Source organism: Talpa occidentalis, unplaced genomic scaffold, assembly GCF_014898055.3.
Source record: "Talpa occidentalis isolate TD23 unplaced genomic scaffold, MPIMG_talOcc4v2.1 talOcc4.11, whole genome shotgun sequence".
Lineage (NCBI taxonomy): Eukaryota > Metazoa > Chordata > Mammalia > Eulipotyphla > Talpidae > Talpa > Talpa occidentalis.
In genome coordinates, this window is record NW_023601104.1 from 22606522 (window position 1) to 22745011 (window position 138490).

The 138490-nt window shown below is 37.1% G+C and overlaps 1 protein-coding gene, 1 long non-coding RNA gene and 1 pseudogene across 2 annotated transcripts; 1 reads left to right on the plus strand and 2 right to left on the minus strand.

Moving 5' to 3' along the window:
- Window positions 1-3713: 3713 nt before the first annotated feature.
- RFX7 (regulatory factor X7) lies at window positions 3714-103197 on the minus strand. Its single transcript, XM_054701723.1, has 9 exons — window positions 103022-103197; window positions 52857-52890; window positions 33325-33407; window positions 31885-32007; window positions 16807-16927; window positions 15493-15573; window positions 14663-14867; window positions 11019-11314; window positions 3714-9872 (listed from the first exon to the last, which is right to left on the minus strand). Exons 1-9 carry the CDS (start codon window positions 103177-103179, stop codon window positions 6600-6602), a joined length of 4374 nt encoding a protein of 1457 aa, XP_054557698.1. The 5' UTR covers window positions 103180-103197; the 3' UTR covers window positions 3714-6599.
- Window positions 103198-103939: 742 nt separating this feature from the next.
- On the plus strand, window positions 103940-121081 carry LOC129146961 (uncharacterized). The gene is made up of 3 exons (XR_008554380.1): window positions 103940-104128; window positions 106992-107087; window positions 120877-121081. It is a non-coding gene; the product is annotated as an uncharacterized LOC129146961 (long non-coding RNA).
- Window positions 121082-124542: 3461 nt separating this feature from the next.
- On the minus strand, window positions 124543-127521 carry LOC119238657 (AP-2 complex subunit beta-like; annotated as a pseudogene).
- Between the last annotated feature and the right edge of the window lie 10969 nt (window positions 127522-138490).

The window sequence follows — 138490 nt, forward strand, 5'->3', positions numbered from 1 at the left end:
ATTTTTTTTTAAATTTATTTATTTATTTATACAAGCACGGGTACAGTCAGAAGCGTGGGAGGGTGAGAGAATTCACCAGAGCCAGAGCGGGGAGCAGAGCAGGCAGAAGGACCGAAGTACACTGCTGAGGGGAGCAGCAGGCGGCAGGAGAGGTCTGCATGCCCTGTGGGACCCTCCTCAGTGGCCGGGGAGCAGCCAGGGATCGAACCGGTGCTGCAGAGGCTGCAGGCAGCTTCGCAACCCAGTGCTCAACCGCTGCGCCACCGGGGAGGCCCCAATAGTTTTTTTTATTTAATATGAACTTTAACGTGCATTTAAAGCCTTTTAATCTGTGTAAGTGCCCTTCCATTGCTTCTTTTACTCATTTTTTTTTTTTTTTAAATTGAGATGTTGTTAGTCTATTGGGATTTTGGAAGCACAGGGTTCCCCCCAACCCCTGCCTTCAAATATAATTACCATAATCCACCACCATAGCCTATTGCTCTTCTTCCCTTCTTTGTTCTTACCACTCCCTTCTCTCTCCCTCTGGATGTTTCAGTTCTATAGTCCGCTTTCATCCCTTTGAAATTAAAGAAACTTGAATATTTGATCTGTAGTTCCCCAGACTCTGGATTTGCATCCCCGTAATACAGTGTTTCACGATCTAAGCACTTTCTGCAAATTGGTTATTGGATACAAATACTTGATTAGAGTTCAGTTAAATTTTAGGAGCAAAGAACTATTTCTTTGAGGGTTGTCTTCTTTGTTATAAGGCAGATAATGACCATTCTTTTTGGGTTGTTAGTAGCCACTGATGCCCATTGTCTCAATTAAAACTGATTTGGGGTTGTAAAATATTGGAATTTTATCACTCTTCTCTCATTTCTTAGCTGCAATATTTATATGGAGTAGCTCCTTCTTATCTGTTACTTGGCTGCCAAGTGGTACAGCTCACATAGGAAAGACAGGATAAATATTTGCTTCCTTTCCTTTACTTAATATTGAATGCTTATACCCCATTTTCATCAGAGGATGCTATCAAACTTAGATTTTTTGCTAACTTGAGAGGTGAGCAGTGGTAACTTTGTAGTTTTAATTTTTATATCTCTTATCTGTCAGATTGAGCATTTTTATGTTTAAGGGTCATTTTTTTTTTTAAATGAGTTGTTCATTCATGTCTTTTGTCCACTTTTCTATTGGGTTGTTGGCTTTTCCACTCCTCCCTTTTAAGGAGCTCGTCTCATAATGTGGTCATTATCTCTTTGTACAGTAGTTGCAACCATCTTCCCTATTTTGTCATTTATTGTTTGACACTAATAGGATCTTGGCATGTGCCTCTAATATGTGACTTTGTAGATATTGGCCTATGCTATTAGCCCCTCAAAGACTGCTTATTTTTTTCAGGTTTTTTTGGGCTGTAATTGTCTATGTTCTAATCTTAAATGTATATAAAACTTGTCATCGACATTTTGGGATCATGTTAAATTTATCAAGTAATTTAGGGAGAACTGGTATCATAAAGTTGAATCTTTCCAGCTAAGGACATGGATTCTCATTCTATTTGTTCTGGTCCACCTTGTGTCTTTCAATAAAAATATTTTAAAAGCTTGCCTTACATAAATTTGACATGTTTCTTAATAAATTCATGTCTGGATCTTTTTTTGTTGCTAGCATTAAAAGGATCTTGTCTGGGGCCTCCCTGGTGGTGCAAGGAGTTAAGTGTCAGCACTATGAAGCAATCCACAGCTACTACAGCACGAGTTCAATCCCTGGCCAGGGTGGTGACCCACATAGCACAGCAGACCTCTCCTGTCTCACCTGCTTCTCCCCTCAGCAATGCATTTCAGTAGATCTGCCTGTTCTGCTCCCCACTCTTGTCTCTGGTGGGCCCTCTCACCACCATCCCCCAACTCTACACCCCTGTCCTGCACCCTATAAAAAAAGGATCTTGTCTGTCATGGTATCTTCTAGCTGGTTATTGTTTATATGTAAATACTGATTTCTATCACAAGTTTTTGAGATAAGGATTTCTATGGTGTCACTGTATAGAAATGATTCAAGAAGTGAGAGGTAATTCAGTAATTCAAGTGAGAAATTAATCCATATGCCACAGCAGAGTCAGGAGAGAAAGAAACAAAGATATATGTACCTGAAGGGATAGAGCTTGGAAACCATTTGACATAATGAAAGGATGAAGGAAAGGGCACATGAACTTTGTTAGATATCTATAATGACAGTAACAATGGTAACAGGAAGAGGGGATGGTTGGGGTAAAAGGGAAAGAATTTCAATTTGGTGCATTTAGATCTTGAGATGAAGTCAGAGGTCAAAACTGAAAATTTAGATATGCAGGTCATCAGGTGTCAGGAGTGCTTGAAATGACTAGGGAAAGTAGAAAAGCCAGTGATGGAATGACAAAGGAATTCTATGTTTAAATAAGCAGAAGGGCCTCCCTGGTGGCGCAAGGGGTTAAGACGCAACCTATGAAGCTATCCATAAACTCTGGGGCACAGAGTTCGATCCCCTGCTGGCCAGGGAGCAACCCACATGGCGCAGAGACCTCTCCTGACTCACCCGCTGCTCCCCTCAGCAGTGTACTTCGGTCAGTCTGCCTGTTCTGTTCCCCGCTCTGTCTCTGGTGAATCCTCTTACCCTCCAGTGTGTCTGGCCTGTATGCCAGTTCTTGCATAAACAAATCTTTTAAAAAATAAAAAATTCAGTTATAGCATGGCAAGACCCATCACTACAGATTTAACAAAATCAAAACTTTACTCTATTATGGTAATTGGTAGAGGACAATTTGCAAAATGCTGAATCTGCATTTATGATACTCAATAATACCCACATTTTCAACTTAGAGAGGGAAGGTGGGATACCAGTGAAGTTTACACCAGTAAACACTACTTCTAAAAGCAGATCTCAGCATGAATCTTCTTTTGACCTATTCGTGGCTTAAGAATATGAATTCTTACCTCTTTTCTTCTATGTAGCATGTTATACATACCTTTAATTGGTACTTCTCAAAGTACATGGTGAGCATGTATCTTAAGATCTTATTAGATTATTGGATTAATTTTAGGTGGATGACATACTCCAGAAAAAATAGGTCCCATCACTAGCTACAAAAGACAAATGAAGAACCTATGTTAATTGGATTTATGGTGGGTCTTTTAAGTTGCTTTTGCCCAGTGAGTCTAAGTAGGGATGAGGTGAAAGGGCTTAGTTCTGCAAAGATTTTCTTCTAATGAAAAGCTGAGAGTTGCTCTTAACACCTTGTTTGGGCTGTAAGGAGACATAATAGTGTGGTGGCTGCTCTTTTGGGGCCAGAAGGCAAGACACAGAAAAACAAAGCTGAAGATGTCGGAACAGAACCAAAGACAGACAGAATCTGGCTATTAATACTGACTGAATCATTGATGAAATCTTGACCTTTCTCCAAAATTAAAAATAAGTGTCTTTATGGTTTAAGCCTGTGTTAGCATTTTCTAATTTGCCCCCCAAAGCACCCAATGTACTATGCAATATTTTTCTCCCCAGAATTTTACTGGTTCATTATATTCAAAGATTCTTATTTGTCAGCTCTTGATCATAAGCCAACAGCAGCATTCCAATGAATGTAATATCTTGTATCCTTTTGCATTAATAGCAAAGAGCACATGAGCAGCATTGTTCTGCCTTGGGCTGATTATTCACTTCTCTGAATTTCATCAAATCAATGGAAGAAGTGTATCAGGTTTGTCTACAAAATGGCATGCTGCTAATATAAAACAGACCCCATAAATCACCGTAAGATCCATTCAGTTTCATATAAAATGTTTTTAATTGTTTTTGAAAACATTTAAAAAACAATTTTTGAGCACTTTCAATAAAAAAAGAGAACTGAAATGCTACTGCAATATTCAACTACTGTAGTTTCAGCAGGTACAACAGACAACAAAAACACTAGGGAAATCTGACTTTTTGCACTAAATGAAAACATGAAACAGGGCTTGTTTTTGTCATTTATGGTGTAGTAAAGCACATTATAGTACAAGACTATTATATGAACCTCAGATGCACTGCACAAAAAAAAAAAACTTTCCTTCTTTTCAGTTCAAAAGTCAGTGCTTATTGCAATTATATGCAAAATTATTTACTTCATGAATCTTATCATGATAAACGTTATGTAACATGTTTTAAACATCAAAACAATGAAAATAATCTGAGAAAAGAACATATTCAACAATAACTAAGCAGAATTAATAAACATAAAAAAAGTAAATAACTTGTGAATAACTATGCTTTCCTGGTTAACACTCAACCAGTTTCAATACAGCCAAAGGAAAAAAAAGTGGTTACAGGAATACCTAGTACTGTACAAGTCAATAACACTCATGCACATTTTGTGATCATGTATTAACATGGTGAAGCAAACTAAACTTAATTCTTCCTGCTGTAATATTCTCATGTAAGAGAATAAGAAATAGAAATATCTCATTGAGATCAATGCACATTGCTACATAAGACAATTTTATCTGTCACTTTGATGACATTTTGTCTTTTCGTAATGAAACACATTTAAAAAGTTTAATCTGTGGACTGTATTGGTTGCATTTATCCTAAGAGATGTGCCTACCACAGGTTCAACAAATTTAGTGCAATATATGAACCCCAGAAAGTTTGCTGGACGAATTCAACCAAATTTAAAGTGTTTGCTGCAATACTGTACAGAGGGTTAAAATCCTCCAGTCTTTATTATTTTTATCAAAAAAGATTCCATTATTTTTATATTAGTAGGAAGCTAATAATGTAAACAAGGGATTAGAATGGCCTCAAAATCTCCTTTTCAGAGTATCTCATATAGAAAGGCTCCCATCATTTGTTAAAAGAAATCACACAGTTTCCTTTGGGTATTGCATACTTTGGTGTGCAGTAGTGCTGTGTCTCAATGTACAGTGAAGAAATAACTAGCATTAAGAAAAAAAATCTAAAAGATCATAAAATCAAGATAACAGCAAACACACACAAATGCCAATAACTAGGACATATCAATATATAAACCTCTGAGCCAACCCTAGCACCATTTATTTATCAAAATGTTAATAATCTACCTTGCAAATTTATTGAACAATGAAACCCTATTAAATTAAACCCTTCATCATGTTTGTTAAATATTCATTGATTGTAATCTTTTGATTGGCTTCCTAATTAAGGTAAAGGAAAGCTTAGCTAGGTTCAAGGTAGCATAGTAAAGGTTTAATGTTAGCTTAAAAACTTAATGTCAATTTTTAAATCTCTTTGAAAATGATCTTGAAACTCAAGTGAATAGAGCTGTCAACTAGTGAATATATTTGTCAACATGAAATTCATAAATAATTATTCATAAAACAAAATGGGAGCCATAGAGAAACATTTTAAAACAAATCCTGAGTGCTTCTTTTGCAATTGTGGTTTTCACAATAAATAAATTAAGCATGTAATAAAATGCTCCTCTTCTTCAAGTACTATTGATATCTCCTTTGTTTCATCAGAGATATAAACATTTGTGACTTCAGACCTCAGGTGTTAATGTTTTTGTTCAGGTTTTTCTCTCTCTCCTGCTCATTTGTTTTCCAAAAGTATCCCATGATCAAATTGTATTACTAAATTCAGGAGGAGTGGAGGAATCAGTTACTAAGTGAGGGCTTCAGAATTTTATAATTAAATTTCAAAATAAATCTTAAATAGAATTTTAATATATGCATGCTGCCTTTGTGATGAAACTAAGAAAAATGTTTTCATTTTCCTTCTCAACTCACCAATTCAAATATCAAATAATAAAATACTTTTCAACATGCTTGTATTTATTCTATTCAACTACAATGTTTGGAGTTACGTGTGTGTGTGTGTGGGGGGAGTGGCATGTGTGCTCCATATTAAAAGCAACACTTGAAAATAAGACTAATGCAAGGTCACAAATATAAATGGCTACCTGCTTTTTCTACTAAAAATTTTAGTGCAGCCCTGCTTCCCTTAAATTAATAGCTAATTTTCCATTATTTTCTCCTATTTAAGCCCTTCATTGTAGGTGCAAATGATACTGAAGTCCCAGAAAGTCCTACAGAGATTTTTCATTCTACAGTAGCTCTATGCTTCAAGCCTAAATACTTATAATAACCTGAATATTATCCCTGTTTCAAGGAAGACCTTCTTAACTACAGTTCACCTTAGCTATGATTTCATATCTAAAAGATAATGCCAACAACAACAAAAAATAGCCTATACCTAAAATCAATGGTTTCCTCTAAGTTCTGTGCAGATCAAACGATGAATTAAAATGAACTTACTAAAATAAAGATCTATACTGTTTCTGTAAAAGCTGGTTAGTCAATTGTTTACTAATAAACAAAGTGATTAAATGGGGAAACATTATAAAATTTAAACCCTAATATTTGTTCTACAGCCTACTGTCTTCAGAAATTTGTTAAGAACGGAGGCAAGTCTAACCATTTCCTACTTGAAGAAGAAACCACATCTGCAGCAAACTCTTTTAAAATGTCACAATTAATAGTAAGTGTTTCTGCTGCGGGAGGCACTTCCATTAAGACAAATACAATACATATGTCTTTAGATACAGTGTGCTACATATTATAAAACACAATTTAACCCAACATTTCAACAGTAGGATGGTCCTTGCTTTCTATCCATTCAAAACCTGATGAAGTCATAGAGCTCATGGATTCACTGCAAATTTGTTGAAATAATGGGTCATTCTTTAATTCTTCCAGTGTAGTTTCATCATCTTGTCCCTGCTGACGACCTGGATCAAACAGCAAATTTGGGTCTAAAGTGTTCAAATCATTGATGCTGCCTGACAGTTCAGAAGACAACCTGATATCACTAGAGAAGTCAGTCGCAGTATTAGTGAGATCAGATGCGACCTGACCTACCAGCTGCTGGTTGGTCTGCAAACTGTCTCCACTCAACAGGTCTTTAACAGTGCTATTGAAATCTAATTGTTGCTCTCCAATTTCTGATTGTGCTTGATTATCTCCAGGAGAAAAACTGATCTGATCGGTGCTATTACTTTTGGTGAGGTAAGATGGTGTTTGGAATTCATACACAGAAGTGCTGGAATCTATCATATTCTGAGAGTTGGCACTAGGGAAAACAGAAGTTGTTTCCAAAATCTGAGTGAGATTCATCCTGGCTGTGTAATTGGAGGGCAGGTTGTTCATGCCCAAACCTCTCACTGCATCGTCATTGTCAGAATCAAGTTTACTCAACAAAACATTGGTTATTTTCTTATTGTTGGTTTGCTTCTGAAGAGCATTGGGGAAAGCTGTCTGCATCATGACTGTCAATGGAACTGATTGACTTCTTTGAGCTATGTTGTTGGCACATGCATCTGTGTGAACATTTGTGAAAACATGAACTTCTGGGGTTACTGGACTTCCAAAGGGGGTCACATTAGATCGGGGGATATTAGATACGGGGTAGAGGGTGCTTCCACTAAGATTACGTTGGCGATGAACAGCTGGGCTTACACTCCGGCATCTAAAGTTGCTGCTGGCAGAATTATTAGTTCCTTTATTATCAAGAGGGGCAGGGACTGCAAAACCCTCCTGCTTGTTGGTGTTATTTACAGTGGCACCCTGATGCTGCACAGGAGAGACAGGAGTCAAACGACCAAAATGAGTATCATGATGTCTGGATTGAGATTGATAAGACTGTCCGGGCACAGCAAAAGCATGAGGTTTCCTGAAACGGTCTTCCACTAGTTCCTGATAGCTTGGGAGAATGCCATGGCCGGAAACTGATGAATTACCAACCCCACTGTACCCATTATTCATCCATTCAAGCTTGGTTTTGTCAGGGTGTGTGGCCATGGGTCTTTGCATGGGTTTCACAGGACTACTTGAGACTATGCTGGCATCATGATATGCCATACTGGAGCTAATTGGGGTAAATGCAAATGGATTCCTGCATTCAACAGGGCTAGGAGGGACACTACTGCTGCAGTTAGAATGGGGAGTGCCAATGGGTGTGTGTCGGCTGCTTCCTAAAGCACTATCCACAGGTGTAGTCTGGGCTAGCCTGGAGCAAGGGCTCTCCCGTGACAGATTCTGAGATCCAGCAATCATTTCAGATGTTGGGGTTGGGGTTGGGGTTGGTGTTGGTGTTGGTGTAGGAGTGGGTGTAGGTGTGTGGATTGGAGTGCCGTTGCTATGGATTGGATGATAGAAGTGGGTGCTGGAGGCATGAGATGACATTGGCGCTCCTGGGGTTACTGACTGACTCTGAAGGGTCATTCCCAAACAGTTACCATAAGAATTATTCATTGACATTTGCTGCTCCATAAGCACAAGTTCCTCCACAATACTATCTTGTGTAAGTTCATCATCAAAAGGAAAGTAGCTTTCATTTGTTTGGGAAACAGAAGGCTCAAACTCCTTCAGTTCAGACTGTAGAGGTAACTGATCTGCAGACTGTGCTTGTATCTGATTCAAAGAAGATTCTTGTATCTGGCTATGGAGATGTTGGGTATAGGTGTCCTGTGGCATTCCTTCTAATTCCCAAACAGATTTCTCTAAGTCATTGATATCAGAGTGCTCAGGAATTGTCATAACACTGATATCCTGCTGCTGTTCACAGCTGGCAGATATAAACTCAGAATCCTTAGTGACTTGTTGCCATTCATTTGGATTAAAGCTGCCATCTGATTTTGAATCACTATCCAAGAGAAAGACACTCCCTTCAAGTTTTACTTTTATATCTGGAGATGATGATGGTGTTGTTTGCTGTTCTGAAGCCAAGTCACTGGTAATAAGAGCAGAAGAATTCAAAGGTTGATTTGCCACTGCATGTGAATTGATATTTATTGATACCTTACTAGGAATCTGAGCACCTGCTGTTGAACTTTCTGGTTTCCCTGAATGTGGAACCTTTTGGTCTTTCTTAACACTGCCTGGCTTCTGACCTTCTAAGACAACTGCTGAAAGATGTTCCACAATTGGTTTCTTTACAGGAGGCACCTGGGACTCTTGCAATGCAGAAGACAGTCGTTTTCTTGGACTTTTAGTGCATAATTTAGGGTCTTTATTTACTGAGTCACCATTAGATGGTGAGCTGGTGCTGGTGCAAGTTAAGTTTGGAGTGGCAACTGAGAGAGTGAGAGTGCTTTGATTATTGCCTGTTGAAGTGCTTGGCAGAATTTCATTACAGCGACTTTTACATTTGGTCCTCTGGTCACAGACCTTAGTTGCTTTTATTTCAATGACACCTTCATTTGAAGGTTTTTGCACTACTGCATCTGTATTACTTTTCTGCCCTGAAAGGGCACTAGGTGTTGTTTTGGGACCTTTAGTCCCATCAGGGTTCTCTTGGCACGTTACAGGCTGTTCTTCAGATGATGTTTCAGGTTCCATTTTGACTTCTACAGCAGATGTACCCCCAGCGCTGCTGGTCCTGGACCCAGGAGACTGAAGAGAAACCACAGAACCATTCTTGATCTGTGGAAAGGTCCTCGATTCTTCTGTTGTTCCTGTAGCACTGTTTACTGAGGCAGAATGTTTAAGAGGGGCACTGCTATTGCCGGGTGTGAGGGATATTGCTGTCATTTTCACCACATTTAAAGAACTCACATGTGAAGTGGGTACAACAGCAGTTTTGATGGGACTGCTAGTAAAGAGGACAGTAGTTGGAGAGCGGATGGTGAGTGCACTGGTGTTGGCTGGTTTGGGTAAGATCTGAGGGTAGCGGTGCCGGGCAGAACGATCCCCACCAGGACTGGCTGGAACGTTCTGAGGAGTCTTTGGTGCCTGTTTCACAGACTGCATGTGCTGAGTGACCACCTGTACATTGAGGGGAAGCACTTTGCCATCAGAAGAACTCATGGGACTTGGTGAAGTTACCAATTGTCTGGTCCGCTGGACCTGTTAAAAAGTGGAAAACAAAACAAAAAAATATCAGATTTAGTAAGTCTAGTCTATAAATAGTAATTCACATATCCATATGGTATTATAGCGTTACAAATGCAATGCTAAAAAAAAGTTTCTATGTTAGAGTTCTTCAAAACCAGCTCTATATAACCAGACACATAAATATTGTAAGAAATGCAACACAGTACAATATAATTACAAAGTAAGATATTTTTCAATTAGTAAGACTAATTAACTTCATATTTGTGATGAGTACTTACCAAAACATTTTCAAGGAGATTATAGGAAGATGAGATATAATCTTGAGGAAATATGCGACTATAAAGGTATCTAGTAGAGTCTACGCCAAGATGATTCACAGGGGTGACGGTCTTATAAAATGGGTCTACATTGGATGTTAGTAATAAACCACTGGTAATGAGGTCTCAGATAAAACCACTGCCTATACAAGTATTCTCTAGAGTGAATAGTGCAATATTGTGCTTACCAGGTATCCCATGTTTTAATGACATGATAATAAGAACAAGAAAAGCACGATAAAATGTCTCCTTAATATCATCAATAAAAAAACACCTGCTTTAAGCATGATGCATTCTTATTTTAAAAGCCCCTTCTCATCATAACCTCTGTTGTGTGAGACAGAAAGAGAACATTATAAGCTTTACTTGTGATAAGGAAATAAACTGACTAAACAGGGACTTGCTTAATTGCTTAAGGTCCTATGTCCCGCAACTCACAGAGATATGTCTACCTACAGTACTATCAATACACATTATAATTCACTCCATCTGGATGTTAAAAGAAAAAAATTCAAACCAAAAAAAGTTTGCAATTTTGTCATCTTGACTTGCTAGAGATGAAACGACTCTAGAAATAACTGCTCTCTACATAAAGAAAAAACTCTCTACGGTTATGTGCATATTTTGTGTTTTGGATCTTTGTATTTTCATTTATGTTCACTTTATAAGCTCACTTTGTAATCCACAATGTATATCCTGAGTCACACAACTGTCTGAAGCTGATGCCTCTCTGTGGACATACTGGTTATAGCGCAATCCACTCCTATACTTGCCTCCTTTTTTTGTGCCACTTATAGTTAATTTCCCACCATCCCAGTAAGGCCAAGCACTATGATATTACCGGAATGGGACTAGGGACAGCTGCCACAACAATACCAATTGGCTGAGGAGAAAGGATTGCAGGATTTCCATTAGAAAGATTAGTCACTCCATTGGTTGTTGTGCCTTCTGATTTTTTTGCTGAGGAGTCTCCTGGCAAAGGGGATTGTAGTTTCTGTTCTTGCTGCTTCTTCTGGATTTTCCGTTGCAACTGCTGTTTTGCATCAATAGGGGATGGCAAAGTTTTCACTTGAGGCTGAAAGGAATTACTCTCAGCTGTAGGTATAAAAGCAGAAGGCTGGGTAATTCCTCTAATTCCTGAAAATAAATAGAAAGCTGTAAGTAAATGCTCTCTTTTACAGAAGACAGTTAAAACTCAGTTTCTTTGAATATATGGGTATTATTGGATGCACACAGTATTTTTATAAAGTCTAAATATTAGACTTCCAATTTACAAACATTTGTCAATTTGGTTTTAACTGACGCCTTAAAATATGGTTCAGCTCAGGTGGCAGTTTCAGTTAAATCAACAATAACAGATGATTTTGAAAAGAGTAGCTACAGTATAAATGTACAGAAGCTAAGATAAATGCCAACATAGCATGTTTTTACATTTTATCAGAAATGTCAGTGAATTTTTCCTTCCCTTTATCTAATTACAAACTCATGTATTTTCATGATTTTAATACTCAGCCCACAAAGGGTACGCAATACATATTTGCTGAAACCATAAATATCTAAGAAAAATCCTGTATAGGGAAAACAATCTTAATTAGACAAGAAATTAATGAAAACATGTACTATTATTTTAAGTACTATGATAAAATTATTCCAGTATAACCTAGGAAAAATTTGGTAGTTTCCTAACATTAATATATTTTGAAAAAAGTACCACTGAGCTATACTAAGATCAACACTAAGAAAAAGGAATGGTAAAATAATAGCAAGACACAATTTTTTTTTAAAGAAAAATTAGTTATAGCATACAATTCATTTTTTAAATAAAATTGAAATTTAAATTCAATTTCACATTTAGGGGGTAGTATTAAGGTCATTAGAAAGTTAGCTGCAGTTGGTAAAAACGGTGGAGAAAAGACAGGGGAGGACAACACGATATCCTGCTGATGCATTCTGCCCTCCTTTCCCAGCCTAAGTTCTGCTTTTCACTTTATTTTGTTCTTTTAACAGCAACTTGGGGAGAGGGAGACAGGAAGCAGAAAAGGAAGTGACTATAAACTCTCTCCCACACACTCAATATTCAATAATCCCTCATTTTTTGACCACCCTTTTATCACTTAAACGCTATCTTTTCTCTTCAAATACAGTTTGAATCCAATGTTCTCTCCTGGCATCGCCCATTTGCATCCCTGAGAGCCTCTGCCAATGGCTCAGAGCTCGGGTATCTTATTCCTCCTGCCAGGGTTTCGGAGAGGAATGAGTTCCAAGCAGCTGACTTACAAAAGGACATTTGTAACACTACCTGTTCTTAATATGGAGACTATATTTATAAAAAATTAAATTCACTTTCAGGATGAAGATTAATGACAAAAAATGTGGCAATGGATGAGAAAAAAATTTCAGGAGCGATTCTAAAATGTTTTGAGTAATAATACAATTGTTAAAGTATCAGTCTCCCAAACAGACTACTTTCAAAAACAGGAAAACACCTATTTATCTATGTAATTTTTTGTATTTTTATTTAAAAAAAAAACAACTCGAAAACATACAACTGTAAAGGTTTGAACCTCTAAACTGCTAAAACAATGATGTAAACCAAGTTTACCTCAAAACAAATTGGAAAAAACATATAAACCCCTTGTCTTGTTTACACTTATGCCTTAAAAATTCATTCATTCAATTCTTTCCCATTTCTTTCAGAATTTGTGAATAACATGGGAAATAAGGTAGAGAGAGAGGTTTCTTTTCCCCATGATACCTCATAAGTCCTCAACTTGTTTAAGTACTTTTCCAGGTGTCAGGAGGGGTAAGACAAAGAACACAGCAAGCTGAAGGACACATATCTTTTAAAAGTTCATTTTGCCAGAAGATAAGATGAATATATGCTATAATGGAGTTAACCTGGACTTTGGACATAGACAAATCAGGATTTAAATCCTGTCCTACTACTTATCTGTCTATGGACAAACTAATTAACCTTTCTGAGTCTGTTTCCTATCTGTAAAATAGAAATAAGTATCACTAACCTTACAGGATTGCTGGGGAAAGAACTGAGGTAACATAAGTGATCTATCTGGCTAGATAAGAATGTTCAAGTATTTTTCTTCTCCTTTGTAAGTATAATTAAGAAAGCAGATTTATAGATCACATTTAGGACAGGAAAAATAATTACAAGGTTTTGTAAGACACTGTGGGTCCTCAAGTGGCGATTAAATAAGACAGATCACACACGCACACTCGCGCGTGCGCGCACACACTCATACCACAGACACACAAATATCTGAAGTTTCTAACAAATATAAACTGAAAAAAAAAAGTAAAATAAAGGTAAGCTTGAAAAAGTAAAGTTATTTAAGAGACTATAATTCTGGTTGGTATACATCTATTAGAGATTTAAAAATATTTATCTTTAATAATCAGAAGACTAGGGGGCCTCCCTGGTGGTGCATGAGTTAAAGACACAGCGCTATCAAGCTATCACCAGCCACTACAGCATGAATTAGATCCTTGGCCAGGAACCTAACCCACAGGGTGAAGCAGACCTCTCCTGTCTTGCCTGCTACTCCCCTCAGCAGTGTTTTTCAGTAGCTCTGCCTGTTCTGCTCCCCACTCTGTCTCTGGTGAATCCTCTCACCCCCTCACTTCTGGCCTACACCCCAGTTCTTACATGCATAAATAAATAAATCTTAAAAAAATCAGAAGAATCATCTCTGGAAAACATTATATTTTTCAAAAAAGGCTAATTTTCCAGAGGAGTAAAGATAATTTATTCACTTTTTTTAATAGAAGGTATGACTGAAGTAAGACATTTTAAAAATTTCGTCAGAACAGATACTTTACACAACTATTAATTCAGAAAACAATCATTTATGCCATTAATACTGTCAATTCTGTTATTCTAAAATTCCTATTTGAATGAAAATACTCGAATGCATATTAAAAAAATCACTTGCTATTTTACAGTAATGCTATATACTCTATATACATATATAATGTATCTTTTGTGGAAATAAAGTACCTCTCATAGAGTCCAAAAATCATTCTGAACGACCATTAGTTTCTGGGATAGAAGTCTAGCGAGTCATTTTAAAAATTTAATTTTATTTTTCATTTCTAATATTTAATGTATTACTTAGATACACATATATACTTGAAAGTACATATGCATGTACTCTTTACATTGGAAAGAAGCAAAGGAAAAATTAATGAATATCATTTGGGAAATCTTAAAAGTTTTATATTTCAGCAGAGCTGAAATACATATAAAATTCATACAAAACTACATTTTTAAGCTTCATAATGAAAGAACTATTATCAGTATCTTATTATTTTTGTTTCTGATCCAACAAATCCATCTCAATTTAGTGTTATATGAAGTAAGAGTGAACTCACAAAAGATAAATAAGTTCGCTGGGTTTTTTTGCTACCAACTCTAAATATAATGATACCTTGTGAGTTTTAGCTTGTTAAATAAAAGTCATTCTGTACCTGGTGGTGCTGCTGCCATTACAGTCAGAGCTGCCATTGACTTGGTGCCTATGTAGTGACTTTTTACAAGGAAGCGGGCTAACTCCAAAACTGTGTCAAATGGCTGGCTTAGCACTTTTTGGGCCCATTCACACACAAGTCGGCAAGCAGAAGAGATAACTTCCTCATCAATATTTTGCTGCCCAGATGGTTCAGCTCCTTCCAACTAAACAAAGGAAAAAGGAAAAGTTAACTTTTAAAAGTGAGTTAAGAGAAATTAAATTGAAGCACTTTCAAGACACACACTCTTAACTAGAAGATACAATCTAAATTTGTTGGGTCAAAGCAGTATGAAGTAATCTCGTGGCAGGAATATTAAGAAGAGTTTAGTAAATAAGAGGTATAGTGCCTATACTGGTGCTCACTCATTAGCAGTACCATGAATATATGTAATGGGTTGTTAGATATATTTGAAGACTAACAGATCTTCTGAATCTGTCTAAAAGCCTTTTCTAACAGCAATTCCCCCCCCACCCCCCCGCTGCTATGCCCACTAGCCATATTTTCCCTTCTGGAAACATGAGTATTATACATATTACTTTACAACTTAAATATACATACCATCAATATGTATCATGGTTGTATCCACACATCAGTAACTTCGGATCTAATTTTATGAGCCATGTCGATGTAGGTCAGACATGCTAACATTTTCCAGTCACTACTGAATTTTTTTGGCTCATTAATTTTGTAAAAGGCAATCTCTGTTTTTATCCAAATTAAACGATAAATTTCAATGTTGATATTCAGGTATAATACTACTTATTAAAAAGAAAAAGCAGAATTCTTACCCCATCTCCAGTTTTGTGAAAGTCAAGATTGGGCAGTGTTGGCATATGAACAAAAGCTTTTTTCCTTAGTCCACTGTAGCAATATGTAATAAACAGTTAAGGTTTAAAAGACTCTAAATTAAGTGAACTGCTTATATAATGAGCACTTGAAAAGTAACCACGTATGAAATCAGAATAAAATCAACATGCATTTTCTAAGTTCTTCAGTAAAAGAAACCTTAATAGACAGTCTGGACATGTTACTCTTGTGAAACTGGAATAGTACTTGTAGAATGTTATTGTCTTAAATGAAACAAAATGATCCTCATCTGTTATAAATTTTAAGGATAAATATTCCTAATAAGCTGTGCCAGTCACCAGTAACAAACAGGTCAGAAGGAAAGGAATATCCAGATGGAAACCTGGCACAGAGAAGAGAAATTTTAGCCCAGGGCACTGGGACAAAAACAACTCTTAAGAGTGTCACAAGGACTTTAACCTTTTCATTTCTTTTTCCACTGAAACACACAGGATTATCACCTGTAACATGCCAAAGACACATCAAGACATTTTTGTTTGTACTAAGGAAACAAGGGTAGGTCATGCAACAAGCAGTTAAAGAACACCTGGAATCGTTTTGAGAAAAGCAGCCTTCCCCATTTCTCCGTCCTCCCATCTCCTTTATGTTCCAAAAAAGGTCAAGAAGTGAAGGAGAGAATGATGTGTTTCTAATATGATACAGAGACCTCTATTTTACAATCTTCTTCCAAGTGTAGGAAGCGCTTTACTAAATTCTTAATTTTCATTTTCTTACTTCTGCTTGTTCTTAAGTATTTCTCCATCACAAGGGACCTTCTCTTGCCCTGATTTTAATTTTAAAACAGACTTTAAAAAGTTGGCCAAAAAGTCGTCCACTACAAGTTCCACAAGAAATTTTTGTGAATGTTGTGTATTTTGCCAAGGATATCCCCATGTTTCTAAATTGGAGGAAGAAGATACACTACATCTTTCTCCACTTTTATTGACCCAATTTATATTACTGTACCACAATTCTCATTGCTAAGGAAAAGGAGATCAGACTATTAAGAACACATTACAGTCACAGAATATGGTGAAATCTACCATAACCCCAATTACCACTATCTGTTAAACTTCTCTTGCAGTTTTGAGAAATAGCTTGGAAAGTAACATTTGCAATTATTCTACTAAGAACTTGTGAGTTATTTGTATTTGTTGATTTAAATTTATTTCTAAATATAGTTACTAGCTGAACTATAACAATAGTTGTTATGTAATAAGTAACAAAGAAATTACTAAAAACCATTATGGTAAAGGATATTTAGATTTGCCTCTTGTACCCAGACGACGTGCCTTCATGTTAGGAAAGACATTTTTCATAATCTTTCCAAAGTCAGCAGCACTTAGTGGATGGTAACCAAGATTGTCACAATAGCTCCTGCAAAAGGAGAGACCAATTTACAGCAATAGAAATAAAAATTACATAACACAGTGTTATTTCAATACAATTTGATCCTTATGACAAAGTGAAGAAATTTATCAAGTCATTCACCTAATTTTCATTCATATATGATTATCATTCTTTGGAAACTAACACAGTTTTAGTTCATTTCATGCTCAACATACGTAACATCGCTTTCAAAAATACTTGCAGTAGGAGATAATGGCAGTACAAAATTTTCCAACTACATTCAATTTTACCCTCTGAAGTAAGTATATTCAGCAGAACCAGTAGGGCTATATGTTTCTACACATTTGTATCAAACTCACATTGGGATAATTTCCAATATAAGCATTATATACATCAGACAATAGAGACAATGCTACTTGGTTTAAAATGGGAACATTTTATGCTAGAACTAAAAGGGACTTCAGGGATTATCTATACCAACATTCTTATTTTACCAATAAGGAAAAAAACAAAGGCACAGAGAGAGGTCCAGAAGGTCCAGCAATCTCTGTTCAACCCCACCACCTAATTTAAATCATATTTAAATTGAGACTATATGTGATAATCTGAAGGGATCACGCATCAAGGAGAGAACAGATGCAAGGTAATGGGTGATTAATTTTGGGTGCTGATAACTTAACTGCATCAAATCATAACCATTTCAGTAGCAAGTTAGTCATTTTTATGGTTTAAACCAGCACAGAAGGAAAATGTGAATGAGACTCTGTGCTTGAGGGACTGGACATGTTTCCTTTCTCTAGAACACTTTCAATTTCCAGCTTATATGTTACATTTAAGTGTCTCTTCTGACTAGCTATTTAAAGCAGTGCCCTCCTGCCACACCAGCTATCACCTCACCATATTTTCCCCCAAGACATATCATTAAGTAACATTCAATTTACTTGTCACCTCTATTAGACTGAAAGCTCAACAAGGATAGTGACCATATGTATCTGGTTTTCCACTATAGTTTCCCTATCAGGTTCAAAACTGAAGTCACATTAAGCCTTAATATGACATTTACTATGTCACATTAAAAGCCACAAGAAGCTTTAAACTGCAATCAAATAGAGAAGTCAGGCAATGAGTCTAAAGAGAGATACAGCTATTCTAGTCTCCCTGTGATTTGGATTTTAATAATCTTTCATATAGGATACCAACATTTTTTATTTGGGCAGAAAGGGTAGGGGAAAGGCTAGCACATTATCAAGATGATCGATGCAAAATTTACTATTGAACTGAAAGAATTCCAAGTGTGATTTCAGAATGTGACCAATTGATTTCATCTGCCTTTTGATTCTTACTTATTCTACTAAAAGAGGAGAATTCAACTTCTGGAAAAATGATTTTCTTTTTTACAGTGACCTTAATTTTAAGATACTCTTTAGTGCATAAATACAAAAAGTACCTTGTAGATATGAAAAAGACTTTAAGTTATTCCTTCTAAATAGCAGGTAATGTTAAGACTAAAACTGCTTGTGATTCAAAATTCTATACTTTGACATCTCACATGTCAAAGAGGAAAAAGTCTCAATTTAAAAGCAAAAGAAACAGGTACCTCAAGTTCTTAAATTTTGCTAAATTTTAAAAGTAGAAGTTCAGAAGTTGCCTATTTCAACTTTCTGCCAGGTATGAGAAAGGCCATACACCTAAATGATGGTTACCTGAAGTGGACATGTCCCATGATTGGGGGAGGAGGGAGGAAAGGAACCACTCTACATTGTGGGGTGGCTTACTCAGTTTTTAGTGTTTCTATTTTCAAAGAAAAAGAATTTCATTATTAGGATCCTTCCCCACTGGGAAGAGATGTTCAATGATTCTGTTTTCACTCTAAGTATTTATAGGGTATCTTTGAATCCAGTGCTATAAAACAAGCCAGATGAGATCTTCATTAGTTTACATCTCATTTTCTTGCTTCATAACTGGAACTGCTGATTGATTGAGGAAGACATGGTGTCAACTAACACTGAATTCAGCCTCAGATTATAACTGCAAAACTCAAATAAGACTAAAAGTCCTATTTTTTACCAAGACCCATACTTATTTTCATGAATTTTAAATTCATGTTAAGATCACCACGAATGATATGGGAACTTAGGGAGGTCCCAAGACATGGTAGAAATATATTTCCTTAGAAGTATCAATTGAACAATACATTTATAGGGTAATCTGGAAAGCAAACGACGGAAACATAATAGGGTCAAATATCTAATTAGCTTTAGGCTTTGAAAGTGGAACAGTTGTTGAAACCCTCCACTATTTTTAAGTGCAATTAGATACTGAGACTCTGAAGAGAAAAACTCTTTGAAAGTGCTTGACCTTGATCATAAACAGATTTTTCTTATTGTTCCTTGTTCTCTACAGAATAATGATAGACAACTAAGTCTATAGCAAAGCTAAAAAGTTTTTGGCATTTGGCAAGAATATTGCACAAGAGCATAGTGTAAGCAACACGCTGGAAAAGCATTACAGAAGTCTGTTGGTTAGGTATGATGTCTTCTAGTCTAGTTCCTGGAGAAAAATTTAGAATCAGTAGTACTATTAAGTGGAACTCAGACTGAGATCTAACATTACCTTTCAAAGATCAATTTTACTTTTGTAGTAACTATATAATGAACAATATGAAAGAATAAAGTCAACAACATCAATATGAAATAGATCAAAATCGTATATTACCTATGAAATACATGTGATTAGTCCTATTTTTGCAGTAACTACATAATGAACAATATTTCTGAAAGAATGCTTGTAGTCAAAAAAATTATTATTATTTTTGGCATAGAAGAACTGGTGTGTAGGCCAGAGGCATGGGGGATGAGAGGATTCACCAGAGACAGAGACAGAGTGGGGAGCAGAATAGGCAGACATACTGAAATACACTGCTAAGGGGAGCAGCAGGTGAGACAGGAGGTCCTCTGTGCAATATGAGGTTAGCTCCCTGTCCAGAGACTGAACTCAGGCTGTTAGCGGTGATAGCACTGAGACTTAATCCCTAGGCCACCAGGGAGGCCCAACAAATTAAAGAGTTAAATTTTCATGTATATATAAACAGATGATCATATATGATCATATTAACCAGGCTTTTCCTTCCAACTTGACTTTCCTTTCAATCATTTAAAAATTTTTAAAAAATTTATTTATCTATGCATATAAGAGCTGGGGTATAAGCCAGAGGTACAGGGAGGGGGTGAGAGGATTCACCAGAGACAGAGTAAGGAACAGAATAGGTGGATCTATTGAAACATACTGCTGAGGGGAGCAGCAGGCGAGACAGGAGAGGTCTGCTGTGCCATGTGGGTCACCTCCCTGGCTGGCTAGTGAAATGACCTCATGCTGCAGTGACTGGTGATAGCTTGATAGTTCTGTCTTTAATGCCTGCACCACCAGGGAGACCCTCATTTTAAAATTTAAAAAAAAAAAAGTTACTTAATAATCCCATGAAAAAGATTTAATCATGGTGAATCATGACTTACAGGTCAAAGTTTATATAAATTACTAACAAAGAAACCAAACTTTAGAAGTAGCCATCTGATAAAATTCTTAACATTTGAAAAAGAAATCTGTGTTTATTCAATCTCAGTAAAAAGAAAGAACTGCTTTTATTACTACTATTGTCTATGAAAGAGCCATTGAAAAATACTATTTTTTTTGGTCAATTTGGATTTTCTTTTAAATGAAGACTGTGTATAGTGATCATGCTGCAAAGAGCAAACTTACTGGCACACTTAATTTCCTTTTTTTGGGTTGTCTTAGTTCTTTGTTTCAAATTAACCTCACACAATATTCAGAATATATGAATATAGAGATTATCAACTGCATATAGATTAGGAACAAACACACTCTAAAGGAGGGGACCTTAGTTTTGACTCAGTGAATTCCTAATGAACCATCCTCTCTTTTCTGAAATTCCACTCAAATCCAGTTTTACTACATTATAGTTCTTTAAAAGTCACAAACATTCATGAAATCATGTTAGTAAAAGGAAAAATTTGGATATAAACAAACTTGTATACATAAAAAAAAAACCCTCTTATGAACTCCAACATCATCTTGTATAAATATACCATTTGGTCGATGGGAAACTAAGAAACAAAGAAGTAAAGATGATTTGCAATGGTAGTTAATTAGTGAGTGGATCTTTTATATCACTGAAGTCTAAGCAGACCTTTATATATGATGGGTATTCAACGCATATATGTTCACTGGTGATACTGCAACATTTTTAAACGTTTCCTTCTAAAAAATGCTCATCAGTCCTCAATCTGTTTTGTTGCATAAAATTTCAAATCAATAAATACAGCTATAATGAATATAGTATGGTGTTCTTCTAGAAACAATATCACTAGAAATAAATAACACATTTACCTGTGTTTAATGATTATAGAGAAGAGCAAAATGGAAAAAGACTTAAAAAGCTTCTACACAAGAGGATATTAAATTAGCCATATATATGTATTTCAACTTTATGAGTCATCAAGGAACTGTGAATTAAAACCCTAGTAGAAGCCAAGTGTCCATACACAGTAGAATGGACAAAGAACTGTGATGTATATTCATAAGGGGAATACAGAACAGCAATAAAAATGAATAAACCTAAATAACACAAAACAAATCTTACCAACATATTGCTGAGGAAGAGGATACAAGGGGCCTTCTGGGATAATGATGATTGTAAGTTTACTGATCTGGATGTTAACATCAGTGTACTCACTGTGAAAATTTACCAACTCACACAACTACAATGTGTGCATTCTTCTTATTTTACACTTCCACAAAATGTGACAGAGATACAAATAAGGTGAGCCATGTGATTACAGAAGGGATTGATTTTCAAGTCGATAATAAAGGATATAATGGCATATGAAGAAAGTGGACTTAACCTGGGTCTTAACAAAATAAGTATGTTTAATCACATGGTAGGCAAGTGAGGCAGACCTATTTCAGGTAGAAGAAAATATGAACAAAAATTGAGAAGAAGTGTGTGTGTGTGTTTGAAATCTGAGAAGTTCAAAATAGTTAACGTGTAGGATGAATGGTAAAAAACAGGAAGGAAGAAGAGAAGTTTATACAAAATATGATTTATATGAGGCATGAGGCAGGACAAAATGTTGGATTGTACAATAGTAACAAGTGCTGCCACATATCGGGTTTACCATACACTAGGCATTGTGATAAACCTTGCACATAAACCTTTTTATCTAAACAAAAACAGTATAGTATTTTTACATTTTACAAAGGAACAGAAAGAAAAATGACTTTAAAGATTAAGCACTTGCCTATGGGTACCAAGCCCCAGGACTTGCATAAATAACTACTCAAACTTCAATATTGCTAGTTCCAAAATCCAATCTTTCTTTACTGTACAATGCTACTTTCCTCTAAAGAATAAAATGTTTTGGACTTTACAGCAATGGGAAACAAATTAGATGGAGTCTTTTTCATAGTTTATGCGTTTTACAGACTTTTAAAGAAAGTCTCTGCAGAGGTCGTCTTCATCTTCCAGGGTGAACAGTTTTTATCATTTATGATTAAAATGGCTATTCACCTACTTGACCATTTCAGTTTTCAATGAAGTGTGATAGCTAACTGCACATTAATATTTCTGGCCCTTTAACATTCATGGATTTTAATCTTACATTTTTGGTGACATCAGTGGAAACTGCATAGTAAGGAGAAGTGAAATTTACTTCTCTAAAAAACAATGGAAAAACTGGAAAAGCTGATCAATATCAATGTCTCAACTCCAGAAATTAACCCAAGGCCTGCAGCAAAGTGGGGGAGCATTTATCCAAGAAAAACGACTGACTTTGAGTAGGAAAGGCATTCTGTCATTTTAACTTGCCCGGTCTGATTCCCCCATTCTCCAGGAGTAGCCTTGAGAAGTAACAAACCATATCCCAGTTCAGCCTCATGACCACCAGAATAAACATAACAGATGGTGCTCTCTCAAATCTCATTCCCAAAGAATTATTATTATTTGTCTTGTGTTGTGGATTCTATGAAAGACTTCGCCTACAAACTGTATCTAACTCATCTTGGAGCTTGCCCAAAGCAAAAGCTTTCTCCCATGAGGAGTGGAAAATATGGAAGAGAAGTTGTGAAAAATAATCATAGGCAAGTATCAACTTTGTGATTGCCCAAGACAGAGAACAACAGTTAAGGAAATAGACTAATGAAGAAGTTTGAAAGGCAAAGCTAGGAAATAAAATATATACTGTTGTACATTGTTGACAGGAATGTAGACTGGTATAGCCTCTGTAGAAAATAGTATGGAGATTTCTCAAAATTTAAAAATAGATCTGCCAAACACTAATTTGAGGGGATATATGCACTCCTATGTTCAACTGCAGCACTATTTACAATAAATTATGGAAACAACCTATGTGCCCAAAGACAGATGAGTGGATCAGAAGATACATGCGCACGCGCACACACACACACACACACAACACACACAGGAATACTACTCAGCTATAAAAAAGGGATAAACTCTTGACTGTTGCAAAAACATGGATGGAACTGGAGGGGATTAAGCTAAGTAAAATAAGTAACAAGGAGAAAGACAAATACCAGATGGTGTCACTTACATGTGGAACACAGAGAAACAAAACAAAGGAATAGGAAAAAACAAACCAATAACAAACCCTAGAAATCTGACTAGAATTGAGGCTATTGGAGAAGGGAGAGGAAAGGAGAGTAAAGTAGGGTAGGAAGCACAATGGACTATGGTGGAGGACTTTCGGTGCCTGGGTGGTGGATATGGTATGGTAAAATACTCCTGACGGGTGTGATCCTACATATCTCTAAATTATACACAATGCTGTAAAGCAATGTTACTGTAATCAAAAAAAAAAAAAAAAAAAAAAAAAAAAAAAAGAGGCAAGTATATATGCTGGGAAAAAAGTTTTAACTGACATGCACCATGTAAGTTAAGAGATGTCTAATTTTATAGCAACAAGAAAAAATGAACTTCCATTTAGAATTTGGCATTAAGAGAATAACTATGTGAACAATTTGTGTAGGTAATTATTAGCTGGAAGCTATTTATACTGGAAGCTATTTTACTGAATAATAATAAGACTGCACAAAGAGAATCTGTTGATAATAAGTTCATGTAAAAGATTGTGCCTTGAGGAGTAATTCTAGATGTTGTAACTATAACTGAATTCCACAGAATGTGGAACTCTAGATAAGTGAAACTATTTTTTATTCATGTTTAATAGGTCACTTTACCTACAATCTCAGAAGCGACAAGTAAAACAAACAATGGAAAACTGTGTTCTGTTTGCACATGCATTAAAAACACTGCAATCACACAAGAAATAGTAAAGTAGAACTGTGGAATCTGTAAGCTAAATTACACTCAAAATCATAGTTTTCAGAGATAAATAACTAAGCATTACCTGAGAAGTCTTTCTGTCAATGAATATTTGTAATGACTGATTAACTATATGATTTTTTTGAATGCTTTTGTGGCACCTATTCACCTGCTTACAAAAAAGCACTTTAATAGTGAAATAAAACAGTTATCTTGGACCTCCCTGGTGGCGCAGCGGTTGAACGCTGGGTTGCGAAGCTGCCCGCAGCCTCTGCAGTGCCAGTTCGATGCCCGGCTGCTTCCCGGCCACCGGAGGAGGGTCCCACATGGCGCGCAGACCCCTCCTGCAGCCCGCTGCTCCCCTCCGCAGTGTACTTTGGTCCTTCTGCCTGCTCTACTCCCTGCTCTGGCTCTGGCGAATTCTCTCACCCTCCTGCGCTTCTGACTGTACCCAGTGCTTGTATAAATAAATTTAAAAAAAAAAAAAAATGAATAAATAAATAAATAAAACAGGGCTATATTGTCTTTATGAATTCTCTTTATGAAACTCATGTACCACAAATCACCCCATCAGTTTTAATCTATTTACAAAATAGAGATTTAATAAAATATTAAAAAAAGGTTAAACATATAATCTAGCAAGCCCAGTTCTAGGTATATTCCCAAGAAAACTGAACACATAGGGGCCTCCCCAGTGGTGCAGCGGTTGAGCACTGGGTTGCGAAGCTGCACACAGCCTCTGCAGCGCCGGTTCGATCCCCAGCCACCTGGTGAGGGTCCCACATGGTGCGCAGACCTCTCCTGCCGCCCGCTGCTCCCCTCCGCAGTGTATTTCATCAGTCTGCCTGCTCTGCTCTCCCCTCTGGCTCTGGTGAATTCTCTCACCCTCCCGCGCTTTCCCGCGCTTCTGACTATACCCAGTGCTTGTATAAATAAATAAATAAATTAAAAAAAAAAAAAAAAAAAAAAAAAAAAACTGAACACATAACCATACAAAAATTCATAGAAAAAAACACAACACAACAAAGCAAAAATAAACAGACAACTATAAATTAGAGACATTCTGCAAGGGAGGGAGAGGGAGAGGGATCAAAATGAGGGTGGGAAGAGCACAAGGGACTATGGTGATGGAGCATGTGTGAATTGGTGATGGAAATTCTATAGGGACTACACCTGAGAAAAGGAAAGCAAACATTGTACAAAAATGAACAATGATATAAAATATATATAAATAAATTATTACAAAATTCATAGAAAAATGTTTAGAGGCAGCATATTTATACAAGTAGAAACAATGCACATGTTTATCAACTGAAGAATGCATAAACAAAACGTGGCATATTTATGTTACTGAATATTATTCAGCCTTAAAAGGGAATGAAATACTGATATAATCCCATCTATGCGAAATTTCCAGAATAGGCAAATTCACAGAGTCAAAAAGATCATTTGTTACTAGGGAATGGGAGAAAGGAAGAACTGGTAGTGATAATAGATATGGGGCTTAATTACTTTGGGAAAGTAATCAAAATATTCTGGCATAGTGGTAGCTGATGCATAATCCCATGAATAAACTGAAATTCACTCAATTGTGTAATGTCAGACACTATTCTATAATATGATTTATGTCTCAAAAGATAAAAATCTAAAAAGCGAAACAAAAATTTGTAATTGCATCTACTGTAAATAATTTTCTTAATATACAAAAAGCAGCAAATTGGGATTTTTACTGCTGAATGAATCTGAATCATATACTTTTAGACTGGGGAGTAAAAGTGACTCATTTGCTGGGACATGAGCTAGCTAATTCCATTTGCATCTCAGTAAGGTTTCACTGTTCTCAAATCATTAGCAGTGATGTAGTATACAAAAATGGTAATTTTTTTATGTTAAAAATGGCTCCAAGCCAGGTAATAGATGGGTTACAGAATTTCTTTATCTGTGATAAAAGTATTATAGTTATAAAAGCAATTGTCGTAGTCTTAGCATCATATCTATAATTCTTTCCCACTAGTATCTTTAAGATAATTTTTCTCCACCACCAACCCTTGTATTCCCTTGTCCCTTTCTCTCCCCCTACCTCTTTTTATTTCCTTTACTTTTCAGTTACCGACACAACTCCTAGATGCCACATTTCAGGAAGTACACCATTCCCACCCCATCACTCTATTGTATCACTACTTTCTTTCCTTTGTAGTTCCCATAGGTTCTACATATTTTATGTTTTTATTGCCTATGAGTCACCACTTCCATCAGCACTACCACTAGAAGGAAAGCAACTTGAGGGTAGAAACTGTGTGTATACCCCGCTCCTAGAACAGCACCTGGAAGACTGGCCTCCCCCTCAGCCCCACTTCTGTCTTATCCCTTTCCCTGCTCCCCCCTTCAACCCCAGAGTCCTCAGGAGGTATTTCGATGCCCTAGTTTTTGAAAGTGTTTTATGTTATCAAATTATCATTTTGACTTACTTTGCTATACATAATTCTATCAAATTCCCTACATTTTGTTGGAAATGATGACATTTCACCCTTTCTTATGTCTCTATATATGTATGCATGCACCACATCCTGATTCAATCACTTTTGAAGGACATGTAGGCTGCTTCCATATCCTAGCTATTGCAGCTATTGCTAATATGAATATTGTGGGAATATAAATTTTGCTGATGTTGGTTCCATATTCTGTGGAGAGTAGCACTGCTGATTCATATGGTTATTTCCATTTTAATTTTTTAAGATAAATACAGATTGCCTTCCATAATGACTTCACAAGTTCACATTCCCACAAATAGTGAAAATAGGGGTTCTGTTTTTCACTTGTTGTTGGGTATCTTTTTGACATGTACCATTCTCATGAGTGTGAGGTTTAATATGCATCTTTTATTGAAGTGACGATGAACATATTTTTCACATATCTTTTGGCTTTCTGGATATCCTCTTAGGTGGATTGTCAATTCACATTTGCTGCCCAGATTGTTAATAGGATTATTTGTTTTATTTTTGTTGAATTACGTTTTTTATCTATCTTAGATATTAATCCCATATCGACTATATAATAGGTAAACATTTTTCCCACTCAACAGTATATTTAATTGTCTTATATTTTCTTTTGCTGTAGAGAAGGTTAACTTGAAAAATCCCAATTGTTGATTTTTGTTTTTAATTTTCTTGCCAAAGGGGGTTGAGTCATCAAAAAAAATCTCTATTTCTGATATCATGGAACATATCGCCAATGCTTTTCCTCTTACAGCTGATTACTGCAGGATACATGTCTTTATCTTTTATACATTTGGAATTTTTCTTTCATTTGGAACTTGTTTATGTGCATATTATAAGTGAGCAATCCAACTTCATTGTTTTATGTGTAGCTTTCCAATTTTCCCAGCACCATTTATTAAATAGACGGTTTTTCCTCATTTTACAGACATTGATGTTTTATTATAGATTAGGTGCTGGTACATGTGTGGATTTGCTTCTGGACTTTCAATTCTGTTCCAGTTGTCCATGTATCTATTTTAGTGCTAGTATCATATTGTTTTTAAAACTGTTGCTTTATAATAAAGTTTGACGTAAGGTAACATGGTAACTTTGCTTCTCTCCTTTTTTCTAAGAGCTGCTTTTCCAACTGGAAGCCTTTTGTGGTTTCATATTAAATTTCAAATATTTTGGTTCTGTTTCTCTGGAAAATATTGCTAGGATTTTGATAGGGATTACATTAAATTTGTGTATTATTTTTGGCAAGATGGTCATCTTGGGTCTCCCCTGGTAGTGCAGCGGTTGAGCACTGGGCTGCGAAGCTGCCCGCAGCCTCTGCAGCACTGGTTTGATCCCCGGGCCACCGGCGAGGGTTCCACATGGCATGACAGACCTCTCCTGTCTGTCTCGCCCGCTGCTCCCCTCAGCAGTGTATTTCGTCAGTCTGCCTGTTCTGTTCCCATTCTGTCTCTGGTGAATCCTCTCACCCTCCCACACATCTGGCCTGTACCCTGGGGTTCTTGTATAAAATAAATAAAAAAATCTTAAAAAAAAAAAAAAAAGATGGTCACCTTGATTATATTGAGTCTCCTTATCCAGGAGCATGGGATATTCTTCCATCTTCTTATGTTGCCATCTAAGACCCCTAGTTTCTATTGTTTGTATATTAAAAAAGCTATGGATTTTAGTATGCTGATTTTGTAGTCTGACATTGCTATAGTCACTTATTGTTTTAATAGCTTTTTGATGGAGTCTTTAGGATCTTCCACATATCATATCGCCTATGAATAATGATAGTTTCATTTCTTTTTCTACTTAGAAACTCTCCTTCTACTTCCTGTTTGCCTGGTAGTACTCCAAAACCTGTAGCACTGAGTACTAATACAATTCCCCCTTCCTCTTAATCCCAAAGTTCTCATGATGTTTATTTATGTCTACTATTTTTTTTTGAAAGTGTTTTGCTGTCAAATCATCTGCTATGTAGATGTACAGTAGTTGTTTTAATCATTTGACTTACTTTGCTGCACATAATTCTCTCAAATTCTATTTTGTTGAAAATGGTTGCATTTTTACTCTTTCTTATGAATATTTTTGCATTATTCTTTCAAAATTTCAGTTATTTTTGAAATTTTTTATAATAGGAAGTTGGAGGAGAAAGTGCCCTGAAAACAAAGTAATTCTTTAGGATAAATGATGATGACAATGAAAAAAAAATTAGCAATATTAAAAAATGTTATCTTCAAAACTAGGATTTCATGAAGGTCTTGGGCAGTGTTTACTTGGCAGAGTGCCAAGGTGCATTACCTGGCAGCATTTTGGTTTTGTAAAGGGTGAAATGTTTGGTTTTTTTAGTTTTGTTCTTTTTCTGATAATGTGTACTATGGTTTTTGGCCATGTTACAATATTGGGATGTTCTTTCCAGTATGTTATTTATAAAGATCTTTCTGAGTCATTTGTAAATGATACCAAAAACTCTGTATCTAATAATACAGCTTAAAAATATATTTACCCACAATAAAGTGTCCTTATTAAAAGCTTATGTGATACTCACTTCGGCAGCACATATATTAAATGCTTATGTGGATTTTTTTGCTGAACTAAATGGCTTGGAATTTTGCTCCTATGGGTAATTCATTATTTAAGGTCTTCTTGATCCAGTAGAGATTCAGTGTAAACTGCTTCTGCTCTCGGATGGCCCATGGAGGAATACTCCGTTTGTAAAGTTGTATTTATTCATCCTCATTTTCCCTTCTTTATCCTTTAACAGAGGAACCCAGTGAAAAGTAAAAACAAAAATATCTGGACAAACTACCTTGTTAAAGGTTTGAAAAGTTGAAGTAGCCTGTACACTTTATATAAAAGGCAAATTTAATAAAGTGAAATAAAAATGCCTATGTAGCCCCTATGTAATTTCTTAATTTTATTTTAGCTGCAAAAATACAGCAGGTTATATGGCATAAATGGGGCAGGGTAGAGAAACTCCAAGTTAGGATAGTCCTATCCTACTTAGAGTATGCAGTTAGTTTGACCTCACAGGTGTCTTTCTTTCTATTATTCATAAGTGTAATTACAGAACTTAATTAAAAAACAAATATAGTGGACAGTGTTTAAACTTTTATAATTAACCATAAGTATTTGTCCTTAAAAGTTTTTCTGAAGTGGGGCCTTCCTTGTGGCATAGGGGTTAAATCTCAGTGCTATCTTTGCTGAGGCCTGAGTTTGATCTCCAGGCAGGAAGCTAACCCACATATGGCATGGCAGATCTCTCTGGTCTCGCCTGCTGCTCCCCTCAGCTGTGTATTTCAGTAAATCCACCTGTTTTGCTCCCTACTCTATTTCTGATGAATCCTCTCACATCTTGCACTTCTGGCCTATACCCCAGTTCTTCTATGCATAAATAAATAAAATAAATTTTAAAAAAATTGAAATTTTTTTTCCTGAAGCTAGGCATCAATGAATAAAAATTCATACACACTTTAATACATTAATTACATTTTGAACAGTTCTTTATATTTTTCAGACTAATTCATTTCCAATCAACAAAACAATTATTTGGTAAAAGAGGCCAACTAACACGTACTGAAATAAATATAAAGTGTCCTGATTATCACCATTTTGTTAAAATAATGTTAAAATATGGCTTATTTAAGCAATTTTATAAAGGATAGAGTGTATTGGTACCTTAAGTACTTCTTTGCTGCCAGTATAACATCAATCATACAAGTAATATGGAAAAACTAAGGATATTCAAGGCCTAAAAGAGACTAAAAATCAGTGATATTACTATTACCTACCTACCTACATCTATGTCTGTGTGTCCCTCTCTTTCATGCTTAAAAAAAGAGTCTCTAACAGACTAGGCTGGAAAATACAAAACATCTGCTTGAACAATCAAATTTCACAGATGCCGCAAGAGTTCCAACAAAATGGTATTTAGCCATAGCATTTTTTATAATGGACCAGATATAATTTCTGTTGTTGGGGGCTTTCCTGGGCTTTGTAGGATGTTAAATAGCACACCTGGTATCCACCATCTAACACAGCTTAGCTTTGACAACCATATATCTCTAGACATTGGCAAATACCTGGAGTGAGAGGGAGGGCAAATATACCTTCATGAAAACCAGTACTCTAAAGTAGTAGGTGTCAACATTGGAGAAACAGTAGGAACACTTTTAAAATTCCCAGTGCCAGTTGCACCACATGTGAATAAAACTTGAATAGGTTTTCAATAAATTACTGTATTACTGTCAGGATGAACTTTATAGACTTGGATCACACTCACTCTTAGCTTAATTTTTTAAAGGGAAAAAAAACCCAAAATTTCTTCCATTTAACATTATTTCCTTGAGTGTTTCAGATATTTTTCTCTAGACCTTCTCAAGCTGCATTCTCTTTCTTAAGGTGAAGTAATCAACATTTTGAATGAGGGTAGACAGTTTTGTTTTTAGATACCAATAACCTTCTAAGTAAGTGTAATTCCTTTGTATCACCTTATATTGGCTAACAACAGCACTTATTTGACATATAAGACTAGATTTAGCACCTATTAAGTTCTTTCCAGAAGGGCTCATTAGTTTTGATAATTTTGTTTCATGTCTGGAAATCAAATATGTATCTAACATGTGTAAGATACTGAACTTATTTGTCCATAAGTAATTCATAACATTCCAGAAACTTTTCTTTTTCTTTGATTGGTACAGAGAAGGATTAGAAAAGTTTTGGATTCATGAAAGTCTAGACTTTAAAGGTCTAAATACAAAATACAATTTAGTTTCTCCTTATGCACTAATTTATTTATTGCCTTCCAGTCTCCTTCTAACTTCAAATACAACTTTTTGTCACCTGTAGAAATCTACAAGAATCCTTTTATTCAGCAATCCTGTGTCATTATCCCTCTACCATCAAACTTTCCTCCATCATCCAAAATAACACTAGAAGTCCTTTTACTCCATAATCTTGTCCCTTATTGTGTGTGTGTTTGTGTGTGTGTATGCTACTAAGTACATGAGAGAGGGCAGGAATCTTAGAGATGTCTACATTAAATTCCCATAAATTAGTCTGGTATTCACACCAAAGATAAAACAAACCACTATATAGCATTTAAGCTCTTTAATACATCGCCATGCCTGATGTACACATATACTACTTACTTATATTCATCATAGACTTCCTGTTTCGGCAGTGAAGTCTCAGGATGTTCTTCTAGCGTATTTCGAATCCAGGAAAAGGCATGCATTTGCTGTGCCCGACTAGATGACATGGCATTCTGATCACTAATAGTAAAACAAAAGCATATAAATTAACAAGCCAAACTAAGGATGTATAATAGATGCCTAGTTATTTGTATACACATTGTCCCACTTGTGGATGTGAGCCATTTTCTACAGTTAGTGTTTGACTGAAGTTAATCCCTCCACATGGTCTATAAAGTGGCATAGGAGATAGAGCATTAAAAATATAAGCTATTGGTTTTGGCCCAAATTACTTCCTAGTGGATATTTCCTCTCTTGCTTGCCTGTTCATTTGCTTAAATTTACCAAATAATCAAACTTTCAAAGTAATGGAAAACATCAAAATCTTTCTAAACTACTGTATGCTCCAGGTTGGAATCACACCAGGTATGATCATGAAATGACAAATCTTCCTTTACAGTCTTTCTTGTAACTGACTCCCCTTTCCAGATCAATACCTCTACCAAACACCTTAGTTTTTATTATATGGCAGTGTCACTTATAAACTGTTTCTATGAAATAGTTTCATAGAAGTATTTCTATGAAATGGACACCAAAATGTTATGAAGAAAGCTCTTCTATTGATTCTGGTATTCATCTCAGTGAGTTACAAAAACAACTTATTTAATGTCAAAGAATATACTGAGCAAGTTTCTAGGACATAAAATGATTTAAGTAGTTATAAATTTTGGTACAAATTTTTTCTTGGGGGGGTGCAAGGAAGAAAAGGTCAACAGTAAATAGAATTTTTATTTCATTTCTTTTTTGTATACAATTTTAAAGTAACAAAATGTTAAAGGTAACATATATAAAAGAAATAAATTAAGAGAAATACTCAAAAAGGGTAAAGAAACTTTTTAAGAATAGAATGCATGAACTAGCAACTTCTTTCTGTACTTCCTAGACTTTTAATAATGAAAATGTAGTAATGCTTCCAAGTACTTAAAACATCTTACATTTATCATGTTGCATACAAGCATTTTTACTTTTTCTTTCTGTGATTTGCTCACCTGACAGTAGCTAAAACTCTTGTACTCTACTTTTCACAATACTTACTGTTTTTTCTCAGGTCTGTTCAATATTCACAATCCTTTACACTGTATAACTATACTAATCTGTTTATAAACTACCCAAGTTGTATTACGAGCATTTACCCAAGTGCACAAATGAGTCGGCACCATTCTAAGTAAATAATCAACTGTGATCAAACACTGAAATCATCTCTTGTCTTGCCATTCTGTTTTTTGATAATTTTAGGAATTCTGTAGAACAGTAAGAATCACAATAAACATACCACACATACAGGCAAGGGTTGTCCTATAAACATTGTAATTTGAGCAAAGGCAAAAACGGCTATACCTTTTTTCTCCATTGCTGAGACCAGAAGGCAGCTGAAGGTAGAGGTAGAGTTTCTCTAGGTCTGTAAACTTGTCAACTTCTTGCTGGTTACAAAAGATAAAAAAAAGGATCATTTAAAAAACCCTTGATTCTTCTCTAAAAAAATTTACTGAAACATCTCTACAAAAAAATTTGACTATTTAAATATAGACCAGATAACATGAATCATCTGCCAAAGAAAACAAAATCTAGAACTTTTCTCATCACTAGTTTGTTTGATAAATTTATTGCACATAAAAATAAAAATGGTATTTTCCTATTAATTTTTATATTCTAAGTATAAAAAATATTTTAACGTTCAGACAAAAGTTTCTCATTTTTAATTACATTTAAAGAAGAAGAACTGTATAATATTACAGGAAAAGTAGTTGGCTGGGGATGGGGAGACTATTATTACTTCATCTTAACTGGCTAATGGGCTTTGGTGCTCTGATAAATTTTTCTTTCAACTGTAAATAGCTAAGATGATTTCTAGAATCCTTTCCAAAATCTCAAATATCTACAGAACATATGACTGATGATGCTACTGTCACCTACAGATGACAATAGGTTTAAAATACTAAAGTAGAGCCAACAACCCTTTCCACACTACAGAGATAGAATTATTCTTTGACATGCAACAGAAGCTGCTATTTGGAGAACCAATTTGTAAAAAGTTTCACTATTGTTCTGCAACTAAATCATTTTGTCTATAAGTGTACCTTTCAAAATAATTTCTGCTGTACAGAGGTGGAATAGCTTCTTTCCCCCAACTGAGTTTGCCACATAATAGTTCTAAACATTGTCGAAAGTCCTATTACAATAAAAATATCTACAATAAAATTTTATTAGCCAGATTTCAGCAAACTCCACTACAATCGAAAATGTGTAGATTACTGGCATTTCTGGTGGCAGATTTCATTCTTAGATAATAAAGCACAGATCAAACAATAGAACCAATTAAAAAAACCCTTATAACGGTGTAACTCAGCCTATTATAATTCTTACCAGAATTCATTCTCAAAAGGTTAATCATCCACACAATGATTTAATCTATCAATTACATGCAAATAAAGACCGAATCCACTTTTTTTTCCATCCCTTTGTTTATGGAGTATTTTCAACTAGTTGTTGTTCTAATACTTATAGATATACCAGTAATTTCATACATACTTCTCCCCTCAAAGAAACAAAACACACACACACACATTTCCTTTCTCAGCTGTTACTTAGCACCTTCGTTTCTCCAGTCCCCCAGTGTTCAGTGTTGGAGTCTGCTTAATTTTGCTCTTCTTGGTGAATTCCACTTTAATCTTTTATTTATCCCTCTTAACTCTCATATTCTTCTAGTTTCTTAAATTTGACTACCACCATATTAGTCTAGGTCTTCAGTTGTTTGTCTTTCAACAAAAATGAGAATTCATGGGCCTCCCTGGTGGCACAGAGGTTGAGCGCTGGGTTGCAAAGCTGCCTGCAGCCTCTGCAGCCTGTTTGATGCCCAGCTGTCGGGTGAGGGTCCCACATGGCGCACAGACCTCTCCTGCCGCCTGCTGCTACCCTCAGCAGTGTACTTCGTCTGCCTGCCTGTTCTGCTCCCTGCTCTGGCTCTGGTGAATTCTCTCACCCTCCCGCGCTTCTGACTGTACCCAGTGCTTGTGTAAATAAATAAATCAATCTTTTTTTTTTTAAAAATGAGAATTCATTACTCATTTATTTGTTCATTAATCTTTTTGTGCTATGCTCTACAAATGATAAATATGAACTTATACTGTGTGTCTCTGGAAATACACAGAAGAACAACCTAACAATAGTTCTCACCCTTAAGGAACTTAGAAAGATTCCTACATTACTAAAATTTCTAATCAGCTTGTACCCTTACCTTCAACTTCTCTTCTTGTTTGCCTAAAATATAGTTCCTAAAATACTTTTTGCTGGATATTATTATCATCATCCATTAATATTAACAATGCAATCATATAAAATCTGTATGTTACACTAAAAAAGTATAAATATCACTATGGGCGAAGTCTGAGAAAATGTAATATAAAACAATTTTTGATGACTAATAAAAAAAACTTCATACTACAGAAGAAACCTTGCATTCTACACAGTTTTCAAATTTTATAAATACTAGAGGAAAGAAAAGAGAATTTCAGAATAGAGAAGAAATGCCAGAGGAATTCAGAATATAATTTAAGAAAGGAATAAGGAGCCAAAGTGATGATTTAAAGATGGATGTACAAAAAAAAAAGTGTTGAAAAAGATCAAGCCCATAGTCCCGTTTTTTCCCCCTCAAATAAAGAACTCTTAATAGAAACTGTCAGTTATTATTTCATTTGTTGGGGAAGGGGCTCAACACAAATATTTGGACAGTTCACTAACGCTGCTATAAAAATTCTACGAAGCAAATGAAACAAAACGAGTCATGGCATTCTAGTTCAACAAGTCTGAGTTCACCATGAAGATGTCTGATTTTAGAATACACTATCATTTATGGCTGATCATTATCTTTCAAAACAATTACCAGTGGTTCAAAAAAGATTTTAACCTTATTTGTTACCAAGGGAAGACTATCACGTGGTAAGTATGTTAAACATCAGATTATTTGATATGCTTTGTAAAGTTTTAAATGTTAAGAATAAAAGTTTTCTGTTTCATACTTAGATTCACTGGTTGTCTAAAAAACTGGATATTTGGCTGAATTTCTGAAATAAAAGATAAAACTGGTCTATTTTCAGAGTATTAGAAAAAAAGATGAACTGTGCAAACTTTTAAAGTTCTAATCTTTTAAATTAGCCATACAATGAAGTACTGATACATGTCTAGAACATGAATGAATCTTGAAAGCATTATTCTAACTAAAAGATGCCAGACATGAAGACTACAAATTGTATGATTCCATTTCTATGAACTATCTATAATAGGCAAATTCAGAGAGGGAAAGATTAATAGTTGCTAGGACTAGAGTAAATAAATTAAATATTAACAATGGTGAATTTTCCATTATGTGTGCTTTACAACAATGAAAAATTACAATTTTTAATAGAGCTTAAAAGATTTGACAAGCCTATCTGATTATTTAACATGAAACTTCTAATGACAAACATTAAAATCCGTATTTGTTAGGTTTAAAGGTCTTCATATTCTTAAGTGGAAGAAATTCTCAAACTGAAAATAGTTCTAAGTTTAGGAGGAACCACAAATAATATCTAGTCTGCTGAATGAACCCAAGTTACAATCTCCCTTTTCCAACCACTATTGAGGTTGATGATCTTTCCTGAAAGCTTATTACATGTGTCGCTTATATATTTCAATCACTGCATTGCAAGAAGACATCCAAAAGGAATATTTGAACTAAAATTTGATTTAGATGTCAAAACATTCCAGTAAACCATTTTGGAGAATTTTTATTAAAAATCTCCATTTACTCCCAAATAAATGAGCAGATCTTTTGTGAAATCATCCCAATTACATAAACATATATTCATGAGGCTGTTTTTTGAACCTCTGGCTACAAAAACAAATCTTTTGCTATCAATTTAATGTTACAAATGACCTACATGGTTATTTGATATTGCACATCCTGTACTGAAACAATTATAGCAAACATTAGATTCAACATTCACTTTGATATCGTGATACTGGGGCAAACAAAGGTGTGATGCAAAACTGCACAAAATCAAGTTACTTTTGGAGGTCCAAAGTGAGGTTTGGTTTTTCCAATCCTACCACTCAATCCTCTTCCCTTCTGAAGCTTTGGCTGATAAAGAACTACTAACATGGACTACTTAATTCCTTTTAAGGTGCACGTAAAGTGCTGAGAAAAACATGGGACAGAGACACAGCTCATCAAATAATCCATTTGCTCACCAACATTTCTCAGCCTCCCTTTACAATTAGCTTGGGCCATGAACTGAGTGCAAATGATGTAGTTTATTTCTCAGCTGACCGTTAAAAATCAATGTTATTACTTCTAACCTTTCTTTGCCTTTGTAGCACCCTGGAAGTCATGTATTTCTCTGGTGAGGCTAAGACAGCAATGGCTGTCACTGTGGGTTTGCAATGGATTATACAGAACAGGGCAGGCCTTCATGGATTTGTACAGTACATATTTGAACAACAATTCTTGCGGTCAGGTCTCTGATATTTCCGGCTTACTTTGTTAAGAAAGCATAGTCTAGCTCATCCCAACTGATACATAAAGTTAGACATTTCCCTCTAGCACATTTGAGAGAACTGAAGACCTCTTTTATATATGCAGATTAAAATGTGGGGAGAGGCAAAAGGCTCCTCTGTATAATTATAAAAGCTTTCCTTATACATTTTTAGAATAGTATTTAACTTGTTACAAAATTGCAAATTATATTAACAAGAACATAAGATATTTATGCTTATCAAAACTGGACATGGGGAAAAAAAAAAAAAGGTTGAGAAGTACCAGTTCAAAATATATAGCCTTCATGTTTTTACACAATTTTTACTTTAAAAAAAAAAAAAAAGCCTAGTTAAAAATTTAACTCTAATATGCTTTGTACACATGATCCTAGAGTATGTCTGTTTCTCTACTCTGGGCCAAACCAATTACTCAGGAATTTATACTCAATAAAGTAATATTTGCTTATTGTTTAAAAAATATTTTTCAGTATCTAATTTTATCCTCCCCCTCCTGCCCCCAACAACCAGACTGAAGATCCTGGTATGTCCAAACTCAATCACCTTTTGAGGCAGAATCCTAAAAGACAGAATTTTAGAATTCTTTTAGGGAATTCTTTAGTAGGCTAATATCCTTTTAATAGTATTTGAAAAAAAAATCAAGATATTATAAGAAGTTTAAGAAATAATTTACTCTTTTCAAATAAAAGCCTATGTTTGATAAAATTTGCATTATATACTCTCCTGCCAAAGATCTGATATAAGCAATAATACATTTCAGAATAATATTTATATAATAATACTTATCATGATACCAGGTGGCATTTTGAATATCTTATTACCAGAACTTGAAGATCTTCAAGCAGATGGCAAAGAAACATTGTTCCCAGTATTTACTGGCACAGAATACAGTTAGTTATAAGTCAGTCTGAATGAAGAGAACTGCTTCTATCTTTAGAAATCATCTTCAATTCAGGTTTACTCTGCAATTTCAAGTGCTAATAAGAAGTACTTTCTCCTGTTTGAAATAAACTTCTCCGTAGTAATATATTTCCTGTTATGAAAATCTTCCTTCTCAGGTATTATTTAGGTGTGGTTTTTTTTTTTTTGTATAAATCTTTTTTTTTTTAAAGATTTATTTATTTATATAAGCACTGGGTACAGTCAGAAGCACGGGAGGGTGAGAGAATTCACCAGAGCCAGAGCAGGGAGCAGAACAGGCAGAAGGACAAAGTACACTGCTGAGGGGAGCAGTGGGTGGCAGGAGAGGTCTGCATGCCTTGTGGGACCCTCGCCTGGCGGCCAGGGATTAAACCGGTGCTGCAGAGGCTGCAGGCAGCTTCACAACCCAGAGCTCAACCGCTGTGCCACCAGGGAGGCCCTAGGTGTTGTTGTTGTTTTTTTAAACAACAAGATCATGAAACTAATGCATACAAAACATACAACTTAACCACCAGATTAATAACAACAATTATGAATGTAATTTCAGGAGCTTTCATGCTAAAATTATTTATAGGAATCATCATCTTCACTTTTGAAAGAAGCAGACATTCTCCTGATGAGGTGCATAAACAACTTCCAAAGAACTGGCCAGGCTGACATTAACTGAGTTCTAATGGAAAAGGACCAGCCAAGCAGGATATCCTGTCCATAACTGGTCCATTAAACCTTAGTTTTCAAACTCGTATTAGAAAAAGTTATTTTAAAAAAGGTTTAACATAAACTTGTATTCAGAATATATAGCTTAAAATCCAATAACCTAAATTCTCAAGTTTTACTGCCTCTTTGATTAAGTAACCATGTATGGATGGAAAACATATATACTGATAACCTTATGAACCATATGAATATGTCTACCTGATTTTATAAAAAAAAAAACAAACAAAAAACCCAAAATATAAAAATAATTCTAAGTTATCTCCCCTCCCTTAGGTGACAATGACTCATAAGTACAATTACTAAAAGGCCGCTTTTTTTATTAGCATTACTGATAAAAGGACCAAAAGGGGGAAAGTTGAACCATATTTTGTATAATCTTTTTTAATTTACGGAAAAAAATCAACATATCTGGTATTATATTCTCTTAGGCTCCATTAGTTGTGAAATCTGTCCTTCCACAGAATTGAAAAAGGAAGGCAGAGGAAAAGGTCAAGATGTAAGGACTCTTTTTTCCCCAATCTTACTGCTTAGAATAGCAGATTACTAACCTGCTAATGAGAATTAAGTGTGTGTGTGGGTGTATGTGATTTTCTACCGAGTTGCCTACTACAAACAATGTAAGAAATAACTTTTTCTATTCAAGGCTCTAGAAAATACAAATCAAATAAAGAGTAATTTTTATTATACTTTTATTATGTTAGGATTTACTCTATAAACCTACTACACGAGATGTAAAATGAGAATGGTTTAATTTTCTGCTCAAAGTTTCTATTCTGAAACAGATAATATGATCTGAGTTCATCTGAAAGACATCATTTACTAGGGTACAGTTAAGGAAAAATGAAGCAAGTCTGAAAAGCAAGTTTCAGCAAAAGCCAAAATATATTTCTCAGTCTGTCTTCTTATTAATTTTGCTGGGTGACTTAGGGAATTTAGACCAATTTGAAAAACAGCCAACAAGCAAACAAAAAAACCCTTTCAACTTGCCTGAACTATAATCAAACTTAGAGAAACTGGGGGTGGGGGGTGCAATGTAAGCACTAAAAATTCACACCCCCAGATGGATAGATTAGAAGGTTCTGTACATCAAGTGTTTAGATTAAATTATAAAAGAAAAAAGTTAGAGAGAGTGCCAAGGACATTAACTGTATCTAACAGAGGTAATTTTTAATGAATGTAATTTAAAATATACTGGTATCTTTTAGGGATTAATAGTAAAAAAGGAAGCTGAATCTCTAAAACTGAAACTACAAAGTAGCATGTATCTTGGCTATTTAAGCACCAGAATAACCAAGGACCAACTGAAATACTGAGACAAGGGCATATTGCAAAAGTACTCACAGTAGATATTTGGGTTCAAATAGGCAGAGGGTACCCAAACCAAATGATTTGAGTCCATCCGAAATAGGATTCAAATGAGAGCCAGCTCTAGAGAGAACACATCAGCCCACAGTAAATTTCCTTAAAAGGTGACAATCATGTAGTCCCTCTCTGGATCACTGAGGTGAGGCAGTCTCTGTATGTTGCTTGAAAAGACCCTATGGCTCTACTGATGGTCAGTGATAGTGGTGGAAGCACTGGGAAGAAGGATAAGGTTTAGATCTTTCTAGTCATCCTGTTTAACTTTTTTCGTAATGGAAAAAGAATGGTCCCTGAGAGCCCAGTTACTATTGGGTCGTCGGAAAAGTCACGACGCATTTTTGCTTGAAAAACAGAAAAAAAAAAAACTCATCATGACTTTTCTGACGACCCAGTATTATGATTCCAAAAAACTGGTTTTCTAGGTAATTCTTCAAGATTATAGAGGAAAAGTCACTTCTTCAATTCCCGTCTCTCTGCTCCCAGTGACCTTTTCTAATTTCTCAGGGTTTTCTTTTCTGTAAGTTTGAAATGAAAGCTAAGATGGATAAAGTAGAATACTTTAAGAGTTCATTTGCTTTCCTTCAGAATACACTTTTGTGTAAAATGCCATCCTTTGAAAATAAACTCATTAATGAAAACTGAGGTTTTTTATTTTCAGGTAATAGATTGCCATTATATTCTTTCCTATTGCTTTTTGTGACAGTTAAGTATATTTGAAAATTAGTTGACAAAGGTTAGGGCATTCTTCATAATTATGAAAGAAGAAAGTTACAGAACTCAAAATTTGGATGGTAGTAGCACTTTAGTCCACTTGAGTACCTACCAGGAAGAAAACAACCAAAGAATATTTTAACTGTATTATTCTCCTATACCAAAAAGTGAATAAAATAATGCGTGTGCTTAGTATATGTAATATGTATATTATACATAACATCCATCCATCCATCCATCCATCCATCCATCCATCCATCCATCCATCCATCCATCCATCTTCCATCCATCCGTCCATCTGGAATAATAGGTTCAAAATTCCTTAAATGGCAGTCTCACATTCCTTAAATGGGTCAGTAAGTTGACCTTGGTCATCATTTAGCTTTCAGTGGCAGCAGGATGTCATTTGAGAAAGCACACTTTCTCCAGTAAAGGAAGAATGGGAGGAAGATAGTCTTTTCAAATGGTATTCCCCACATTTATGCCCCCTCAATGATATAAATTTCTAGGGGGCAGGAGAGGAGGTGTGCCTCTTGTTAGGAATTATCCCATGGGAGAGTTACTCAGATTTACTCCTGGGAGTGTTACTAGAACCCAGCTGCCTCAGTGGCAGGAGCCGGCAGCAGCAGCGATGGTGTTCTCTCATCCTGCTGCTCTACCACAGGTCAGTTGTGGCAGTTGCTCCTCAGAGCCTAGCAACTGCTTTTTTGTCAATTGTGGGAGTTGCTTCTCAGAGCCCTTTTATGCAACCATGTACTTCCTGGATTGTGCAACGGACCAATCAGGTGTGCGCTATGAGTTGACTGGTGCTAAATGGTCCAATCAGCCACAGGATGGAAAAATGGTCCAATCAGAGTTGTGGGTGGAGCAGCCTGAAAGAGGATCTAACCCAGGGTCAGAGGGAGCTAAGAACAGATGGTTTCAGCCTCAGAAGAAAGAAGAAAGATCAGAAGCTGAAAGAAAAAGAAAAGAAGCATTCAATCTCCAAGAAGGAAGAGAAGCCAACCAAAGACCTCTGTCAGAGACTGGGTCTCCTGTCCTGTCTCTGACATTGCATGAAGGGAGCACCAAAGGCCCTGAGCCTGGTATCTTAAAGAGCTCGTTTGTAGTTGGGGTTGTCCAACAACTCACAAAGAGCTGTTAACACTTGGTGTCTCTGACACTGCCTCTGGGGGACCAGTAGCGACCATTACTACTGGCCAGTGCTGTCCGGCACTCATGATGACCACTGGCAACCATCACTGACACTATCTGGGTGAGAAAGCCAGTCACCTGTGGCTATAGTAAGCTCTTTGTTTCCCCTGTTTGTAGAATAAACCCCATGGTTGTCATTTTTGGACCCTGAGGTCTCTTGCCATTGTGCATGCGGGTGAGAACACATAATGACCTGTTCTCGGCTTGGCTATAGTTCATAGACCCCTACTGTGTAGGTGTTGTATTGCTATAGCCCTTGGTTTTGGTTTTGGCCTTCTGGGGGATGCTCTTGTCTTAGAATCCAGGCAGCTGGCTAGGCCATTCTGGCCTGTCTGGGTATCTCATCTTCCTCTTGCACTACCTACCAAGCACCCCTGTTTTAGCAGCATTATTAACAGCCTGGTTCTCAGGAAGCAGATATCCTAAATACTTAGGTATCTTTTAGTTTTCACCCAACACTTGAGCAATAAGTAGGCACATGGTTTTAAAACAATAGCCATGTGACAGACTTGGAAAGTTTAAAAATTGAATGCTCATTCATTCATTTATCCAGCACTGAGTTCTTATTATGCTTTAAGTTATGACCTAACATTTTATACCAGGTAGACAATCAACAAAATTTAAAAGTAAAACACTATTACATGAAGATGATAATTGCTATGAAGAGAAAAGTATTGGAAGATGTTAAAACTAAAACAAACAAACAAACAAAAAAAACGTGGTCAGGGAAAGCTTCATTGGGAAGAAGATTAAATGTTTTGTACAGTGGCTAATATAATAGTAAAGATTCTCAAGAGTCACGATTCTTCTCTGTTCTATTCTAGTTTTTGCTATCCATTGACTGGCTGTAGGAACAGCCAGCCAGGGTAAGAACAGTAGCAAGAGTTCACATAAGTAAGACAAATATAGTGGTTGTTTTCTCACTATCTATTCTTATACACATTATAATGGTTCCCCCAACCCTGTAAAGAATGGCTCTTGGAAGAATCTTGCCACAAAAGAGGCACAAACTTAAATGTGAGTCAGGTAATGGACAAATTAGAGAGCACATGTCACGTCTGTGAGGGATAACTGCTACTTAGGTCCAGCCAACTGTTGTCACATGGAAATTATTGTTGAGTGTCTTAAGTTCTCAAGAGAAAAAGAGACATCAAATTTTTTCATGAGCCTTCCCAATACTTGTTCATAAAACCAATGTTAAAATTAAGGGCCAAATAAAACACCTCTGTGGAACAGATCTATCCTGTGGTTTTCCAGTTTAGCTTCTTTAGTCTATAGGGCTTGTAGCTGATTGCTTGCAGGACCAAACAGTGTTTGTTCCGCAAGCACCAGAATGGTTAGATTTGCTGGACCAGGTTTGCCTCATTATCCAGTCCGTTTCTAAGCAACCATATGTTTTAAAATCAAGACTCTCTGGAACCCCACTACCTGCAGCCATGACACTCATCCATTTTGTCTTTTTCAGTGTCTCTGACATAACTGTCCTTGTGGAAATTGCAGACAACTAGCTGTGGGTTTGAATTTGGTCACTTCTGGAAGGATTGCAAAAACTCTCAAGGATGCTGGTCTAGCCATGACAGATGTCTCTGAGCTGACAGGACTTCCTGAAATGTCTGAGGGGGAGAGGCATGTGAAAACCTTGCATCCTGCAGTCCACACTGGAATCTTGGCTCATAATATCCCAGAAGACAATTCCAATTTGGCCAGACTTGATTTCACTCATACAAGAGTTGTCATTTGTAATCTGTATCCCTTTGTGAAAATTGTGGCTTCTCCAGATTACTACTGGGAAGCTGTTGGCAGAGTGATACTGATGGAGTCATCCTACTCAGAGCAGCAGCCCAAAACCAAACCTGAACAGCAATTGTGTGTGAACCAGAGGACCAAGTGGCTGTGTCCATGGAAATGCAGGCTCTGACAGTAAGGGCACCAATTAACCAAGACGCCAGTTAGCCTTGAAGGCTTTTACTCATGTGGTACAATAAATGAAGCAAAGAAGTAAAGGAATACCTCAGATGCTCCTGAGGTGTGGAACGAACCCTCATCAAACTTCTGCCAGACTGCATACACTGAATCCCAAGCTTTCCATCACAGTTCTAAATGGAGTCCCTAGACATAAACTTGTGTGATGCTATGAAAATGCCTGGCAGCTGATAAAGGAACTCAAAGAAGCTTTAGGCATTCCAGCTGCTGCCTGTTTTAAATATGTCAATTCCAGGTGCTGCTGCTGGAATTCCACTTAGTGAAGGTGAGGCCAAAGTCTGTATGGTCCATTATTTGTACAAAACCTTTACAGCCATATCAACTGCATATGCAAGAGCAAGAAGGGCTGATATGATGTTTTCATTTGGTGACTTTATTGCATATTATCTGATGTTTGTGATGTCCCTACTGCCAAAATTATCCAATGATACTGTTGGCCTCAGCATATGAAGAAGATTTGCAAAAACTTTCTAAAAAGAAAAATGAGAGGTACTGTGTCACTCAGATCAGTCTTATAAAGAAGATGAAAATGAAGTTCAAACTCTCTTTGGTCTTCATTTAAACTAGAAGAGAAATAATGGTGCCACTGAAAGTTCATTATTTAGCAGTGGGGTGACAAGAATAAAGATTTGCCAGAAGCTATGTTCCAATAGCTCACTGTCACCACCAATCTTCAAGTATGTTCAGTATAACTTTGTGTGTTATGCCAAGAATGGTTAAGTTACTGGTACTGGAGCAGGACAGCAGTCTTGGATTCAGTGCACAATGCTTGCAGTGCTTTCAATAAAGTTTGAAACTGGAGTGAAGAGAGCAGAAATATACAATGCCATCAATCAATATGATACTGGAACTATCGGTGAGGATGAAGATTTGGAAAAGTGGAAGGCACTGTTTGACAAAGTTCTTGAATTATTAACCAAAGCCCAATAGAAGGAATGGGTTTACAAACTTAGTGACGTTTCTATCAGGTATGATGCGTTCTTTCCTTTCAGGGATAACGTAGACTGAACTAAAAAGGAGTGGTGTGGAGTATACTGCCATTCTTTGCGGTTCTGTTGCTGACAACATTGTGATTGAAGCTTGTGATGAACCAGGATAATCTTTGCTCCTATTAGTCTTTGAACCAATGTATCTCTTCATTTTGGTTGTTGTTCCTTGCTGTACAGAAGCTTTTTAGTTTGATGAAGCCCCAGCTGCTTGTATTCTCCTTTGTTTTCCTTGCTTCTGAAGACATATCTTCAAAGATGTTTATGAAGTTTATGTCAGTGTTTTTCCTATGTTTTCTTCTCTATATTTTGTGATTTCACGTCTTACATCCAAGTTTTTTATCCATGTTGAGTTGATTTCTGTGTCTGGCGTGAGATAGAAGTCTAACTTCATTCTTTTGCATATGGCAGTCGAGTTTCCTTAGCACCATCTATTGAAAAGATTTTCTTTGTTCCAGTGAATATTCTTTGCTTCTTTGTCATACATTATATGATGATATATGTTTGGCTTTATTTCTGAGCTTTCAATCTGAACCCACTGGTCTATGTGTTTTTGTTCCAGTACCACACAATTTTTGTTATAATGGCTTTGTAGAACAGTTTGAACTCTGGGAATGTAATATCTCTGTTCTTCCCTGTTTTAGACAGGAAAGCTTTGGTTATTTGTTTGTGTGTGTATGTGTGTGTGTGATTCCATATGAATTTCAGCAATATTTTTTCCACTTATTTGACGAATGTCATTGAGATTTTTTTATTGGAATTGCACTGACTCTAAACTGCTTTGGGTAAGATGGCCATTTTGTTGATGTTGATTCTTACAATCCATGAGCAGGGAATGTATTTCCATTTCTGTGTCTTCTATTTCTTCTACCAATATTTTATACTTTTCCTTCTATAGGTCTTTCACCTCCTTTGTTAGGTTTATTCCCAGGTAATTTTTTGGGGTACAAACGTAAGTGGGATGATTTTCTTAAATCCGTCCTCTTTAGACTAACTGTTTGCATATAGGAAGGCTACTAATTTTTGTGTATTGATTTTGTAACCAGCTACTTTACTGAACTAATGGTTTATTGCTATAATTAGTTTTTCTGTCAATTTTTGGGGTGGGGGGGTTCATTCTATATATTATCATATCATCTGCAAATAATGATAGCTTTATCTCTTCTTTCCCTACTTGGATTTCTTTTATGTCTTTCTCTTGCTTAATTATTCTAGCTAGGACTTCCAGTACTATGTTGAAAAGCAGTGGTTAGAGTGGGCATCCTTGTCGTGTTCCAGATCTTAATGGAAAGGCTTTCAGTTTTTTACCTTTGGGAATGACGATCTGTGGATCTGTCATATATGGCTTTTATTATGTTAAGGTATGCTCTTTTTAATCCCAAGTTTTTATTTATTTATTTTTTTGGAGATTTATTTATTTATTTATTTATACAAGCACTGGGTACAGTCAGAAGCGTGGGAGGGTGAGCGAATTTACCAGAGCCAGAGTGGGGAGCAGAGCAGGTAGAAAGACCGAAGTACACTGCTGAGGGGAGCAGCAGGCGGCAGGAGGGGTCTGCGCGCCATGTGGTACCCTTCTCCGGTGGCCGGGGAGCAGTCGGGGATTGAACCGGTACTGCAGAGGCCGCGGGCAGCTTTGCAATCCAGCGCTCAACTGCTGCGCCACCAGGGAGGCCCAATCCCAAGTTTTTAAAGGGACTTTATCATTAATGAATCAAAATAAAATTTATCAAATGCTTTCTTAGTATCTATTGATATGATCATATTTTTTTTTTTTTACATTAATGTGGTGAATTACATTAATTGAATTTTGGATGTCGAACCATCCTGTGTCCTTGGGAAAAATCCCACTTGATCATGGTGTACAGTCCTTTTGATGCATTGTTGGATTTGGTTTGCTAAGACTTTATTGAGGATTTTAGCATCCATGTTCATTAGGGAGATTGGCCTATAGGTTTGTGTGTGTGTGTGTGTGTGTATGTGTGTGGTCTTTGTTTAGTTTTGGTAATAGTGTGATGTTGGTCTCGTAAAATGTTTTTATTTGGTAGTATTCCTTCTTTCTCAACTTTCTGAAAGTAAATTAGCAGAATAGGCATTAGTTCATCTCTGAGTATTTGGTAGAACTTGCTTGTGAAACCATCTGGTCCTGGGCTTTTGTTTTTTGGGAGGGTTTCGATTACTGTTTAAATTTCCTTATTTGTAATTGGTCTGTTCAGGTTGTTTATTTCTTTGTTAGATCTTGGATAGTTATATGATTCTAAGAATTTGTTCATCTAGATTGTTGAATCTGTTTTATATATATATATATATATACTTGCCCATATATATGTTAAGTCAACCAACCTGTTGGGGTGAGTGAGTGGGATTTTTTACAGTGTATTTTCTTTAAACCTACAAGTAACTGGCAATAACTTTTTCATTTGGAATACTGGTCAGTCAGAGAGCCCTAGAATTAAAGTTAGATTTTTCCTGGTAAGTTACAAATATGGACATAAATGGACTTTCTTCTTTCAAAAAGAAGGCAGGTGGTTAGCTAGAGAAAGGTTGTGGATTTCAGGATGAATTCTGATAGATGGAAAAATATTAAGCATATAGCTATTAATGGGAAAAGTCAGTGGAAATGAGAGAATAAAAAATCAGGAGAGATTTGAATTCTGATAGGAAAAGATAGAATTCCAGAGCCACGCAGAAAGAGATCAGTCTGGGGAACGGCAGAAAAGAGAAGACAAGAACAGGTGGAGAAAAGAACAACAATCACAACGGAAATAAAAAGTGTTAATTTTGTGGAACAACTACACTTACATCTTTCTATTTTCTCAGAGATGAGATCATTGCTAAAAGTGGGATAAGAGGTGGGTTTCAGCTTGAGTTTAAGAAGTTAGAAACTGTTTTAGTAGAGAACAGTGGAAAAGAACTCACTAGGGAACACAGAAGGTTGAATGGATCTATGTATTTTATTAAATCCTTAAAATGGCTATTAATGAACCTTTGTATGTAGCCAAATTGGAGTACCTGATACTGAAGCAATACTTTCAGCTTCACCAAATAAAAGGTCGAACAAAATATATGCAACAACAAACAGAAGTGCAATACAGAATTTTACAAAAATACAATGCAATATACAGAAGTATAATGCATCATGTGGAATTCATCATAAGGATATAAGGCTGGGTTACTTTTAAAAAACCACATTGACAGAATAAAGGAGAAGTACTATGTTATTATTTCAACAAGTGCAGAACAATTACCTAAAAAAATCTAATGTATATATTAGGATAAAAATATTTTAGCAAAATAAGAACAAAGGCAGCAAGCATGCTCAACTTGAAAACAGCATCCATCCATGAAAAAATGAATACCAACATTATAAGGTGAATGAGTGAACAGATGGTTTACTCCTAAGATTAACAACAAGGAAAGGGAATCTAGTCTCACCAATTTTACTCAACACTGTTCTGGAGGTCTAAGCAGTACAACAGGGTTAGAAAAATAAACAGATCTTTAGATTGCAATAAAATTAAGCTTTTACTTATTCATGAACAATGAGATTGAGCAGGGGCAAAAATCCTAAGACTCCACCCTCATGCCCTACATAAATGCTACTATCTCTAACATGTGAATTTAATCTGCTTACAAACTACAAGGTCAAAATAAATATGAGCAATAAAATATTGGATAACAAACATTTTAGATGACATCCATGACAGTATCCAAAACCTTAAACTATCTGGGAATAATTTCAACAAATATACACAAAATCTGTGCACAGAAAACTTCAAAATATGGCTGAGACAGATTATGGAAGAACCAACAAATGTGAAGATACACCATATTCAAGATTAGAAAGCTTGTCATTAAGATGTCAATTAATCCCAAATTGATTTAACGCAGAGTAATCCCAATCAAAATTCTACTGGAATTTATGGATAGAAATCGACAAGATTTGTATGGAAATGACAAAACAATTTGAACCATTACCTGACCCCAAGATTTTCAGGTAAACAAGACAGTGTGGGATGTATTAAAGACAGAGATAGCAATTGATATTTTAAAAACGTCTAGAAAAAGACCTATACAGAGTGATGCAGTAGGTGATTAGGAGAAAATTAAATATTGCTATTCACTCTATACCAAACTCTTTAAATGATTTAAATCAAAATGGTTGAGAGAACTAACAGAAAAGTTAAATCATAAAACTTCCAGAAAATACAGTAAGTTTTTTGTGAGAAGGTTCAGATATCTGGACTAAGTGGAGTGAAGAGGTCAGCAAATTCTCCCCTGCAAATAACTATACAGTGATCTAAATGGTCAAAAAGAGAAATTTTAGGGCTTTGAAAGATGACTAAAGGCAAATAGGTTGAGTGTAGTTTTAGTTATTAAAAATGGCTGAACTTCAGTTAAAAAGAGAGTTTATGTCATTCTTGCCTGGAACTGGTTGCATAACTTATCCTACATGGTTTGGACAGTAGTGCTATCAAGATGAGGGTGCCTGTGTTTAAATATATAAAGGAAAATATGATGACAAATACTAGGGAATCTTAATAAAGTAGAGAAACTAGATGAAGACAAAGAAAAATAATCAGAGACTGACTCTTTTCAGCATATACATAATGGGAATTTTATAAGGAGAGGAGACTTCGAAGGACACAAAAAGCATTTGAATAAGTAATGGCTAAAACTTTCCCAAATTAAATTAACCTATAATATGAGCTTATCAAACTCAAAGCAGGATAAACACAAAGTAATCCAAACTTATACACATAATGTCCAAATTATTGAAATCAAGAGTACGTGGTTCAGTAAACAAGCAAGTGAATGAATATATAGAAGGAAGAGAAAAACAACTCGACATGTACAGGTAAGTTATATAGTTAGTGACTTCACTTCAGAAACAATGAAGGTGGGAGACAATAAAATTACATATTTGAAGCAATGAAAGAAGAAATCTGTTAAACAAAAATTCTATATCTAGTAAAACTGAAGGAAAAATGACATTCAGAAATAAAGACCAAGAGAATTCATTACATGCAAACCTGCTTCATAAAATATTAACGAAAATTTTTTAGACTGAAAAGAATTGCCTTTGGTTCCTCTCTCCCTATTCAATCCACAAGCAAGCAAGGCCTACTGGCCTTATTTTTGAAATTTGCCTTAAATCTATCTTTTCCCATCTTCCACTGCCATCATCTGAGTAAGAGTCTTGAATTCTCTTTGGAATTCTTAATAGCCTAACTGGTTTGCCTGTGTCCACTGTTGTCCCTTTATAGCCCATTTGTCATCAACAGGTTATTTTTAAAATTTTGGACCATATTGTTCTCCTTCTTAAAACTCTGTAATTGGTTTTCTAGACACTATTTACCATAGCTAATTATGCCCTACCTAAACTGATCCTTAGTTGAACCTCTTTCCCTCCCTCTGGAATTTCTAGAACACCGGGCTCTCTGTATTCTTCAAATATCCCAAACTCAGTCCTGCTTCAGAAATATTGTACTTACAGTTCATTCTGTCTAGCTTATGATAATAGGCATATCATCACACAAGAATGATTTCTTATTGCTGAGTTCTCCCCTCAAATGTCATTTATTCAAAGAGGCTTTTTCTGGTCAACCTATCCAAAGTTACCCTATTCACCATCACTTGCTGCCTTTTATCTTTTTTAGAAGTAATAATGTTCATTTGACCATTTAATGCCTACCTCACTCAACATAATTTAAGATTCAAGAGATAGAAATTATATTATCTTGTCCTTTATATATAATATCTGCTAAAATATGAAAACATGAGTATTTGAAAGATTTTTAAAAAACATTTTTGTTCTTATTTAGCATTTAAAATGCTTTTAAAAATAATTTATATTAGTTTTTTTGCCTTTATTTTCTCAATGAAAAGAAAAAATTGAGTAATTCTACATTAACTCTAAGTGATCTTAGGAACTCTATCTTTTTTGTTTATCACTGTATAGTCTGATACCCAGAACAAGGTCTAGTACATAGTATTATGCCATAATTACTGAGTGATGGATAAATAATGGATTGAGAGTTGGGAAAGAAAATGCTCTGGTGGTTGGAGGCAAGGTGACCTCTCCATATCTAATCACCACCTTCTTTGGTCTTACAGTAGCACTGGTGAATATTTTGACAACAAACTGAATTTCTTGAGAGTAGGAATATGTTTTTTAATTTTATATACCTTTAAGTCTAGCATTGGCAGACAGAAAGTATTCAAAAATTATCTTTGAACTAAATACAAAAGCATCAGGTTCTTAAAAAAAAAAGTGTAAGTATCTATGTTTGCAAAAGGGAGATAAAAAGATTGCCTACTACAGAGGAATACTGTGAAAGGAAAAGAGAAAAACATACCTACCAAGTTCTCTTTTTCAGCTATTAGGTTAGAAAAACACAAGAGAAAGGATCAAATTGCTTCTTCTGCTGTGAACTATTTCTGTCTATTCACCTAACAATAAGCTAATAATAATATAAGCTAATAAGAAACCCCATACTATAGCAACATTAGACACTAAAACCTTCTCCTCACTGTCCCCAAAAAGTTAGCTCATAAGGAAGATCCAAATCTGAATAAGAAAGTTCTTAAGTCACCAGTACGGAAAGAGGATTAACCACATTGACACGGAGAAATCTAACAGTGCAGAGTCAGTGAACGCTCTAGAGCCTAGGGATTAGTCCATCAGCAGAGATTTCAGTATTAATCAAGTATCCCAAGAGTTGGAGGCTTTTTCCTTCATGTTTAAGAATTAAGAAACCATGACTACAGTCTAAATTTAAACTATGATTGTGGCTTTAATTCTTTAAGACTATCAATCCAAACATGCAAATTACAGCAACAAAAGCTAACCTAAGCAGCATTTTATTTTATTTTGTTTTTTTGTGGGACCCTTGTCGGCGGCTGGGAACGAACTGGCACTGCAGAGGCTGGCGGGCAGCCTCGCAGCCCAGTGCTCAACCGCTGCGCCACCAGGGGAGGTTCCTAGGCAGCATTTTAAAAGAGGTTTCATTTAAGCAAATTCTGATAAGTGTACCATAAGTGCAACCTAAATTTAAACTATTGACTGAAGTTTTTGTCTCGCAGCCCAAACATGAGAGATACGCTATTACAACAAAATTAACCCATGAAATCTTAAATCTTCTCTTAAAAAAGTTATCAGAATAGAAAAATAAATATCCTTATTAAATGTTTAAATGATCATTTTGTAAAAACTAAGAAATTTCAAAAATATGCAATTATCAAAAACCTTGGTTCATATCCTTATATTTCATTATTGATTAGTTATAATAAAGTATCTAGATAGCTACACAGAGGTCAACCTAGAGTTGTAATTAAATGCCAAATTTTACTCAATAACATGTGTTATATTTGAAATCATTATTTACTCTAGAATAATATGTTTTGCATACAGGTAATATAAACTTACTTTATAGGAACAACTTTAAAATTAGTTATTTTACTTACCAAAATGCAGTCCACTTTAGATTGTACAGTTTTGCTAAAAGAAAAAGAAATTTAGGTTAGTAAGAGTGATAAAGTTATTAAATACTTGAAAAATTCTGAGATATGGTAATTAGTCTTTCCCACTCTGAAAAAAATAAAACCTATTAAGATTAATCATTGTACCCAAAAACAGCATTTTCACAAAGCAAAACAAAAATCTATTTCCCACTATCTCTACTAAATTCAAAGCATGGTCAGACCATTTTATTAATTTCTACAGTCAACCTACTGTTGTTAAATTATGATATGACAGAGGTTTTAAATAAGCTTTAAATGGTATACAAATTGCAGATATATTATTTTATTAAACAAACAGTACTATTTTACTAACTAAACAGGATACAACGTTTAGATGAACTATGATTTTTACTGTATGTCTGCCAATCTGTATGTTTTAACATTTAAAAACACTGTAATGGTAAAATATATGTAGCTAAGTTAAAGGCTTACTGTAAACTAAGTGATCTTCCCCTCCTCTATCTGTTCTGTTTACAAACAGGCAAACATACCCTGCCTACCCCCTCAGAACTAACAGTAATAATAAAGATTCATATGGCAGGGCCTCTCGGGTGGTCTACGGGTTAAGTCTCGGTGCTATCACCACTACCACGTGAGTTCCATGCCCTACCAAGGAGCTAATCTACACAGCGAAGCAGATCTCTCCTGTGTCACCTGCTGTGCCCCACAGCAGTGTATGTCAGCAGATTCACCGGTTCTGCTCCCCACTCTGTTTCTGGTGAATCCTTTCACTAGTCCACCTCTGGCCTACACCCCAGTTCTTCTACACACACACACACACACACACATTAATATGACAATATATTAAAGGGTGAATATAATCAGAAATAAATAACACAAAGAAAGTCACTACATATTCATCTACATGAATATATAGTTATTAATACAAAAAATGAAGTTAGTATTAAAAATATTTAACTGTGATTTGGATTTTGTTGTGGAACACAAGTGAAAATACAATGAAACTGTACAAAATATTGAGATAATTTATATACAACCTTTAAAAGATGTTATAAACTAAATTAACATTGACAAAAAGGTTCTAGAGAGCCTCCGTGGTAGCCTACGGGTTAAGTCTCAGTGCTATCTCCCCTATAGACTGAGTTCTATGTCAGCCAGGCAGCTAACTCACATATGGTGCAGCAGACCTTTCCTGTCTCACTGCTGCTCCCCTTAGCATTGTACTTCAGTAGATCCACCTGTTCTGTTCCCCACTCTGTCTCTGCTGAATCCTCTTACCTCTCCCCTGCACCTCTGGCCTACACCCCAGTTCCCCAGTTCTTCCATGCAAAAAAAAAAAAAAAAAAAAAAGGTTCTAGAGCCAAACAAATGTAACAAAAAGGGGTTATTTACATTTGCATATAGCTATAGAGGAACTAAAAAATTAACATTTAAATCTCACTTCAGTAAATGTAATCAGTAACCTCAAATTTTTAAATTGTACCTACATTTCAAGTTTTATTTTTATTTTTTAAAAGATTTATTTATTTATACATACAAGATCTAGGGTACAGGCCAGAGGTGCAGGGGGTGAGAGGGTTCACCAGAGACAGCGGGGACCAAAACAGGCAGATCTTCCCGCACATCTGGCCTGTACCCCGGTTATTGTATAAAAAAGTAAATAAATCTTTAAAAATTGAAAAAAAAAAAGAAAGAAAAATCCTTTCAACAAATTCTGGTGGAATAACTAGAAACATCTATAGATGAATGGATCTGTCTACCGAAAATTAGCCATGAAAACTTAGTCTCTAGAAGAAATCATAGGAGAATATCATGATCTGAGTATATGCAAAGGTACCTTAGGATGCAAAACAATAAACATTTAAAGACAAACTAATTAAACTCCGTTACCATAAAAATCAATTTCTATTTACCACAAAACATCATTTAAGAAAATAAATACGCCACCAATGAAAGAATGAATTTGCAAACCATATACCTGACAAAAAGACTTATGCCCACAATGTATACTGAATTCCTACAAGCACATGTTCAACGTCAATAGTCATCAAGGAAAGGCAAATCAAATCACAATAATACTATTACATGATCACTACGATGGCTAAAATTAAAACCACTGAAAATGACAAAAGTTGGCAAAACTTTAGAAAAACCAGAACTGTCATGCATCTTGGTGGAAATGTGAAAGGCAAAAGATGCTCTGGATAAATTCTGTAGTTAAACATAAAGCTATTCTATAACACAACAATTATACTCCAGATATATATTCAAAAGAAATGAAGTTGTGTGTCTACATAACAGACTTAATACAACAATGTTCAGATTCTTCAGTCATATTAGCCCTAAGCGAAAACAATCCAAATGGTAATCCATATAATAGATTAAAATGTGGTGTATTTGTAGAAAGGAATACTCAGCGATGAAAAAAGCAAAATAAAACAAGAACTTCTGATATATAGAATATGGATGAATCTATACTGAGGCAAAAATACCACTCAGAAAAGTTCACTGTTTATAATTCCATTTATATAAAGTTTTAAAATAGGCATAATTAATTTGTGGTGAAAGAAAATAAAGTGGTTGGCTCAAGACAGGGTTGGGCATTGGATAGGAAGGAGTAGGTATGGACTCTGTAATACACTACTGCTCATTTTCCATTTTCATTAGAGAAGGATCTTGGCATCCAGCTGTTGACAGTGCCTCCAGCAAAAAGCCCTATGGAAATTGCCTAGGCTGAAAAAAACTTCACTCTTCAATGTCAAATCTGCTTCAAGGGACAGTCCACACCTAAAGGTTGATCAACATAGGGATATAAAGGGGCATTCCGCTTCAGAACTCTCTAGCATTGCAGCTTAACTTTCCCTCTTCTTTCCTGTCTTTCCCTTTCAGAGATGTGAACTAATCTACTGCCGAGAGCAGCAGTTCTTAAAAAATTCCTGGACTAGCATTACCTGGGACTAGTTAGAAATGCAAATTTTTGGGTCCTACTACAAGCTCCATCTACTTGCAAGGAGCCTCCTATAAACTATTTTTTTTTTAAGGTTTTTTTTTTTTTTTTTAAAATAGAGGCATGTTTTATTTATTTATTTGTTTGTTTGTTTGTTTTGTTTATACATGCACTGGGTACAGTCAGAGGCATGGGAGGGTGAGAGAATTCACCAGAGCCAGAGTGGGGAGTAGAGCAGGCAGAAGGACCGAGGTACACTGCTGAGGGGAGCAGCGGGCGGCAGGAGAGGTCTGCGCGCCATGTGGGACCCTCCTCCGGTGGCCGGAGAGCAGCCGGGGATCGAACCGGCGCTGCAGAGGCTACGGGCAGCCTTGCAACCCAGCGCTCAACCGCTGCGCCACCGGGGAGGCCCAGCTTCCTATAAACTTTTATGCCTTTCTTTTAAGTATACTCAGATAAAGTATACAACTGAAGAAAATGTCTAATATGAGTGACAAAACAGTCTCCTTAAAAATGGAATACAAAATCCCTATTTGGAAGAAATAAGATTATGCAAAAAACAAAAAAAAATTAATCCTCACAAAGGTGAAAAGTAAAAACTCGATACTCTATATTTTTTAAAGAGAACATTCAGAGTTGGATATTTCCTGTTTGCCCTTCCAGATCTCCTCTCCACCTTTTGCAACAACTTGGAGGCTGGCCTTTATGCACAGTTTCTCTATCGCTCCCTCCCTCTCTGGTTCCAGTCACTATCAGTCATTGGAAGAAGGTAAGAGAGCAAAAGAAGACAGGAGGTAATATTTATTCTACTTGGTTTCTCTCTTACAATCAATGAGTTAAGTGGTTGGGGAATTATGGGTTTTCTTAGCAAGTCTTGTAAAATCTTTTTTACTTATTCAACTATAAGCATCCAAAACCTTCATCAAAAATAGAAATTAAATCTATGAAATTTTTAATGAATGCTAAAAAAAAATCCTCAAAGTTATCAAATAAAAAGTGAGATCATCTATGGATATATTTGAAATAGTTGGAATTAACTAACCATTTTTTTTTCACTGTTACTCAGACTGTTTTCACATCAGCAGGAAAAATATGCAGGAAAAACAGCCAAAAAAAAAAAATATATACTCACTAATCAAGAATAAATCAGATGCATATTTGAGCCTGCACTTTAAAAGAGGTAGATAATGAGTAACTTTTTAATATTTCATTGTTTAAATGGCTTCTTTTTATTTTTGAATAAACTATTTTGTTAATTTTACCTGCAAATAATTTATTTTCAACCGATAACATGTTTAACATTAATATTTTTCTAAATTTTTTGACCTTTTCTAAATTGCTGATAATTATATTTGACATGCATTAAAACTTTTGGTATCACTGGTTTTTTAAAAAGTTTTTACTTTTATAAAATTTTTAATAGCATCAATCTGACATTATTAATAGAGAAAAACAACAATAAAATAATGGTACCAAAAGAGAGTATCATTACTGAGTTAATGGAACATGCTAATCACTTACAAATCTTTCAGTTCAAGAGCTGTGCACATAAAGTCATATCACCACAATGTTATAACGTAAAACCTTAATCCTAGACCAATGGAGTAGAGAAAAGGCAAGAGTTTATATATTAATTTAATGAAGAGAGATACAGTTCGAGAAGGCATATTTTGCTTTCCCTAAACCAAATTACAAAGTAAAGTCAGGTAAAACTTTACCTAGTGAGCCACACAGAAGAGACACAGTTTATTACTAAATTTTCTTTTAAAACATTTTACTTCACAGAAATACTTCACAAAAATACCATGTAAATTTCCCTTTCTTCAGATTTAAATGTTACAATAGCTATATTAGCACTAGTGGGTCAAACATACATAATGTGTAATAATGTATGCTTGCGGGTGTGTTTATATGTATACATAGTACACTGTAAATAACAGTATGCCTAAGAGAATATTTAGAGACTTCTGCTTGCTAGAAACATTTTAGAACCTGTTTTCAGTTTTAACAAATTGTTTATAAAATGCTAATTACAGATAATAGTCTAAGAGACTCACACTCATCCCTACCAGATTTGTCCCCATCTAAAAGTTCAATACTATTTCTACATTTATTTGGGGTACCTAAGTCTGAATTCAGAGTGACTCACAATTCCTATCCATGAGATTCAAATTCTGTTGCAGAAATAGAGATGTGTGAATAATAGATACTGATTTCACCTATGGAAATAGACAATAGATTTCACCCATGGAAAAATCTGAGGTAGGAGAGGTATATCAACTGGAAGAAACTTAATTCCATTTTTACCAAAACAAATCATTACATTTTGTTAAAAAATATACTGACTTCAGATTTTTGTGGATGATGACTCAGCTAACCGTCAAGCATAGTAAAGCATATTTTCACCTTATACTGTATTTGTCCCTAATGAATGCATATACCTGCAATTTGCTCAAATTAGATCTGAATTTGATGTTTGAAAATAACCATAGTAATAATAGTTAATTCTACAAGGGTAGAATTAAAAAGTGTATCCAGAAAACTATAAAATAATGGCAATAGAAACTACCTTCTGAATCCTACCACCCAGACATTTTATTTCATTTTCTTAGTCTGACTTCTTAAAAATACTGATCTGTTGGTGAGGATGGGGAGAAATTGTAACCAATGTACATGCTGGTGGAAATCTAAGATGGTAGAGCTGCTTTCCTAGCTGCTATGCTGGAAAAGTTTGCTGTTTCCTCAAAAAGTTAAACTATATGAACCAGCAATTCTACTCCTAGGTATATACTTAGAGAAATGAAAATAAGTATTCAAACAAAAATCTGCACATAAATATAGACACTATTTACAAGCACCAAAAGTTGGAAACAACCCAAATGTCCATCAATGGATGAATGGATAAACAAAATATGATTGATCCATACAAGGGAATATTCAGCCGGAGAAAGGAATGAGGTACTGAAATATGCTAAGTCATGGATGAATCTAGAAAATTTTATGCTAGAAGAGGTAGACACAAAAGGTCACATATTGTATAATTCCAATTATATGTACTATCCAGAATATCTACATCCATAGAGAGAAAGAAAGCAGATTGTTGGTTGCCAGTGGCTGAGGGAACAGGAGAATGGGAAATGATTGCTTAATGCATATGTAATTTCACTTTGTGGTGATGAAAATGTTCTGGAACTGGACAGGTGATGGTTACACAACACTGTGATATGCCACTGAACTGTACCCTTTAAGTGGTTAATTTCATGTTATATAATTTTACATCAAAGAAAAATAAATATGATCATGAAATTAAGAAAAATTATTTTTGATTATCATTATCTTATCAGCAAATACCAATTCTATTTCTTTTTATAACCCTGTTATTTAAATAGTCATTGTTCACAGTTTTTGCCTACTTTTATATAGTGAAGAGACAGAGAGAGAGTGTCACCTGCAAGCCTAAGAGAGACTTGGAAGAGATCCTTCGTTCATACTTTTCAGAAAGAATCAAGCCTGCTGATACCTTGATATTAGACTTCTAGACCCCGCAAGTTTAAGAAAATAAATGACTGTTGTTTAAGGCACTCAATCCTAATAAACTAACACACATACAGTATTTCATTGTTTGAACATACCACTTTTTATTTAGACAATCCCTGAATGATGGAATCAATGTATTTCCAGCTTTATACCCTTAACAAACAAAACTGCAACAAACATTTGGCAATACTGTTTATACACACTGCAAGACTTTTTCTCAGACACAAACATACACAAACCTTATAGATATTGTTCTTCAACTTTCTAAGTGTTGCTAAATTGTTCTTTAAAGTATATTCCAATATTTGTGAATGAAAACAATTCTTCTCTATCCTCTCCAAAATCTGATAATGACAAATGTTTGTCAATCTGATGTGTAGTTATTTTAATATGCATTCCTGAATTAGTAAAATTAAACATCTTTATATGCTTACTAACCACTAAGCTTTCTTCTGTGTACTGCCTACTCACAGCTTTTCTCTGTTTTCCTATTTAGTTGTTTGCCTTTATTATTTCATTTACTTGTGAGTCCTCTTTATAGTTTGGATACTAATCTTTTCCCAATTATATAAACTACATATATCTCCTCATTTGTAGTTTTTTTTTAATAGTGTTTTGCAGAAAGCTTTTGCTTTTATATATTCAAATTTATTAATATTTTTCCTCATGAGAAGTGCTTTTGGTATCTTTTTTTAAAAAAAAAAAAGATTTATTTTTTATTTATACAATAGCTGGGGTACAAGCCAGAGGTGAGAGGGGGAGGATTCACCAGAGACAGAGTGGGGAGCAGAACAGGCAGACAGACCAAAAGCACTGCTGAGGGGAGCAGCGGGCGTGACAGGAGAGGTCTTCTGTGTCATGTGGGAATCTCCTTAGGTGGCTGGGAATTGAACCCATGCTGCAGAGGCTTCAGACAGCTTCACAGAGCTGTGTTTAACCCGCTGCACCACCAGGGAGGCCTGGTATTTTGTTTTTAAAAATAGTTCCTTATTATAGTTCACAAACGGATTTATTTTCTTCTAAATATTTGCTTTCAAGATTGGGATTGAGTTTTCCTAGATTCTGTGTGATGTATTTTTACCCCTCATCTAAGAAGATAACTATAGGTCATAGCATTTCATTCTTTCCCTTGTAGACAGGCCTGTCTTGTTAATCTGTCTCCTAAGTTGATTAACACTTTCCATGGTACACACAAGGCAACTATAAGTGTGTGATCAATAAAAGGAGGAATGAGGGAAGGAAAAGGAGCAAAAAGGAGGCTAGGTAGGGTAGGAGTATGAAGAAAAGGTATTTAAATCATGGTAGTTGATAAAAACTAAGCATCAGAACTATACAAATCAAAGGGGTGGACTGCAGGAAGAAAGGTTTTCCAGAACTCTGGAATTCTGGAGGCAAAGATACTGTTGATGCAAATGAGTACTGATTCTGTTTTCTCTTCCCCAGGATGAGAATGTGGCCTTCTTGGTACTGCATTGGTTCAAAATCCAGAACACCATATTTTAATTATGACTTGTGGTTATCATGTTGTCTTCTTAGAATATTCATGAAAGCCTAAGTAAAAGGGGGCAAAAATACAGCAAGAATTTGATATAGCAAACTCTGGATGAAGCTTTCCTATAGGAAAGGTGGTTATTTGTGCCATAGGAAATCCAGATTGATCGGAAAAGCTGTTTACAAGTATGTTTGTTGCATTTACTCTACTTACAATGGTCATTTGGTTTCTATACTCTTAATGAAATAATCTGGGAACAAACAACAGGTGGATGGATAGTCTCTTCTCAACAACTCCTAACCTGAAAATCAAATGAGAGATCAAGAGAGGGGTGGAGGCAGGGGTTGAGGAGGGACAGGAAGGGTACACTAGAAAAGAAAGGGAGAGTAAGAAAGACTTTTGTATCAGCGATCCTCAATAGAAAAACAGCTTTCTAGAGCAACTACATGCAGTATAATCAGTATAATCAAGAAAGCATGCTGCCTAGGAGTGAAAGGGGGCTTAGCTTCTGATAGACATACATAACGCTACCTATGAAGTACTCCTGCTGAAATCCTGAAGCATGTCTACCTATCTACATCTAGTACCATCAAACTACATCTAGTACCATCAAACCACTACCCCTACCTACCAACATATAAGAAACAGAGGGAAGAGAAATATAAATCGCACTATAGGAATAAAATCAGCAAAACCCAACTTATGGGAAACTCTGGATGACAAATGATCAGATTTCTTCCACCAATGAGAAGCTATAAGAAAACATTCAAAAGAAGACCTATAGGGCCTCCCCGGTGGCTCAGCGGTTGAGCGCTGGGTTACGAAGCTGCCCGCAGCCTCTGCAGCGCCAGTTCGATCCCCGGCTGCTCCCCGGCCACCGGAGGAGGGTCCCACATGGCGCGCAGACCTCTCCTGCCGCCCGCTGCTCCCCTCAGCAGTGTACTTCAGTCCCTCTGCCTGCTCTGCTCCCCGCTCTGGCTCTGGTGAATTCTCTCACCCTCCTGTGCTTCTGACTGTACCCAGTGCTTGTATAAACAAAAACAAACAAATAATTAAATAAAAAAAAATGCCTCTATAAAAAAAAAACAAAACAAAAGAAGACCTATAAATTAAGAGAGATCAACCAAAACAATGCATGGGTATTCATTTAAACAAACTGTAAAGAAAAAAAAATGAGATGAGGAAAGTGGAGCACTAATACCCCTGATGATATTAAAGAATTACTGCTATTTTAGTAGTGGGTAATCATATAGCTATAGTTACTTACAGATGAAATGTGATATCTGGGATTTAACCAATCGGTGGGTTACAGATGGGGTCATACATATATGATTAACTATACACTAGTTGTAGCTGAATAAGAATGGCATGAGGAATCACTGCTGTTCTCTTTTACATACAAGTGAAATTTTTCAAAATAAAAGATTAGAAATGCAGAGTGCATAGTAGATACTTTCCAAAGAAAAAAAAGACTTGTTTAAGGCCTAAAAATCTTTTGCTATTATTAGAATTAAAAAGGACTTAACTCCACAAGTACAGTCTATATAAAAAACTTTAAAAAAAATCAGATTTATCCATTATAACCAATGTCTATTGAGTTAATCAATGTTTACTAAACAATCATTGATACTGATTGTTAGTATTTGAAAGTTTAGAGGATGACTTATTTTTCTAATCAATTATTTCTCCTCATTTTGCATTTTTCCCACATATAGGCACATTTATATTTTTGCCCATTGTTTTAAATGTTGAGTTTTTTTTTTTAGATTGTTTTCCTCGACTCAGACAACATATTCCTGAAGGTTTTTTTTTTTTGTTTTTGTTTTTGTTTTTAAGATTTATTTATTTATTTATGCAAGCACTGGGTACAGTCAGAAGCGCGGGAGGGTGAGAGAATTCACCAGAGCCAGAGTGGGGAGCAGAGCAGGCAGAACGACCGAAGTACACTGCTGAGGGGAGCAGCGGGCGGCAGGAGAGGTCTGCGCGCCATATGGGACCCTCCTCCGGTGGCCAGGGAGCAGCTGGGGATCGAACCGAACCGGCGCTGAAGAGGCTGCAGGCAGCTTCGCAACCCAGCACTCAACCGCTGCACCACCGGGGAGGCCCTAAATGTTGAGTTTTAATTTGCTTTAAATTAAACTATGCTCTAAAGGGATTAGGAATATCTGTACTTCGGGAAGGCAGGGTACTGAACAAATACTGCTGTTCTCTTTAGTCCTAATCTATGTACTGGCCAATTTTTTTTTTCAGTGCAAACAAATTTTCAAGTTGATAATAAAAGTTCAAATAGTCAACAGGATTCAAATGTGAAGTCAAATAAAAGGAAAGCATTTGCTCACATGATACATATTTTTTTAAATAGCTTTTTTTAAAAAAAAAACAGATTTATTTATTTATTTATTAATACGAGCATGGGTACAGTCAGAAGTGCGGGAGGGTGAGAGAATTCACCAGAGCCAGAGCAGAGAGCAGAAAAGGCAGACCTATGAAATACCTGCTGAGGGGAGCAGTGGGCAGCAGGTGAGGTCTGCGCGCCATGTGGGACCCTCACCCAGTGGCCGGGGAAAGAACCGGTGCTGCAGAGGCAGGGGGCAGCTTCGCAACCCAGCACTCAACCGCTGCGCCACTGGGGAGGCCCACACAAGATACACATTTTAAAGTAAAAAAATCTTTCAATACATTTACCTAATAAGAAACATCATAGTACATGCAGTAGGGAAAAAACCATGGTTTTTGAACAGATTTCCAATTCTGTCCTCTACTTTTTTCTTGAGGTAGTGACAGCACCTCCAAAGTTATTTTTGTGAAGATTAAACAAGAAAATTTATATAAAAATCATATTACAATAATAAGCAAGTAACAGATGCTTAATAAATGTCAGGTGAAACTAAATCTAGTCCACCCCTGTCACTTATAGTAGATCAAAAAGATTAAATGACTTGTGCAAGGTCATACATTGATTTTTATTTGGCCCCATTATCCAGTAAAAATGTTACTATTGTACTTTACAATCATGCCTCTATTATACACTGGGATTTTAATTAAGAAGAAGATTTGTGCTTCCCTCTCTCATCATTTTGAAACTTCTTTCTCCATAAAAAGATTAGATATTGCCAGTAAATAGGTTGGCTAGCTCCAAAGTCATACACTTCTGCTGGGCTTCAATTCTCTTTGGTGCTGATCTACAGGGGCAGTCTCAGGTTCCAAAGACAGTTAAACTTGCCTGACCCACAAAACAGATAATGAGCTCATAAAAATGATGAAAAGTGAGGGAGTGTATACACATAGAGACCCATGTATGAGGGGAACTCTGTTCCCTTTGGGAGATTTTGAGAGGTTTTCTTTTCTATTCAAACTTAAAAAAAACCCTCATATATTTTACTGTTTGAAAAACATAAAAAGCTTTTAAAAGAAACAAGATGGGATAGTATCATGTTGATAGCCCAGGGAGGAAAATTAGTGACCCGCAAAGCTTCATAGAGTTATACAAGCATCCTGTCTAGTATCTTCTTATGTTACATTCTGAGCAAATGGGGTGAGAGATAAAATAGATTGTTAAACTGAAACAACAAGAAGTGGGGATAAAGGTAAGTAACCTCATTTTATTCGGATGTGCTTAGTATCACCTATAGATGACTTGTCTGTCAGTCTTTTAAAACTTGAAAGCATTAAACCAAACAATGGTATTGAGTATTAATTAGAAGCTTAGCTGAGATTTTGAAAGAAAGAAAATAAAGTGGGAATGATTGTAGGCTATCAAAGTTAAAATGAGGTTTCCTCAAATATGGCAGACTCAGGGAAAGATGCTTAAAGTGCAGATTAGAAACTATGTTAATGTTTCACGTAAACAGTTACTAAGACATTTCTTAAAACTAAAGTTGAAATGAGTCTTGTGTATATAGTCTTTGCTTTTGAAAGACAAGGTTTATTACTTTTTTCTAGACTTATTAGGGCAGCAAAGCATTCAGTATCCCCAATATCTATTCCAAAAACTGAAGCCACCAAATGCAATGTCCTACTGCTCTCAATTTAATTCCCAAATCATAGGGTTTTTGTCATGATTAAAGGCAAAGCCATAAAAATCAATTTGATAGTTAATAGTGAAAATATTCTTCCCCAAAGCACAGTAAAAACCAAAAGTAGAGGGCCTGACCCAAAAATGTTGTTTCAGTGTACAAAGCATAAAGCTATCTAAAGAGATTAAAAAATACATTCAGGGCCTCCCTGGTGGCACCAGGGGTTAAGACAAAACCTATTAAGCTATCCGTAGCCACTGCAGCATGAGTTTGATCCCTGGCCAGGGAGCTTACCCACATGGTGCAGCAGACCTCTCCTGACTCACCCACTGCTCCCCTCAGCAGTGTATTTCAGTCAGCCTGCCTGATCTGTTCCCCACTCTATCTCTGGTGAATCCATCCCCACAACCCCCAAACCTCTGGCCTGTACCCCAGTTCTTGTATGCATAAATAAATAAATCTTTTTTAAAAAAAGGAATACATTCAAAGGATGTTAAGAAAGATACCAAGATACATTTTATTTATTTTTTTAAAAAGGCCCAGATTTTTTCATCTTTCTCCTTATGCCTAAAACATGATTCCTCATATAAAGATATGGTAGGGTCTCCCCTGGTGGCGCAGGCAGTTGAGCGCAGCGTTGTGAAGTTGTCTGCAGCCTCTGCAGCGCTGGTTCGATCTGGGCTGGACAGTGAGAGTCCCACATGGCGCGGCAGACCTCTCCAGTCTTGCCTGCTGCTCCCCTCAGCAGTGTACTTCTTTGGTCTGCCTGTTCTGTTCCCCGCTCTGTCTTTGATGAATCCTCTCACCCTCCCACACATCTGGCCTGTACCCTGGTTCTTGTATAAATAAATAAACAAACAAATTAATAAATAAATCTTAAAAAAAAAATAAAGCTATAGTAGTAATCTTGTCCTAGGTTTAATAAAAACTTGTGGAATCAGAATCATTGTTCTTATGTTTTCAAATTCCCCCCAGAATTTTTTGGGGGTTTTGGAAATCTTTATAAAAATCTAAACAATGAGATTTGTTCTCTCAGGTCTATCAGTTGGTGGAAAAAGTGTGTAAAGTCTCAGTGTTTGACAGTAATGTAATACAAGCCACAATAATCATTAAAAATTATTTAGTAACCCCATTAAGTAGTGAAATACACAGTTAAATTTAATAAATGTTGATATTTAAAAATATTACAACTTTAGTGTGTAATTAATATAAACTGCTGAAATATTCCAGATCCTGTTTTCATTCTAAGTCTTGGAAATAGTTATTTTATACCTAACAATGTATCTCAATATTTAATTTAATCATATTTCAAGGACTTTAACAGCCACATGTTAGTGTAACGGACAGTGCAGGTCTATGGCACAGTACAACTCATAAGCTATACTTAAAAGAACATAAGAAAGGTTGATGATTCTCCAGAGGTGGGCATGCATAGACAGAACAGCACATCTATTGCCCTTTAATTATAGGACTTAATCCTTAAAAATTATATAAAATTGCCAACCCCCCAGGTGGACTGCCTTCAATAATACATGTAGAATAATTCCCTTCTAGATTTCACTAGACAGTAAAGTAATCAGTATTTCAACATTGTGCAAACCCAAATAAGTCACTAAATTAATCTAATTGTCCTTTGCTTAAAACCAAGAATCACAGGTGACAAAACCTCTATGTGTTGCAATCAATAAGAGAGTACAACATAACATAGGCAGAAGATAGATGGTCAGTATAAAGGAGTCTGAAAATGTTACAAGCTGTCACATGGCCATCTGAAATACACAGAGAGCTGTAAGGTTACACATTAGTGACATACTGTGGTATCCAAGAGATGCCTTTTGTGAGGACTGTTCCTCCTGAGATAAATAGGTATCCCGGGGGAAAAGTAATGACTATTCAAGTAATTCCTGAGTAAAACAAATCCTAGGTTTCCCCACCCCTGTACTACAGGGCCACTCATGGACTTTAATGTGCTAATATGCACTGTGACCATTTTAGAGTAAGGTAGAAGAAGAGCTATACCGCTAATTTAATAAAGAAACTTGATTTTCATGGATCATTTTAAGTAGTATCCAAAGTTGGAAAATGTTGATCTAGAAGCACAGGTAAGACTATTCCTACAACCCCAAGGAGAATCACTAGTATAATATTGGTAAGGACATTAAAGAGAGAATTGCTGGGTTAGGCTTTGAGGACCTACTTCCTAACAACGTCCCAAAATAAACACTAAGGATAGTATTAGGACCACCCTTTTGATATGGTAAAGTAAAAAAAGGGCAATGGTCCACCTATGGAGCTTTAATACCACGCTATTCCTATATTCAGGTAAGACAACTGTGGAATACAAGATTTATTAAAATTGTACAAAAAAACCTTATTTTGGTTGTATTTTCCTACAGACCAAAAAGAAACTTTAAAATCAAATGGGAATGAGTATCGAAAACGCATCTGATTCAAAATCTGTTGTGCTGAAACTAGTCATGCTTAAGAATTTTGTGAGCTTCATAGTACAAAGTTTGAAAAAATAACTTGGCAACCATAGTAATTATCGTACATAGAAACATCTAAAACCACTGCATTGTCTAGAACCAAAAGGGATCCAAAATACCTGTAAGAGTGCCAACTAAGACAGCAAAAGTAAAAACAGAATTATTTCACCTAAGAAGGGAAATTTTTCTATGGCTTGTAGATGGTGTCATGGGTAAAACAAAGAATACTAAAAAATATTTTCAGACCTGTACAAATCTCTAAGCTGGATTACTGTTCTTTCTACAGAATCAAAGGAAAGACTACATAAAATGAAGCTGACATTTAACAAAATATTCAAGAGATCATTATAAATGACAGTAGCACCAGACATTTTAATTTTTACCAATCTAGTGGGTATGAAAAAAGTTTTGATTTGCTTTCCCTGAGAACTAACACATCCGGCATGTTTCAAGTTTTTTTTTTAAAACCATGTTTCTTTGTGAAATTTCTGGTTTTGCTTTTTGCCCAAATGCCATTAAATTTGCTCTCTCTTTTTAAATTATCTATAGCACTTCTTTATGTATTTCAAATACTAATCTTCCAGTTGTGCTTCAAATATCTTCTCTCAGTTGGTGATATCTTTTCACTTTAACTATGTTGATATAAGATTAACAAAAATTAAAAATACAAATGCTCCAAATGCTAGAGAATTCTACCACATGTTTAAGAATTAACACCAATTCTATACAGTCTTTAAAGAAAACAGAAGAGGAGGGGAAAATTCCCAATTCATTTAAAGAAGTTGATATTACCCTTTTACTGGCACAGTAACAGGCACAAAGATCAACAAAACAGAGCATAACCTAGAAACAGAGTCATTCAAATATGCTCAGTTGATTTTTAACAAACATGCAGAAGCAATTCAATGAAGGAAAAAAAGCCTTTTCAATAAATCATGCTGGAATAACTGGACATTCACAGGTTAAAAAATGAGATGCCATTTCATGCCCATCAGGATGACTACTCTCAAAAAACAAAGTGAAACATAAATAACAAGTATTGGCAAGGAGAAATTGGAACCCCTGAGCCATAAAAACCAAAGTCATACAATTAGTCTTGGCATTTGGTATTCCAAGTTCTTAATCCTGTCATTCTTTAAGAGCTTTTTGGCTACTCTAGGCACTTTCTCTTCCACAAAAAGCTTAGTATCAGATTGCATGATTTCTGGAAAAAACACTAGTTTCATTAAAATTACATTGAATTTATAGACCTATTTGGTAAGAAATGAAAAAACTTTATGGTACACTTCTCCATTTATTGAGGTCTAATTTCTTTGAAATCTTCCAATAAGGGTTTGAAATCTTTTAAAATAAAGGCTTGCACATAATGTCTTAGCAAATGTTTTTGTCTATCTTAATAATTTCAATACCTTTTACGTATCCTGAATTTTCTCTCTAGATTATGTTTATTTATGCTAATTTCTTTTATTTTTTCATTGTTGATATACTAAGAATTTTGCACAATAATCATCACCCCTATATCTTGTTTCTGATTTTAAAGAGGGTCTTTTAAATCTTTTTCACTGATAGGTATGTTTTCTGTCATTAGTGGTGATACCATTAGCAAGTTAAGGAAGTTTTATTCCTAGCTTGCTAAAAATTTTTGTCACAAAAAAGATATTGAATGTTATTAAATTCCTACATTAATTCAGTTAATCAAATAATTTGTGTTCTTTTATCTGTTAAAGCGGTAAATTATATGATTAGATTTTCTAAAGAACTTGGTACTCTGCAATAAATTCAGGTTAAATATCTCAAATTTTAAATATATCTTCAGCTTCAATTTTCTAATTTTTGATTTGAATTTTCTGTTCCTATGTTTGAGTGGCACAGTAAAATTAAGGCCATTTTTATGTTCTACTGGGTTATGTACCATATAACTCTAGCCTCACAAAATGAGCAGGGTATATATTAGTTCTTGCTGTACAATGAATTACTAAAAAACTTAGTAGTTAAAAATCCACAAATATTTGTTATCTAATGATTATGTGCATCAGTAACATGGGAGTGATTGGCTGGCTGGGTTCTGTCAATGGGTTGTCAGGAGGTCAGCAGGGGCTGCAATATTCACTTCTAAGACAGTCTATTCACATGCCCTTCACAGGAAGCTTTAGTTCTTCACCATACAGGTCTTGCCACATGTAGAGAAGCCTCATGCAAAGTACCTGGCTTCTCAAAGAATATGGAATCCACCAGAATGAGTGAGGAAGAAGCTGCAGTGATTTTTATGAACTATTCTCTAAAGTCCCATGCTGTCACAATGCATTTTTTGGTTAGGATTGTAGCATTAGGTCTGATCTACATTCATGGGGAGGGAATTAGGCTCTACCTCCTGACAATGAATATAAAAGGAGTTTAACATATTTTATTTCATAACAACCAGGAAATCTTCCCTCTTTTTCTAAATTCTGAGTTTGCATAGATTAAAATTATCTGTTCCTTGAGTATATGGTAGATTTTAGTTTTAAAACTACTGGGATATGGTAGGCAGTTTTTTGAAAGAACTAATTTGACTTCCTTAATGGTTGTAGGGTAATCAGGTTTTCTATTATTGAAGTAATTTAGTTTTTTAGAATTTTCCCATTATATTCAATTTTTAAAATTTACTGAGATCAGGGTTGCTTACAATTTCCCTTATTTTGATCTATAACTATGTCTCGTTATTTATTCCTAATATCACTTTTCTTCTTGAGCCATCATTCCTGACTCTTAAGCATTTAACACATTTTTGCAAAGAAACCCATTCAAATGTGATCTTATATCTTAGTTTTTATTTAATCCACTTCTATTATTACATTTATTATTTCCTTCCTTATTTTCCTTGGGTTAATTCTGATTAATTTTCATCTAAAACTGAAAGCTGGCTCTCCATGGTGGTGCAAGGGGTTAAGTCTCAGCACTATCAAGCTATCTTCAGCCATTGCACCATGAGTTGGATCCCAGGCCAGGCCAGGGAGCTAACCCACATGGCGCAGCAGACCTCTCCTGTCTCCTCTCAGCAGTGTATTTCAGTAGATCTGCCTGTTCTGCTCCCCATTTTGTCTCTGGCGAATCTTCTCACAGCACCCCCCCCCCAAACACCGCCCCCCCGCACCTCTGGCCTATACCCGTGTTATATGCATAAGTAAAATAAAAATCAATCTTTGAAAGCTGACACCATTAATGTTTCACTTTCTCCAGTAAAAGCCAATAAAGCTACAAATTTCTCTAAGTACCAGTTAGTTGCATCTATAATTTTAGATAGAGAATTTTTCCATTATCATCCAATCCTCAGTACTTTAAATTTTTTTTTTCTTTTGTAGTTTTTTGAAAAAACTGTCAGCTGTGCAGAGGTGTTCTATAACTTTTTTTACAATAAAAATAAAGCAAAGAAAATCTGAAAGAACAGTTTAATGAACAACTGTATATACTTTAGCTACATTCAACAATTATTTGCCTCTCATTTTTGACTTATAGGTACCAGAAGTTGTTCTCTGAAGAGACTTGTGGTACACATGTGTAGTTCAATATTCAGCCAAAGAATATAGAGACCCCTGTGGAAATTTCTGAAGCCCTTTCTCTAAGGAACTCCTTCCTTTCCAGATCAGCCTCACCAACTCTAGCTGCTTTAATAGTCATGCACTACAACACTTTTCCCTCCATCTCATTTTATCTCTTGTCTCTACTTGGGCTCTACTTCTTTGAGCTGCAGCTTAGAAAGCTAAAAGTGAACTCACCTGTTGAGTTTCCTTCTTTGAAGGATTTCAACCCTATGCTTTGCTATCTAATATTAAGAAAGCCCAGTTGTTTTACATATCTTTTTTTTTTAAGATTCATTATTTTTATTTAAGCATACAAGAGCTGGGGTACAGGCCATAGATGTGGGGGAGTGAGAGGATTCACTAGAGACAGAGTGGGGAACAAAACAGGCAGACCAACCGAAATACACTGCTGAGGGGAGCAGTAGGCGAGACAGGAGAGGTCTGCTCACCATGCGGGTTTCTCCCTGGCTGGCAGGGATTGAACTCATGCTGCGGAGGCTGTGGATTGCTTCATAGTGCAGTGCTTAACCTCTTGCGCCACCAGAGAGGCCCTGTTTTACATATCTTATACAGTTTTATACTTGATTATGGAGAGGATGCCCATTATTTCATTAAAGACTAGACATTAAAATGTACCAAAATAAATTAAGTACTTTCCAAGATTATCTTAATAGACTCATTTAAACCTATACTAGAGAAATACAAAAATAAGTTTATTTATTTATTTATTTTTAAAAGATTTATTTATTTATTTATACAAGCACTGGGTAACAGTCAGAAGCGCGGGAGGGTGAGAGAATTCACCAGAGCCAGAGCGGGGAGCAGAGCAGGCAGAAGGACCGAAGTACACTGCTGAGGGGAGCAGCGGGCGGCAGGAGAGGTCTGCGCACCATGTGGGACCCTCCTCCGGTGGCCGGGGAGCAGCCGGGGATCGAACCGGCGCCGCAGAGGCCGCAGGCAGCTTCGCAACCCAGCGCTCAACCGCTGCGCCACTGGGGAGGCCCCAAAAATAAGTTTAAACCAAGACCATAGCCTACAAAGAATATCTACTATTTTATTCTAATTATTATTTTCTTCTAATTATATTCATATATTTCTATATATTGTATATATACATGTATATACAATCTTTTTAAACATTTGGAAGAAATCAGTTTTATATTTTGCATGGGAGACATTTTCCCAAGTCATTATACATTAACTTGACAACAAGATCTCTTTATTACTATATGGTAAAAGCTTGAGAGTAATTTTAAAATAGTAACTTGCATTCTCTTTTTGTTGCATATTTAGATCCCACCTTTAAATAAATGCTGTGTCTTCAGATACCACTTCGTAATTCCGATCTTTATTCAAATGCTACCAGACAGTTCCCTGACGAATCTATTTAAACCTGTAATCATCTCCCTAACATGTACCCTCCTCCTCCTATATTGCCTTTCTTCAGAGAATTTAACATCATCTCACATAGCCGATATAATTTTATTTATTGTTTGTTCAGTCCTTCCTCCACTACAATGCAAGCTTCATGAAAGCAGATAATTTTGACTCTTGTTTACTGCTACAGTCCCAGAATTCTAAAAGAATTCCTGCCAGACTATAGGTACTTAATTAATAGTTGTTGGACAAATGATTATATGGAATATTAAGGAAGGATACGCTATGCAATATGATTTAATCTAAACCAAAACAAACATTTATAGAAAAAAGGAATAAAAACTTTATACAGTTTTTTTTTTTACGTTTTCTATGACTAAAGTGGTTTGTTTTTGAGATGTAAAAAAATGTTATTTTTTTAAAAAAAGGCCGTTAAGATTACATATCAACCAAGAAGAAGTGTGTATGGGTAAAAATGGATTAAATTACCCTTCTAACTTGAGGTTCAAACTGTGACAAATCATTATTTAAATCAACTTAAGACCATAAATATTTCCTAACACAGCACTGTGGGAGATACAAAGATGAATAAGATATGGTTGCTGCACATCAGGGGCTCAACATCTACTGGGAAAGGAAGACATACACAGTAAAAAAAAATACAGTACATGCAAACTGTGATAAGTGCTACACTGGAAGTACAAGGCAAATGGGGGGGGGGACAACTGGCAAGAATACAGTACACTAGAGTAGACTAACGCTGATCTTGAAACAGTCCTTGACTATGCAGAGGGAAATCTTTCACACCAAGAAAAAAAGAATATTTTACTCCAAGAGAAGGTTATTGTTTCTATTTTGTTCTAGCTTTTTAAATCATCTTAATTTTTTCCATTTAACTATTCACCTGGATTGTGTTAATGACTGTGTTATATAATCTTCCTGACTGTCAAATATTTGCTATTACATATACGATGCATTATATTTGCATGTTTTTAAAGATTTATTTATTTATGCATACAAGACCTAGGGTACAGGCCAGAGATGTAGGGGGTGAGAGGATCCACCAGAGACAGAGTGACTGAAATACACTGCTGAGGGGAGCAGCGGGCGAGACAGGAGAGGTCTGCTGCACCATGTGGGTTTCTCCCTGGCCGGGGATCAAACTCATGCTGCTGAGGCTGCGGATTGCTTCATAGTGTGCTGCTTAACCCCTTGCACCACCAGGGAGGCCCTATATTTGCATTTTAAGTAATTTGTATTGTAATTGAAATACAACTTGAATATAATTCTAAATTTAAAAAAATAACATGAGTAACAGTAACAAACAAGACTTCATCATTAGGGCCTCCCTGGTGGCACAAGGGGTTAAGATGCAACCTATGAAGCTATCTGCAGCCACTGCATCACAAGTTTGATTCCCGGCCAGGGAGCTACCCACATAGAGCAGAAGGCCTCTCCTGTCTTGCTCACTGCTCCCCTCAGTAGTGTATTTCAATTTGCCTGTTCTGTACCCCACTCTACCTCTGGTGAATCCTCTCACTGCCCACACCTCTGGCCTGTACCCCAGCTCTTGTATGCATAAGTAAATAAATCTTAAAAAAAAAAAAAGACTTCACCATTAAATATTTTTTAATATGACAGCTGCATATCCATAACAAACAAAATATGTAAGACTGAAATACAAAATCTTGTCTTTTTAATCTGCTATAATCACTCCTGAGCTCATTCATCTCTTCAAGTCATTGTAAAGATTAAACACATGTAACTTCAGTTATATAATCAAGTAGCAAATGTATTGCAGCACTGATATCACAGAATGATTTTCCTATAAAGTTTCTCTGGCTCTATTTCAGGTATAATTCCTCTTAGCTCACTGTTCTCATCTAGGAGAGAGCAGCTGTATGAACAATCTCTGTGTTCTTCATACTGCAATGGCAGAGCTGAAATACTCACTCCAATTTATGTAAAAAACTGATTGTAAACAACCATAGAGAATCTATTCTATTGTTTAAATGAAGCAAGACATAAGTTATCCTTCCATCCTAATAGTTAGAAACTTTAGAGAATTCATAGTATTTCAGATCTCACTTGAAGAGTGAGGAATCCCAAAGGGTCTTTTCAGTTTAATTCCTCTCTGCCTTCAACTGGTTGGAATTTGGCAGCCTTGTTAATGGAAGACTAAAGCAAGCAAGTAATAAGCCTAGCACAAGCTTTTCCTTCTGTTAAATTTGCCCACTAATGGGCCTCCCTGGTGGTGCAAGGGGTTAAGCACCACAATATGAAGCAATCCGAAGCCTCTGCAGCAGGAGTTCCATCCCCGGCCTCCCAGGGAGCAACCCACGTGGTGCAGCAGACCTCTCCTGTCTCGCCCACTGCTTCCCTCAGCAGTGTATTTTGGTCGGTCTGCATGTTCTGTTCCCCACTGTGTCTCTGGTGAATCCTCTCACCCCCTGCATCTCTGGCCTGTGCCCAGCTCTTGCATGCATAAATAAAAAAATCTTTTAAAAAAATTTGCCACTGACACACATCTTCTTTACAATATATATATTTTTTAAGATTTATTCATTTATGCATACAAGAGCTGGGGTACAGGCCAGAGATGCGGGGAGTGAGATGATTCACCAGAGACAGTGGGAAACAGAACAGGTAGACTGACCGAAGTACACTGCTGAGGGGAGCAGTGGGTGAGTCAGAAGAGGTCTGCTGCTCCATGTGGGTTGCTCCCTGGCTGGCCGGGGATTGAACTCGTGTTGCAGAAGCTGTGGACTGCTTCATAGTGTGGTGCTTAACCCCTTGCACCACCAGTGAGGCCCTACAGTATATTATTAACTGATTTTGCATAACCTTTTTCATATCAAAGTGCAATGTATCTTTTCTTAACCAACCCATCAAGCTTCAAAACCTGACAAATATAAAGCTATCAACTGCTTAGACTTTTATTTATTTATTTATTTATTTATACAAGCACTGGGTACAGTTAGAAGTGTGGGAGGGTGAGAGAATTCATCAGAGCCAGAGCGGGGAACAGAACAGGCAGACTGACGAAATACACTGCTGAGGGGAGCAGCGGGCTGCAGGAGAAGTCTGTGCACCATGTGGGACCCTCACCGGTGGCTGGGGATCGAACCGGCGCTGCAGAGGCTGCGGGCAGCTTCGCAACTCAGTGCTGAACCACTGCGCCACTGGGGAGGCCCTGCTCAGACTTTCAATATAAGAAAAGCAGACATGAAATTTTAGTAAATTACATACTTTTTTCTTTTATGATGGGGAAAAGCTGGTAGACACAGAAAAAGACATAGAGGGTGGAAAGGATAAGAACAAAAGAGGACAATAGAACAAAAAGGAATAGAGAAAAATACAAGTAACATTAAAAGACAGGAAGACTAAGTAGGAGGTTCTAAATTATCTGCTATAAACATCTGTGCTATATTAACATGAATGCTGTGAGGGAAATAGTTCCCTTCACAATTTACTGGAAATAATCTCATGATTTAGACTAGATGATCCATAGTTATAAAAAATACAAATTTAAAGAAGCAGATGTAATATAACAAAGCAAAGAGAGAAATAGAGTCGAGTAAGTAATAGAGAAAGCTTTAAATACTTATGCTCTATGTTAAGACCTACAAAGTTGTGGTCCTGATATAATTACTTACTAGTATTCAAGTATGTATCTAAAGATTTTCTGATATGTAAAATGAAAAGCTATAAATGGTTGTACATATATTGTATGAAACGCTTCAGAGAGAAAAGCATAAAAACAAAACTGACGTCCCAAAAGAAAAATGGCACCAAAAAACGGGTTTAAGAACAGTAAACCATCAACTAAAGAACAAAAAGTAGTGTTTTTCCTGCTTAGAGGTTTCTCAGATCAGTTTGAAACAGGAGAGATTTTTCAGCATTTTCTTTTGGCATTTTGTTTTGTTAAAAAAAAAAAACAAAACAAAACTAAAATTCTCGAGAACAAGAAGTCATGAATGAAAATTTTATTACTTGCCAAGAAAAAAAAGGAGTAAGAAATATTTTTTAAATAATTGATAGACCAGTGCCTTCCTGGTGGCGGAAGGGGTTAAGCACCGCATTATGAAGCAATCCACAGCCTCTGCAGCACAAGTTCAATCCCTGGCCGGCCAGGGAGATACCCACATGGCGCAGCAGACCTCTCCTGTCTTGCCTGCTGTTTCCTCAGCAGTGTGTTTCTATCAGTCTGCCTGTTCTGTTCCCCACTCTGTCTCTGGTGAATCCTCTTACCACCCCCCCCCCCCCACTGTCCCACCCCAGGCATCTCAGGCCTGTACCCCAGCTCTTGTATGCATAAATAAATAAATCTTTTAAAAAAATTGATAGACCCCCCCAAAAAAAATCACTATTTAGAATTCTGTGCCTTTAAGAAAGAAACCACCTCATCCTAAAAGTAAGCCTTAAGTATCACAGTTAAATACAGATTGTCAAAATGTCAGATTCCCTTATACACTGAAGTCAGACTATACTAATCTGATGTTTCATAATTTCCTGAGGTTAAAAATTTATTGGCTGAGCGCTGGGTTGCGAAGCTGCCCACAGCCTCCTCAGCGCTGGTTCGATTCCCGGCTGGCCAGGGAGATTCCCACATGGCAGGGTAGACCTCTCCTGTCTCGCCCGCAGCTCCCCTCAGCAGTGTATTTCGGTCCTTCTGCCCCTCTGCTCCCCGCTCTGGCTCTGGTGAATTCTCTCACCCTCCCATGCTTCTGACTGTACCCAGTGCTTGTATAAATAAACAAATAAATAAACAAATAAATAACATAAATCTTAAAAAAAAATTATTGGAATTGCACCTGAGAGGAGCATGAACAATGATGTAAAAATACATAAATTTAAAAAAAGGTATGGGCAGTGATACCACAAAGTTGTTTTTTCTCTTTCTCTAAGCCCCCACAGGGAAATTATAAAGAAATTTACAAATCCCTATTAAGAACACTGAACAGTTTACAGTAAAACACTGTATTATATTATGTAAAATCCATTATATTATAAATCTACCATACTGGGGGAAAAGGGAAAGCTACATTTTCATACTGTTGAAATGGCGTGCCAACAAAACAAGATTTTACTGGTAAAAATACTATTTTTATCATTTATAATGTACACTAACACTTAGTATCTTAAAACTTTAGATACTACATGCAGAGGGAAACAGTGCAAGATAACAGCAGGATAGAAACACAACTGCACAAGACCACAAAAGAAGTCTAAAAGAAGGCTGATAGTTATTGAGTTCACTCAGGCATACATGTAAGAATTCTTTCTGCTTTGGAATATAATTGTAAGAGAGAGTTACAATCCCAGTCTTTATGGTACTGATATTCCTCTGTGAGGAGACTACAAAACTGTATAATTATTTTTACTACAATTGTAATGCTGGTTACAAGAATTAGAACCTAGATGGGGAGTGATTAAGGACCTAACTTACCTTACAGATCCAGGACAAATTCCTTTTGTAATTTAGATGAGTTCTGAAGAACAATTATATATTTACTAAGGGTTGTTGAGGGTTGGAAGTGTGTGAGCCAGGCAAAAGCACAGCAAGAGAAAGAAGGAAGGAAAAAGACCAATTAAAAATCCTATTTGGGGGTCGAGTCTATTAAAACCACTATCTAATCATTTAAACACAAATTTGAGATTTCAAAAATAGTAACTTATAAAACCCCACTGCAATAGGAAATCAGGAAGCACAGTAAGGCTACTAGATTATTACAGAAATAATCATTTGCATGTTCTTTAAAATAGTTTCTCTATTATTAACATATAGTTTTACTTAGTTATTAAAAATAATTAAATTATGTATAATGTTTTATATTACTATTCTCACTTTTTACTGATTTAGTTAGGTCATTTACTGCAAATTGCTGATACTTCATGGTTCATTTATACTCCAATGACCAGATTATGAACAATCAGTCTCTTTGATGGCAAATCTTTCAAACTCAGTAATAGCACTTATGAAACTGTACTTAATATGCGAGTATGTCCCTCTAGTCAAAGAGCTGAATATGCTACATCTATTTTTTATTATCATGGCTCTAAAGAAAATTGTAACTTACTGTTTGATTACAAAAACACTGTTATTTAAAATTCTTAAATAAGAAAATAGAAAGTAGAGAATACAAAGAAAATTACTTATAGCTAACTGCAACACCCTGGGCCACCACTTAGTAACATTTATAAGTATTTACTTCATCTTACACACACAAACACACACACAGAGTATAATGTCAGTAACTTAGCACAGCCTGATCTCCCTGTTTCTGCCCTTGTTCCTCTATAATCTCTTCTCAACACAGCAGCCCAGTGAGTCTTTCAAAACACCAGTTGAATCATGTCATTCTGCTCAGAGTTCTCCAATGCCTAACTCAGAATGAAAGTGTAAGTCTTAGGTGCTTACTAGATACACAGAGTCCTACACAAATTTGCCCCTCCTTTACCTCTGACCTTAATGCTACATAGCCACTCTTGCCACTGTCATCACCTAACCATTTGTTGTTCCTTCTCCCGGGAAAACTCTACCTTCAAATAGCAAATATCACAACACAGTAAGAATTACATATAACTAATATAACATTGTAAACAGATATGTTAAAGTGAAAACATACTTTGAATTTTATCATGGTTAAAAAATAACAGTAAACATTTACTTCAATGTGTCAAATTCTATTCTAAGCATTTGTAAGTTTTATATGTATTATCTCATTTAATTTCTACTACAACTCTATAAGGTAAAAGCACTATAACTAATCCCATTTTACTAGATAAACAAAACAATGTCAAAGGATTATGTGACCTGAATGGCAAACTCAGGAACTACTTTCAGAATGTATTATGACAGACCACTATATACCTTTTTAAAAAATTCTGATTATTTTCATTTTAAAACTGTTAGATGCACACAATTTTAAAATGAAAGTTTTCTTTATTTTGTAAATTTGTACTTAGCAGAGAAATTTTCTTTTCTAACCATTTCAGAAAATTAACTTAGGAGAGTACAAGCACCTCACCAGTTCAAAATATGTTACAAGAAAATGTAACAGCTGATATAAAGTGCTCTATAATTATAAATGCATAAAATAGAAATGCCCGAATATAAAGTGTGCCATAAGAAGATTCACAGATGTGTCTGACCAGTTATGCTGAAACTCAAGTCAATATTTAGACAATTTCCTTAGCAATACAGTTCTAAATAGAAGATTTTTTGCACATCGACAGGACTGAAAGATTGGATAAAAACAAGAAAAGAAATGCAAAGAAAAAGAATATAACCAAGTGTAACTTCATTGTGATTTCCTAGAAACCCATCTTACTGTTAAGTCTCATCAGTGTGTAAAACAAAAACACTACCTACTGTCTTTGAGTTTCCATCAGCATTATAATTAAATAACCTTTTCACTTCTAAGCGATCCAGTCAATATAGTTCACTTTTAAACTGCTTTACAAAGTTTAGTTCGGGGCCTCCCTGGTGATGCAGTGGGTTGAGCACAGCGCTGAGAAGCTGTCTGCAGCCTCTGTAGTGCAGGTTCTATTCCCGCCAGACAGGGAGATACCCACATGGCACGGCAGACCTCTCCCGTCTAGCCCGCTACTCCCCTCAGCAGTGTATTTCGATCTGTCTGCCTGTTCTGCTTCTGGCTCTGTCTCTGGTGAATCCTCTTACCCTCCTGTGCCCAGTTCTTGTATGAAAAGAAAATAAAATCTTAAAAAAAATAGTTAAAAAAAATTAAGTCTGAAATTAACGCATGATGACAGCACAGGTTTGTAAATGCACTAAAACCACTGAATTGTATGTTTAAAAATTAGTGAACTTAATGATCTGTAAACTATGTCATGAAAGATGCTTAGTAAAAAACCAGAGTCTACATAAGAAGTGTGCAATAATTACCTGTGGAATTAATTGTACACAGAGAAAAGTTTATACACAAACTGGTCATAAAATATGGCCATTTCCCTTTAAGTTCTCTGCAACTAAAAGTACCTCATCTTTTACTTGCAACTTTTATAGCAAACTTTCTCAAATTCAAAGTTACAACACATTCATGAAGTATGTTACAAGTAACTGGTTACTAATGATAAAGTACCAAGGTCTATGAATGGTATACTTTTATTCAACAGAGTAGGGTCTTTTTTTCATCTACTTTGATAGTCTTATGATTGGTGTATTTAGAACATTCATAATGAAAGTGATTACAGATAGAGAACTCTGGTTTTATTTGAGCATTTTATACAATTCCAGTTTCTCTACTTTCTTAGCATATCAAATATACTGCCCTCAAAAATCTTTCTAGTGGTTACTTAAGATTTGCAATATGATTTTATGACTAGTCCAAGCACACTTTCTAATAACAAGACCATTTCAGTTAGTCCAAGCACCTTCCTGGCCTCCCTGGTGGTGCAAAGAGTTAAGCACTGCACTATGAAGCGATCTGCAGCCTCTGCAATACAAGTTCGGTCCCTGGCCAGCCAGGGAGAAACCACATAGCGAAGCAGACCTCTCCTGTCTCACCCGCTGCTTCTCTCAGGGGTGTATTTCAGTCAGTCTGCCTGTTCTGTTCCCCACTCTGTCTCTGGTGAATCCTCTCACCCCCCCACCCCATGTCTGACCTGTACCCCAGCTCTTGTAAGCATAAATAAATAAACCTTTTTTTTTTTTTTAAAAAAGTATTTCCAATTCCTCCCTTTTTTCCCTTGTAACACTGCTTGCCATTCATTTCTCTTATCCATCAGCTATAATACCAAATGCATTATTTTGAATAAACAATTATCTGTTAGCTCAATTTCAAGGACAATAAAAGAATTTGAATGCATTTATTCCTTCTTACTCTTCCTTTCTTTATGCAGATTTGAGTTTCTAACCAGTAGCATTTTCCTTCTCTTTGAAGAGCCTCTTTAAACATTTTATGCAAAGCAGGTCTGTTAAATTCCTTCAATTTTTATCTAAGAAAATATTTCTCTTTTTACAAGATAATTTTACTGGATAAAGAATTTTAGATTGGTGGTTTTCTTCTTTCAACACTAAAAACCACGCTCCTCTTACTTGCATGTCTCCTGAAGAGAAGTCTGATGTAATTCTTATTCTTGTTCCTCTATAAGTAAGGTGGTTTTTAAGGTGGTTTTTAATCCCTCAGCTTCTTTCAAGATTTTCTGTCTTTATTTTTCTGCAGTTTGAGCAAAACATGTCTAGATGTTGATTTTCTGTTATTTATCCAGTTGGTATTCTCTAATATTTCTTTTTTTTTTTTTTGAATTCTGTTTTATTTTTTTTTTTTTAAATATTAAATTTTATTTTTATATTCCCCCATACAATTGCAAACGCCCCATTCTGACCCCAATCCTTCCCCTCCCGCCCCCCACCCCCCAAAAAGTGTCTCTGGTTCATAGTTTTTTTGTTGATTTTGATTTTCACTTTCTTATATTCATTTTCCTGGTCCCTTATTTAAGTTTTCTAGATTCCTGCTATGAGTGAGACCATCCGGTATTTTTCTTTTTCTTTTTGGCTTATTTCGCTGAGCATGATCCCTTCCAGTGCCATCCATGTTGCTGCAAATTGCATGTGTTTATCTTTTTTGAATGCTGAGTAATATTCCATGGTATATATGTACCACATCTTCTTGATCCAGTCATCTATTTTTGGGCATTTGGGTTGTTTCCAAAGCTTAGCTATTGTAAACAGTGCTGCTATAAACATAGGAGTGCAGGTGCTCTTTGGAATTGATGTTTCTGTGTCCTTTGGGTAAATACCTAGGAGTGGAATTGCTGGATCATATGGAAGCTCTATGTTTAGTAGGTCCAGAAATCTCCACACAGCTCTCCATAGTGGTTGGACCAGTTTGCACTCCCACCAACAGTGCACAAGAGTTCCTTTTTCTCCACATCCTCGCCAACATTTGTTGTTGCTAGTTTTTTTAATATGTGCCATTCTCACTGGTGTGAGATGGTATCTCATGGTAGTTTTGATTTGCATTTCCCTGATTACAAGTGATGTTGAACATTTTTTCATATGTCTGTTGGCCATTTGCATTTCCTCTTCAGAGAAGTTTCTTTTTAGCTCTTCTGCCCATTTTTTGACTTTATCATTTTCTTTGTTGTTGCTGAGTCTCATCAGCTCTTTGCAGATTTTTGTGATCAGTCCTTTATCATTAGTGTTGGGTGCAAAAATGTTCTCCCAGTTGGTGGGGTTTCTCTTTGTTTTTGTTATTGTCTCTTTTGCTGTGCAGAAGCTCTTTAATTTGATGTAGTCCCAGCTGTTTATCTTTCTCTTCACTATCACTGCTTTGGGTGATGTGTCTGTAAAGATGTCTTTGATGTGCAAATCCCGTAGTGTTTCGCCTATATTTCCTTCTATGTATTTTATGGTTTCAGGTCTTATGTCTAGTTCTTTAATCCATTTGAGTTGATTTTTGTGTATGGTGTGAGGTAGTGGTCAAGCTTCATTCTTTTGCATGTAGCGACCCAGTTTTCCCAGCACCATTTATTGAACAAACTTTCTTTGCTCCAATGCATAGTCTTTGCTCCTTTGTCAAAGATTAGTTGACCATAAATCTGTGGGTTTATTTCTGGATTTTCTATTCGATTCCATTGGTCTGTATGTCTGTTCTTGTTCCAATACCATGCAGTTTTGATGATTATGGCTTTGTAGTATAGTTTGAAGTCTGGGAGTGTGATGCCTCCATTTCCTTCTTTTTTTTTCAGTAGAGCTTTGGCTATTCGGGGTTTTTGGTGATTCCATATGAATTTCATCAATAATTGTTCTATTTCTTTGAAGAATGCCATTGAGATTTTGATTGGAATAGCATTGAATCTGTATATTGCTTTTGGTAGGATGGCCATTTTAATAATGTTTATTCTTCCAATCCATGAGCAGGGGATGTCTTTCCATTTCTTTGTGTCTTCTTCTATTTCTTTTAACAGTGTTTTATAGTTTTCTTTGTATAGGTCCTTTACCTCTTTTGTTAGATTTATTCCCAAATATTTGATTTTTTTTGTTTCGATAATAAAAGGGGTGGTTTTTTTGATTTCTTCTTCTTCAGATTTATTGTTTGTGTATAGGAAGGCTACTGACTTTTGCGTGTTGATTTTGTATCCTGCCACTTTACTGAATTGATTGATGAGTTGAATTAGTTTTTCTGTGGAGATTTTGGGGTTCTCTATGTATATTATCATATCATCTGCAAATAGTGATAGTTTGACTTCTTCTTTTCCTATTTGGATTCCTTGGATGTCTTTCTCTTGTCTTATTGCTCTGGCTAGGACTTCCAGTATTATATTGAAAAGCAGTGGTGAGAGTGGACATCCTTGTCTTGTTCCAGATCTTAATGGAATTGCTTTCAGCTTTTCACCATTGAGAATGATACTGGCTGTTGGCTTGTCATAGATGGCCTTTATGATGTTGAGGTATGTTCCTTGTATCCCAAGAATTTCAAGGGCTTTTATCATGAATGGGTGTTGCACTTTGTCGAAAGCTTTCTCAGCATCTATTGATATTATCATATGGTTTTTATATTTCTTTTTGTTGATGTGTTGGATAACGTTGATTGATTTTCGGATGTTAAACCATCCTTGTGCCCCTGGAATGAATCCAACTTGGTCGTGGTGAATTATCTTATGGATACATTGTTGGATTCTGATAGCTAAAATTTTATTGAGGATTTTTGCATCAGTGTTCATTAGGGAGATTGGCCTATAGTTTTCCTTTTTTGTGTTGTCCTTATTCGGTTTTGGTATTAGTGTAATATTGGCTTCATAGAACGTGTTTGGTATTGTCCCTTCCTTCTCAATTTTTTGGAAGAGTTTGTGAAGGATAGGCACTAATTCGTCTCTGAATGTTTGGTAGAATTCATTTGTAAATCCATCAGGTCCTGGGCTTTTGTTTTTGGGGAGGTTTTTAATTACCATTTCAATTTCGCTGCTTGTAATTGGTCTGTTTAGGTGTTCTATTTCTTCTTTATCTAGCTTTGGGTGATTGTAGAGTTGTAGGAATTTGTCCATCTCCTCTAGATTGTTGAACTTGTTTCCATATAACTGCTCATAGTAGTTACTGATTATTCTTTTGATTTCTGCTGTGTCCGTTGTGATTTCTCCTCTTTCATTTATGATTCTGTGTATTTGTGCTTTCTCCCTTTTTTCCTTTGTGAGCCTGGCTAGGGGTTTGTCTATTTTATTTATTTTTTCAAAGAACCAGCTCTTGGTTTCATTGATCTTTTGGATTGTTTTTTTAGTTTCAATTTCATTTATTTCTGCTTTGGTTTTTATTATTTCTTTTCTTCTACTGGTTCTGGGGTTTTTTTGTTGTTCTTTTTCTAGATCTTTGAGCTTCGAGATTAGGTTGTTTCTTTGAGTTCTTTCTTGTTTCTTGATGTGAGCTTCTATTGCTATATATTTTCCTCTTATTACTGCTTTTGCTGCATCCCATACATTTAGGATATTGGTGTCCTCCTTGTCATTCAATTCAAAGAATTTTTTAATTTCTTCTTTGATCTCCTCGTTAGTCCAGTGGTCTTCCAGTAGTGTGGCTTTTAATCTCCATGAGGTAGGATAGTTCCTTGCCTTCTTTTTATGATTTATTTCTAGTTTGATGCCTTCGTGGTCAGAAAAGATGGTTGGTATGATTTCAATCTTGGTGTATCTGTTGATGTTTGTCTTGTGCCCCAGTATGTGATCGATCCTGGAGAATGATCCGTGTGCGCTTGAGAAAAATGTGTACTCCGTTTTTTTTGGGTTTAGTGTTCTATAGATGTCTGTTAAGCCCAAATGCTCTAGGTCCTTATTTAGAGCTTTAGTTTCTTTACTTATTTTTTGTCTTGTTGATCTATCCATTGTTGATAGTGGTGTGTTGAAGTCTCCCACTACATATGTGTTTTCTCTGATGTCTGTTTTCAGAGAGGACAACAGTTGTCTGATATATTTTGGTGCTCTTTCGTTTGGTGAGTATATGTTAATGAGTGTTATTTCTTCTTGAAGTATTGTCCCCTTAATCATAATGTAGTGACCATTGGGGTCTCTTTTTATTTTTTTGAGTTTGAAGTCTGTTTTATCTGATATAAGTATAGCTGTTCCTGCTTTCTTTTTTGGCCCATTTGCTTGTAGGATTGTTTTCCATCCTTTGACTTTGAGCCTATTTTTATCTTTTGTAGCTAAATGTGTTTCCTGGAGACAGCAAAAGGTTGGGTTTTGTTTCTTAATCCAGGCTGCAACTCTGTGTCTTTTTATTGAAGAGTTTAGTCCATTTACATTTAGAGTTAATATTGATATGTTAGCATCTGTATTTGCCATTATGTTTGTCTTTCCTTTGATTTTATTTATTTATTCTTTTAATAACTTTTTTTTTTTTTTGGTCTTCTTTCGTTGTTATTCGTCCCTCTGAGGTTCTGGCTTTAGGATTCCTTGTAGTATTTTTTGGAGTGGGGGTTTAGTCGCAATGAAATTCCGGAGTTTCTCTTTGTCTGGGAAGGTCCATATTCTTTCTTCATGGAGGAAAGAGAGCTTTGCGGGATAGAGTATTCTTGGTTGGCATCTGTTTTCTTGGAGTCTGTTGACTATGTCCCTCCACTCTCTCCTTGCCCGTAGTGTTTCTTCAGAGAAGTCTGATGTCAGCCTGATTGGTTTTCCTTTGAATGTTATCTGTTTCTTCCCTCTTGTCAGCTTCATTATTTTTTCCTTGTCCTGGATTCTTGGGAGCTTTACTATTATGTGTCTTGCTGTGTTTTTCCTTTCGTCGTGGAAGTTTGGTGTTCTTCTTGCTTCTTGTATATCAATTTTCAGCTCCTTCTTCTCATTTGGGAAGTTCTCTTCAATTATATCCATGAATATTTTCTCTGTTCCTACATCTCTCTCCTCTCCTTCTGGAATTCCTATAACTCTTATATTTCCTTTCCTCATGGAGTCAGATAGTTCCCGAAGTCTTTCTTCATTCTTTTTCCTTCGTACTTCTCTTTCCTTTTCTGTTTTGGTTCTTTTTATTTCTGTGTCTTCAAGATTACTTATTCGTTCTTCCATTTCATCTATTCTGCTTTCATTGCTTTTCCCAGAGTTCTTTAGTTCCTCCATTAATTCTTTGATCTCCTGCATTTCTCTTACTTCCCTCTTTAGGGACTCAATTTCCTTCTTCTGATCTATCACTTTTTTAATCATGGCAATTTTAAATTCTCTTTCTGGAAGGCTCAGAAGTTCTTCCAAGTTGCTGTCGTTGCAATCTGGGGAGTGGTTTTCTTTTTGTGGTGTGCTTCTTTCCTGAGGAGTTTTTAGGTTGCGTGTGGTTCTTCTACTCCCTACTGTCTGTTTTCTAATTTGTCGTATGCGTTGGGACACTGTGTTGCTCGGACTGACTGACATCTTGGGTGAACTTCTCCGCTCCCCTCTGGCTCTTCCAGGAGCCATCTCTGTCTTCTGGGGGAGCTTTCTGCTGGTTTTAGGCAGTTTTTACTGAAGAAATGTCCCTGTTCTCAAATGGCGAAGCGGGATGCAGTCCCTGCGCCTCCGGTTTCAGGCACACTCTTCTGCGCACCCGGTCTGCCCCGGACGTGGGTGCCTGCTCCCTCTGTGGGCTCAGACTGCTGGTCGGAAGGGGCCTGGCGTGGAATAACTTCCCGGCTGGCCACTGGGTCCTCCAGAAACCTTCTGCCCTTTTCAAGCAGTCTTAAGAAATGTCCTGTTTTATAGGGTGTTAGTGACTTTTTTTTTTCCTGGTCGCTAGGTGGCGCCAGAGATCTCTCCTATTGTCCTTGGGGGGCTGTTTTTCGCCTCCCCCCACCCCGTGGGACAGAGAACAGAGCGGGAATGGTAGGGTACACCTCAACAGCTTTGGGGTGCTGTGTCTGCCTTGTGCCCCACCGTCGTGGAGAAACCACGCCCCGAATTTTCGTGCCCAGGGTCTCAGTTCAAAGCCCTCAGGTCCAGGACGCGGGCTGTAGCCCAGTTCAGTGGTGCGGGAATGGCGCCTTTTGCACCCGGCTCCCGTGCCTGGGAGCCTGGTTCCTGCTTACTCAGGGAGGGACCTTCACCTCAGTGAGGACCTCCGTGCGTCTCCCCGCAAGCCTAGGTCGTCTCCCCGCAAGCCTAGGTCGCAGGCGCGGGGACCTGGGCAGCCGCGATCCCGGTCTGCACTTGCTTTTCAAGCGCGCCAGGCGCGCTGCGTTTCCCGCGCAGGCTTACCGGCAGCCTGGGCTGTGTGAGCGTCTCCCGGGGTCTTTGTTCTTCTCTAATGGCGCCCGGAGCCGTTCGCTCACCGCCGCGGCGGATCCTGCAGGGTTCGCCTCAGCTCCCGTTCACGGGGTGTGGTGGCTGCAATAGTTCCTTTCCGCTCACAGTCCCGCTTGCTGCGTCGTTTGTTCTTGTTGGTTGTTTTGGTTTGTTGTTTCCTCCTCTCTGCCGGTCGGAGAGTGCCGCCTCTGTGGGCGGGGGAGGGGAGCAGGGTTCTGCGCTTCCCTCCCTTCTAGTCCTCTTTTATGGCCACTTTCTTCTTCGGGCAGTTCGCTGGCGTCACCCGTTTATCTTCCGTGTCCCAGTTCTCACTGGGACCTGCCGCTTTTCCTCCCTATTCACTTTTTTTAATGGGAGATCTTACTCGCAGCGTCTCCACGCAGCCATGTTGCTCCGCCCCCTCTCTAATATTTCTGAATCTATGGTTCGGTGTCTGTCAATAATTTATGTATTATGTTACACCTTTGGCAACTCTTTCACATTTCTTGAATATTCTTTCCCTTTTTTTTTTTTTTTTTTGCTTTGCACTTTCGTTTTGGATATTTCTACTGACATATCTTCACTCTCACTGATTTGCTCCTTATTAATGTCCAGCCTACCAACAGGCTTACCAAAGGTAGTCTTCATTTCTGTTGCTTTTGATTTCTGTCATTAATTATGGATTTTTTCTTAAAATTTCCATCTCTTGGCTTATACTACTCATTTGTTCTTGTAAATTGCTCACTTTTTCTATTAGTCCTTATCATATTAATCATAGCAATTTTTATTTATTTATTTATTTATTTTTTAATAGAGGCATGTTTTATCCATTTATTCATTTATTTGTTTGTTTTTTTTGTTTACACATGCACTGGGTACAGTCAGAAGCGTGGGAGGGTGAGAGAATTCACCAGAGCCAGAGTGGGGAGTAGAGCAGGCAGAAGGACCGAAGTACACTGCTGAGGGGAGCAGCAGGCGGCAGGAGAGGTCTGCGCGCCATGTGGGACCCTCCTCCTGTGGCCGGGGAGCAGCAGGGGATCGAACCAGCGCTACAGAGGCCGCGGGCAGCTTCGCAACCCAGCGCTCAACTGCTGCGCCACCGGGGAGGCCCAATCATAGCAATTTTTAATTCAGTCTGAACATCCCCAAATGTGTCCTACCTGAATTTGGTTCTGAAGCTTGGTTTACCTCTTCAGATTGTTTTTTGCTTTTAGCATGTCTTGTAACTTTTGCTGAAAACCAGAAAGATGTTGGGGAAAAGGAACTGAGGCAGACAGGCTGTTAGTATAAGGTTTTATATTTATTTGGCTAGGAGTTAAGGCTGTGTTTACTGTTTGCCATAGCTGTGGTGTCAGAGGCTAAAATTTTCTCCTATGTCCTTGTTTTTGTCTCCTATGTTGTCTTTGGGAGTCCCTAGAGACTCCCTGAATCAGGTGTGCAGCTTACAGTTGTTTCAGCTGTAATCCCATTATTATACAGGAGCTCTGCTGATGTGGTAGTAAAGTGGGGGGTGGAGATATGGAGGCAATAGTCTATTGTCCTATGATTAGGTCTCAGACTTCTAGTGAGTTGGGTATTTCCATTCCTCCAGGTCAAAGACTAGAGAAGACAGGAGTTGCTATTTTCCTTCTCCCAGGTCAGTTAGGGTAAAGTAAAACCCCAGTTGGTTAGGCACCGGTAAACTAGTTTCCCTTGAGGCAGACCTTGTTAAAGAGAACAGATTTCTTGGTATTTTTCAAAATGGTTACTTCCCTACCTCCTTCCTCTAACTCCAAACAGAAATACGAGATTTTTCTCTGACCTTTACAGGGAGAACCTGGGAGAAGAGCTCCTGAAAGTAAACATCAGGAAAGTCCCCTAAGACTGGGCTTCTTTGCAGTTTTTAACTCTCAAGCTGGCCACCATGGGCCTTCAGTAATTCATCAATAAGAGTTTAAAGTGCTTTCAACTATAGTGAATTCACTCGCCGGCTCTACTCCTAGGCATCTGCACTATAAGGTATGATTCTTTATATCCACTTGTCTCCAGTTTCCAGTAAGCAGTTTACTCTGCGACCTTAACTCTAACAGATCTAAAAGTTGTTAATGCTAATTTTTTTTCTTGTTGTAATGAGAGAAGTGAGGACTTCCAAGTTTTTTTGTGTCAGCCCAGAACAAAAGTCAATATACTTTACTATTATCGCTGGGTGCTGAGTTATGACTGAAATATAACTCTCATTGGTTTGCATTCTGATATGTTTTGGAAATAATTCTGGGCTCACCCATGGGAGAATTACAAGACAATATTGAAAAAGTGACCATTATTCATTGTCAATAAAAAGGAGTGCAGACTAAAAACTATTATCTATATTCTTTGAACAGTTTTTCTAGCATGGCAATAGAAAAGAGGAATCTACAAACTAATGCCAATGACCAAATCCTGCCAGCAGTGTAACAAATCTTGCCATACCCAGTCTTTGATGTATTGTCAATGACTACTTCCCTAATACAATTACAGAGGAAAATACTTGCAACACATCCTATGTCCCATAAAGTTAAAAATATTTGCTATCTGGTCTTCTGAAGCTTGATGATTCCTGGTTACACATCTCTTACTTTACTGCACATATGAACACTGGTAGTTTGTATTTCTCTATCTGTATGTTTTTTAATTGTTGACCAGGGTTGCATGCAATGACTATGCATTATCTGTTTAATTTCTATTTGTCAATTCATCCACAAATTCATTTAATAGACAACTAATGAAACTACAAATTTCAGCTTAATGTAACTCTTTTATAACAGTGTAAATGACGTCACTGCAGAATTCATTCAAAACAATGAAAGATTTTTTTTTTTTATACAATAACTGGGGTACAGGTCAGAGGCACGGGAGGATGACAGGATTTACCAGAGACAGAGCGGGGAGCGGAACAGGCAGACAGATGGAAAGCACTGCTGAGGGGAGCTGCGGGCAAGACAGGAGAGGTCTGCTGAGCCATGTGGGAATCTCCCTGGCTGGCCGGGAATCTAACCCGCACTACAAAGGCTGCGGACAGCTTCTCGGCGCTGCACTCAACCTGCTGCACCACCAGGGAGGCCCAAATATAATGAAAATTAAAATAAAGGAATTATTAACTCTACCTGGGGTTCTCAAGACCTGAGAATACTAAAACTAGAAATATTTGTTAATTAGAAAATACAGCCTCTAAGTCAGCAGTCTTCAAACTTCAATATCTACCAGAACCACCTGGAGGACTAGTAAAAGAAAGAATACTAGTCAACCCCCAGAATATCTGTACAGTAAACCTGAGGTGAACCCCACAAATTTACAGTTCTCACAAGTTCCCAGGTGATGGTGATTAGTCAATTTGAAAACTTCTAATAAACCAAGTAGTATTATACAACATTAAGGATGAAAGGGTCTTTTAAAAGATGAACTAGCTGTTATATGTCTCTCAAACTAAAAATATCAATCAGAACAAACAAAACAAAACAAACAAACAAAAGGACAAATGTTAGATAATTAAAAAGGTCCAGCACACACTACCCTAGTTTATGAATTCGGAACACTTCAGGAGCTCAAAATTGTTTTCCTATTTTAGTCATTCACTCCTCACTTCCCAGATAAATTTATCCCCCTTAGTTATTGCCCTTACTCACAGGCTTCCTTTACTGTCTTTAGGTTTTGGCCATGACTCAACAAGTTGCATTAGCCTTAGGTGTTGGTAATAAAATAAGTTATGCCCAGTTCAATATTAAGGGGGTCTCTCAAATTCCAAATTTGTTTCTCGGTAACTAATTTGGAAAGATAATCAGTCCACAAAACCTAAATAATACTGCTGTATACTCGTTCCTGAAAGGTTAAATATGCTAGTCATCTGCAAAGTTTTTTTTAAAGTGAGGGACAAAATGCTCTCATTTGGAACACATTATTTTTAAATCTAGATTATTTAGTGAAAGACATTTGACAAGTTGAACTGAGAATTCAAGTAAATGATTGCTTCAGTTTCACCAATACATTAAAAAAAAATCCCTCAATTATTATTTATTTTGTAAAATGCAGTGTGAGTTTAATAACTTGTTTGGGGAGAAAAGGACCACATTAAATATATCAAAAATACAGACACTAATACACAGAAAAGAAATTAAGTGCCCCTAACAATACAGTAAACAAAATGGTACTCATTAATACCTACCACTAGGTGAGAAATATACAAAGATGCAAAAGGTACTGTCCTTAGCTTCAGAGATTGACGTTTATTAAAACTGCAAAAGTGAAAAATTAAGAGTGACTAGTACTTAATTGCACAGAACTTACTATACAATATAAAGTTAAGAAAAGGTCAAAATGGACCAGAGAAGCTAAAGAATGGAGATGGAAATCTTTAGGTGTGATAGATTAGCCAAAACAAAATTACTGCACATTAGAAGGGAACGACATTTACCACTTTTTATAGCAGGGATATACAGCAGAGTTCATTGGCAGGAAAGGCCAGGCACAAGAAACAGCTATTATATTGCTGCTGTAATAATTTGGCAATAAAATGGTGAAACACTCAACTATGGTCTTAGCAGTGAAAATAGGAAGAAACTTAAGTGATACTGCAAGCTTGGCAATTTACTGAAATACAGATATGAGAATGACAAGAAAAATTAAATAGGAAGCCAACACTACTAGCCTGGTAGAATAAAGAAAGAGTAGTTACCTACTGTCAAAAGAAGTTGAATAACTGGGAATAGAATCATACTGAAGCAGCAAGGTACTGTTAGGGGGAAAGGATGTCCTGAGCAAACTCCATACAGGCTTTGTGGACTCCACCCCCACTCCATCAAGACACTGGGAACTACAAATCCCATGATCACCAAAGGGAAGGTTGCGAGGACCTGAGGGCGGAGTTAAGCAACTAGGCTCCGGGTTTGGGAATTTAACAGGCCATGTGGCCCGGGGTCCACCTCTTGGTCACCCTGAGTGCTAGGTTTTTCGCCAGCTCAGCGAGTCATGGGATTCCAGGTCAGGGGAACAGGTAGGACGCATTTACGAACTTATCTCCCTCTTTTTCTCCCTGAGGTATTCATTTCCCCTTCCCTTGTAAACAAACCTTTTATCAGCCTTTTGTGTATGTCTGCAGTTTAGCATTAATAAGTCCCCTTTAAGTGTGTGGGTGAGGACCCACAGTCAGGAAACCCGTTTTATATCGTGGTTGCTCTATAACAGTACTAGGGCATAGAAGGATTACATGAAAATGCCAAGTTTAAGGTGATAGTGACGGCTACCTGTACTCTGGTGACTGAGTGAGGAGATTTGCTCAGAAATGTCTGGTCAGTCCATCTATTTTTTTTTACTTCAGCAAATAAGTGAAAAGCGCAAAAGAATGAAACAGCTGAGAAATAAGTGTCTGGATATCACAACTGAAGAGTAGAGGAAAGAAGCAGGAAAAAATGTACTGTTAATCAGAGATAAGATGTATGAAAACAGGGTTCTTGTCTCTTTGTCCACAGAATCTCCAATGTCAGGCAGAGCAGCTGCCACAAAGGATGCGCTCAATGAGTAATGAAATGAGAATTTCCAACATGAGAAGAAATCATAGTAACAAGAAGAAAAGTTGGAGCATAATGAAAAGACAAAAGACACTGAGTTGGCAAGAAAAAGAAGCCAGATTGCAAGAGTTAAAAAGGACAAGAGCAGAGAGACAATCTAGCAGATTGAGGATGGTAAACTGAAAGAGAGAATGCTGTTTAAAGGAAGAGTAGCAGGGTAAATAAAAAGCATTATTCTATACTTGTTTGGATATTTTTCTAAACTAAAAACAATGCTTGCTCATTCAAGAAAATCTGAAGAAGTAGGGGGGAAATGATACATTGTTCTATCACCTAAGTGTAAAAACAATAAGCACTTTTAAAATGTATTTTTAAACATAAAAACATATTCCACCAAAATGAGTGGGCCTACAAATATCATACAACTGAATCCCTCCATTAGGAGGGATATGAGGGGTGGAAAATAAAAAAACCAAGGGTAAGATGAGATAGCAATGGTTATTTCTTAAATCTTTTTCCGAGGGAGTCAGAAAACCGGTATTTTTCTGCTTGATTTCTAATTATTGAGAGTAAAGCATATTCATTAATTGCTGATATTATTATTAAATGAGTATTTACATTCTTCATTCACTTACCTAATCACTTTATTTTTCTTATAACTATAAATAGTCCCTGAGATATCAACTCTGTTTTATTCAACAACTTTTTTTCTCCAATGTTGTCTGCTACTGCTTTATGGATCTTAAGTATATATAAAGTCACAGGAAAAGAACAATCTTATGATGCTAACTGTGGAAAAGGACAGCCTGATGATGCTGATAGAAATGGGGTATGTGTTGGGCCTCCCCGGTGGCGCAGCAGTTGAGCGCTGGGTTTTGAAGCTGCCCGCAGCCTCTGCAGCGCTGGTTCCATCCCCAGCTGCTCCCCAGCCACAGGAGGAGGGTCCCACATGGCGCGCAGACCTCTCCTGCCGCCCGCTGCTCCCCTCAGCAGTGTACTTCAGTCCCTCTGCCTGCTCTGCTCCCCGCTCTGGCTCTGGTGAATTCTCTCAGCCTCCCGCGCTTCTGAGTGTACCCAGTGCTTATATAAATAAATAAAAAATATTAAAAAAAAAAAAAAAAAGAAATGGGGTATGTGTTAGAACAAATTCCCTAAATATATGCCAAGGGATGAATCTAAAGGGAAAAGCAACTGCCTCTGATCATGGAAAAGTATATACAGGTGCCAAGATACAGCATCCAATGTATGGGCCAAATGAGAGACTCCACACCAAATATTCTTATCCTCTTCAAAGTGGCTGTCATTCACCAAATCATTTCAGGGTACAGAATTCTCTTCCAAGACTACTACTACTGGAACAATTCCTGGTCCTTGTTCTAGTTCTAAGTCTTCCTACCTCCTTTTCTTCTCTACTATTATTTTATATTTTTTTTACCTTTGTATGTTAAAATTCAGATGAAAGCACTGTTATTGATGGAAATTGCATGCAAGCAAATTTTTTCCTATACTATTTTCCTCTATTCTTATTACTGACAAGACTACTATCATCAACAACTGAGTCTAATTCTGACTAATGGGAATAAAGATCTCCTAGGAAGCAGAATGTTAAGTGTATACGGATCAGCAGTCCATTTCTTGATTTTTTGTTAAAGCCACTATCCTAAATTTTGCCACTAAAGAATTGTCCTCATCTAATTATGTATTTGTCTATACAATTTATTATACCGTGATTATAATCAACAGCATCTCATTTTGTTATATTCAATTGATGATGCATAAAATCACCACACAAGAGGTGAATGTTTAAAATGTTTAAAAGGTGAATGTTTAAAAGGTAGGGATAGTGTCATTGCTTTTTTAATACTTCTATTCTTGTATGTGCTGAATTCAATTTTGCTTGACCACTTGATTCTGTAAGTCCAGGATTAGTCTTTGGCATTCTCATTTCTTTGAAAAAATTTTTTTGATTTATTTTTTATTTATACAATGCTGGGGTATAGGCCAGAGGCGCAGGATGGTGAGAGGATTCACCAGAGACAGAGTGGGGAACAGAACAGGCAGATGGACCAAAAGCACTGCTGAGGGGAGCAGCAGGTGACAACAGGAGAGGTCTGCTGCACCATGTGGGACTCTACCTGGCCGGCCGGGAATCAAACCTGTGCTACAGAGGCTGCGGACAGCATCACAGCGCTTCGTTCAACCTGCTGCGCCACCGGGGAGGCCCTCTTTGAAATTTTTTGAGTATAAAATTTGCCCAAATGCTGCCTGTTAAAATTTCCTGCTGCACAAAAAAGAGACCATGCATTTAATAATCTGATCTATAAATTTTAGATCATAGATTGCTTAAACACATATGCAATTAATAGTATCTAGTGAATGCAATCAAATCAAGCAAGCGATTCACTTATATTAACTGAAGTATCTTGTTTGAATACATTTCTCAGGCTCCCGAAAGCACCAATGTTACTCGAAGCAAGATAGCACTGAAGTGACACTCTTATACAATTAGAGTTTTAAAATGTCATACAGATTGCAAAAACAATGGCAAGTTCTTGGCTACCCCATACATAAATATTTTACTGTCAAGTTGCAATTTACTTATTAAGCAGTGATTGCTTTGTTTCAGGTATATTCAGTCTCTGAATTCCTATGCACTTCAGAAAACAAGAATAGGGCCTCCCTGGTGACCTAGGGGTTAATTCTCAGTGCTATCACTACTATGGCCTCTGGGCCAAGTTGCTAACCACCATATGGTGCAGCAGACCTCTCCAGTCTCACCCACTGCTCCCCTTAGCAGTTTATTTCAGTAATTCTGCCAGTTCTGCTCCCCACTCTGCCTCTGGTAAAAAAAGGTTTCATTTAAATTCAGTAAAAATTCACTGAAGTTGACTCATTTCAGGTAAGACCTGTGTAGATTACTGAAAAAATTAATTTACTCAAGTCATTGTTCCCTGGGAGATGGGAAAAGTTTTACACAAGCAGTGGCACATATATTAGACACACATATTTAACAGAAAAAAGGGAAAGGTTGTTAAGGCAGCAGGTAAAGAAACTAGCATAAGCAGAGAAACAAAATAATGAAAGAAAGCAAAGAAAAGGGCTATGGCTAGTGCAAGCTGCAGTAGTCACTTAATACAGTAATCCCCGGTTTTCATTTTGTAGTGTATTTGTCAGTACAAGGTAGTGAAAATAGGAATTCCACAGAAAAATAAAAATGCAAACAGAGAAATAGAAACACAAACCCAAGTGATTTCTAGCCTTGATTTTCTTCATGTTAGGTATCACTAATGGCAATAGCACTGCCCTAGGGATTCATATTCTGCAAGAAACCACTAATTCTGATGCTTTATCTACAACAGACCCTGAATTCTCAAAGTTATAAATTTCAGAAATTTATATAAATTTATATAAATATAAATTGAGGTAATAACAAGCTGTATGTGCCATCACTTCCTATTCCCATGCTTTTTGGTAGGCATCCCTAATCAATCAGACTTAGCATGCAAGTTTTAAACTAATTTTTTTTAAATCCTGTGTTGAAATGAGTGTGAAAGTATCCTTTGCTATCTAAAGCCTTGTACCCAAAAGTCAGACTACAAATGGGGTCAAATATATATATATATTTTTTAGAAGACTATTTGAAGGAGATGGTATTTCACACCACATGGACTCTTGACTTCCAAAATTCCAAGACATAACAGAATAGAATCTGTCACTCTCTCCAAATTCAGGAACAAAATAGAAATTCAAACAGCAAGGATATCTGTATGGTTTCAGTTTGTTCTCAGTAGGAGGAATATAGAACCTCACCTCCCACACAACTTTTTGTAATCTATATAGAACCTATTGTAACTGATGCCTGATAACTAGTATTGTGCACAATTTACCAAACATTACTATGTTTTCTATTTCCTCTTATAAATAGGAGGTATATTGTTCATGACATGGAAAAAAGTAAATGTCTCAAGATACAAAAGTTAAATCATGTTTTGAGGTTTTTATTCACATGGGGTAAGATTAAGTTTAACTACTTTAATCTTACAGTCATCAATCAAGTGAATTAAGACCTTAGAGTTTACTATTCCTTATTTATTACCTGCCCACAACAGGAAGATTCTTCCTCCTATTTGTCCTTGCTGATCATCTATAACCTGAACCCTTAGAACCCTCCAGAAAGCAGAGAGAAAGCAACTGAAAGACCAGATGTAACGAGACTGATGGAAGAGAGATACTGGGTTAGAGGTCTAATTTGGTTAGAGGTATGGAGTAATTATCTCATTGTTTTACTTTCTGAAAAACATTCTTATAATTCTAAAGAAGAAAAGTTGTGAAGCTCAATCCTAAATTATTCTGAAAAGAATATACACCTTTTATATTTATATAACCAACTTTAAAATATTATATTCACTACTGCCTCAAAATATTACATTATTACTGCAGGAAAATGTAACTACAACTTACGTGAGGTGTATTCTGAACCTCTTTATAAACAGAACAAGCCACAAGTAGCTCTGGAGTGAAATCCTTCAACAAACGACTAGTAAACTAGTAAACTTTCCAAAAATAGGGATTACTGTACAGTCTTACAAATTTTTGTATAATCAATAACAGCTCTTAGAATACTTTACATGTAATACATGATCAATAAGCATTTACATAAAGAATAACACATAAAAGAACTCTTGTAAAGTAACCAATAAATGAATAACACTTTCAGAAAGTCCTCCTGGGCTAATACCCAAGGAAACACCAACAAATCCAAATAATCCATCCATTAAAATTGTTTCACTGATTGCCTGTGGTAAGTTCATTCTGTTAGCCTTTTACTAATGGTATGCTTTTTTATTCCTGTCAATAGCCATTTAGTAACAGAGTCACAGAAATTAAAGGTGAAGGAACTTGCAAGGTCAAGTATAAACCTTTCATTTTGCAGACAAGGAAACTTGAGGCCTACTCATCCCACAATTAACACTGTGGCACTTGTCACCTCTTTCCCTGGTTCCCTAACTGAATAAAGATATTTTACTGCCAATTTTTGCTTAGGTTAATATGACAAAGTTAATATTACAAGTTAATGGGCATTCCTCAAATGCCAATCTCTAGCATGTAATCAGGTGAGTACTTAACACACTGTTCTTGCTCCAATTGTTCTAATTTGAGTAAATGACTGCTAATTTTAAATATTTTCATTTGTACAATCTTAATGAGCAATATTTTTCTAATATTAAAAAGTGACTTGACAGGGCCTCCCCTGGTGGCGCAGCGGTTGAGCGCTAGGCTGCCAGGCTGCCCACAGCCTCTGCAGCACCGGTTTGTTCAACGGTCGCCGGCAAGGGTTGCACGGGCACACACACACACACACACACACACACACACACACACAAAGTGACTTGACATAAATTCATATTCAAAGCATATCTTTCATAGTAACAGCCTTCTGTCTTTTGCACCACAGTGAAACTCATTTCACCCAACACCACCAAAAACTAATAGAAAGTTAGAAACCAAATCAGTTCTGCATATAACATCATCCAAGACTCCTCCAATGGGGAGAACATATTAGTCAATTATTTATATACACACATATCCATTACTTAAGCTAAATATGGTCAGAAAAATGGAGGGCCTTGAAATTGCTTAACTTGCCTTTCTGGTCAATGAGGAAGACAATTTTCATTAGTTTCAAATCATAGGAGGGCAAAGAACTGCCTTCTTTCTAGAATTGGAAATACTCGGTGCTGGGATACAACCATCACAGGCAACCAAAAGGACCTAAAAGTCTTTTTTTGTGATCGGTATTTAGAAGGCTTAACTCAGAGCTGGTAGCATGTCAACCAACTAATGAAAAATATATGAAAGCTGGTTGATGACCTACTCATATTCTAATTTTAAAGCAAAATGAAGATCATGGATTTATGGTTAAAGTAAGTTCTAGGATAGAGGGCATAAATCAGGACTAATATGGCATCACTATGTAAACTTTATAGATCACCATTCTTTGCTCATTTGTAAGAAAGTAAAACAAAATTGCTCAATTTGGGTTTAAATTAGAATTTACAAAACATTTGAAATGGTCCACATACATAATTCTATGTGCAAAATGTATCAGATTCAGCAGTCTACGTAATATATAGGATTGAATAAAGACAAGGCTCTCAGGCAGCATCGCTGCCTTTGTATTCCAAGTGTATCTTTCATAAGAGACTTATAAGGTCTCAGATGAATCAGAGGAATACTATCCCTTCCATTATTCCATTCATCTGTTTCCACAGAGTTGTTAGAATAACACATCTTAAAATACCACTTTAAGAAATAGTTGATGAGTTCTTATCTGCAAATAGTTAAAAAGTAAAAATAACAGTAATAAATGATTCTTTTAAAAAGCCATAAATTTGTTGAGTAAATACTGTATTATTCAGAATATTTTCTACAATAAAACATCAGGGTTTCTTTCAAGCTTCTAGGTAATGATTTATTTTCTGTGTTACAGCGTATTTGCAGATATATTAATCACTTCCCTGGGTAGTAAGATTATTATTAAACATAACTAACCACACTTTTTCTATCCTGTCTTTTCCAAAGCAATTTTATTCTCTCAGGATTTCAAGTTAAACTGCTTTGAAGAAGAAAAAGCACTAAACAAAATACAATTTTTAAATTGTAAACAAAATACAATTTTTTTCAAATTAGTAACACAGTGGGAGCTAAGAGGTAGGTAAAACTTGCTTTGATATTTTTTTTTAGGTAACCAAAAGAGGAATGCAACATAAGTAAAATAACTTTGCTGTAAGGTTGGACTGTCACTTTGTTTTAGGTTGCCATATAGGCCTTCATTTAGAAAAAAGACATGGGTTATTATTTTTCTTTTTCCAATGAAAAGTTCATATTAGAGTTCTATTGTCTTGAAAATATAAATAACAATCTTACAGAATATTCACTATTAAAAGACACTCTGCAAATAATCTTCTTTCTGTCTTAAGGAGTGTAGTGATTTGGTCCTCTGTCTATGGAATGGGAATGAAGACCATTAAGAAAGGTGTGAGCTCAGTTGAAAATCAACTGAAAATATTTGTATTACACAGGTATTATAACACTATCAAGTTAGTGGAATCTTTATTTTCTGCAACTACCTTATAAACATGTATTTCCAAGTCTTAAGAAATACAGTTTCAGATCCTTGTTAAGTAACATGATTTCAACAATACTTAATTTTTTTAAAAACTCGCTTAATAATTAAATGACAAGGGTCATACTTTTATCAAACAGCACTTAGTTTAATAAATTAATTATGAACTGATAATAACTCATTGTCTAGCTAAATGCCTACATCTATATTTGTAGAATAGGACAAGTACAGACTTGTTTGTGATCTGCAAGTCCAGTAATTTTGGAACTGTAACGAATCTAAATGCAAAACCCATTTGATGAATTGTAAATAAGGCATTTCTGTTTAATGTAATTAAAAATTCTCACTAGTAATGGTGCCAAAGCTTGATATGGGAAGTAGTAAGAGCATTATCACGTGATAAAATAATCTGTAAAAAAATACTGATATTCTCAAATAATGTGAAATGAGTTACCTAAAGAATTATAATCTATTAAAAATGATTTTAACACATATACACTATTTCTGGAGAGGCGAGGGTATAATGGAACTTTCGCTTTTAATGTCTTTATTTTACATAGTAACAACATAAATTCAGTTTTTAGGAGCAAGGAACATTGCGACTACCTATTAAATATATTCACTAATGTTGCCTATTATTCATGAATGTTGTTTACTCTGAAGTTTTCTATAAAATATAAAGAAATCATTTTTACAAATAGGATTTCAAAAGTTGAAAATCAAGTATTAGTAAGTGTGCCATTACAATTTTTTAAAAAAAGGATAAAACTGTACTTGGGAATTATGGTGCTTATTCACATTTTTTTTAGAGAAAGTATCAAAACCTGAAGTGTACTGTATTTCAGGATATGTTTTTCTCACATTAAAGTCAGCACAATTAAGTTGTAATGGGTGTATGAATGTGAATTATCAATTAAAAGTAATTTCATCACAACTTTACCAAAAGAGCACTCTGTTACAATATTCAAATACTTCAGTTATCACTCACTCTTATTTTAAAAATAAGTGAAGATAAGTGAGGTTTCCTTTTACCTACTATTCTCATCAATTAAAATATACATTACTAATTCAACTTCCAAAATTTTCTTTTCTTAAAAGGTTTTAGTTCTTTAACTTGAATATTTCCCTTACCTGAATGTAAAAACCAAGGTGCTTAATTCAATCATGACTTCAGAGACACAAAGTTACATCCAGTTAATAAAGTGGGGAAAAGCCATTTTGGTTTCTGAAACCTTGAAGGTGAGATTAACCATCTCTTCCAACACTACCACTTTAAGAAAGGGGTGAATGAAGGTATCCATCAATTCTCACTCTCTCCCCTCCCCCCCACTGACACACACACACACACACACACACACACACACACACTCTACCATTTATCTGACCTATTCAAGTTGCCACTTACCAAAGTCAAAGCCAAAAAATCCTCCTTTTTAAAATATTTAAACTTCATTTTAAAAATAAAACTGAAAGCAAGATACTCAACTGCCAACTTTTGTATAGAATGAAACTATTAAAGCCTGCACTGACCTACTTCCTATTAGCATCATGACAATACGTATGCCAAGAAAATAGTGGAAATTACTATATAACAAACTTTGATTTTGCATTTAAATATTGTCACTGCTTTAAAATATATAAATACTGTGCTGCAATACAGTTGTTTTGTGATACATTTATTTTTAAATGGCAATATAAAAGCTTTAATATGTTAGTAGTCATGATAGACATGCAAAATTTCATTTTTAAATTAGCTTTTTTACACATTTAATTCTATTTTTAAACTTCTATTAAAAGCAATCTCTTAGACCCAATTCCAAATATTGCTTTCATTTTTAAAAAGAACTAGCACTGCACTTTTAAAAGTCAGTTAAATGAGAACCCCACAAAAATAATACAAGTTTATATTCAAAGAATATTTGCATGGCTGTAACATAGGACAGACTTAACTGCTTGTATTTAATTATTAGAAGACTATCACCCACCATTTCAGAGTTTAATGCTGAAATACTGGAAATTCTCAGAGAAAAAAACTTAAGAATTGGAGAGGATATTTCAACTATGATTTCTTAAAAAAAAAAAAAAAGACACACGAAATGGTAAAACATTTATTTTAAATTAAAGACATCTTTTTAAATTTAAAAAAAAAATCACTTTAAGGTGGTAGTACTAACTACCATCTTAAAATACACCCAAAAGCCCTTTCTTTACAATCAAGGCAAACAACAAAATCTCTGGAAGAGAAATTTAACGTCAGAATTAAGCCAAAAACATCCACAAAGAACAGCTAAGCCAACTGAAAGACACATTAGGTTTATGCTGCATATTAATATTCTTACACACAATGTCTACTTGGTGAAAATTCACAACACCATTCTTCCTCCCCGTAGGACCAGGATCCAGGATTTGGTTAACATTCACCATACACTCTCCCTCCTTCTATGACTGCAAAAAGGAGGAAACCCATTTCCCATTCTCCAGCCCCAAATGCAAGCTGCCATCATGCAAAATGCCTTAATTTCGACCCATATTCCTCGCACACCTCAGTGAAAAACACCAGTAATTTGCTTATCTGCACTCACAATTGAGAGAGGTGATAGCAGCATTTTCAGGCTCTGGAAACCGGGGGGCTGAAGCCAAGTCCCCACACATCCAGAGGTCCTATAAATATGCACCAGACCCTGGATACCCACATTCAATGGAAGCAGCATCAGCCACCTCCTCCCAGCTCCTCCGCCCGCCGCCGCCCCCCACCCCCTTTGCAGCAGCAGCAGCAGCAGCAGCAGCAGCAGCAGCAGCAGCAGCAGCAGCAGCAGCAGCAGCAGCAGCAGCAGCAGCAGCAATGTGCTGGGCTTTTTTAACCCCAGCGATGGAGGCTCCTCTTACCAGATGGAGTTCTTGATCTTGTGTTGCAGCGCGTTGGCCTCTGTCCCTGGCAGCCCAGGCACGAGGGCTGGCAGAGCCACCCCCGAGTTGGGGGCGCTGGGGGGAAGCTGCTGATGGGCATCAGGCTGTTGTGGTGGCGGCTGTTGTTCCTCTGCCATCGCGGCTGGAGGGGTGGGCCGGAGGGAGGGAGGGAGGGAAGATGGGGGCGCGGGGAAGGGTGAGGGAAGACGCGGGGAGGGGGAGGGCGCCGGGGTGGGGAGGGGGAGGGGCGGAGGAGGAGGAGGAGGAGGAGGAAGGAAGCTGGATCAACTAGGCCTTTACCCCAGGGCTCGAGTGAGTCGCGTTCGCCCGCCGCCTGGGGGACATCACCGGGGAGACGGCGCGGCTCCTCACCGCCGGGGCGCTTCACCGCGGGAGAGGCATGGCGGCGCCCCTCAGCCCCCCGCCGCCTCTTCCCGTCAGCGGCCGGGGCGGGGGGGAGTGAGGAGGGGGCGTCTGAAGACGAGGTGGGGGGGCAAGGCTCCCCCCCAAATCCTCCGAGGACGGTCGCCCGGGCACTCGGCGGCCCGGCCTTCCTTTCTCGCCCCCGGGGCGCGCCACTCCGGAGGCCCGCGCGGCTGCAGCCCCTCACCGCGCTCCCGCCACTCCCCGCGCCGCCGACGCCGCCCGCTCCGGGCCCGCCGCCGCCTCGGCCCTGCCAGCCCCGGAGGCAGCCCGCGCGCGCAGCCGCACTGCGGCCCGGCGCAGACGGCAAAACACCTACCGCTCCGCCGGGGGGGCGTGGACCTGGGGCGCGGGGTGCGGGCGCGGGCGCGGGGGGCCGGGAGGGGGACGCACGGGTACGGAGGGCGGCGCGGGCCGGCCGGGCCACGAACGCGCGCCGCCGGGGCCCGCGCGGGGACTGGCCGGGCTGGGGGAGGCGTGGGGGGAGAGAACTTGCGTGAGGAGGAGAAACCAAATTTCCTAGTTGGCGTGGACGTGGGATTTTTCTGTTTTTGCACCTTCCAAGCGAGAAAGGTGAAATGTGAAATGAATCCACGGCAGCCCCTCTCCCCGCGACAAGCGAGGATTACTTTTTCACTGGATACATGAGGAGAATTGAAGCAGGTAAGAGGGGGAGCTGAGTTTTTCAGGAGCCCCCAAAGAAGAACACCCGTTGGAATTAACCACCCTTTAGGTAATTCTGTCTTGAACGGAAATCGCAAGGCAGGAGCTGGGTTGAGGGTTTCTCGGTCGGGCATTCAAAGCCCTCCAAATCTGGCCCCACTTTAGCTGTCCAATCGTAGCTGCCTCCATCCCCCTGCAAGAACTCCCGGCTCCAATCAGTGAAGTCTCCAAGCCATTCTCAACTCGCTGCAGATTCATTCTTCCTTCAAGGCTTTGCTCATGCTGTTCCCCACACCCCCCCACCCCCAACCCCCCCTTTCCAGGAATGCCCTCCCTCCTGTGTATGGCTCTCTAGCCAACCCAAGCTCCAAGGCACTGCTCAAGTCCTGGCTTGTCAGGGTCCCTGGCAGCCGAGGCCCCTGCCTGCCTCTGAAAGAAACGCATGCTGTTCTCACAACATGGAGGCTCAGCCTCCAGCCATAGAAACTCCTTCCTTGCTTCGGAGCCAGTTGAGCCCCTGGACGCACTCTCGCTCCCCACCCCCCTTCATGCTTGAGAGAGAGCTTTGCCCATTGAGAAGAGACTCTCTGCCACAAACAAGCAAGTCCCCTTTAAGAGCAGAAGAATTGGCTTTTCTAGGTGGGGCTGATCAGGGAGGCTTAAACAGAGAGTAGAAGACAACAGCCATGGCCTCTGGCACCAGATGGAACAGCTGCTCAGCTCACACTGACCTTTCTCTGGACCTGTAGTTATTAAAAGCTCTTCAGCTTTAACTTTTATGTCAGTTTCCTCTAGGTTTCTACCTGTCAGATTTTCTGACCACTTTTCTGCCGTGCCTGGACTTTGGGCATGAGACTCTTGTCACCCTTTAGGCGCATGATGGGTGAGGAATCTGGCTTCGGCTTTCTGGGCTTTGGAGTGCTCAATTCCCAGCCTTGGCCTAGATCCCTTTGCTTTTGCACTCTGTATGGTTCCCTCAAGCCTGGCCCACAGGTTCTACTGCCAGTTTCCCCATGAAAGATGGCACATGGTGGGATGAATGGAGGTGGGGGGCAGTGAGGAAGACACTTGTGTGCAAACATAACTCCTGCATGGGGAGTCCAGGCCTCTTGGGTGTCTCTGTGTTCTGATGCACTGATGGCATCGCACAAAAGAGCCTCCTTTTCCATAACCTATGATCACTGTCAGTTTAACCACTATAGGGAAACACAGATTGTTTATGAATTCATTTTGTAGATGTACACTTGTGTCCTATATAAACAGTATTTTTCTGTACCCAACTGATAGACATCATATGCACTAGACAGAAGCTTTGAAGAATACAAGTATGTAATGTTTTTGAACACTTTCAGTGTGTCAGGCCTAGCACTTCCCTTCCCACATATTATCGTATTTATTCTTCCCCTAACTATAATGTAGGTGCTCATGCGCTCCTTACTTTACAGGTGAAACAGAAAAACTTTAGAAAGGTTAAATATAATTTTAAGGTGACCCAATTAATAAATGAGGGAGTCAGGATTTGAATCCTGCCTGGAGGTCTACTTCCAGAGCCGGCAAGTCATACTGAAAGTAAGATCATACTGCAAAAAAATCTTAAATGTATATCTAAGCTATTTATCCATGGGAAAGATGGAGGAAGTAAAAAGGTATTGAGGAAAGTTGCCAAGTCCCCCCAAGTTCTATTAATAATTACCTTGCCAAAGGAGAATGGTGGCTCCACGTTGTCACACCTGCAAAGGGAAGAGCCTAGGGAGAGGAGATTCATCCAAGAAAGGTCATGTGTCTGAGACCTGCCAAAGGCCTTAAGTAAAGGAAACTGAGAACCAAGACTTAGAGGAAAAAAAAAAAGACTTTCGCTACCGAGTGTCACATGGACTGACTTCCCGAGTGCAACTTTTGAAGAGGTTTTTTTATAGGTTCCATGAAAGAGCCAGTTCACCTCTGCAGCCACTAGAGGGCTCAGCAGAGCTACAACCCTGAGCAGCACTCTAGTGGCAGTGCTGAGAAGGAAGGATGCATTATGGAACCTTTTGAACCAAGAGGCTGTTGAAGGAAGTATCTGGGACTCTTTTAGGTTCAACCAGTAATGAGAGGTATGACAGGCAATATAGGACTGCAGAGACTTTAGTTGCCAGAATGAGACACCTTATAGGAAGGAAAGGGTAAGCATCCACTACACAATTAGTATCTGGAAGTACAGTGTGTTTTGTTAACCTTCAGAAAGGATTGTGAATTAAATTACCCTAGCAGAAACCTAAAAGAAACCTGATGAAGTTACCCAGAACCTTGGGTCTGGATTCAAGTCAAATCCTAAGGTCATACCAAACAATCTTGACTGTACATCTAAGATATTTATCCATGGGAAAGATGGAGGAAGTAAAAAGGCACTGAAAAAAGTTGCCAAGTCCCCTAGGTTCTAATTACCTTGCCAAAAGAGAATGATGGCTCCATGTTGTCACACCCCAGAAGGGGGAGATCCCTGAATAAAGGTGACATTTAGCCACGTGCTTCTTAAATTGTATGTGTACTGCTGTGGTTGTGAAACCATGTATTAAGGACCCTCAAGGACCCAGAATCAGTGTGGCTCATTTTCTCAGAACTTCATTTCACCCAGTGAGAAGTAATGAAAAACATTATAGTAAGCATGAATTTTTAAGATAACAGTCTATATTTTAAGCTTGTATTTCCCAACTGTGAGAAGTAGCAATTTATTCTCCCTATGAAAGTATATTCCAGTAGAAAATTTTGAGAAACATTGATGTAGTGGGGGGAGAAAAACTCTGGTCTTGCTGTCAGAACATCTGAGAATTCAAACCCTCTGTTTCCATCTCTATAAAAATGAAAATAATAATCTATCCCACAGGACTGTTATGAGGAGAAGTATAAAGAGATATCTAAGCTGCAGAAGTGCTGCCACATATAAAGACCTTCTACAATGTGGACTGTGAGCACCTCAAAGGTAGCGACTATGTTTTATTTTTCCTAATAGTTATGGGACACAATTCCTTATTCCTGGGTGTTTAGTATTTGTAGAATTCAGTAGTTACCAATCTTAATTTTCCTAGCTTCTTATGTGCATAAAACTTGCGTCCTTTATCAAACTATAATTTTTTATATTATCTAGACTGTAGCATATGCATGTATCATGTATTGATGTGTATTAGTTTGGGGCATAGAAAATAATAACTGGCTAAGTGAATAAAATCTGTCCCAACTTGAATTAGTTCACATCCTGGGAAACAGAGAAACATAACATATTAATTATATGAGATGATGAGTTCTAAAATATGTTTACTAATGTTATGGAGACAGTGGAGAGAGGAATTGGTCCTGCTCAGGGGGAAAGAGCTATTTGGAGAAAGCTTCTTGGCTGACATTTGAATTGGGTCTCATTGGATGAATAGACATTCAATAGGCATAGTGGTGAGGGAAGATGATTTTAGGTCAAGGAGCAGCATGAGCACTGGTGTGCAGCCATGAAAGGGCACAAGGGATGAGCAGATAATGCATGACCCAGTGTTAGCTCTGTACTCAGATCTTTAATGGAGTGTAGACGGAAGGGGAGGGAGACATGGTCCATTTTACCGAATGTCGCTGTGTGATACTAGTTATGATTATTCTGACGGAAGATGAAACCTAAAATAGATTTCATTAGTGATAATGTTGGTTAAGTACTTTAAATGTTCATTTTATTTCCACACATTATGGTGGTTTACAGATCTGGAAAAGATAAGGTTTTATCCATTCTCCTTTAAAAATAAAAATCGAGTATTTCCTCATGTTCTTTCTCCCTGATCATTACTTCCTCTGCTTTCTTCCATCACAGATTTTTCCCTCTAGGAGTATATATAATCAATTGTATGTTATTATTTAACAGGATAAGGAAAGAAGTTTTCCACCTCAAAAAAAAAAAAAAATCCTTGCCATATCAGAAAGTCCCTATCAGTCTAGGCTATTGTCTTTCAAAATGCAGGTAGTCCTGGGGGAACTGATATATTAATTTCCAATGTTGTAATGTGACTGAGTTTTCAGTCTTAGTTTTATTGCCATTAGAGAGAGGGGAGTAGGGAGGAAATAAAGGAAGCCAATAAGAGAGGAAGCAAGAGTACAACAGAAAAAGCTGGAGGGTTCAAACACCAATTGCATATTGGCAAATTTGGGTAAATTTTCTCAATGCCATACTTGCTCACTTAAGTATGATGTAAAATGTGAATTCGCCTGCTAAAGCACACATATTCCATTATGTCATTAAACAATGGTTTGTGCCAAATCGCCTAACTATTCAAATACTGGGCAAAGCAGCAGGATTTGAACAACGCTGTCACTTACCTGGCTATGCAATCCTATCGATACAAGCCATTCTTTCAGGTACCTTTACTTATCTCTAAGGATTAATGGGATAAAGTTCTCATAATGTATTTGGCTATTCAAGTGAAAGGTATTATGAAAATGAATGCCAGGTTCTGCTTTGATTTTGCTTAGAAATTTTCCACTGTTGTTACCATATACATGTTTATGTTGTGATCTGCAATTCTCTTTATATTAAAGAAGTCTCAAGTTCATATCTGTCTGAATTTTAAAGGAAGTGTTTACTTTTACTTCAGACCAGAAAGATCCACAGTAGAAATGTGATATCTTGAAAATTCAGGCCAGTAGCAGCTGTGAACAGAAGCAGGTAAAGAAAAAGCATATTTACTTAACTCTAGAAGTGACAATGAAAAGACACCAGAGCCAATCCTATAAGAGGAAGTTAGTATCGGTACAGCCTGAACTGGTAGAGGCTAATCAGTAATCCGCAAACTCTCATTCCTCAGTTCATTTCAAGGCACATTTAAGTTCTTGTTACATGCAAATTATCGTTCTGGAATCGCAGAGAGTTTTTTAAATAAGTGGCAAATACAGTACTGTTCTAATCTTCAAGAAGCTCATAATCTAATTGGAACTAGATCTTTGAGCCCACACATTTTTTTTTAAAGTAAAAATACATGGACAAATGAAAAAATGAGTGTAAAGGAATAATTTATTAAGTTATTAATTTGGCTTGCGTTCTCCTTATATTTCTCCTCTCCTCTATTCCAAACAGACTTCAAAGGAATTTTGTGTTCCTAGGCAGAAGCTGTCTGTCAGAAACTGACTCTTAGACTACTGTAGGGGGACACCACTCCAGTGTAAATGAAGCCTTCTGGACCATAACTCCTTAGATTGAAATGTCAGTGCAATCCCTGGAATTATACCTAGCAATCTTCCCTCCAGGTTCCTTGTTCCTTAAGGACATTTTGCTAGGAGGTGAAAAATAAAAAAAGTGAAGGCATCTGGGGAGCAAGAGAATGAGAGAGAAGGGGCCTCTCCTGGTGGTGCAGGTGGTTTAGCGCAGCACTGCGAAGTTGTCTGCAGTCTCTGCAGCGCGGGTTCCATCCTGGCCTGCCAGCAGAGTCCCACATGGTGGGGCAGACCTCTCCTGTCTTGCCCACTGCTCCCTTCAGCAGTGTGTTTCGTCAGTCTGCTGTTCTGTTCTGTTCTGTTCTGTTCTGTTCTGTTCTGTTCTGTTCTGTTCTGTTCCCCGCTCTGTCTCTGGTGAATCCTCTCACCCTCCTGCGCATCTGGCCTGTACCCTGGTTCTTGTATAAACAAATAAATAAATCTTAAAAAAAAAAAAAAAAAAAAAGAATGAGAGCAAGAGCAAGAAGAAAGGAGCGGTGGTGGGTAGGCAGAATTCTAGAAAAAGAAACAATTCCCCAAACTAGATAAGAGTCCAGTAGTGGTGACACCAGCTTTTCTTCCTAGACACACCCGGGAAGATATCCAGACCTCAGAGAGATGCATGATGCCCTCAGGGAGGCTGGATTCCCCTGTCATTCTTGGTTCATGTGCAGAGGAATTGCGTGACTTCTAGGGACCATATACTCTTGAACAATGAGGATGCCAAACTCTGTCAGCTCTGATTTCTAGGCTCAATATCATTTTTCAAATATTTGTGCATTCCTAGGTAGGGAGGGAAGGCCAACAATGACTGTGACTGCGTTTCCTTCTACTTAAGCAGATTTAGCATTGCAATCACTTAAGTCTGTGGTAAATTTAATTTAACAAAAAATGTGACATTTATTGCACACCCAAATTTGAACTTGCAAATCTATACCTATTAGTGGTGGAACTATTTACAAAACAGTGTTAGGTGAGCTACTTAAAATTTAGAATAACAGTGAATGGTACAGCTAATATCTACTGAGGGTGTTTAGAGAAAGAATAGAACTAAAGGAGCTAAAGTCCTTGGAGATGGCTTCATGGAGAGCTTGCAATAGTATCTAGGGTATAAGGGAGTGGAAGGAATTTGTGGTGGAAGAAAGAATAGAGAATAATTGAACAGAACAGAAAAAAGAGCATACACATGAAGAAACACCACAGGAGACTGGCGTTCTTGGCATGAACGACTGATAAGAAGTTACATTGGATACCAAATTTCACATGTGTTTCCATACTCACTGCATAAGACAGGGTTCTACCAGAGGACAATCAGAATGTTATAATTGCATATTTATTGTAGTATTTATTATATAATTTAAAGGAATTGGTTTGCATGATTTTGGGGACTGCCAAGTCTGAAATCTGTAAGCTGGCTAGCGGACCAGAAACTTTGCTGTTGTCCAGAGGTAGAATTCCTTCTTCAGGAAAATCTCAGTTTGGCTCTTATCGTTCACCTGATGGAACCTATCCAGATTATTGAGGATAATCTCCTAATTTACTTAAAGTCAGCTGTTGCAGATTTTTTTTTTAAGATTTATTTATTTATTTATGCAAGATCTGGGGCATAGACCAGATCTGCGGGATGGTGAGAGGATTCACCAGAGACAGAGCGGGGAACAGAACAGGCAGACTGATAAAATACACTGCAGTGGGTGGGACAGGAGAGGTCTGTCACACCATGTGGGGTTCTCACCTGCTGGCTGGCGGTGATCAAACCCGCGCCGCAGAGGCTGTGGACAGCTTCACAGCACTGTGATCAACCGCCTGCACCACCAGGGAGGCCCTGATGTTAACCATTTCTACAGAATACCCTCACAGTAACACCTAGATTCATGTTTGTTTAACTGGCTGCATTAGCCAGCCAATTTGACACATTAAAATTAACCATCACATTCAGTACATTCTTTATGTCGTATTCATGTATTTGAGAAGAGAAAGTCTTTGGAATTTCTTCATATACATCTCAGGAAAGACCATTTCCTGTGAAGTAGATCTACTTGTTTTCTTTCCCTGGCTATATTTATTTGTACATAAATATATTTATTTCTATCTTTCTTCATCCTCCCCCAACCATTATCTAAAGTTATATCAAGAGAGTATTGTGGTTGATGTCAGTACTTTTTAAAAACATTTTTGTTTTTTCCATTTATAGCACCTCTAATCTATCTGTAGCATCTTCCTCCTGAGTCAACCAAGCATCAGGTTGTCTGCGATATCCACCATCCATTTCTAAGTTTGTCTCCTATAGTTGCCGTCTACAGGGCTCTATTGCCACAAGCCTCTATCTTTGTTGCTGTAACTCCTGATGCCTGGTTGGAACAGGGCTCAGCATCTGATACAAGAGCATAATAAACACTTCTGGCTAAACAGTGACCTATGAGCTAGCTGAATGTAAGACCTTTGCCCAAGGAAGCAATTAGTAATTAATTAACAAATTTATTCCTTTCTTGGAGAATATGAGTGGATATAATCCTCTCTCTAGAGGAGGATTCAGCAGGTTTCAGTAAAAATAGTAGCTGAAAGACAGAAAAAGATGATAGGCTCAGAAATCAGTAGATAACAACGAATTGTAGAAGTGGTTGTAAGCAGAAATCACATGGACAAGCTGAAAAGGCTTACAGAAGAGAAGATAGTTGCTTAGTAATATTAGGAACAGTAGGGCCAGGGATTGAATAGGAACTGAGAATTTTTTCTGATGGAGCTCCAGAGTAAGCAGGCATAAATGAGGAAGGACAGGTTGTTGGCCAAGTCTTGGGAAAATCCAGAATAATCACCAAGACAGACAAGTGACCTCACAGAGACTTGAGAGAGAGCTCAGGAACTAAAAGTTCATTTAGGTTCCAGTGTAATTTGAGCACTTGATTCATCTTCTCAGATCCCCAGTAGAAGGCTTCCATTGCTCCCATAGTTTGGTATGAATCTCTCTTCCTGAAAAAGTATTCCATATACACTTATGGTTTTTAACTATCTGAGGGGCTCAGTCATATGTCAAGAATTGCATCTTCTCTGAGTCTTCCCTATCCATTCCTCATTACTATAAATTAGATTGTCTGTGTTTTTTTTTTTTCTCTCTGTGTTCCTACAGTGTAGCCTATGTGAGAGATGCTTTTTTATATGGTAATTGTAGACTTGTTGATTTCTTACATCTACCCTTCCCACCCCTCACTTCTAGGACTGTGAACAATGAGGTCAGGAAGTATACACACACACACACACACACACACACACATCCCCAATATGTAGCATAGTACCTATCATATAACTAAACAACACTTGTTTATTTGATTGAATTATTGAATTAGAGAGGGTTCATTTTTTTTAGGTCAAGAAAAAAACAGCAGAGTAAGACAAAAAGGGAGAATGGGCTTAAAAGAAAACTCAATAGCCTATCCATAATAGTAGTGCAGGAGCTGAGAGCTTGGTTATTTCATACTTAAAATTCATGTCTCTCTGACTTCACAAAAATTGCCCAAATAGTTAATAACTTTGTCTTTTCAGCTTGACATCTGGTGCTAGGATTCTACAGTTTTAAAGGTACTTTGACCAGTCTGGTTACCTTTAAGGAGAAGAACTATATTCTGCCTTCAGCCTCTAGTTGTCCATCTGAGTTCAGATCCACACTCTTCACTGGACCATGCTTGAGTCTTCCTCTTCCTATAACTCTGGAGCTTACAAGTCCAGGCTCCAAATTACAGCCCCACCACTTGCCACTTGCCACTGAGAATTTGTCGTCTCAGGCAAATTCTTCACTCTTTGGACCTCAGCTTTCAAACTGACAAAAATGGGGAAACAGTTTTTTCTCACAGTTATACTGAGGGTTTGATGGTAGTATTTGTGAAAATAACTAGCACAGTGCCCATAGAGGGTTCTGGGAGTATGCAGAGGCGTCTGAAAGCAACCCCTGCAAATAGCAGTGCTGGGACTGAAAAAGAAGAGAGAGGGAGAAAGTGTTAATAACCATTTGGGAAATTTCAAAGAATTCATAAGTGTTTCAAACACAGACAACTTCTGAGATCCCTAAAGAAAACACAATGAGACCACTATCATTTGCAGAGACTTAAACACCCAAATAATGTGTTTGTGTATTTTGGGGAGGGGGTGGAGTCAGGGACTATGCTTTTTAGCTACTCTAGGAAGTAACTCTAACGCTGTTATTAGAGTTAGCCCGTGATGCAATCTGAGCAGACTACTCAGCATGCAGAGGTGGGGATACAATTCCAGAACAAGACGAGCTTATTAGATAATTTTTTTTTCTGATTGAAAATGTCACAAGTGTCACAGATTACTAGATAAATTGTCCAGTTTGTTATCAGGTGGCTACATGATTACACCTATTCTGCAACCAGTGTCTCAGAGCCCAATGAAAGAAAACTTTTTAATTAGACTGCTCAATCTATTTTTAAAGGCAAGTGACTCATACTGAATGCCCCTTTCCACTATAGTTAGTGAAAGTCATGTTATCACTTTGAACCCCTTTCAGTGATATTGTAGAGCTCTCATTTTCTTTTCATGTTAAAAAATATTCTTTCTGAGTAGCTTTTAAAATGTTTTGAAATAAAAATGTTAAAATTGTACATTACCACCCACAAATAAATTATACTTAATGATGATTTGAAAGAGTTAAATTAGAAATCCTGTATGTGAAGATTAAATAAAGATGTCAGACTGAAGGAAACTTACCTGTACCAAATCTTATGAAATAACAGAAAAAGATTGAGAGATGGTAGGAAGGGAGAGAGGGGGAAGAATAATGGGTAATGGGACTGGGGACAAAAAATGCCATTAGTGTATCAGAAATTTTTAGAAGATGGTGTCAGATCTTGAGGAACAAACTAGCAATTGAATTATAGATACTTATAATACTGCTAAAAAGTAAAAGCAATTTCAGGGAAGCTCCCAGGTCAGAGAGAGTAGATTCAATGGACAAGGTAGCAGGGGAATGACAAAAGGGATTAATTGAGATACTTTACTTGAAGCAGCTGTACTGCAGGTCCATTCCCTTTTCCATTTGTATTTGCCCACAAATTAAAGATAGAAGGCTGTGGATCCTGGGAACTAAATAACAGAATAGTAGCAATGAACCTGAGTAGGCTCAGGGAGATTTCTCCTTGAAAATAAGCATTCTGCTCAATACTAGAACTTCCCTTTCACTTTAATCACCATTCAACCCACCTTAAGCAGAAGTGGAATGCTAACAGGGATTCTTATTTATAAAGTACAAAGTAGAACCATCAAACCCAGTAAGTAGGAGAAATAATATCTAAGGAAAAAAAGGTTAATAATTAAAAGAAAATATTTATGTTTTAATAAAGAAAAGAAAAAGATAAGTACAAATTAATCTTATAATTTTTAGAATAATTTTTATAAGTAAAATATATGCTTATTAGTATTACAAGCACAACAGTTTTATCCTCAAGGAGATTCAGGATGTTTTTTGTCCATGAAAATGAAACATCTTAGAAATTAAATACATGGTTTTGAAATTAAATAGTTTAGCAGATGTATATCACCAGTAGACTCTCCTTAAAAAGATGATAGAATAAACTTTAACAAAATAATAATAAATCCAAGAAAGATGAAGATAGACAAAAATAGTGGAGAGGAAAGAATCCAGTTGCTTGTCACTGTCTAAATGTGGTGCATATTTAAAAAATATAAATATAGGGCCTCCCTGGTGGCGCAGTGGTTGAACACTGGGTTGCAAACCTGCCCGCAGCCTCTGCAGCACCGGTTCGATCCCTGGCCACCGAGCAAGGGTCCCACATGGCACGCAGACCTCTCCTGAGGCCTGCTGCTCCCCTGAGCAGTGTATTTCGTCGGTCTGCCTGTTCTGCTCTCCGCTCTGGCTCTGGTGAATCCTCTCACCCTCCAGCGCTTCTGACTGTACCCAGTGCTTGTATAAATAAATAAATAAATCTAAAAAAAAATTATAAATATAAAGTTGAAATCTAGATCCAGTCTCAGCAAACTTTTTCTTTAAAAGGTCATACAGTAAATATTTTCAGCTTTGTGGTCTTTATAGCTGTGCTGCTGTAGTGTGAGAGCTGCCATAGATAAGCTGTAATTAAGTGGCCATGACTGTGTTCCAATAAATCTTTATTTACAAAAATTCAATAGGACAGATTTGGCCTGCAAGGCAAACCGTGTTCTAGATATTGCAACATAAAGATATCATAGACAAGACATTATGAAGAGAAAAGAGGGAAATTCTAAAAGCATGATCACACACAAGCACACACACAGGTGGTAGGAAAAAAAAAATCAAACCATCAATAATCACTATACATGACAAATGTATATGATTTCTTTAATAAAGATAGAGAATCTCAAATTTGATTAAAAAACCAACATATCTAAGCATAATCTATTTAGAAGAAATGCGCCTAAAAGAAGATTGAAAATAAAAGCACATACAAAGATCTATCAGGCAAATACTAAAAATAGGTAAGTATGGTAACATTAATGTTAGACAAAAAAGAATTTAATGTGAAAGGGATTTGATAGGATAAAAAATTTTTGTGAAAGATACAATTAATTTCTATTAATAATGAACTATTATACACCTTACAATATAACATCAAAAGTCATATTTATAATACAACTTATAAGGTAAAAACTGATGAAAATATAAGGAAGAATGAAAAATACACAATACCTTTGGAAATATTCAGCATATATTTCAGAAATTGACAGATCAAGTAGGAAAAAAAGTCAGGGCAGAGAGGATTTGAATAATATAATAAGGAAGCTTGATTGAATAGCTGTAAAGGACTATTGTAACAATCAACAGTGAATGCACAATCTCTTCAAACACATGCAACATTAACTAGCTGCTAAAACCCAAAGAAAATATTCATAAATTCCCAGACAGGAGATCATTCAGGTCACAGTCTTTGATCACACTGCAATGAAATTTGGAATTAATAAACAAAAAGGAACAATTTTTATAAAGTTAGAAATAAAACACTTTCAAATAACTAATTTTAAATAACTTTAATGAAATTTTAAATTAGGCTGTCAATTATTTGGAAATAACCATAACTAAACTTTATTAAACATTACTGCAACCAGCATCATGGTAACTGATCTGCATGGGTTGTCTTATTTTATTTTCACAATAATCCTGAGAAGTTGGTTGGCTCTATTATCATCTCATTTCACAAATGAGGAACTGAAATACAAAACTCTAAATAACATACCTAAGGGCACACTGTCCATAATGCCATAGCTAGGATTTGAACCTAGATAATATGGCCCAGAGCTGATATATTTAACTACTCTAACAAGAAGGACAAGAGATTAACACAAATTGAAATCTACATATACTCAGAAAGAATATGACCTTGAATATGTATATTAAAAAATAGGAACAGATTTATAGAAGTAAAGCATGCACACAGCTGAAGAAGCTATATGAAAAAAATTAGCAAGATATATAAAGTATTACTAAAGAAAAACCTAGAAATGAATGAAATAAAGAGGGAGAAAAGTATATTTGAATACAACTAAAGCTGATTCTTTGGAAAGAACTAAAGATGTCAAAAATCTAAAATGTCTGATTTTTTTTTTTTAAGATTTTTATTTATACCAGAACTGAGGTACAGGCCAGAGGCATGGGAGGGTGAGAGAATTCATCAGAGACAGAGCAGGGAGCAGAATAGGCAGACCATGGAAAGCACTGCTAAGGGGAGCAGTGGGCGCAACAGGAGAGGTCTGCCACGCCATGTGGTAATCTCCCTGGCCGGCTGGGAATCAAACTGGCACTGCAAAGGCCGCAGGCAGCTTCACAGCACTGCGCTCAACCCACTGTGCCACCAGGGAGGCCCTAAAATGTCTGATTAAGGGGAGAAAGAATGAATTATTATTAACATTGCAAATGAGAAGGCAATAAAACTATTGGCACAGGGTGGATTCTAAACGTCTGCGATAAATACTAAATTTAAGCTAATAAATTACAAAAATCTAGATTAAAATGATTTCTAGAAAGTAGGTTACCAATTTTGATCCAAAGGGAGACATCTTAAAAGAGCAAACAACAACAAAACACACTGAAGACATTAAAAGGCAGTCAAAACCTTAATTCTTGTAATAAAAGATAACGAACACAGATGGTCCTACCAGTAAGGAGCAGATAAGCTCCATGATCTATTGTTAACCCAGTACATGGGACATTAGGAAGTTTTCTAAGTCATTTATATGGGGACTGACTTGGCCCAGATTTTAAAACTTGACAAACAAAGCATACCACATTTATAAACACAGGTACAGAAATCCTAAGTGCTAGCAAAATGAATCAGAAATGTATTTTTTAAATGTCATCATTAAGTAGAATTTAGCCAAGGTGTTCAAGACTTATTCAAAATTCAGAATATATTAATGCAAATCATTATATTCAAATGAAAGAAAAAAAGATAATAATTATCTTAAGAGATGCAAAAAAGGCAGTTGATATAATTTGACACCTATTTTTGATTAGAAAGAAAACCACTTTAGCAACCAGAAGTAGAAACTTCTCTATTTTAATGAAGATATCTGCAATCACAAGCATCATACCTACTGAAATATTAAAGCTTTTCCATTAGTTTTTTTTTTAATATTGTGTTGAGAATCCTAGCCAATGCCATGTGATGAGAAAAACAAAAATTAAAGGTAGCAAACGAAGAAAAAAAATTAGCATGTCTTATTATATATAATAATCATCAAAAATCAATAAGAAAATGTGAACAACCTGATATAAACATGTGCAAAGCATATAATCACTTAAATAAGAAGATATGCAGTGAATAGAACTATAATTTGAAATAACAGTGGAATGACAGTGAATTATATTTTTTTACCCCTTAGAATTGGCATACTTTTAAAAGTTTGGTTAACGTCCAGTGTTTATAAGGACTGAAGAGTCAGGTATTTTCATGTACAGTTTGGTCAGAATGTAATTTGTAAGACTTCTTTGGGAAGCAGAATTTACCAAAATATTTCCTCTATAATTTTCTTTTACTCAACAATTTCAAAAAGAAATTGTTCATAGAGCACAAAATACTTGTTTGTGTGATCAAAGAAAAGTCAGAACTGTTTTTTGCAGCATTGTTTCAAATGGACTAATCTAATATCCATAGAAAGGAAATGACTGAATTATATTGCATTGATACCAGGAAACATTACACTGAAGTTAAAAAATGGGGCTGACTTGCATTAGACATAGAGCTGCAAGATTATTTTTAGGGTGAAAATAAAATTACAGAATTATTTGAAAGCATGAATGTGTGTATAATATAATGTTACATATATGTGTACTTATATGTATATATAAGTACTTATATGTATATATTAAATATATATATTTAATGCATAAAAGTAATTTGGAATTACACACAATAGTTCTCTTTAGGGAAGACAACAGGAAAGTGGAGCAGGAAATGAAGACAGTATTAATGTTGGACTTTATATTTTTCAGTATTGTTTGAGTCATTCAGTGAATATACATGTAAACTGTGATTTTAAAAGCTTTTTTGAAATAAACATACTGAAGCTAAGGTGAACAAATTATAGATAATAGCCTGATGAATTTCCACAAATGCATTACTTGTGTAAGCACTACCCAGATCAAGACATAGGATGCTTTTACTCCCCAGAATGCTCCATTGTACTTTTTAATTGTATTCATCATCAGAGATAATCAGTGTATTTTGCCTATCTCTGAAATTTGTAGAAATGGAATCAGAAAGCGTGTTCTAGTGTTCTTTCTAATTTTCTTTACTGTCATGTCTGCTATACTCATTCATGTTATCAGTTCTCTTTTATTCCTTGTAGTTTTCCATTGTATGATTGTACCACAGTTTATCCATTACACTGTTGATAGACATTTGAGTTATTTCCAGTTTGGGGCTATTTTGAAGAAAACTACTATAAACAGCTTTATACATGTCTTTTGTGTGACATATTCATGTATTTCTCTTCTTTTTCAGAAAACTTTTTGCAAGTTGCTTTTATTTACAATGCCATCTTTCAAAAGGTCACTAAAATTAACTGGCCAATAATTTAGGCAGAATCACTTTACAAAAATAGGGAAAGCCCAGATTATCACTTTCTACAGATAATATGCAGTTGAGTTTTATTCAGAACAAAGAAAAAAGTAACTTTTAATCATACTAGAAGAGACAGCCATAGGTCTAGAATTTGTACTCTAACTACACATGTGCTGAGGTTAATGTTCTGCTAATACAGTTGATTGGCTGCTGCATTTGTCTACTGTTTATCTAATATTAACTATTATAAACAGCAGTGTGACTAGTATTTGGAACAATCCTTGCAGTTTTAGTGGCAGGCACAGCATTTCACTTCTCTTCACACCCCTGGTACCTGGCCTGCTGCTGCTTCCGTGAAGTCATTTTTGATATTGATGGTTTGGGGAATCTCCTCAGGAGTTCCCCCCTTGATCACATTGGCACTGTCTCGCATGTAACATCAAGCAAACCTTGGATGTCTCAGTAGTTTGCAGCAAGAATAAGTTCAAAAAGTGCTCTTTGGTCAACTTCCAGTAATTCTTGATCCCAAACAGGAATATCATCTGTCTGCTTTTCTTTGTTCTCATCATCCTCAGGGGGAGAAGGAGGGTCATCCCTGCAGTGGTGTACCACTGCATGACCTTTTGTTAAATATTGCTGCATTAACATTTGGTAGAAGAGGGCCTCCCTGGTGGCACAAGGGGTTAAGAGGTAACCTATGAAGCTGTTTGTAGCCATTGCAGCACGAGTTCGATCCCCGGCCAGGGAGCTATCCTCATGGCTCAGCAGACCTCTCCTGACTCGCCCACTGTTCCCCTCAGCAGTGTCAATCTGCCTGTTCTGTTCTTGGTGGATCCTCTCACTCTCCCCCCATAACTCTGGCCAGTACCCCAGTTCTTGTATGCATAAATAAATAAATCTTTAAAAAATTTTTGGTAGCGGAACTGGGTCATCATCTCCTTCATCATCTATTCCCAAATCTTCCAACACATTGTCTCGATAGTCACAGATTGTTTGTCAATTTCCATATCAACTTCAAATATCTCTTCATCAGAACTTTGCAACTTTATTGAAGGCATGGTACTCACTCTCAAGGAGACAGAGGGCCAGAGGATGGCAACAGCAGTATGGGATCAGCGGGGAGAAGAGACAGCAGAGAACAAGACCACTGCATGTTTTGCTTTTATATAACTACTACTGGAACTGCTGGGTTAGAGGGTAGTTTTTAGTAGACCCAAGTGATTCATAGTGATTGTAACAATTTGTAACAATTTAGTAATATATCCAAGTTCCAGTTCTGGTTGGTCCATATTATCAGTCTTTCTGGTCACTATTTCATATTAGTGCCAATCATATTGTTAATCTTTTTCACTTCAGCCATTCTAGTGAGTGTGCACTGATATTTCATCATGGTTTTATTTTTATTTGCATGTCCCTGGTAACTGATCATATGAAACCTTTTTTTTTATATACTTAATGCCCATTTAAAATAATTTTATTTAGGGCCCCCCCTGATGGCGCAGCGGTAGCTGCCCGTAGCCTCTGCAGCACCAGTTCGATCCCCGGCCACCAGCGAGGGTCCCACATGGCGGGACAGACCTCTCCTGCCTCGCCCGCTGCTCCCCTCAGCAGTGTATTTCGTCAGTCTGCCTGTTCTGTTTCCCACTCTGGCTCTGGTGAATTCTCTCACTCTCCCGCACTTCTGACTGTACCCAGTGCTTGTATAAATAAATAAATAAATCTTTTAAAAAATTTTTTTTATAGTTTTACATTGTTGTTCATTTTTGTACAATGTTTGATTTCTCCTCTCAGGTGTTGTCCCCATAAAATTAAGACCATCAAGACATCAAGACCATGAATAGTCGCCATAGACTCTTGTGCGCTTTCCTCTTGTTTTGGTCCCTCTCCCTACCCCTCCCTTGCTGAATATCTCAGATCTATAGTTTGCCTGCTAGTTTTGTCTTTTTTTCCCCTGATCCCTTGTATGGTTTCCCTATGTTTCTCCTATAAGTGAAACCATCTGATATTTTTCTTTTTCCTTCTGACTTATTTTACCGAGCATAATCCCTTTGAGCTCCATCTGTGCTGCTGGAATGGCGTAAATCTATCTTTTTTGATAGCTGAGTAGTATTACATTGTGTGTATATGCCACATCTTGATCCTGTGGTCTGTTTTTGGCCATTTATGTTGTTTCCATATTTTAGCAATTGTAAATAGTGCTGCAATGAATATAGGGATGCAGGTTTCCTTTTGAATTAATGTTTTTTGTGTTCTTTGGGTAGACTCCTAGGAGTGAAATTGTTGAGTCATATGGTAGACCCATTTTTAGAAATTTGAGCGTCCTCCACACAGCTTTCCATAGTGGTTGGACCAGTTTGCTTTCCCACTAGCACTGTAAAAGAATTCCTTTTTCTCCACATCCTCACCAGCATTTGTTATTGTTAGTTTTTTTTAATGTGAGCCATTCTTACTGGTGTGAGATGATATCTCATTGTGGTTTTGATTTGCATTTCCCTGATTATAAGGGGTGTTGGGCATTTTTTCATATGCTGTTGACCATTTGCATTTCCTCTTTGGAGAAATGTCTTCTTAGCTCTTCTGCCCACCTTTTAATTGGATTCCTTCCTTCCTTTCTTCCTTCCTTCCCTCCTTTCCCCCCTCACTTTGTAGGTCTTTGATATCAGTCTCTTATCAGTTTTGTGGAGTGCAGATATTTTCTCCCAATCTGTGGGGTGTCTCTTCATCATGGTTATTGCCTCTTCTGCTGTACAGAAGCTTTTTAGTTTAATTTGATGTAGTCTCAGCTATTTATCTTTTCCTTCTTTCTTTGCTTCATTTTTTTTCCTTCATTTTTTGTCTTTCAAGATGTTTCTGAGATGTATGCCATGGACTGTTTGCTTATCTTTTCTTCTATATATTTTATAGTTTCAGGTCTTACATTCAGGTCTTTTATCCATTTTGAGTTGATCTTTATGTATGGTATGAGATAGTAGTCTAGTTTCATTCTTTTATAAATGTGTGCTCAAGTTTTTGTTCATTTTGTTTGAACTGTTTATTTTCATATAGTTATGTATCTTCTCATATTGATTTGCTAGTATTTTTTAGATATTGTGGATTGAGTTATTTGTTCATAAAAAAAGGTCCTCTTTTACTTATAAGAAGTTGTGTAAGATTGGTATAATTTCTTTTTTAAATTTTGGGAGAATTCACCTTTAAAGACATATATATTTGAAATTCTCTTTGGGGATAGGTTTTTAGTTATAGATTTCATATATTTGGATTTCCTGATTATTCTTTTTACAACTTAGATAATGTGATTTGAAAGAAAAGCATCCACTTTATTTAGGTTGTCAAATTTATTTATAAATTTATTAGAAACTGTTCGTACTAACTTTGTATTGTCTTCTGTAGCATCTGCAGTGATATCATCATTTCATTCTGATATTAGTAACTTGTACATTCTGTTTCTTGGTTGGTCTTGCAAAGAATTTATCAAATTTACTGGTATTCTAAATTACCAACTTTTCACTTTGTTAATTTTGCTTTATTTTTATCAGCTTTCTAGTTTATCAGTATATTTACCTTTATATTCATTGTCTCATATTTTCCATTCTTTTCAAACTTCTTGAGTTGGTAACTTAGACATTGACTTTTAATTGTTTTCCTTTTCTAATGTAAGCATTTAAAGCCAATTTTCTTCTAAGTACTGTGAAGGAATTTGTCCTATCAGAAGGAATTATATAATAATTTGAAGAGAAAAGGTTTACTATAAAGAATTATTAACCATAGCAGGGGATTTCAGTATTGAGGGGTTGGTTGGCAAGAAGTAAAGAAGATTATGAAAAATAATAAAAATAGTATATAGGGAAATATAGGGAACATCCATTATTTAAGAGCTGAGATAGCACACCCAAAAAAGAGACTTTCACAGGCCTGGGACCAGACCTCGTAAAAAGCAGAGCTGTGGCTCACTGTATACAGAGAAGTTGCCGTGATACTAAAAACTGCTAAAATGGACTGGAAATCCACCATCTGGAACATACCGGGAATATACCCTTTAGGGTGCCAGGGAAAACTCTTTGCAGGTAGAAGTCTCTGTGGAGGCATTTTGCTATAAAACCACATGAGGAAGCTGCTGGACATTGTGCACTGCTGAAGCCTGATGCTGGAGTAAGCAATGTGTGCTGGAGAAACTTGTCTAGGAAGCACAACAGAACCAGGAAGCAAAAAGTTTTCCTTCCTGAAATGTATATGCAGTGACATCTAATGATAAAGTTTCAGCTGGCAAGGAAAAATATTTAAAGCGTCCAAACCTGTTTTTACAAAGCAGGCAAAAAAGGCAGAATATGGAGCTGAAAGTCAACAAATAATGATCAGCACACACTGCTTTAGTTACTTCCCATAAATTTTGGTTTGTTGTATTTTCATTATCTAATTTTCATTGTGCTTTCTTGACTACTAGATTATTTAGAATAGCATTGCTTAATTTCCAAACTTTTTTTGACTTTCTTGTTATTTTTCTATTTCTAGTCATCCTATGTTATGAGTTCTTGGTCCAAATCAGAGAACATGTGTTATAAATTTCAATTTCTTGAAGTATGTTCAGACTTATTTTATGCATATTATATACTATAGTTTGGTAAATGATTCATGTGCATGAAAAGAATGTGCATTCTGCAGTTACAGGGTGTCATCTCTCTGTCTCCCTAATTAATTAGGTATGATTTGTTTTTTGTTATTTAGAAGAAGTTTTTCAGTTTTCAAATGGGACCAATATATATTTTTGTGTTTCAGTGACACTTTACATAACTTTAATATTTTTGCCTTTTTCTGCTTTTTAAATTAGCTTTTGATTGCAAAATATCAAAACCACACTAGAAAATGCCAGCCATTATTAGCACAGTATGGATAAACCTGTTAGTAAGGATAGTAGCAGCAGGTGGCAAGAGGTGGGAAGTGATTGAAGCAGTGGTTACAAATGTTCATCAGAAGCTAAAACTATCTAACAGGTTGTGCTCTAATGTTAGCACAGATTAGACTAGTCGCTACCTTGGTGGGTGGTCTCAGTGTGTTTGGGTTCAAATTCAACACTACAAATGAATTTCTTCCCATTAAGAGTTTGTGGCTTTCACTGCTCACAGGGTGACAGAAGGGCACCAGACCAGTCTATTAATTTTTCAAAATGCTATCACAGACCTGATAGATGCATTGAGAGACTTCATGAGCTCTAAAATTCAGCAACAGCATACAGTTGAGGTTTCCTGGATAAATATGTAGCTCAACTAAAATCCAAATGTCATTACTGAGCATCAGGGATTGGAACAGCATGTCCTGCCCTTCCACATTCCTCATGGTAATAGTATAAACATTGTTGTTTTGCAATTGCTGGAAACAGTGTGAGCATTCAGATTGCATTCCTTAATCTCAAATTGAAGTTCATTTCATTGGGAATGTCCTTCCACATTGCAAAGAACACCTGGTGTTCCATTTTGCCATCTTTTACAAAAATCACTTTGAGTGAGATGAGGCAGCTGAAGTAGAAGGCAGCAGTTTTATTTTTCATGGTCACCTGCAGATTATTCAGAGGTTCCACCTTCATGACTGGATCCAAGATATTGAGAGGCAAGGAGACATCAGTGGCCTGTTTTGGTGTCAGTGGTATATGGATTACCAGAGTGCTGGGGATGGCACCACAGCTATTCTTGTTAAACTTAATTGCAAAGTCTGCCATGTGTTGTAGAACTTTGTTGGTAAACTTCATGCCCATGTATATTGCCCTTGATGGTGAGTAAATATCAATGAAATTGCCAAAGCCTTTAGTCTTTACTATAGGCAGCCAGATAGCCTTAAGTGCCCTATCCACCAGGTGCCATGCCTGTCCATGTGGAGACTTCAAATAGGTCATTCAGAGCACAGCTAACCACAACAAGTGCAGTTGAACTAGCAAAGTGGGCAGATACTAATGATAAGATGAAGGATTGTAGGCCTCCCTGGTGGGAGAGTTAAGTCTCAGCACTATCACTGCTATGGGTTTAGTCTTAGCATTATCACTGCTATGTCCTTAGTTCAATCCAGCCAGGGAGCTAACACATATATGGCACAGCACACCTCTCTGTCTCACCTGCTGCTCCCGTCAGCAGTGTATTTGAGTAACTCTGCCAGTTCTGCTCCCCACTCTGTGTTTGGTGAATCCTCTCACCCCCTGCACCTCTGGCCTACCCCCCCAGTTCTTCAATGCAAAAAAAAAAAAAGACTAAGGATTGCCCATCAGACTATCTGGTCCTCTTCTCAAGAGATCCACCATTCCCATCTGCAGGGAGGATACGTATAGCACATTGACTGGGGCACTGAGGTCAAGGTTTAAAAGGTTCTCTAGAAGGTCACCTTGAAAGGTGATAGGCTGTTCCAGTTTGGTGACAGTAATAGTGCCTATATCAGTACTTATTGCAAGTGTTCATGATGGATTCTATGATTTCCTTGTGCAAAAGCATTGAAAAACTTAAGGTAAACCTAGGCCAAAGAACCAGTGTGGCAGATTAGCTTATGCAGTAGTGGGTTCAATAAAATTTATCTCCTCAGAGGTCAGTGAATTCCCAGACAAAACTACTTTGGCTGTCACAGGATCCTTTGAGAGAAGTCACCAATAAATATAGCTCCAGTCTTGAAAGCCAGGATAATCAGAATCCTGTATTGCCAAACTCACGACTTGCTGTACCAGCTCCTGTGTTTCTTGAGAAATACTTTTACTCTGGTGGTGAGCAGAATGAACTGCATCTGCATGCTTTCATAATGAAAACCCAGGAAGCTCTCTAGTAACTTATCTGCGTTCTTTTGGCATATTCTCCCACAATCCAGATCATAGCAACTTGAGCATCTGGCTCGTCAGTGGGTCTACGTTCTCACAAAGAGTAGCAATGATTCTTTCATACTTGCTGAGGATATTTTCAGAAGATGTCCCTGATGACAACAATTGTGGCTTGGATGATGTAATTTACTTTGGTGTGGGTGATATCAAGCAATGTCCTTACACAGTGCCCTGCAGATTGCTCTACCTTGACAGAACACCACCCAGTGGCCTTCACAGCTTTGCAAACAAAGTTAACATCCACCTCTGTGGCATATTCCTTCAGTTCTGCCAGACCTGTTGGCTTAGGATGCCAAATAAGTCATTATGTCCAAATTCTCTAGATTATCATAAATGGGATCATTGTACATGGTAATGAAGACTGATTTCTGCTTCAAATTTTCAGATCTTTCTGGACTATTTGGTGGATGTTCCTCAGGCCAACATAGTGATCTCTGGCTCCCCAGGCAGCAAAGTAACAAGTGAAGAGGCCAAATTCTTCAGTAGCACTTTGTAGTAGTCAGAGTCATTAGGTAACAACCCTAAAAATTTCATTAGGATGTTTACTGCAGAAAGCACTACTACTGAGCTATCCTGAGATAATCAGGGAGTTACTCATAGATGCGCTGAACCTTCTGATCATCTTTAGGGTTGTAATTAGATAGGCAATCCTGGATGAAAACCTGGCCTACTGGTGCTCTCATGAGGGCTGTAAGCTGTTTATGAATGTTCTCTGGGTTCAGAGCATGTAAGTTGCTTTTTGGGTGAGACACATTGATTTCCAGTAATGCTGCTAAAGCATTAGCCACCATCATTAGATTTGAATCTGTTGTAAGATCCTGCAATGATCTTCCACCACTTGTGCATTGATACCATGGAGTTTTTACACCCACTGCTGCTGTTTTCTGAACATAAGCATCTACATCCTTCAAGCACTTGCAGAGGGTCTCACAGAAATACTCTATTCTATATATTTGTCCACTTAATGCACCCCAAGTTTCAATCCTGCCAAGAGTATGGTATCTTGAGTCCTTCATAAAGCTCTTGACAGCCATGATGGCCATGTCTCACTGGCTCTTTGCATAGTTCATCAAATAGAGATACAGAGACTTTATTTTCAGATTGTCAGTCTGCAAATAGTTTACAACATCCGGGGAGAGTTCACATTCTTCCCCACACTGATATCAGCAATCACTTTCTTCACAGCCTCCTTCCTCTTTTCTTTCTTTTCATTTGTTGAGTTCAGCCTTTAATTCAAAGACTTCTCCTTTTTTATTGGTTTTGAGGTACTCAGAGTCAGTCATGGTTATGGAAATTTAAAGTGCACTAGAGGCAAGGGTGGAGGTGTTAGTAGTAGTCAGCATGCCAGACTGGTGGTGTATAGTTTCCTGCACCTCATTACTTGTTCTCTAGGTGTGACAGCATCCAAAAATGGAAGATACTATTTTCCAGAATTATTTCTTGTACTTTAATATTATGACCAAAAAAATACCTTGGATGACTTTAATTATTTTAGATGTATTATTGTTTGTTTTATGTCCCAGAATATCTTGATGTCTGTCTTGATGAATATTTCATAATTTCTTGAAAAGAATGACTAATATGCTATGGTAAATGAAGTGTTCTATGAATATCAGGTCAAGTTGGTTGACAGTTCTTTTCAAGCCTTCTAATTTCTTAGCGATTTTCAGCTTAATTGTGTTATTAACACAGTTAGAAACATGAGAAAAATGTTGAAATTGCCAGCCATAATTTTGGATTTGTCTATATTTTTTCAATTCTGTCAGGTTTGTTTCCTGTATTCTGAAAATCCTTATATGCACTTAGCATTTTTGTGTATTCTTTGTGAATTGATCCCTTTGTCAATTATGTAATTTTCCCCTTTATCCCAGGAAATATTTCCCTTCTAAAGTCTTATTTTCTGATATTAATAATGCTATTACAACTCCCTTCTCCCCAGTACTTTGAATATCTGTTTAATGGAAGCATAGCCCACATACAGAAAAATACACAAATCATAAGAAAACATCTTGATGCATTTTTACAAAGTGAGTGTACCTCTGTAGCCACCACCCAGATCAGGAAGTAGAACATTAGCAGTTCCCCAAAAACTCTTCTTGTTCTTCCTCAAGATTATTACCTACTTCTTCATAAAGGCAGACACTACCTTCACTTCTAACAACATGGACTGGTTCTGTTCCTTGTGAACTTTATATACTCCTTAGTGCTGGGCATAATGGGTTTATGAGTTTCATCCATGTTGCTGCATGTACTGGTAGTTTGTTTTCATTATTGTGTAATATTTTATCATATTAACATGACACAAATTATTCATTCTATTATTGATATGTATTTGGGTTTTATTCTTTTTGGGGTCACTATGGTTAGTACTATGAAGGTCCTTAAATCTGTCCTTTTGTTATAGGCCTTGACTCCAAAGATTGTGTCCTTTGAACTCTAGGGAGATAATTCACCAGAGTGTTAGGCGTAGCTGAACCAAGCAATGTTTTTTTAGAGACTCATGCATGAGGGAACCAGTGCCAGAAAGGAGAATTTAGCCTGGTTCCTGGAAGGGAGTTAGGAGGAGATATTTAGAGGGTAAGTCCATGAGTCAGAAGTCCAAAGCAGCATCAAGCTCATTCTGGGTTAGGCTCTACCTAGCATGCATAGCTAGGTTACATTCCATCTGCACATGCCAGATCTTAGCCTTCTCCCTCCAGGAAATTGTGAGATAATTGTTAGAGCAAATCTAATGCTTTTGTCTAGCATTGTACCTCATGGTCACTGTGGTGGACCAAGTTGTTTGGACAGTGCTTACCAATATGTGATTTAGTCTACGTGTTCAAATAGGCCTTGGGGCACCTCATCCTAACAGCTCACAATTTCTTTTACCTAGGCTGTCTCATTTTGATATGCAACTGTGTGCATTTTTAAATTGATCTACCACTGCTTTATAGAACTATGCTTGGAATATAGCTTCACTTCTTGATATGTATATACCACACTCTACCCACCACCAATGTTCTAATGCCATTCCTCACTGGTGAATTGACCCCCTCTACCAGTTCTTCCTACTGCCCTTCCTCTTCCCCTTTGTTGACCACTGTTTGATTTTAGAGTCCAAGAACTGTTCTTGTTATTTTGTTTATTTGTTTACTTTGTTTCTTTATATTCCACATATGAGTGAAACCATTGGTATTTTTCTTTCTAACTTATTTAACCATTGGTCTTTTTCTTTCTAACTTATTTTGCTTAGCATTATTACTTCAACTTCTAACCATGTTGTTGCAAAAGGCAAGATTCATCTTTTTTAAAATAGTATAGTTTTCTTTTTTTTTTTTTTTTTTTTTTTTATAAATTTTATTTTTATATTCCCCATACAATTGCAATCCCCCCATTCTGACCCCAATCCCTCCCCTCCCGCCACCCACCCCCCAAAAGTGTCTCTGGTTCATAGTTTTTGTTGATTTTGATTTTCACTTTCTTATAGTTATTCATTTTCCTGGTCCCTTATTTAAGTTCTCTAGATCCCTGCTATGAGTGAGACCATCCGGTATTTTTCTTTTTCTTTTTGGCTTATTTCACTGAGCATGATCCCTTCCAGCGTCATCCATGTTGCTGCAAATTGCATGTGTTTATCTTTTTTGAATGCTGAGTAATATTCCATGGTATATATGTACCACATCTTCTTGATCCAGTCATCTATTTTTGGGCATTTGGGCTGTTTCCAAAGCTTAGCTATTGTAAACAGTGCTGCTATAAACATAGGGGTGCAGGTGTTCTTTGGAATTGATGTTTCTGTGTTCTTTGGGTAAATACCTAGGAGTGGAATTGCTGGATCCTGTGGAAGCTCTATGTTTAGTAGGTCCAGAAATCTCCACACAGCTCTCCATAGTGGTTGGACCAGTTTGCACTCCCACCAACAGTGCAGAAGAGTTCCTTTTTCTCCACAACCTCGCCAACATTTGTTGTTGCTAGTTTTTTTAATATGTGCCATTCTCACTGCTGTAAGATGGTATCTCATGGTAGTTTTGATTTGCATTTCCCTGATTGCAAGTGATGTTGAACATTTTTTCATATGCCTGTTGGCCATTCGCATTTCCTCTTCAGAGAAGTTTCTTTTTAGTTCCTCTGTCCATTTTTTGACTGGATTATTTTCTTTGTTGTTGTTGAGTCTCATCAGCTCTTTGCAGATTTTTGTGATCAGTCCTTTATCATTAGTGTTGGGTGCAAAAATGTTCTCCCAGTTGGTGGGGTTTCTCTTTGTTTTTGTTATTGTCTCTTTTGCTGTGCAGAAGCTCTTTAATTTGATGTAGTCCCAGCTGTTTATCTTTGCCTTCACTATCACTGCTTTGGGTGATGCGTCTGCAAAGATGTCTTTGATATGCAAATCCCGTAGTGTTTCGCCTATATTTCCTTCTATGTATTTTATGGTTTCAGGTCTTATGTCTAGTTCTTTAATCCATTTTGAGTTGATTTTTGTATATGGTGTGAGGTAGTGGTCAAGCTTCATTCTTTTGCATGTAGCGACCCAGTTTTCCCAGCACCATTTATTGAACAAACTTTCTTTGCTCCAATGCATAGTCTTTGCTCCTTTGTCAAAGATTAGTTGACCATAAATCTGTGGGTTTATTTCTGGATTTTCTATTCGATTCCATTGGTCTGTATGTCTGTTCTTGTTCCAATACCATGCAGTTTTGATGATTATGGCTTTGTAGTAGAGTTTGAAGTCTGGGAGTGTGATGCCTCCATTCCCTTCTTTTTTTTTCAGGAGAGCTTTGGCTATTCGGGGTTTTTTGTGATTCCATATGAATTTCATCAATAATTGTTCTATTTCTTTGAAGAATGACATTGACATTTTTATTGGAATAGCATTGAATCTGTAGATTGCTTTTGGTAGGATGGCCATTTTAATAATGTTTATTCTCCCAATCCATGAGCAGGGGATGTCTTTCCATTTCTTTGTGTCTTCTTCTATTTCTTTTAACAGTGTTTTATAGTTTTCTTTGTATAGGTCCTTTACCTCTTTTGTTAGATTTATTCCCAAATATTTGATTTTTTTTGTTTCAATAATAAAAGGGATGGTTTTTTTGATTTCTTCTTCTTCAGATTTATTGTTTGTATATAGGAAGGCTACTGACTTTTGCGTGTTGATTTTGTATCCTGCCACTTTACTGAACTGATTGATGAGTTGAATTAGTTTTTCTGTGGAGTTTTTGGGGTTTCTCTATGTATATTATCATATCATCTGCAAAGAGTGATAGTTTGACTTCTTCTTTTCCTATTTGGATTCCTTGGATGTCTTTCTCTTGTCTTATTGCTCTGGCTAGGACTTCCAGTATTATATTGAAAAGCAGTGGTGAAAGTGGACATCCTTGTCTTGTTCCAGATCTTAATGGAATTGCTTTCAGCTTTTCACCATTGAGAATGATACTGGCTGTTGGCTTGTCATATACGGCCTTTATGATGTTGAGGTACGTTCCTTGTATCCCAAGAATTTCAAGGGCTTTTATCATGAATGGGTGTTGCACTTTGTCGAAAGCTTTCTCAGCATCTATTGATATTATCATATGGTTTTTATATTTCTTTTTGTTGATGTGTTGGATAACGTTGATTGATTTTCGGATGTTAAACCATCCTTGTGTCCCTGGAATGAATCCTACTTGGTCGTGGTGAATTACCTTATGGACACACTGTTGGATTCTGATAGCTAAAATTTTTTTTTTTTTTTTTTTTTATGTAAGATCATGATTCAAAATTTATTTTTTTTTTATTTTTTTTTTTTTATAAATTTTATTGTTATATTCCCCATACAATTGCCGCCCCCCATTCTGACCCCAATCCCTCCCCTCCCGCCCCCGCCCCCCTAAAAGTGTCTCTGGTTCATAGTTTTTTGTTGATTTTGATTTTCACTTTCTTATAGTTTTTCATTTTCCTGGTCCATTATTTAAGTTTTCTAGATTCCTGCTATGAGTGAGACCATCCGGTATTTTTTCTTTTTCTTTGGCTTATTTCGCTGAGCATGATCCCTTCCAGCGCCATCCATGTTGCAGCAAATTGCATGTGTTTATCTTTTTTGAATGCTGAGTAATATTCCATGGTATATATGTACCACATCTTCTTGATCCAGTCATCTATTTTTGGGCATTTGGGTTGTTTCCAAAGCTTAGCTATTGTAAACAGTGCTGCTATAAACATAGGGGTGCAGGTGTTCTTTGGAATTGATGTTTCTGTGTCCTTTGGGTAAATACCTAGGAGTGGAATTGCTGGGTCATATGGAAGCTCTATGTTTAGTAGGTCCAGAAATCTCCACACAGCTTTCCACAGTGGTTGGACCAGTTTGCACTCCCACCAACAGTGCAGAAGAGTTCTTTTTCTTTTCTCCACACCCTCGCCAACATTTGTTGTTGCTAGTTTTTTTAATATGTGCCATTCTCACTGGTGTAAGATGGTATCTCATGGTAGTTTTGATTTGCATTTCCCTGATGACAAGTGATGTTGAACATTTTTCCATATGCCTGTTGGCCATTTGCATTTCCTCTTCAGAGAAGTTTCTTTTAAGCTCTTCTGCCCATTTTTTGACTGGATTATTTTCTTTGTTGTTGTTGAGTCTCATCAGCTCTTTGCAGATTTTTGTGATCAGTCCTTTATCATTAGTGTTGGGTGCAAAAATGTTCTCCCAGTTGGTGGGGTTTCTCTTTGTTTTTGTTATTGTCTCTTTTGCTGTGCAAAAGCTCTTTAATTTGATATAGTCCCAGCTGTTTATCTTTGCCTTCACTATCACTGCTTTGGATGATGTGTCTGTAAAGATGTCTTTGATGTGCAAATCACGTAGTGTTTCGCCTATATTTCCTTCTATATATTTTATGGTTTCAGGTCTTATGTCTAGTTCTTTAATCCATTTTGAGTTGATTTTTGTGTATGGTGTGAGGTGGTGGTCAAGCTTCATTCTTTTGCATGTAGCGACCCAGTTTTCCCAGCACCATTTATTGAACAAACTTTCTTTGCTCCAATGCATAGTCTTTGCTCCTTTGTCAAAGATTAGTTGACCATAAATCTGTGGGTTTATTTCTGGATTTTCTATTCGATTCCATTGGTCTGTATGTCTGTTCTTGTTCCAATACCATGCAGTTTTGATGATTATGGCTTTGTAGTATAGTTTGAAGTCTGGGAGTCTGATGCCTCCATTCCCTTCTTTTTTTTTCAGGAGAGCTTTGGCTATTCGGGGTTTTTTGTGATTCCATATGAATTTCATCAATAATTTTTCTATTTCTTTGAAGAATGACATTGAAATTTTGATTGGAATAGCATTGAATCTGTATATTGCTTTTGGAAGATGGCCATTTTAATAATGTTTATTCTTCCAATCCATGAGCAGGGATGTCTCTCCATTTCTTTGTGTCTTCTTCTATTTCTTTTAACAGTGTTTTATAGTTTTCTTTGTATAGGTCCTTTACCTCTTTTGTTAGATTTATTCCCAAATATTTGATTTTTTTTGTTTCAATAACAAAAGGGATGGTCTTTTCAATTTCTTCTTCTTCAGATTTATTGTTTGTGTATAGGAAGGCTACTGACTTTTGCGTGTTGATTTTGTATCCTGCCACTTTACTGAACTGATTGATGAGTTGAATTAGCTTTTCTGTGGAGTTTTTGGGGTTCTCTATGTATAATATCATATCGTCTGCAAATAGTGATAGTTTGACTTCTTCTTTTCCTATTTGGATTCCTTGGATGTCTTTCTCTTGTCTTATTGCCCTGGCTAGGACTTCCAGTATTATATTGAAAAGCAATGGTGAGAGTGGACATCCTTGTCTTGTTCCAGATCTTAATGGAATTGCTTTCAGCTTTTCACCATTGAGAATGATACTGGCTGTTGGCTTGTCATAGATGGCCTTTATGATGTTGAGGTATGTTCCTTGTATCCCAAGAACTTCAAGGGCTTTTATCATGAATGGGTGTTGCACTTTGTCGAAAGCTTTCTCAGCATCTATTGATATTATCATATGGTTTTTATATTTCTTTTTGTTGATGTGTTGGATAACGTTGATTGATTTTCGGATGTTAAACCATCCTTGTGCCCCTGGAATGAATCCAACTTGGTCGTGGTGAATTATCTTATGGATACATTGTTGGATTCTGATAGCTAAAATTTATTGAGGATTTTTGCATCAGTGTTCATTAGGGAGATTGGCCTGTAGTTTTCCTTTTTTGTGTTGTCCTTGTTCGGTTTTTGTATTAGTGTAATGTTGGCTTCATAGAACGTGTTTGGTATTGTCCCTTCCTTCTCAATTTTTTGGAAGAGTTTGTGAAGGATAGGCACTAATTCGTCTCTGAATGTTTGGTAGAATTCATTTGTAAATCCATCAGGTCCTGGGCTTTTGTTTTGGGGAGGTTTTTGATTACCATTTCAATTTCGCTAATTGTAATTGGTCTGTTTAGGTGTTCTATTTCTTCTTTATCTAGCTTTGGTGATTGTAGAGTTGTAGGAATTTGTCCATCTCCTCTAGATTGTTAAACTTGTTTCCATATAACTGTTCATAGTAGTTACTGATTATTCTTTTGATTTCTGCTGTGTCCGTTGTGATTTCTCCTCTTTCATTGATGATCCTGTTTATTTGTGCTTTCTCCCTTTTTTCCTTTGTGAGCCTGGCTAGGGGTTTGTCTATTTTATTGATTTTTTCAAAGAACCAGCTCTTGGTTTCATTGATCTTTTGGATTGTTTTTTTAGTTTCAATTTCATTTATTTCTGCTTTGGTTTTTATTATTTCTTTTCTTCTACTGGTTTTGGGGTTTTCTTGTTGTTCTTTTCTAGATCTTTGAGCTTCGAGATTAGGTTGTTTCTTTGCGTTCTTTCTTGTTTCTTGATGTGAGCTTCTATTGCTATATATTTCCTCTTATTACTGCTTTTGCTGCATCCATACATTTAGGATATTGGTGTCCTCCTTGTCGTTCAATTCAAAAATTTTTTAATTTCTTCTTTGATCTCCTCATTAGTCCAATGGTCTTCCAGTAGTGTGGTTTTTAATCTCCATGAGGTAGGAAAGTTCCTTGCCTTCTTTTTATGGTTTATTTCTAGTTTGATGCCTTCATGGTCAGAAAAGATGGTTGATATGATTTCAATCTTGGTGTATCTGTTGATGTTTGTCTTGTGCCCCAGTATGTGATCGATCCTGGAGAATGATCCGTGTGCGCTTGAGAAAATGTGTACTCCGTTTTTTTGGGGTTTAGTGTTCTATAGATGTCTGTTAAGCCCAATTGCTCTAGGTCTTTATTTAGAGCTTTGGTTTCTTTACTTATTTTTTGTCTTGTTGATCTATCCATTGTTGATAGTGGTGTGTTGAAGTCTCCCACTACGTATGTGTTTTCTCTGATGTCTGTTTTCAGAGAGGACAACAGTTGTCTGATATATTTTGGTGCTCCTTCGTTTGGTGAGTATATGTAATGAGTGTTATTTCTTCTTGAGTATTGTCCCCTTGATCATAATGTAGTGACCATTGGGGTCTCTTTTTATCTTTTTGAGTTTGAAATCTGTTTTATCTGATATAAGTATAGCTGTTCCTGCTTTCTTTTTGGGTCCATTTGCTTGTAGGATTGTTTTCCATCCTTTAACTTTGAGCCTATTTTTATCTTTTGTAGCTAAATGTGTTTCCTGGAGACAGCAAAAGGTTGGGTTTTGTTTCTTAATCCAGGCTGCAACTCTGTGTCTTTTTATTGAAGAGTTTAGTCCATTTACATTTAGAGTTAATATTGATATGTTAACATCTGTATTTGCCATTGTGTTTGTCTTTCCTTTGATTTTATTTATTTATTCTTTTAATAACTTTTTTTTTTTTTTTTTGGCCTTCTTTCATTGTTATTCGTCGCTCTGAGGTTCTGGCTTTAGAACTCCTTGTAGTATTTTTTGGAGTGGGGGTTTAGTTGCAATGAAATTCCGGAGTTTCTGTTTGTCTGGGAAGGTCCATATTCTTTCTTCAAAGAGGAAGGAGAGCTTTGTGGGATAGAGTATTCTTGGTTGGCATCTGTTTTCTTGGAGTCTGTTGACTATGTCCCTCCACTCTCTCCTTGCCCGTAGTGTTTCTTCGGAGAAGTCTGATGTCAGCCTGATTGGTTTTTCTTTGAATGTTATCTGTTTCTTCCCTCTTGCCAGCTTCATTATTTTTTCCTTGTCCTGGATTCTTGGGAGCTTTACTATTATGTGTCTTGCTGTATTTTTTCCTTTCGTCGTGGAAGTTTGGTGTTCTTCTTGCTTCTTGTATATCAATTTTCAGCTCCTTCTTCACATTTGGGAAGTTCTCTTCAATTATCTCTTTGAATATTTTCTCTGTTCCTACATCTCTCTCCTCTCCTTCTGGTATTCCTATAATCTTATATTTCCTTTCCTCATGGAGTCCGATAGTTCCCGAAGTCTTTCTTCGTTCTTTTTCTTCGTACTTCTCTTTCCTTCTCTGTTTTGGTTCTTTTTATTTCTGTGTCTTCAAGATTACTTATTCGTTTTTCCATTCATCTATTCTGCTTTCATTGCTTTTCCCAGAATTCTTTAGTTCTTCCATTAATTCTTTGATCTCTGCATTTCTTTTACTTCCCTCTTTAGGGACTCAATTTCTTTCTTCTGACATTGTTTTCCCTCTCTAGGGCTCATTGCATTCTTCTGATCGTTGATTATTTTCCCTTATCATTGTTTTCCTTTATGACTTCTGTCAGTTTTTTAATCACGGCAATTTTAAATTCTCTTTCTGGAAGGCTCAGAAATCTTCCAAGTTATTGTCGTTGCAATCTGGGGCTGGCTTTCTTTTTGTGGTGTGCTTTTTCTCTGGAGAGTTGCTAGGTTGCGTGTGGTTCTTCCTCCCTACTGTCTGTTTTCTAATTTGCCGTATGCGTTGGGACACTGTGTTGTTGGGACTTGCCGGCATCTTGGGTGGGCTTCTCTGTTCCCCTCTGGTTCTTCCAGGAGTCATCTGTCAGTTTCAAGCAGCCTTTATGGAGAAAGGTCCCTGTTCTAAAATGCCGATGTGGGGACACACTCCCTGTGGGCCTGGTCTGCCCCGGCGGTGGGTTCCTGCTCCCTCTGGGCTTGGACTGCAGGCCAGAGGGTCTGGCGTGGGCGAACTTCCCCCGCTCACCTCTGGCTCTGAGGAAGCCTTCTGCAGGTAGTCTTTACTGAAGAATGTCCTGTTCTAAAATGGTGATGTGGGAACACTCCCTGCGCTTCTGGTCTCAGGCACACTATTCTGCGCGCCTGGTCTGCCCGGCTGTGGGTGCTCGCTCTGTGGGCTCAGACTACTTGTTCAGAAGGGGCCGGTGTGGGCTAACTCCCAGCTGGCCTAGCTCTTCAGTAGCCTGTGCTGGGGTCAAGTCGCTAGGTGGCACCAGAGATCTCTCCTAGAGCCTTGGGGAGCTGATTTTCCACCCCGTGGGCAGGGAGCAGAGCGGGGATGGTAGGGTACACCTCAACGGCTTTGGGTGCTGTGTCTGCTTGTGCCCCACCGTCGTGGGAACCCACGCCCTAATTTCGTGCCCCGGGTCTCAGTTCCAAAGCCCTCAGTTCCAGGACGCGGGCTGTAGCCCAGATCAGTGGCGCGGGAAATGGCGCCTTTTGAATCCGCTCCCTGCCTGGGCGCCTTGTTCTGTCACATCAGGAGGGCTCCGCCGGGTCTCAGTTCAAAGCCCTCAGTTCCAGGACGCGGCTGTAGCCAGATCAGTGGCGCGGGAATGGCGCTTTTGAATCCCGCTCCCCTGCCTGGCACCTTGTTCCTGCTCACTCAGGGAGGGCCTCGCATCTCCGCAACAAGCCTAGGTCGCAGGCGCCGGGCCCTGGCAGCTGCAATCCGAGCGCCGCTTCGCGCAAGCTTACCGGCGGCGGGGCTGTGTGCTGGGGCTGGGCTCTCTGGTGGGCGGGTCTTTTACTGGCGCCTGGAGCTCACTCCGCGGCGGATCCTGCAGGGTTCGCCTCAGCTCCCGTTCACGGGGTGGTGGCTGAAATAGTTCCTTTCCACTCACAGTCCCACTTGCTGCATCCGTTTTTCTTGTTGGGCGTTTTGGTTTGTTGTTTCCCTCGTCTCTGCCGGTCGGAGTGCCGCTCTGTGGGCGGGGGAGGGGAGCAGGGTTCTGCGCTTCCTCCCTTCTCGCCCTCTTATGGCTTTCTTCTTCGGGCAGTTTGCTGGAGTCGTCTGTTTATCTTCCCTGTCTCAGTTCTCACTGGGACCTGCCGCTTTCCTCCTATTAACTTTTTTTAATGGGAGATCTTACTCGCAGCGTCTCTCGCCGCCATGTTGC

Coding starts and splice junctions, on each gene's coding strand:
- RFX7 (XM_054701723.1), bottom strand. CDS start 103,179: ATGGCAGAGGAACAACAGCCGCCACCACAACAGCCTGATGCCCATCAG. Junction 16,928..31,884: donor GAAGTCTATGATGAATATAA/GTAAGTAGTATA, acceptor CTCCTTTTGCAG/GAGCTATTGTGACAATCTTG. Junction 14,868..15,492: donor TTCACAAAACTGGAGATGGG/GTAAGAATTCTG, acceptor TCCTTTGTTTAG/TTGGAAGGAGCTGAACCATC.